Here is a 138930-nt window from a genome sequence, read left to right as displayed (position 1 = left end):
GAGCCGGTTCACCAGGTCTCAGCAGTAGAGCTCTCTCCAGCAGTGAATCTCCGTTTACAGCTGGATAAATGGCATCTTCCTTTACAGCTTCAGTAACTAGCTGCCAAGTTATCCTAACTAAGGGCAGAGCCACAGCTGGATCCAGGAAGTTGACTCCAGGGCTCATGGCTACTGCCTGTCTTTCCTCCAGCCCGGGAAAGTGGGCTTGTCCGAGTCAAAAACTGCTCTCCAGCTGGGCGTGGTGGCTCACCCCTGTAATCCCAGCTCTTAGGGAGGCAGAGGCAGGACAACTTGAGCCCAGGAGTTCAAGGCCTGCCTGAGCAATATAGCCAGACCCCATTCTCTAAAATATAAAATAAGGTCAGGTTTGGTGGCTCATGCCTGTAAACCCAGAACTTTGGGTGGCTGAGGTGGGCGGATCGCTTGAGGCTAGGAGTTCGAGACCAGCCTGGCTAACATGGTGAAACCTCATCTCTACTAAAAATATAAAGAATTAGCTCTGCACACCTGTAATCCCAGCTACTCAGGAGGCTGAGGCAGGAGAATCACTTGAATCTGGGAGGCGGAGCTTGCAGTGAGCCGAGATCGTGCCACTGCACTCCGGCTTAGGCAACAGAGTGAGACTTTGTCTCAAAATAAATAAATAGGCTGGGTGTGGTGGCTCACTCCTGTAATCCCAGCACTTTGGGAGGCTGAGGTGGATGGATTACCTGAGGTCAGGAGTTTGTGACCAGCTTGGCCAACATAGTGAATCCCTGTCTCTACTAAAATTACAAAATAATTAGACGGGTGTGGTGGCACACCTGCCTGTAATCCCAGCTATTCAGGAGGCTGAGGCAGAAGAATTGCTTGAACCCTGGAGGTAGAGATTGCAGTGAGCTGAGATTGTGCCACTGCACTCCAGCCTGGGTGACAGAGCGAGATTCCGTCTCAAAAAAAAAAAAAAAAAAAAAAAAAAAAAGAAAAGAAAAGAAAAGAAAAGAAAAAGAAAGAAAAATAAATAAATAATAAATAAAAATAAAAAAAGAAAACTTCTCTCCAGACGGTTTGCAGACAATAGGGATGCAGGGAAAGGAGGCCTGCGGACCGGTAGCCAGACAACCTGGCTTCCAGCCCTGGCTCTGCCATTTCTATTTGTGTGGCCTTAATGTAGTTTCCTGCTCAATCATAAAAGGGAGGATGCCTGCCCGGCTGCCTTTCATGGTTGTCATGGGTGAAATGTGATGAAATATATTAGAGTGCTTGAAACACTCATTACTGCTCGTCAAATAAAAGGTATTGTGTGCTGTTTTACTCCTCAGAGTGCTGCAAACATCCAGCCGTTTTACAAATATTTATGGATTTTAATGTAAAGATTTCTATCAACCCCAGAAGGAGTGCCACCCAGCAACTCTACCCTGTCACCCGGGCTGGTCTCACCAGGGATACCACTAGGTCAAATCATTAATGAGGGACTATGGATTCTGGAGCTTGGGGGTCCTTGTGGCCCCCAAGTAGCCAGTGAATGAGAATGGGAAAAGGGACGGTTGTGTGAACACACTACCCCAAAACTTAGTGGCTTAACACAACAATTTATTTTTCTCTCTCATGGTTGTGTGGATTGATGGGGTTCAACTGGCCAGTTCTTCCTCAGGGATCTCTGGGTAGTTGCAAGCAGATAGCAGCTGGGGCTGTGGTCATCTGAAGGCTCAACCAGGCTGGGTGTCCAAGGTGGTGACTCAGGGCTCCTCCACGTGGCCTCTCAGCAGTACAGCCTGGCTGCTGCTGCTTTTTTTTTTTTTTTTTCTTGAGAAAGGGTCTTGCTTTGTTGCCCAGGCTGGAGTGTAGTAGCATAATTTCAGCTCACTGCAGCCTCCTTCCAGGTCTAAGCAATCCTCCTATCTGAGCTTCCTGAGTAGCTGGGACCACAAATAGGTACCACCACATCCAGCTAATTTTGTTTATTTTTTGTAGAGATGAGGTGTCGCTGTTGCCCAGACTGGTCTCCAACTCCTGGACTCAAATGATCCTCCTGCCTTGGCCTCCCAAAATGCTAGGATTACAGGCATGTGCCACTGGACCCAGCCCCAGGCTTCGTAAATGTAAGCTCCTGGCTTCAAAAGCAGATAGACATTGCCAGTCCTCTCCAGGCCTCCCGGCGCATCTGGCACAGAGTCACATGCTGACACCACCATATTCTCTTGGTCAAGACACCCCAGATTGAATGGGGTGGTGGAGAAAGGGACTCTACCCATCAATGGGGCAGTGACAGGGAGGGGAGGAAGTGATGCCCGCTACCACCCAGAATGAGGGCCAGTCCCACTCCTAAGCCTCCTGAGCTGCCCAGGTTAGAAGGTTTGTCACTGTGACAATGTAGGGGTCCTGGCTTTGGCTGGAGAGTGTGGGGAGCAGCGGAGACCCCTGAAAAGAAAAGCCGCTGAGCAACCTTAGCCCCTCCCCAGCTCTCCAGATGCTGCTGGGTTGCCTGGTGCAATGGGGATTAGAGCCCTGGGCCACCAAGACCAGGGCCAAGATACAGAGGCCTGTCCCTGGCCACCATCCAGCCTGGCCTCCCTCCCATATCCTGACCACAGCCCTGACCAGGCAGTTGGGTGGTTACATGGGGGTGGCTTCTGATTGTCCACTGTGCAGGCACAGGCGCCAAAGCCGTCCAAATAAGCCCTTCATTGAACTGGCTATCTCTTGGATAAAGAACTGGCCACAGCTCTGCCTGTTTGCATTTCTCAGGCCTAGAGGAGCCGGTGCCATGCACAGCCAGCCTCACCTCTCCTGTGTGTTTTCTGGCCTCGCCCCTCCTCCTGGCCCCCTGCAGTGGCTTCCCTTAAACTGGCACTGCTCCCTGGCTTTCCAAGCTATCCCCTGCCCCGCCAGCTGTTTCTCTCTTTATTTGTCCCTTTCTCTGTCCATTCTCTCATTCTACAATCATCATTGGGGACCTCAGAGTGGCTGGGAACCAGGGACATTGGGAACCACCCTCCAAAGTTCATACATAAATGCTGGGCATGGTGGCTCACGCCTGTAATCCCAGCACTTTGGGAGGCCGAGGCGGGAAGATCACCTGAGGTCAGGAGTTTGAGACCAGCCTGGCCAACATGGCGAAACCCTGTCTCCACTAAAAGTACAAAAATTAGCCAGATGTGGTGGCCCACACCTGTAATCCCAGCTCCTCAGGAGGCTGCACTCCAGCCTGGGTGATAGAGCAAGTGTCTGTCTCAAAAAGAAACAAAACAAAACAAAAAACCAAAGTTCACACATAAAATATTCATTTCCTGTCACTGATGAAAGAAATTCCTATAAACTGGGTGACTTCAGAGACAGAGACATTTATCCTCTCACAGTTCTGAGGCCAGATGTCCAAGATCAAGCTGTGGGCAGGGTAGGTTCCTTCTGGAGGTGCCTAGGAAGAATCTGTTCCATTTCTCTAGCTTTGGGGACTCCCAGCAATCCTTGGCATTCCAATCTCTGCCCCATTGTCACAGGGCCTTCTCCTGTAAGTCTCACTATGTCCTTTTTTGGTTCCTATAGGGACATTCTCATTGAATTTTGGGCCCATCCTAATCTTGTATGATCTTATCTCAGTCCTTACCTTCTTTTTTTTTTTTTTTTTTTTGGAGGCAGGGTCTCACTCTGTTGCCCAGACTGGAGTGCAGTGACACAGTCATCACAGCTCACTGCAGCCTCCACCTTCTGGGGTCAAGCAATGCTCCTGCCTCAGCCTCCTGAGTAGCTGGGACTCAGGTGTGTACCACCACACTTGCCTAATTTTTGTATTTTTTGTAGAGACAAGGTTTTGCCATGGTGCTCAGGCTGGTCTCAAACTCCTGAGCTCGAGCTATCTGCCCACCTAGGCCTCCTAAAGTGCGAGGATTATAGGTGTGAGGCACTGCACCTGGCCCTTACCTTAATTCTATCTGTAAAGACCCTATTTCCAAATTGGTCACATTCTGAGATTCCAGGTAGACTATTAAATAGTGAGCGACGCTACCCAACCCCTTATGCAGCCACTGGGATGCTCATCCCACAAACCCCCAAGGAACCTTTCCAGCAAGGGCCATCAGCTTCCCAGGAAAGCCCGGCAGGTGTGCAAGAGACAGGCCCCCAGGCCCCCAGGCCCCCAGCTGAGCCCATCCTGGCTCAGAGGCACTGCCCCCTCTTCCTCTGCAAAACATGAAGCCGTAGTTATCCCAATAAAGCTTCTTACCTGCCTTTTGTCTGTGGAGCCTCCCAAGGCGCCTCACCCACTCCTGTCCTTTTCTTCTTGTATATTGGCTTTCATATTTTCCTTTTTTTTTTTTTTTCTCTTTATCTTTTGAGATACAGTCTCACTCTGTCGTCCAGGCTGGAGTGCAGTGGTGCGATCTCGGCTCACTGCCACCTCCGCCTCCCGGATTCAAGCAATTCTCCTGCCTCACCCTCCTGAATAGCTGGGACTACAGGTGTGCACCACTACTCCTGGCTAATTTTTGTATTTTTGGTAGAGATGGGGTTTCAGCATGTTGGCCAGGCTGTTCTCGAACTCCTGACCTCAAGTGATCTGCCCGCCTCAGCCTCCCAAAGTGCTGGGATTACAGGCGTGAGCCACGGCGCCTGGCCCCGTGTTTTCCTTTTGACTACAGCTAAATCTATGTGCCCTTGGGCAGGTTGTTGCTTCTCTGAGCCTCAGTTTCCTCACCTGTAAAATGGGGATAAAAAGAGCAAACTCAGGCAGAGCATGATTGGTCATGCCTGTAATCCCGGCCCTTTCAGAGATTGAGACAGGCAGATTGCTTGAGCTCAGGAGTTTTAAACCAGCCTGGGCAACATGGTAAAACCCCGTCTCTACAAAAAATACAAAAATTAGCCAGGTTTGGTGGCATGTGTCTGTAGTCCCAACTACTCAGGAGGCTGAGGCAGGAGAATTGCTTTAGCCTGGGAAGTTGAGGCTGCAGTGAGCAGGGATCATGTCATGACACCCTAGCTGGGCAACAAAGAAAGACCCTGTCTCAAAAAAATAAATAAAAATAAAAGGATAAAAAAATGAGCCGGGGTGGTAGCACACATCTGTGGTCCCAGCTCCTTGGGAGGACGGCTGATCCTAAAGGGTGCTCAGACCTGCCCTAGGACGTGCCTGGCGAATTACAGCTGGGTCAGCAAACTACAGTCCACAAACCAAATCCAGCCTGCCATCTGTCTGTATAAATAAAGTTTTATTGGAACGTGGCCATGCCCATTTGTTGCCTTATTGTCTGTCTGCTTTCGTGCTGTACTGGCAGAGTTGAATAGTGATAGAGACCACATGGTCACGAATGTAGTTGAAAATGTTTGCTATTTGGCTCTTTACAGAAAAAGTTTGCTGAGCCCTGAACTGGGGAGGAGGTGGGGCCTCAGGATGCTCTCTGCATGAGATGGTTTCTGTCTGGGCTCCTGATGGAAGAGGGGAGAGATTTGTGTTTCCAATCAGAGAGAGTTCGTTGGATGGGGTATTTGTGTCTGTGTCCCAACCCCATGTGCTGAACTTGTTCAGGAGGGGAGCAGGGTGGGGGTCTGAGTGGTGCTGACTCAGGACTGGGTCCTCCTCACCCCTTCTCAGGGGCCACCCTGCTCACTGAGCAGCTGCAGCCCCCCTCAGGCTCGGGACAGCCGCTAGCGCAGGACAACTTGTGCCCCTTCCCCCGCAGGTCCAGGTAGTGGCAGGAGGACAGGATAGAATTTGTTTTCAGCACACAAGGAATCCTACCCCCACCATACCCAAAAATGTCTGCAGAGCCTGGGGGCAGGAGGTGAACTCCTGAGTGAGCCCCTAATGAGCTCATCTGTGAAAGCGACCTGGTTGGTGGGGCTGGCTAGAGAGGCTGGGCTCCCTGCCTTCCCTCCCCTCTCTCCCCACTCCACAGAGAGAGGTCCTAGGGGTTCTGCCCTCCTGTCATTGGTCAGAGTGACAGTCAGGACTGCCCCATTAGGAACAGCGGTGGTCTCTTTCTTGGGTGCCTTTTCTTGCTACTGGGGTATCCTGGGTTCTCCACGGGCGGCACCCCCAGCTATTTTCTCAGATGTGGGAGGGGCTCTGGGGAAGCGAAGGCCTGCCCTGGACGGATCTCAGCCACATGGGGAGATCAGAACACGCATTCCACCTGCAAGCGGCTTCCAAACAGCAACTAAACACGTATAGAGGCACACGACCCCATTGCTCCTTGCTGCCTGGTGAAGTTGTGCCAGCCCCTGGCTGTGTCTTTGTGCCTGGAGTACTTCTGACCAGGCTGGCCACTGCACCTGCTGAGGCATTGGCATGCCCTGAGCCCCCAGCTGCACCAGCTCCTTGGGAGGATGGCCTCTGCACCCAGGTCCCTTTCTCTGGTGGGCTGCTGTCCCAGCGATTGATTTTTTAATGTGTTTTATGCTGACTCTATTCTGTTCAGCAGCAGCGCTCTCTCTGGCACCACAGTGCCTGCCTGCAGGCTGGGCTGGCCAGATAGCCAGGGAGAAACACATGCCCCATGCCTGGGAGGCTCAGAGGGAGGAGGCAGGAGCCAGACTCACAGTCAACAGGAAGCCATGGAGGGGACCTCAACCCAGGTCCGCATCCTACCTGATTTCATCAACACCCTCCGGTTTCAGACATCCATGGGCTCAGCCCATCATGCTGTGAAACCGAAGCAAGCGACTCTGAGCTAAGCAACCCACAATACAGGCTAAGAAGGGTAACTGGCAGCTTAGCAGGGCTGGAGACTTTTGAAGACCACAAAACACATTATTACATTAATATACGTGTGAACATTTACAAACTTTTTTTTTTTTTTTTGGAGACAAGATCTTGCTCTGTTGCCCAGGCTGGAGGGCAGTGGTACAATGAAGGCTCACTGCAGTCTTGACCTCCTGAACTCAGGCAATCCTCCCACTTCAGCTTCCCAAGTAGCTGGGACTATAGGTGTGCACCACCATGCCCAGCTAATTTTTTTTTTTTTTTTTTTTTTTTTTTTTTGAGACGGAGTCTCACTCTGTCGCCCAGGCTGGAGTGCAGTGGCGCGATCTCGGCTCACTGCAAGCTCCGCCTCAATGGAGTGCAAGGGTTCACGCCATTCTCCTGCCTCAGCCTCCCGAATAGCTGGGACTACAGGCGCCCGCCACCACGCCTGACTAATTTTTTGTATTTTTAGTAGAGACAAGGTTTCACCATGTTAGCCAGGATGGTCTCGATCTCCTGACCTCATGATCTGCCCGCCTCGGCCTCCCAAAGTGCTGGGATTACAGGCGTGAGCCACCGCGCCCGACTGCCCAGCTAATTTTTAAAATTACTTACAGACATGGGGTTCCACTCTGTTGCCAGGCTGGTCTCAGACTACTGAGCTCAAGGGATCCTCTCACCTCAGCCTCCCAAAGTGTTGGAATTACAGGTATTAGCCACCGTGCTGGCCTATTTTTTATGATTCAAATTAGAGATAGGGTCCCGCTACATTGCCCAGGCTGGTCTCAAACTCCTAGGCTCAAACAGTCCTCCTGCCTCGGCCTCCCAAAGTGCTGGGATTACAAGTGTGAGAGCCACCATGCCTGGCCTACAAACTTTTTCAATCACAAAAGGAATCCGTATTTGTTAAAACATTTGGAAACAAGATCAGAATTAATTGAAGACAAAAGCGGAATAACCGCAGTTCTCGCCATTCGCTCCCATATCCTCTTCCCTAGAGAAGCCATTCTGAACAGTTTGGGCTGCCTCTTTCCAGATGTTTCCTAGAAAACTTGCTTGATCATTTGAGTCTTGCAACAATTCCATGAGATGAGCAGGTCAGATCGCATAGTTGCCAGTTTATAGGTGAGCACAAGGGGCTTGAGGAAGTCATTCTTTGTCCCAGGTATAGCAGTAAGCCAGCGACAGAGCCAGAAGGAGCTCCTACATCCCAGGCCTCGCCCATTTCTCTTTCCCCTGGGACTGGCTGTCTTAATGAGTGGCCCATGACTTCTCTTCCTCAAGCAGATCGTCTTGTTGCACAAGCAGAAAACTCAGAGGCCTGGTTTCAGGTAGTAAACAAGACAGCGACCAGCTCTAGAGGCCTCTGCTCTCCAGGCCTCTCAGGGATGCAGGGAGGGCTGGAGCAGGGGAGTCTTCCCACGTCCAGGACCGGGGAGCTGGGAGTGGAGGGGCAAAGGACAGCTGGCTCCCCAGTCCCAGGAAGAAGGCCAGTAGGACTCTTTTAGTGATTCCCACTCACTTCAATCCTTCTCTTAGTTTTGGTGTTGAGTGGCAGCCTCGTCTATTCTAGAAACCAGAGAATTGGAGGGCAATGTGTTCAGATCTGACAATCCCAGAACAAGACAAGATGAACTCTTGCTCCACTTTTAGAAGAAATTGTACGTGCAGTTTCAGGCAAGTTATTTGACCTGATGAAAAACATGTTTCAGAAGGATAAATAATATCTTCTAAGACGAGTCAGAAGTGTTCTTACCATTTTGCTGTCAAAAAAAAGTGAATATAACTTGGCCTTGCAAACTAGTGGAGAACAAAATGCACAGACCAGCTCCACAGTGAGAAAAGAAAGCAAATCTGCACACTTCATGTTCCTTAGGCAAAAGGCAATCTGTTCTCCCAAGAAGCAGGTGAATGGCTGTTTTTTTTTTTATGAGTTTTCTATAAAAGCAGCATTTCTCCCTTCCTTGGAACCTACCCAAAGGTTCTAGCTAGAACTCTGAGTGTCAAAATCCTACTTAGAACAAAGAGTAAAATGGGGTCATCATAAGCCTATGCCTCGTAAAAATAAGTTAAAAAGAAGGAAAGGTCAGCCGGGCCGGTGGCTCACGCCTGTAATCCCAGCACTTTTGGAGGCCGAGATGGGCGGATCATGAGGTCGGGAGATCGAGACCATCTTGGCTAACACGGTGAAACCCCGTCTCTACTAAAAATACAAAAAATTAGCTGGGCGTGGTGGCAGGTGCATGTAGTCCCAGCTACTTGGGAGGCTGAGGCAGGAGAATGGTATGAACCCAGGGGGTGAAGCTTGCAGTGAGCCGAGATCATACCACTGCACTCCAGCCTGGGCGATACAGCAAGACACTGTCACAAAAAAAAAAAAAAAAATGAAGGAAAGGTTGTAGATATAGACAGATGATTCTAAAATGTCTACGGAAGGGCAAAAGAATTGGAAAAACCAAACAATTTTGATAAAGAAGGATAATAAAGCAACAGGACTTACAATCACACTACTCTGCTTGAAGACTTATGGTAAAGTGGCAGTCATCAAGACAATGTGGTATTGGCAAATGGGTAGAGGCCAGCAGTCAATGAGACTAGAGAACACAGAAATAGACCAAACACAAATAAGCCCAACTGATTTTTGACAAAGACGTCAATTCCATCAGTTTTGACAAAGACGTAATTTAATGAAGGAGAACAATCTTTGCAACACATGGTTGCAATGATTGACATCCGTATTTTAAAAAGTAGGGGGGGACCTCAACCTAAATCTCACACCTTCCTCAAATGTTAACTTTTATTATTATTATTTTGAGACAGAGTCTTGCTCTGTTGTCCAGGCTAGAGTGCAGTGGTGCCATCTCAGCTCACTGCAACCTCTGCCTCCCAGGTTCAAGCAATTCTCCTGCCTCAGCCTCCCGAGTAGCTGGAATTACAGGCACCCACCACTGTGCCTGGCTAATTTTTGTATTTTTAGTAGAGACGGGGTTTCACCATGTTGGCCAGGCCGGTCTTAAACTCCTGACCTCAAGTGATCTGCCTTCCTTGGCCTCCCAAAGTGCTGGGATTAGAGGCGTGGGCCACCATGCCCAGGGAGTCTGTAGTATTTATAACAGCACAAAATGGAGTAAGGCATTGAACTTCACCAAAATTAAAAATTTTTGCTGTGTGAAAGACACTGCTAAGAGAATGGAAAAACAAACAATAGAATGAGAGAAGATGCAAATCACATATTCCACAAAGAAACTTGCATCCATAATATATAAAGAACCCTTAAAATTCAACAGTAAGAAATAAAGAAATCCAACTTTAAAAGGGGCAAAAGATTTGAATAGACACTTTACCAAAGAGGATACACAGATGGCAAATAAGCTCATGAAAAGATATTTAACATGACTAGCCGTTAAGGAAATGCAAATTAAAGGCATAATGAGATACCACCACATGTCTAGTATAATGGATAAAATTAAAAAGATAGACAATGTCAAACACTGCCAAAGATGTAAAGCACCTAGAACCTTCAACATTGTTGGTGGAAATGCAAAATGGTAAAGTCACTCTGGAAAACAGTTTGGCAATTTTTTTATAGAGTGAAACATACACGTATCATGCATTAGTCTGCTCTCATGCTGCTAATAAAGACATACCAGAGGCTGCGTAATTTATAAAGGAAAGAGGTTTCATTGACTCACAGTTCTGCATGGCTCGGGAGGCCTCAGGAAACTTACAATCATGGCGGAAGGGGAAACAAACATATCCTTCTTCACATGGCAGCAGCAAGGAGAAGTGCAGAGCGAAGGAGGGGAAAGCCCCTTATAAAACAATCAGATCTCGTAAGAACACGCTCACTATCATGAGAACAGCAGCATGGGGCTAACTGCCTCCATGATTCAATTACTTCCCACCAGGTCCCTCCCATGACACATGGGGATTATGGGAACTACAATTCAAGATGAGATTTGGGTGGGGAGACACAGCCAAACCATATCATACCACATGACCAACAATTTCAGTTCTGTGTATTCCCAAGACCAGGGTTTCTCAGCCTCAGTGCTATTGATATTTTGGGCCAGATCATTCCTTGTTGTAGGGACTGTCCTATGTATTATAGGTTGTTTAGCAGCATCCCTGACCTCTGCCAACTAGATACCAGCAGCACTTCGCCTTGACAATCATAAATGTCAGAGCCATTGCCAAATGTCCCATGGGAGGCGAAATTGCCTCCAGTTGAGAATTACTGCCTAGAGAAACTAAAACTTTTGTTCACACAAAAACCTTTGCACAAATATCTATAGCAGCTCTATTCATAATCACCAAAAACTGGAAACAACCCAAATGTCCTTCAATGAATGAATGGATAAACAAACTATGGTATCCCCATAATTAAACGAAATGAACTATTGATATACACAACACCTGCGATGAACCTCAAAGGCATTATTCTAAAGAAAAGAGCCAGTCAAAAGGTTATATCATGTAAAAGTCCATTTCTATGACATTCTCAAGAAGACAAAATTACAGAGAACATGTTAGCCATTTCTAGGCAGAGGCTGGGGTGGGGAAGGAATGTGGCTCCCTGAAGGGGACTCTTGAGGAGGTTTCTTGGGGCGATGGAACTAGCTGTATCCTGATTGTGAAGGTGATTATGCAAATCGAAAAAACAACAACAACAAAAATCAACTTTACTATATGTTAATTTTATTTATTTATTTATATTTATATATTTTTATTTTCTGAGACAGTGTCTCACTCTGTCTGTCACCCAGGGCCCAGGCTGGAGTGTAGTGGTGCGATCTTGGCCCACTGCAACCTCCATCTCTCAGGTTCAAGTGATTCTTCTGCCTCAGCCTCCTGAGTAGCTGGGATTACAGGCACCCTCCACCACATCTAGGCTAATTTCTGTATTTTTAGTAGAGACAGGGTTTTACCATGTTGCCCAGGCTGGTCTCGAACTCCTGACCTCAAATGATCTGCCCTCCTTGGCCTCCCAAAGTGCTGGCATTACAGGTGTGAACCACTGTGCCTGGCCAGTTTTACTATACATTAATATTTAAAAGTAAATAGAAACAAGGAAGGGGAGGTGAATTAAGAAAACGGAAAAAAATTTTTTTTTTTTTTGAGACAGGGTCTCGCTCTGTCCCCCAGGCTGGAGTGCAGTGGTGTGATCACGGCTCACTACCGCCTCAACCTCCTGGGGCTCAAGCAATTCTCCAACCTAGCCTCCCTAATAGAGGCATGTGCCACCACATCTGGCTAATTTTGGGATTTTTTGTAGAGACAGGGTTTTGTCATGTTGCCTAGGCTGGTCTCAAACTCCTGGGCTCAAGTGATCCTCTCCTCTTAGCCTCCCATAGTGTTGGGATTACCAGTATAAGCCACCGCACCTGGCCTCACTCTCTGCTTCAAAGATAGCATCTTCTTGCTGTGTCTTCACAGGGCAAAAGTGGACAAGCTCCCTCCAGCCTCTTTTTTTTTTTTTTTTTTTTGAAACAGTATTTCATCTTGTTGTCCAGGCTGGAGTGCAATGGCACGATCTTGGCTCACTGCAACCTCCACCTCCCGAGTTCAAGCGATTCTCCCGCCTCAGCCTCCTGAGTAGTTGGGATTACAGCATGCACCACCATGCCCGGCTAATTTTGTATTTTTAGTAGAGACGGGGTTTCTCCATGTTGGTCAGGCTGGTCTCGAACTCCCAATCTCAGGTGATCTACCCGTCACAGCCTCCCAAAGTGCTGGGATTACAGGCATGAGCCACCACACCCGGCACTCCAGCCTCTTTTATAAGAGCACTAATCACCTCCCAAATGCCCCACCTCTTAATACCATCACATTGGAGAGTAAGTTTCAACATATGAATTTAGGTGGGGCACAAACAGACCACAGCACAGTCCAAAAAGTAACTCCCCTAAAAGTCACTCAGGTAGGATGTAGCTGAGCTAGAATCTGACGCCATTCTCTGACAGCTGGTTCCTGAGCCCCTATGTACCGTGGTCTAGATCATGTTCTAGGTGGAAATGGGGATAGCAGTGACCCAAGACCCCAGGTCTTGTCTGCTATAGATTGAGGTAGAAAAAAGCATGTGATGGGGAGCCCGAAAACCTGGATGCAGCCAGGCCTGGTGGCTCATGCCTATAATTCCAGCACTTTGGGAGGCTGAGGCTGACGGATCACCTGAGGTCAGGAGTTCGAGACCAGCCTGGCCAACATGGTGAAACCCTGTCTCTATTAAAAATACAAAAATCAGCCGGGTGTGGTGGTGCATACCTGTAGTCCCAGCTACTAGGGAGGCTGAGGCAGGAGGATTGCTTGAATCCTGGCGGCAGAGGTTGCAGTGAGCTGAGATTGCACCACTGCACTCTAGCCTGGGTGACAAAGGAAAACCCTGTCTCATAAACAAAACAAAACAAGGCTGGGTGTGGTGGCTCACGCCTGGAATCCCAGCACTTTGGAAGGCCGAGGCAGGTGGGTCACCTGAGGTCAGGAGTTCGAGATCAGCCTGGCCAACATGGTGAAACCCCGTCTCTACTAAAACTACAAAAATTAGCCAGATGTGGTGACGGGTGCCTGTAATCCTAGCTATTCGGGAGACTGAGGCAGGAGAATCGCTTGAATCCAGGAGGTGGGGGTTGCAGTTAGCTGAGATCGTGCCACTGCACTCCAGCCTGGGCAACAGGAGCAAAACTCCATCTCAAAAAACAAAACAAAACAAAACAAAAATACCTGGTTGTGAGTCTTGGCTCAGCCACTTGCTGTGTGACTTCCACAAAGTCACCTCCCCTCTCTGAGCCTCCATTCTTCATCTGAAAAGAAAGGACTGCCTCTGGATTGAAAGCAGCAACAGAAAAGGAGAAACTGTTTGCAAAATATGAATGTAAAATGGAATGATCGCTTCCCTCCACCACCTCGTTCTATCCTGGAACTTGCTTGCCTCTCAAGTACTGGTGTCATTTTATTCCATTACCGAGCTGGGGCTCACCACTTTTTTTTTTTTTTTTTTTTTGAGACAGAGCCTCACCCTGTTGCCAGGCTGGAGTGCGGTGGCGGGATCTCGGCTCACTGCAACCTCCGCCTCCCGGGTTCAAGCGATTCTCCTGCCTCAGCCTCCCAAGTAGCTGGGACTACAGACAAGCGCCACCATGCCCAGCTAATTTTTGTATTTTTAGTAGATACGGGGTTTTACCGTGTTGGCCAGGATGGTCTCGATCTCTTGACCTCATGATCTGCTTGCCTCGGCCTCCCAAAGTGCTGGGATTACAAGCGTGTGCCACCATGCCTGGCCTCACCTTTTAAACTGTTTATTTTTTTAAAATAAGTAACATGTTTGCCTAGTTCAAAAAAATATTTTTGAGTTTTTATTGTTTTTAGAGATGAGGGTCTCACTGTGTTGCCTAGGCTGGAATGCAGTGGCTATTCATAGACCCCATCATGGCTCACTGTAGACTTGAACTCCAGGCTTCGAGTGATTCTTCTGCCTCAGTCTTCCAAGTAGCTGGGACTACAGGCACGTGCCACCCGGCCCAGCTAACATATTTTAAAATGCTCAAGTTATAAAAAGGTATATGCTTGCCTCTGTATAGCTAATGAAACCAATCTGGGGTATCCATCCGGAGATATTCCTTAGCACACACATTAGACCAGCATAGACATTGCTTCTCTGTTACCCTCCTTTACCCAAATGGGAGTGTGCCATTTCATCCATTCATTGAGAATTGAAACCAGCCAGCCCCACAGCCCGTTCTGCTCCTCAATTTCTTTTGTTTTGTTTTTCCTCTTTCCAATGTATCTAGGACACGGTTCCATATTCGTCCATCAGTGGTTCCAATTATCTGTTCTGCCTACTGTGATCCATCGCATGGGGACACCGCAAGTGTGGAACCAGTCACCTATGTAGGAGCCTCCAGTCCTTTGTCATTATTACAAACAATGCCACCTGGGTCATGTCATAAATGTGCACGCATAGCTAGGTGTTCCGTTTGTACAAGTAGAATTGCTGGGTCAAAGAATTTGTGCACTTAGTAGATAGATATTGCCAACTTGCCTTCCGAGGAGATTGTATCATTTTACAGCCTGCTAGCAAAGCGGGAGAGTGGCCTCCCCTTCTTGCCAAGTGAGTGTGTCCTGAAAGCTTGCATCTCTGCCAATCTGCTCTGTGGAAAATGGGGTCTGGGTATAGTTTTCATTTGCGCTTGTCTCCTGCTAAATGAGGTTGAGCGTCTTTTCAGCGTCCAGCCCTGTGGCTGGCTCCAGGTCCTCTCCGTAGACAGCCTTAAGGCTGTGGCCTTGCCTGTGATTGGCTCTGCAAGATCCAGGACCAGATTTGTGTTTCTATCTTCCGGCTTCTCGCTGAGTCACTCCCAAGAAGGAAAGGGCAGCAGGCTCAGGTTATTTCTGCCTGGGCCATCTGAGCTGCCAGTCCTGGGAAGACCTTGGCCTCCTGCACTCCCAGTGGGCGCCCGGCACCTGTGCGTTGCACCTGTCAAACCCAGGCTTCCTGGTCCCCCTGGGAGGGATAGGGGCTGGCAGATAGGGATCAGGCCAGACATCTTTGTAAACTAGGCATGAAAGGACCCAGCTAGACTGCAAGAAGGAAGATTTGGAAGAAAGCAATGAGCAAAGCCCTAAGCTCTAAGTGACAAAATGAGAGGAATGAGGCTGAGCGGAGGGAAGAGACTTAAGCTATTGAGAGGACTTTGGGCAGAGAGGGTGGTGAGCCACCGCCGAGGGATGGTAAACTTGGGAACAGCTCTCACTGGAAGTCACGTGAGACGCACTGTGTAGCTTCCACACTGGCTCCGTGGCTCATCGTCACTTCAGGGTTAGTGCTAAGAGCTGCCTAGGGTGGGAAGTAGAGACAGCCTCTTGCCTGGGAATGGAGAATTCAGGCCACGCATGCGACCAGCCAGAGGCCTGGAGAAGCCCCTCTCTCCACAGGGACCCTCTCTAAGCAGGGTCTGGGCATCTGCGGGGCAGCTCTGGTCAGGTGGTTGTAATTTAAGCTCGGGGCCACCCTGTACGTCTGGCTGAGTCTTGCTCACGAAAGGATGAGAGAAGCCAGGAGAAGCCGGTGGCTGGATTCCTGGGCCCCTGGGGAGTCTGCAGCCTGTTATTTCCTGACTCAAACAAAAAGTAAATTTGCACTGGAAATTGCTGAGGCAGAGTCATCCTGGAGCTCCTTGAAGGATGGGGACTTGTAATTTTCTAACTTCCAGGGCCTCTGACCCCTGGTTGCTGGGCTTTTCCATCTGTGAGCTTCATTGAAGACCCTGGGGCCTAGTCTAGGCTCAAACACCATCCACAGTCAAAGCTCCCCTGCCTGCTCTGCTGGGGCCAGTAATCCCGAGCTGGACTTCAGAAGTGGACAGGGAGAGAGGTTTGCTGTAGCTGGGACCCCATTTCAGTTCCATCCAGGTGTCCCATGCTGCTGTGTCAGAGGGAAGATGAGCCACTGCTGATCTTTACCCCAGCCCTGACCGGAGACCGACGCCGTTGTGGCAGGTGGCATCCCAGGTGGTGGGCAGGCAGGGTGGGGCCACCTTCCTGAAGCCAGCTTCTCAGAGTCTCTCAATGCCACATTACCAAGCAGAGTTTTCAATAACTGTAGCTAGGGATGCTCTCCTCCCCCCAGTTCTTCAGTCTCTCTGGGGGAAAAACACAAAAAGTTGAGGTTGTCCCTGGGGCCACCACAAAATGCTTAATTGCTTTCTGAGAGAATTGTCACCTCTTTCTGCTTTCCTCCCCCTCTCCTCTGCTCTTCTCTCCTCTCCCCCGACCACTGGAGGCTCTTGCTGGGGGAGCTGGGGCTGAAGACATGAGCTCCCCGACTGTGTCCCAAGGGAACCGGGAGCATGTGCTGACTCGCAGTCTGCTTCTCCAAAAATATTGCTGCACCACCTTTGCTGAAAAAAAGAACCCTATGTTTTGGGGGAATAAATGTTCTTTTTGCTGTGAGCCAGGCACTCTTTGACAGCAGATGGATGATGGCCCAGGCCAGCTGAGTCAGCCAGACTTTGGAGCAAGCAGTGTGAACCAAGACAGGGATGGGAGCCAGCCGAGGAAAGTGAGGTACAGGGATATTTGAAGGTTTTCATCCTGGGAGTTTAGTCAGTACCTTGTGCAACTTGATTTACACTGGGGGCCAAAGAGGGATGTGTATTATGAAGGGTAAGCTAAAAAGCAGTCACAGATAGACTCCCAAATGTATAATAGCTCAAATACCTTAGGAATTTATTTCTTACTCACATAACAGACCAAGACAAGCGTTCCTGATTGGTCAGTGGCTTTCCTCCACGTGGTGATTCAGGGACCCAGGCTCTTTCCATCTCAGGGCTTTCCCCTTCCCCAGGGTCTCATTGGTACCTATATCCAGCTGGCAAAGAGGAGGGAAGTGATGGAGGAAGCACACCTGCTTCTGATGCCTTGGCTCAGAGGGTCTGCGCAGCTTTTCTGCTCACATTCTACTGGTAGGAATTTGTCACGTGGACACACCCAGTTGCAAAGGCAGCTGGGAAATGTAGTCTCTGCTCTTAGTGACAACACTGTGCTATGAAAGGGGTGTGCAGATTTTGGTAAACAGCTAACCATCTCTGCCACACATCCTAAATCAAGCCATTTAGGTCACAAGACCAGGAGAGAGAGCAAGTCATTTTGAGTTTTTGTTTTTGAGACAGGGTCTCACTCTGTCACCCAGGCGGGAGTGCAGTGGCATGATCATAGTGCACTGTAGCCTCAACTTCTTGTGCTCAAGCAACCCTTCCACCTCAGCCTCCCAAGAGCTGGGATTACAGGTGCATGCCACCAGGACCAGCTAATTTATTTTTATATTTTGTAGAGACAGGGTCTCCCTATGTTGCCCAGGTTGGTCTCAAACTCCTAGGCTCAAGCTATCCACCCGCCTTGGCATCCCAAAATGCTGGGATTACACGCACTAGCCACCGCGCCTGGCCACTCTGGGTCTTTAATTAGGGAGTCCTGCCTGAGTAACTTGCTAGAAAGGATTTTCCTTTTGCCAAGGATTGGAAGATCCAACAGCATCAGAACTGGGCAGAAATACAGGGGCAAATTAACAGAGAAGAAAACTAATAAGAAACCTGGATAATGATAATAAGAAGCTGTGCGATTCACCTGCAATTGGTTTATCTGTACATAGTTCATGCCCAAACTTCCCAGCCTGAGCGCAGAAGCTTGGGCCTCTGGCAGAAGCTGTGCGAGCAAAGATGTGGACGGTTCTCTGTGGAGGAGGGGCACAGCCAGAGTGCAGGGTGAGGCTGCAATTTCAAGGCTGTGGGAGAAATCAGAAGGCCTCATTTGCCTCCTCCCCTGGGATCAACATCCATGCCCTGGAACCTTCACTGTGCAGGCACCTGTATTAGGTATTATTTCTGCATAACAAATTGCCACAAATTTAGCAGCCATTTATTTGCTCACGGTTCTGTAGGTTAGACATCTGGGGCAGGCTTCACTGGGTCTCTGCTTAGGATGTCAGGAAGCCAAAATCAAGGTGTTGGTCAGCCTGGGCTCTCATCCAGAGGCTATAGGAAGGAATCGACTTCCAGGTTCACTTAGGTTGTTGACAGAACCCACTTCCTTGTGGTTGCAGGACTGAGGTTCCTGTTTTCTTGCTGGCCGTTGGCTGGGGGTCTCTCTGAGCTCCTAGGGACTGTTCACAAGTCCTTTCCGTGTAATGCTTCCTGCATCTTTAAAGCCAGTGAACGTGCATCCCATTCTTCTTGTGCTTAGAACCTCTCTGACTTCCCTTCTGCTATTGGAGAAACTCTCTGCTTTTAATAAGCTCGTGGGATTAGATCCAGCCCACTCAGATAACTGACCTACTTGGAGATCAACTGATTGGTAACGGTAATTACACTGCAGATCCCTTCTGCCATATAATATAATATCATCAAGGGAGTAACACACCCAGGGACAGAGATTGTGAAGCCATCTAAGAATTCTGATTCCCATAATGTCCGAAGCTGTGGGTCTGGGACCCAGAATGGCCTACATTGAAGCTAAAAAGACTTTTGCTTTCTGGCCAAAGAGTTGCCCCACTTGGTTGCACCCAACCATGGTGAGGTAATCGCTGGGCCTGGTCCCAGCTCTTCCCATATTCACAGGAGATCTAGAGACAGAGAGGAAATGGCCCCTCCCCCTGAAAGCTCCTTTCTCTTGTCAAAAGACAAAATTACAGCAAATTTAAAGATTTTAATTGGCTTTTACTTGGATTCTAGAATTGGGCAATACCTCATCTTTCACTATAGAATGAGTGTTAAGATTGAGCTGAGCAGTAGAGGTTGGCTTTGAAAGCAGAAACAGAACAAACATCAGATTTCAAAGTTATTTTCCTTGAAAGATTAAAGCAGAGGGGACTTCCTTATCATGCTGGCTAAAACTGGCCTGTTTGGGGATCTGGCTATTATCCCTCACTCTCCTGATGTCTCAGAATGTCAGATAAACAACTTAGTGTCAGCTGGGTGACGCAGAACTTCAGCATGAATGATTCCATTTCGGTTTGGTCTGCTGGGCCTCGTGCAGGAGCTCAGCCCAAGCCAATGGCTTCCTGTACATTTCATCGAACACCCTCAGAGCCCCATGGAGACCGTACATCCTGAAGAGGGGCTCAAGACTGTGCGGAGCACTCTGAACCCAACAGAAATACAGCCTGGTGGCCAGTGTGGTGTCTCTCACCTGGAATCCCAGCACTTTGGGAGCCCAAGAGTTCGAGGCCAGCCTGGGCAACATAGTGAGACCCCAAGTTGCTAACAAAATTTAAAAATTCGCCAGGTGCGGGGGCGTGTGCCTGGAGTCCTAGCTATTCAGGAGGCTGAGGTGGGATGTGGAGGCTGCAGTGAGCTGTGGTCGTGTCACTGCGCTCCATCCAGCCTGGGTGACAAAGTGAGACCCTAGCTCAAAAAATAAAAATAAAAATAAAAACAGAAAGAAAGGAAGAGAAAGAAAGAGGAAGGAAGAAAATAAGGAGAGAAGAAAGGAAGGAAGGAAGAAAGGAAGGGGAGAAAGAAAGGAATGAAAGAAGGAAGGAAGAGAGAAGGAAAGGAAGAGAAAGAAAGAAAGAAAGAGGAAGGAAGGAAGAAAATGAGAGGAGAGAGAGAAAGGAAGGAAGGAGAGAAAGAAAGAAAGAAAGAAAGAGGAAGGAAGGAAGAAAATGAGAGGAGAGAGAGAAAGGAAGGAAGGAGAGAAAGAAAGAAACAAAGAAAGAAAGGAATTAAGGAAGGAAGAGAGAAGGAAAGAAAGAAAGGAATTAAGGAAGGAAGAGAGAAGGAAAGAAAGAAAGAAAGGAAAAAGAAAAAGAAGGGAAGGAAAGAAAGAAGAAGGGAAGGAAAAAGAAAAAGAAGGGAAGGAAAGAAGGAAGAAAGAGAGAGAGGAAGGAAGGAGGTAAGGAAGGGGAGCGGAAGAGAGAAAGAGAAAGGAAGGAAGGAAGGAAGGAATAGAGAAGGAAAGGAAGAGAGAAAGAGAGAAAGAAAAGGGAAGGAGGAAGAAAATAAGAGAAGAGAGATGAAGGAAGGAGAGAAAGAAAGAAACAAAGAAAGGAAGGAATGAAGGAAGGAAGAGAGAAGGAAAGAAAGTAGAAGGGAAGGAAAAAGTAAAAGAAGGGAAGGCAAGAAGGAAGGAAGAAAGAAAGGAAGGAAGGAGGTAAGGAAGGGGGAGAGAAAGGAGAGAAAGAGAAAGGAAGGAAGGAAGGAAGGAAGGAAGGACGGGATAAATACAGCCTGCCTGGTCCCACTACCAGGGATCTCACCCACTAATGGCCCCAACCTGCCTCCCTGATACTCCCCCACCCTCAAACTCTGGTCTCATGCCCTGAAGACAGCCTTGGAGTTCTCCAATCTCCCACCTGCTTGCCTCCCTACTCCCCCCATACCCCCTCTTAGGGAAGGGCAGGCCTGGGCACAGTGACTTCAGGACTTGGCTCTTCCTGGGCATTCCCGGGCCCACCTCCTGGCCACCCAGATGGTGCCCAGCCCAGAGAGGCAGCTCCTGGCCTGTCCCCTGCAGATAGCCTGATATTGGGCAGGGTAGGGCAGGGGAAAGAGGAGGGGGAGGACCCTGCTCACGGGGCATCCCACAACCATCTCTCAACCTGGCCTCTTGCCTGGCTGTGGGCATCCAGATTCCTTGAGGGTCTGCCCTTAATGTGTTTCCAGGGCTTTGCTTAACGTGCTTCTAGCTCCCTTCAATGCTATTATTTGTAGCAAGGCCAAGCGGGAGCCTCCTCTCCCCTCACCCATGCCCCTCTCCCCTACAGTTACACAAGAATGTAGGCACCTGCGCGAAAACCACCAAAAGCATTTTCTTAGCTGCAGGGCCTCGCCCTGGGGCCCCACTGAGCAGAACAACCATTTGCGCAGCTCCCTTCTCCTTCTGGCTCATGAGCTGATATCTCAGACTCAACCTTAGCATTCCCCTTCCTTGTCGAGTTTCAGGTCCTGGAAGATTTGAAAAGGGCCCTCCTCTTTGCAGTCAAACAACTTAATTCGAAACTCCCATGCAAAGTCATCTACTTGGTCTTGTGGCCTTTCCTTCCCTCTGGGATAGCAAGAGGCATGGCAGGACTGTCTGCAGGAACAAGGGGTGTGAGTGGTCAGAGAGCCCGGGGAGCCAAGATTCCGTGGGGCCCAGAAACTGTGGTGTCAGCTGGACAGGATTTAGCACAGCAAGGGCAGTGAGACTGGTGTGGCTGGATGTGTCTGCCCTTTCGAAGCCAAAGGAAGGTATCCGATTGACCAGAGCCTGGAGGAGAGAGCATGGGAACTGCTGCTAGAACCTCAGAGAGGCAACAGCGGGTTCTGGACCTGGCTCCCTCTCCTCCCAGTAAGGACCATAAGCACTGTAGATGCTAGGATGAAACCAAGGTGCCTTTTGCCAAATTTGAGTTGTTACCAACCAAGCAGCTCTGTCAGGGAAGCATTTTGTCTCGCAACTCCTTCGTTTTTGCATGTTTTCATCCCATTTCCTCTAAACCTTCTGGCTTCTAAACCACTAAGGCCCCCCTTTCTCCCAGGGACTCCATCTTCACATCTTCAAACCTCTACTGTTGGCTGGGTGCGGTGGCTCATGCCTGTAATCCCAGCACTTTGGGAGGCCGAGGTGGGTGGACCACGAGGTCAGGTGTTTGAGACCAGCCTGGACAACACAGTGAAACTCCTTCTCTACTAAAAATACAAAAAATTAGCCAGGGGTGGTGGCAGGTGCCTGTAATTCCAGCTACTTGGGAGGCTGAGGCAGGAGAATCGCTTGAACCTGGGAAGAGGAGGTTGCAGTGAGCCGAGATCACGTCGCGCCATTGCACTCCAGCCTGGGTGACAGTGCGAGACTCCGTTTCAAACAAAACAAAACAAAACAAAACAAAACAAAACAAAAAAACCCTCTACTGTTTTCCTCTCTCCTTCTGCTCCTGCCCAGCCCAGGTTGCATTCCTTTCCCTTTAGCTTTCAGGGCCCGAGCCTTCTGCTGGCCTCCTTTCTGGAGAAAAGAAGGAAGAGAGGAGGCTGAGGACATGAAGCTGAGACGCCTGCAGGCTGCATGCAGAGACCCTCGTGTTGCCATCTCCTGCAGCAGCAGCGCAGAGTCAGAAGGGCCACCTACTGAGGTGGGGGCGTGAGGGGCCACCTCCCCTCCCTGACTCATGCTCCTCCGTATAATATTTTGTGGTTGATGGGATGGTCCCAGGCTCTGAGACTGAAGTCTTTATTGGGTTGTGACCACACCCCTTGTGGATGGCCTGGGGATTTTCAGCCCAAAGCTGAGCCAAGCCCTTGGAAAAATCAACACGCACACCTGTTTCTCACAGATAGTCTTTTTTTTCTTTGTAGGTGTGGCTCTTCCATCTTGAGGTCATAGAGGAACTGAGGCAGGAGGGAGAGGGACCAGGATGCCACAGGGATCACCCAGCCAGCCCGCTCGTATGGCGGCCGCTTTTCAAGAGTGATTTCTTCGGCTTCTTTCCTTCCACAGGCCCGAGAAACCACCCACACTCCCCTGATCGGCCGGAACCCAGGGGAGCCGGCCTTAATCCTGGCCTCCCTGGGGCTCAAAAGAATCTTGATCACAATAGGTAGGGTTAGATTACTTGGGCCAGCGCCTCACTTCGCAGATGTAGAAACTGGGGCTTAGGGAGGGGCCTAGGGCCATGAGGCCAGTCCGGGACATGGTGGGACAGGCAGCCTGGACACCTGGCCCCCCAGGTCCACCTGACCTCCCCAGCCACCGCTGTTTCCCTGGGGTACCGTTCTTACACCATAAATCCCTTTCACTGTGTAGCCCTACAATATGGTCAAGGGAGTAACTCTGGGGACAGGGATGGAGTCCATGGGGCGGGCTTAGAATTCTGCCTTCCATAGTGCCTGAGGCTCCTGACCCTCCCCACCTGGTTGGATCCCCAGGCGGCTCCTGGGAGGAAGTGCCCTTCCCCACCATTGACTGCCCCTCCTCTCAGTGAGATCCGACAGCCGTCCCCAGTATGTTAATTATAACAATGTAACCCCGTGGGGTGCAGGCTCCCCGAACTCTCACCCTTCCAAACCAATGCCAGGTCCCTCCTGGCCAAGCTGGCCCAGACCCACAAGTCTCTCAGCCAGTGGTTCCAGGCTCCAACCAAGGACCTGGGATTCTTGCAGGATGCCAGAGAAGAGGTGGCCAAGAGAACCCAGCGGCGTCGTTCTCATTACAGGGGCCTCCTCAGCGAAGACCCCTCACTCTCTTCTGGCTTTCCTCTCTGGTTTCCTCACTGACGTCATAAAAATTTGTATTCATTCATTCAATAAATACTTATTGAGAACATGCCCAAAGTACTGGGGTAATTAAGAGTGGGAGACAAGGAGGCAAAAATGAGTCAGCTGTGAACTTTGCCTGCGGAAGGCTGAGACCGGCAGATTCCTGTCCAGGTTCTGAAACTTACTAGTTCTGTGACCTTAGCTACGTCAGCTCACTTTTCTGATTCCCAGTTTACTTGTCTGAAAAACTAGGATGATAATCACAGATTGCTGGTGAGAGACTGACTCTACAAATGGCCAGCGGCCAGACCAGACATAAAAATAGATCTCTGACCCACAATCTGCAGCAACCAGCCCAGGAAGCCCCGCCATCCTCTACAACGACCAGCCCAGGAAGCCAGCCTGCTGTCTGCTAGCTACAAGTCATACTTGCGGAAGTCAGGCGATCAGTTCTAATGACTGGTCCAAGAAGTCAACCAATTGACTCCACTTGGCCAGGACTTGATTTGTAATTGACAGTTTCCCTAATTCTCATCCCCGCTTCCAATTTATCCTCATTTCCAAGAAAAAGCCAAATACGGGCTGGATGCAGGGGCTCACACCTATGATCCCAGCACTTTGGGAGGCTAATGCGGGTGGATCTCTTGAGCCCAGGAATTTGAGACCAGCCTGGGCAACGTAGTGAGACCCCATCTCTACAAAAAATATAAAAATTAGCCAGGTGTGGTGGCACACGCCTGTAGTCCCAGCTACCTGGGAGGCCGAGGTGGGAGGATTGCTTGAGCCCATGAAGTTGAGGCTGCAGCGAGCCCAGATGGCACCACTGCACTCCAGCCTGGGCAACAGAGTGAGACACTGTCTCAAAAAAAAAAAAAAAAAGTAAAGCCAAATATGCCCCTCTAACCAATCCCATAGGATGCCCTGTCCTCTTCTAGTGAGCTGCTTCCAGCTTCCTAGGCCCACAGCCTCCATCAAGGTAAACCTGAAGCTTCCCTTTCCTTTCCCCCTCCCCTCCCCTCCTTTCCTTCTTCCTTTTTTTCTGTTCTTTTCTTTCTTTCTTTCTTTCTTTTTCTTCTTTCTTCCTTTCTTTCTTTCTCTCTTTCTTTCCTTTCTTCTCTCTCTTTTTTCTTTCTTCTCCTTCTTCTTCTTCTTTTTTTTTTTTTCAGGGTCTCATTCTCACCCAGGCTGGCATTCAGAGGCACGATCACAGCTCACTGCATCTTTGACCTCCCGGCTCAGGTGATCCTCCCACCTCAAGCCTCCCAAGTAGGTAGGACTACAGGTGCATGCCACCACACTCTGCTAATTTTTTGTATTTTTTGTAGGGATGGGGTTTTGCCATGTTGCCCAGGCTGGTCTTGAGCTCTTAGGCTCAAGTGAGCCCCCTGCCTCGGCCTCCCAAAGTGCTGGGATAACAGGTGGGAGCCCCCATGCCTGGCTGAGTCACACAAAAACAAACAAAAAACCTACCTTCCTTTTGTTCCCAAATAGACAGCTGTCATCTCACATGCTTACTTTATCTTACATAAAACATATATTTATTAAGCACACCTCTTTTCATGTGTAAAATGTGGATTCAATGAGTACTAATCAAAGCCTCACAGGAACATAACCACTTCCCTCATTGCCTGCTCTCCCTCCCTTTTCCTTTTCCTTCCCCTGCTGCCTGCTCTCCCTCCCTTTGTCCTTTCTTCCTTCCCTTCCTTCCTGCTCTTCCCTCTTTAAATTTTTTTTTTTTTTTTGAGACGGAGTCTTGCTCTTGTCGCCCAGGCTGGAGTGCAGTGTCGTGATCTCGGCTAACTGCAACCTCTGCCTCCTGGATTCAAGAGATTCTCCTGCCTCAGCCTCCCAAGTAGCTGGGATTACAGGTGCCTGCCACCACGCCTAGCTAATTTTTGTATTTTTAGTAGAGACGGAGTTTCGTCATGTTGGCCAGCCGGTTCTCAAACTCCTGACCTCAGGTGATCCTCCTGCCTCAGCCTCCCAAAGTGCTGGGATTATAGGCATGAGCCACCGCGGCCAGCCCCCTCTTTAAATGTTGAAGTCCTCAAATCTCCTGGGAAAAAGCACAGGCCACAGATCCTACTGCAACTTGTGTTTCTCTTCCTCTGGCGCGTCCTCGACCTTGGCAAATAATCCTCTAAATCGATCGAGTTCTGTCACCAGATACTTTTTGGCTTACGCCACCCGAAAGCTTCCCTACCCCGCCCGCCTTTGAGTCCCTCTCAAACACAGGTGGTGGTGGCTGCCCCCTTGTTACGCAGCAAGCCCTGAATCATGGCCTTTGCGCCTTCTCATTCATGTTCTCTGTTTATTTCCACGTTGGAGTAGAGGAGTGAGGGAGTGTGGAAGAGCTGGTGAGAGTCCAGAACTCCAGAAATATGAGGTGGAAAGTCCACGGGCAGGAGAGCAGCTGGAGACTCCACATCACCGTGGGAGCTTCCTCCAGGCCACTGAGCCGATCTCTGGCGTGGACACTGGTTTGGGGCAGCCTCCTCACATGCAGCCACTCGAGCCCTGTAAGGACAGGACCCTGCGCCCCTTGGCATCAGAAGAAGGGCAAAGGGAGTCCGGGCGCGGTGGCTCATGCTTGTAATTCTAGCACTTTGAGAGGCCGAGGCGGGCAGATCACTTGAGGTCAGGAGTTCGAGACCAGCCTGGCTAACATGGTGAAATCCCATCTTTACTAAAAATAGAAAAAATTAGCCAGGTGTGGTGGTGGGCACCTGTAGTCCCAGCTACTCGGGAGACTGAGGCAGGAGATTCACTTGAACCCAGGAGGCGGAGGTTGCAGGGAGCACTCCACAGCACTCCAGCCTGGGCGACAGAGCGAGACTCAGCCTCAAATAAATAAATAAATAAATAGGCCAGGTGCAGTGGCTCACGCCTGTAATCCCAGCACTTTGGGAGGCCAGGGTGGGAGGATCACCAGAGGTCAGGAGTTTGAGACCAGCCTGGCCAACATGGCGAAACCCTGTCTCTACTAAAAATACAAAAATTAGCTGGGCGTGGTGGTGGGCGCCTGTAGTCCCAGCTACGTGGAGGCTGAGGCAGGAGAATTGCTTGAACCCAGGAAGCAGAGGTTGCAGTGAGCCGAGATTGTGCCACTGCACTCCAGTCTGGGAGACAGAGCAAGATTCTGTCTTAAAAAAAAAAAAAAAAGAAAGAAAGAAGTGGGGCAAGGGGGGGCCAAGCAAGAAGAGCCTCAGAGGGTGGGGCCAGGCTACCAGGCCGGCCAGGGCAGTGCCTCTCTGTCCATCTCAATCACCCTTCCCTTCCGACCACCTCTGGGTACATGTCCAGAGCCCAGAGGGATATCTCTGAAACCCTGGACCCAGGGCTAAGCCCCCATGGACACAGGATGCTCACGGGGAGGGGTAGCTGAAGCCCCCATTCTCAAATCTCCTAGGGGATTATGTCATGACAGAGTGGAGCGCTGCTGCTTCTCTCTCTAAGCCTCTTGCACAATCCTCCTTCTTGCTAGAAGTGTTCCAGGGACCACAGAGGGTGTGAGCATTCCCTCCCTCTGCCCCCAGGTCTCCTCCAAACCCAGTGTACCCTGCAGAGGCTTCTGGTACCCCTCCAGCTGCTCCCTGGCCTCCCTGTCTCTCGCCTGGGCTATCCCTCTGGCCTCCTAAGGGGTCTCCGGCCTCCTGATGTTTCAGTTCATCCTCCCTAATACCACCAGCATGATCTTTCTAGAGCATACCCTTAAGAACCATCAGGAGCTCAGTGTGCTGTATGAAGACCTTCAGTGTCAGTACCAGCCCATCATTCCAACGTTATCTTCCATCACCCCCTTTCTACCCACTAGGTCCCGGCCACACCAAACTACTCATCGTTTTTATCTAACTCCCAGCATTAGAGTTAAGGGGTATGTGCTCCTGTGTGCTCAGACACACAAAAGACTGACTGACTTCACCTTGAACCTGCCTTCTAGATCCAGGCTCTGCTAACTCTAGCATCTCCCTATGCCTTGCACACAATGGTGAGATGTACAGAAGGCAGAGAGCAACCGGCCGATTAAAATCCTGTTTTCCCCACTAACTAGTGTTCTTTGGTCAAATTGCTTAAACTCTCTGGCCCTCAGTATGTCCACGTATAAAATGGAAATAACAAGAATTCCTGCCTCGTAGGGTTATTGTGAGAATGGAATGAGACAGTGCATATAAGAAACTAGGCCTGGCGGGGTGTGCTGGCTCACGCCTGTAATCCCAGCACTTTGGGAGGCCAAGGCGGGTGGATCACCTGAGGTCAGGAGTCCGAGACCAGCCTGGCCAACATGGTGAAACCCCGTCTCTACTAAAAATACAAAAATTAGCCAGTCGTGGTGGTGGGCACCTGTAATTCCAGCTACTTGGGAGGCTGAGGCAGGAGAATTGCTTAAACCCAGGAGGCGGAGGTTGCAGTGAGCCGAGATCGTGCCATTGCACTCCAACTTGGGTGACAAGAGCAAAACTCCATCTCCAAAAAAAAAAAAAAAGAAAGGAAGAAAGAAAGAAAGTGAGCCTGGGAGGTGGGTGTGGTGGCCTATGCCTGTAATCCCAGCACTTTTTGGGGCAGAAGCCGAAGGATTGCTTGGGGCCAGGAGTTCAAGACTAGCCTGGGCAATATAGCGAGACCTCATCTCTAAATAAAGAAAAACAGACAAAAAAACACAGAGCCCAGTGCCTGGCACATGGAGATGCTCACAGGCTGTCTATTCTGTCAGGTGCCTCCCATCAGTGAGCTCTGTTTCTCCCACTTCTACTCTGAACTAAGGCTTAGGTGCTTCACGGGGAATTGTAAGTTTGGTAACATTTATTTTATTTTATTTATTTATTTTTTAAAGACGGAGTCTCCCTCTGTCACCCAGGCTGGAGTGCAGTGGCGAGATCGGGGCTCACTGCAACCTCTGCCTCACGGGTTCAAGCGATTCTCCCACCTCAGCGCCTGCCCTTACAGGCACCCGCCACCACGCCCAGCTAATTTTTGTATTTTTAGTAGAGATGGCGCTTCACCATGTTGACCTGGCTGGTCTTGAACTCCTGACCTTGAGTGATCCGCTTGCCTAGGCCTCCCAAAGTGCTGGGATTACAGGCGTGAACCACCGTGCCTGGACGAAGCTGGGTAAGAGAAGTGACCATAGATTTAATGTAGCTCAACCTCCACATTTTACAGGCAAGATAACTGAGACTCTGAGATTAGAAAGGACTCTCTTAAGATCACGTGGTGAGTGGGTGTGGCAGAAGGGCCTGGCTTTTGTATTCATTTTGCCTCAAATCACAGAGCAGTTTATGTGCCTTTATTGACTTTTATTTTCCTCCAGAAATAATATCAAGTCAAATAGTGTCCTTATAATTTGCAGGTATTAGGAGAGGGCCCTTTGGGAAAGGGTTGCATTAGCTGCCTCCCTGGGGGTTCATGACACAGAAAGTTCTAGAAAAGTGACGGCTCCTGGTTAGGGGAATCAAAACAGCATCAGCTGGCATGGCTGGGTGGCGAGCGAACCCTGGATTGCTTCCACAGTGGGCTGCTGCTAACTGTGGCAAATCAAGTCTTTCTCTGCCAGCTGGAGGAGCTGCTACTCTGATGCGCAGGTACCCAAGGCCTCAGCAGGTGTGGCTGGAATGCCACTGGGTCGGGAAAATGAGGTCTAGGACAAGCATGAGGCTCTCTTGGGTCTAACTGAGCTGATCCATTCACCTGGGAAGAAGAAGAAGGGAGGGGCCATGGAGACAAGCCAATAGGACCAAGCCCTTTGTCCTGGTCCCTGGGGACAATCCTGAGGCTGGGAAGCCAAGATCTGCAGAGTTATTCTTGGGACCTAGGGAAGGGTACAGACACTCCTGTTAAAAAAGCAAGCGAGCAAACCAAACATCTTCCTTGTGAACTGAACCTCCAGAGGTCCCAGGTACTTGGAGGAATTGGAATAAGGTGAATCACAGGTTTCCCCACTTAAGAGTCAAAATACAGCCCTTAGCAACCAGTCCCGCCTAGTGGTTACCTACTGAATACATTGCTCTCCCCGAGGGCAGAGTCCTTGGAAATAATCTCTAAGGAGGACGTAGAAAAACCTGTCTGCCCTTGTCTCCACTGGCCACACCAGAGCTGCTGTCCCAGAATGAAAGCACAGCTCTGAGAGGGTGGTCACCTGGACTGGCCAGGGCTATGCTCCCACAGTGCTCCCTGGTCAGGGGTCCCAGCCATTTCAATAGGTGGTAGAAGCTCTTCTAGCCAGCCCTGCCCCATCACCTTCACCGTTAAGCTGTTTCCAGCCCTTTTTCACAATCCTTCTACATCCCTGGGAGACAGAGTCATTGGGCCCTTCTTTCATGGATACAGAGCAAGCTCCTCCCCCAACCCCACACACAGGGCCTCAAAGTCCTCTCTGAGACCGCAGCCTTCCCTAGGCTGTGGTTAAAGCCACTTAAAGCCAACTCCCGTACCTGCCCCTTCCCTCCATCTAGATGGGTCCCTTCCTCCATCCTACCTGGCTCTTGTGGCACTGCCTGCCTGCCCCTCCCTCCGAAGAGCGGTGTGGTAAGGCAGGGGCTGCGGTGCCAGGGCATCTTGGCACGCCTCTCCCGCCCCACCCCGCCCCGCCTGCTAAATATATATCTTGGAGGAGTCCTGGAAGGAGCCGCCACAGATGTGATTAACTCTTTCACCTCCAGCACCGTGGAGAGAGGGCAGGCTGGAAGGAGCAGTGGGAAGTGGGGGTACCCAAGTCCCGCCCAGGCTCAGCTGGGGGATGGGAGGACTCGGCCCCTCACGCCAGGCTGGGAGGACGAGGTCCTGGGATCCCAGAGACGCTGACTGAAGCCCTGAGGCTCCGCAGCCTGGCAGGCCAAGCTCCCCAGAGTGGGGAGGGCAGGTGAGCAGAACCCGAGGCCAGCAGGAGGGGCTGGCAGGATCCTGCGAAGGAGAGTGGAGAGAGGAGGGCGATGAACGATGAAAGGGCCCTTCACACCACTCTGCACAGGAAACCACCAAAGTCATCTGAGAAAATTGCAGGGCCCTGCAGCCCCGTGGCTGGCCAGCCCCAGCGTGGCAGACGTGGCTTTAGGGTGGAGGAGACTGACAGAGGGTACAAAGCCCTCCCACCCAACTACTCGGTGCTGGCTGCTGGCCCAGGGCAGGCAGTTTCTTTGCAGTAACTCGATCTTCCTTTGAACCTTGGCTTAAAGGCCCGCCCTCCCACTCCCTGGCCCGACCGTCCAGCCAGTCCTGCAGCGCCCCCTGCTGTCTGAGCTGACAGGGACATGCAAAAGGAGGAGGTGGGCAGAAAACCCGCCAGGGAGCTCAGGCCACCGCCAGGGAGCTCAGGCCACCCCCAGCGACAAGGAGGCCAGGGAAGCAAGATTTCCAAGACACCCCCATGCCAAAGGCTGTCCCTTGGTCCCTGCCAGCCAGCACCTCTGTAATCTGGCCAACCAAAGTGCTCAATGTTTTCTTTTTTTTTTTGAGACAGTGTCTGGCTCTGTCGTCCAGGCTGGAGTGCAGTGGTGTGATCTCAGCTCGCTGCAGCCTCAAACTCCTGGGCTCAAGTGATCCTTCCACCTTAGCCTCCTGAGCAGCTGGGATTACAGGTGCCCACCACCATGCCCGGCTAAATTTTTTTTATTTTTATTTTTGGTGGAGACAGGGTTTCGCCACGTTGCCCAGGCTGGTCTCGAACACCTGGTCTCAAGTCATTCTCCTGCCTTGCCTCCAAAGTGCTAGGGTTATAGGCCTGAACCACTGTGCCCAGCTGGCTAAATGCTTAATTTGGAAAATATGGTCTTGCTTTCTGGGCCAGGGTGCTGAATGGATTCTGCACGATCCCTCTGGAAGCTTGTCTCCCTGTCCCCATCATGTCACCCACCCCACCACTGGTAAAGCCACCTCCTCGGCCCGGGCATGGTGACAGGAAGGGAGCCTTGTCACCTTGTCAGAATCGAGGGACACTCATGTCTGTGGACTGGAGCTCCCATGAAAGATCTCAGAGCAGAAGCGACAGATGTGGCTCCCTTTTATCCAGCCAGCATGCCTCCTCTTTCGGACTGAAAAAAAGAGGGGAAGGGGAAGAGGAGCAGAGCACTCATGGGGGAGGACCAAAGTGAGCATGGGAGTCAGAGAGGGGGCAGAGGCTGCGTGTGCGGTGGGGCCTGAGACCATGCCCCGGAAGCAACCTGGGTGCGTTGATATCCATTCCAGAGACAAAAAGAAATGTGCTGCTCAGGCCGGGCGCGGTGGCTCACGCCTGTAATCCCAGCACTTTGGGAGGCCGAGGCGGGCAGATCACCTGAGGTCGGGAGTTCGAGACCAGCCTGGCCAACACGGTGAAACCCCGTCTCTACTAAAAATACAACAATCAGCTGGGTGTGCTGGCACACACCTGTAATCCCAGCTACTCGGGAGGCTGAGGCAGGAGAATAGCTTGAACCCAGGAGGCGGAGGTTGCAGTGAGCCGAGATCGAGATCGCGCCACTGCACTCCAGCCTTGGTGACAGAGCAAGACTCCATCTCATAAAAAAAAAAAAAAAAAAGAAAAAAGAAAGAAACGTGCTGCTAAGGGGGAGTGTGCAGTGACAGCACTGCACACCGGAGCAACTGGGAAACCCAACACAGAGGGAAAGAGCTGTTTGAGGTCTGAGCAATAAGGAAGCCAGGAAAGGTGCCAGTGGCAGCAGGACACCCCGCCAGAGAGCACATAAGAGTGGCCGAGGGAAAAGGGGGCCCGAAACCCAATTGTGATTAAGAAAATCAAGAAGGCCAGTGCCATGGCTCACACCTGTAATCCCAGCACTTTGGGAGGCTGATGCAGGAGGATCGCCTGAGCTTAGGAGTTGGAGACCAGCATGGGCAACATAGGGAGACCTCGTCTCTACAAACAAACAAACAAAAAAAATTAGCGAGGCATGGTGGTGCATGCCTGTGGTCCCAGCTACTTGGGAGGCTGAGGCCAGAGAACTGCTTGAGCCTGGGATGTTGAGGCTGCAGTGAGCCGTGGTCGTGCCACTGCACTCCAGCCTGGGTGGCAGAGCGAGACCCTGTTTCCTAAAAGGAAAAGAGGCCTGTGATTCCAGCACTTTGGGAGGCCGAGGCAGACACATCACTTGAGCCCAGGAATTCAGGAGCAGCCTGGGCAACATGGTGCAACCCCCACTCAGAAAGAAAGAGAGGAAGGAAGGAAGGAGGGAGGGAGGGAGGGAGGGAAGGAAGGAAGGAAGGAAGGAAGGAAATGAACGAGAAAGAAAATAACCTTTTCTGAATGAAAAGATACTCTCAGTGTGGAAATTAAAAGGCCCACCTCCAGGTACCTGTTCAACAAGGGTGAATCTTCAAAAACTTCAAGATCTTCCAGGAAGAAAGGAGAGATCATGTTTAAAGATACCAGACTGGCTTTGAGTCCTGTTACGCCAGCCAAGGAGAAGAGAAAGGTGGGGATAGTTCGTATACAGCCAAGAGAAAAGTGACTTTTATTAAAGCCTGGATCCACAGCCAAGGAACATTTGTCCTTAAAATACCCATAGTTTCCCCCAACCCAAATTCATATGTTGAAGACCTTCCCCAGGTTGGATGAGAGCCCATCGTAACAGCCTCGTTTGAACTTCATCACCTCTTTCAAGGCCCTATCTTCAAATGCCGTCCCATTTTGAGGTACTGGGGACACAGGGAGAAGGTGACCTTCTGCAGGGCAAGGAGAGCGGCCTCAGAAGAAACACAAGCTGCTAACACCTTCTTCTTTTCCTTTTCAGACAAGGTCGCCCTTTACTCTGTCGTCCAGGCTGGGGTGCAGTGGCGTGGTCTTGGCTCACTGCAGCCTCGACCTCCTAGGCTCAGGTGATCCTCCACTACATCCAGCTATTTTTGTATTTTTGGTAGAGACAGGGTCTTGCTATGCTGTTTAGCCTGGTCTTGAACTCCTGGGCTCAAGTGATCCCCCTGCCTCAGCCTTCAAAAGTGCTGGGATTATAGGTGTGAGCCACTACATTTGGTCAATACATTGTTTTGAACTTCCAGCCTCCAGAACTGTAAGAAAACACATTTCTGGCCAGGCAAGGTGGCTCACGCCTATAATCCCAGCACTTTGGGAGGCTGAAGCAGGTGAATCACTTGAGGTCAGGAGTTCGAGACCAGCCTGGCCAACATGCGAAACCCTGTCTCTACTGAAAATACAAAAATTAGCCACACGTGGTAATGCATGCCTGTAGTCCTAGCTACTTGGGAAGCTGAGGCAGCAGGATCACTTGAACCCAGGAGGTGGAGGTTGCAGCGAGCCAAGATTGTGCCACTGCACTCCAGCCTGGGCGACAGAGTAAGACTCCATCTCAAAAACAAACAAACAAACAAACAAAAACTCATATGTTGTTTAAGCCACCCAGTCTGTGGTATTTTTTTTATGCAGCCCTTGAAAACTAATAGAGTCCAGAAAACAATTTGTCAACCAACTTCCAAACAGCAAAAATCATATATACCCTTGGGAAGAAATGAAAGACATGTGAGCAATAACCATCCTCAGATATTAACAAAGGATGAATGATAGACAGTAAGATCAAACAGCACATCAAACCTGTGGTGAGAATTGTTAGGAAAGAAACTCAGAATTTCAAAAAGGATTTTCTTTAGCTAAGATATTTCAGCAGATGAGTGGGTAGGCTATGGAGGGAGAAGGGAAGAAGGATAAACTGAAACCATTTAAGTCTTTCTCTCCTCTAGAAGCCAGTTTGGCAGATTTAATAATACTTTTCATTTACATTTCAGTGACATGCTTACCAAGGTGATTATCACTTCATTTTATTAAAGGTTACACAAATGCTAAAAAGAAACTGTTACCTAATGTGTTTTTTCTCTTTTTTTTGAGTCGAAGTTTCACTCTTGTTGCCCAGGTTGGAGTTCCATGGTGTTTCTATGGTGCGATCTCAGCTCGCTGCAACCTCCGTCTCCTGGGTTCAAGCGATTCTCCTGCCTGAGCCTCTGAGTACTTGGAATTACAGGTGTCCACCACCACGCCCAGCTAGTTTTTGTATTTTTTAGTAGAGATGGGGTTTCACCATGTTGGCCAGGCTGGTCTCGAACTCCTGACCTGAAGTGATCCGCCCACCTCTGCCTCCCAAAGTGCTGGGATTACAGGCGTGAGCCACCACACCTGACCACCTAATGCATTTTATTAGGAAAATGTGATACTGGTTCTCAAATCTGATAAGTCCAGCACTAGAAAGTTCTAAGCAATGCAAAAGATCCCCGAGAGTGGTCTGCCTCTAATCTTCTACATCTGAGAGCACCTGCAAGGTGTGGGGTAGAACAGACAGTGGACCAAGAACCAGGAGACTTGGGTTTGAGTGTCAGTGCTGCTCTTGACCAGCTTTGGGCTAGGGGCATACCATTTAATCTCTCTGTGCCTCAATTTCCTAAGTTTGTAAAACAGTTACAATACTCCATATGCAGGGTTGTTTGAAAAAGTCACTGACTGCCCCAGCCTGTCGGTACAAGTGAGGTTATAGCAATATTAACACTAGGATTATGGTGGCTCAATGCAAAATTGTTTCAACCAGCCTGGCCAACATGGTGGAACCCCGTCTCTACTAAAAATAAAAAAAATAGCTGGATGTGGTGGTGTGCGCTTGTAGTCCCAGCTACTTGGGAGGCTGAGGCAGGAAAGTCACTTGAACCCAGGAGGTGGAGGTTGCAGTGAGCTGAGATCACACCACTGCACTCCAGCCTGAGAGACTGGGCAACAGAGAGAGACTCCATGTCAACAAAACGAAACAAAACAAAACAAAACTGTGTCTTGAAAGAGCCTCCCCAACAGTTTCTGGAAGTTCCTGGTTTCACTGGTGCTCAGAGACAGTTGAGCTAATCTTGCAGCTGGCCTCCTGAAAGACAGCCCCCCAGCCAGCTGAGGAAGGCATCCTGCCTCTGGCCTAGACCCAGCTGCTGTTGCCATCCATGGAGACACAGATGCTCTTCCCTGATACTGGGTTCTCTCCTGCAGGGTCCCTGCAGGTTGTTCCATTTAGTTCTTCATCCATGGAACTTTGTGCTTTCTTCCTGTGCCCGCTTCTGTAGGGCAGGCTCAGGCTGGGCTGGGGCCGACATTATCTGGTCCTCCGGTGGACCTTCTCCCTCCCCGGGTACCTGCATTTGCATCCCCCTCCTCCTTAAGCAAAGAATAAAGCGCAGGTGCATCAACCCTGCCTGGGGATACATCTGTGTGTGCACATGGAGGTGTGGGCGGGTGAGGGGGTCCTCCATCCTTAACACCTGCTCAGGGTCAGTGTAGACCACCCCGGAGCAGAAGTGTTGGGCTTACAGGTCCTCAATCCTTTCTCTGAACTCGGCACCACATGTCTTGGAATTCAGAATACGTCAGAGCAGAGGAAGGTGCTGTGTGCATGTAGTGGTGCGCGTTCGATCACGATTCCGTGGGGTGTGGACAGCAGTACATGATCACTCCACTAACAGTCCCGGGTGGGGCTGGCAGGACTCACAATCACAGGACAACTTCGGGACCAGAAATCACCTCACACCGGGTCACGCTGTACCGCTAAACGTGTTTGTGGCACATTTTGGAAACATGTTTTGGTTTTCAGAGTTTTTTGGAGTTGGGAATCATGGCGAATGCATTGGAGACCCACATTATCCTCTTTCTGGGTTAGCTGAACCTCCCTGTCTGGACATCCCTGCTCTGGGGAGAAGCAGAGAGGCAAAGTGGAAAGCCAAGCATTGATTCTGCATTGACTGTGTGCTGGGTGCACAAACAGCTCTTTGACTGATGTCATCCCACTAAGAGGGTGGGGGCAGGTCTGAACCTCCCATTCAGGACAAAGGTCAGCTCAGCCTGACCAGGAAGCAGAAAGTGGTCCTAGCTCAGCTGTTAATGTGTTTACCCACAGCCTGGAGCAGGTGGGAGTTCCATCTGCTAATCTCTCCCAGCTGCCTCTCCGGGATGGTGGTGCTGAGAGGAGAGAGGGGCCCTGGAGAGCCTCCCTGGAGAGGCTGAGGATGGGGAGCAGAGCTCCTCATGGCTCTGATGGACTCTGCCAACTCCCGCCTCCCAGTGGTGGAGGAAAAGACCTTTCCCCCAGGGGCGTGAGCTCGGGGGGCTCAGCAGAAGCTCAGGGTCATCTCCAGCTAGGTCCTCCTTTCCTGTTCTCCTAGTACCCTGGGTTAAGAGACCATTTTCTTTCTCCTCATTGGCAACAACGAAAACTATAGCCCCAGTGCTGGTTCTGGGCCCATGAACCTGTACTGGTTTAGGGCAGGGAGTAATGTGGAATCCAACCAGGGTGTTTGAGACCTAAGGGGCTGTGTCTCCTGTGGCTGGACAGACACGGGCCTGGGCTCCTTACATCTGATTTAAGATCACCCCTTTCTGACTGGCCCTGGGGGCTTTTATCCCCCAAGCAGCCCCCTCCCATTGCTCAGCTCAATTTCTTTGTTTCCTCCAGCCTAAGCAATGCCTTAAGTCCTGAAGATATCTTCCTTTTCAAACTCTGGCATTGCCACTAGGAGCTGGAGAGGTGATCCATTCAGGGAATGAGAGGCAGGCACCAGGAAAGGGGGGTGGGCTGGAGACAATTCACATCCATCCATCCATCCATCCATCCATCTGTCCTTTTTTGTTTTTGTTTTTGTTTTTTTTTTTTGAGACGGAGTCTCACTCTGTCGCCCAGGCTGGAGTGCAGTGGCGGGATCTTGGCTCGCTGCAAGCTCCGCCTTCCGGGTTCACGCCATTCTCCTGCCTCAGCCTCCCGAGTAGCTGGGACTACAGGCGCCCGCCACTGCGTCCAGCTAATTTTTTGTATTTTTAGTAGAGACAGGGTTTCACTGTGGTCTCGATCTCCTGACCTCGTGATCCGCCTGCCTCAGCCTCCCAACGTGCTGGGATTACAGGCATGAGCCACCGCACCCGGCCTCCATCTGTCCATTTTTCTTTCCATTCAACCAACATTAATCTGGCATTCACGATGAGCCAGGCAAAATGCCCCCCGCAAAGGAATGCCCACAGCACTGATGCTATTAGCCTGTGCCTGGCAGTGCCCTTTCATCTTCCCAGGAAATAGGGATTGCTGGTGAAGCAAACATAAGAGCTGGCTAAGTTGTCCTCCTCTCTACCTGGGAGCCACACCCAAAGGAGGAGCCTCCACCCCCACCCAAGGAAAGCAAGCTGTTGATAAACGTGTTTTGGGTACAACCTCAAAGGCCCCAGTACATGTGGCCATGAGCCACCCTGAGCTCCCTAGCTGGGCCCCCTCCTCTACACTTCTGCCCCTTTGGGGAGTCCAGGAGGCTCCATCACAGGCTTCGCCGCCATGCCCTCTGGCTGTGATGCCAAAGTGCAGGGCAGGTAGGCATCGTGGATGACCTGTCGGACAGTGGCCCGGAAAGTCTTGCTGACAAAGCAGTAGAGGCTGAAGTTGGCTGCCGTGTGGAGCATGGCCACCATGTTGGCCACATCCAAGGCCAGGTGGACCCTCCAGTCCCGGTGGACAGGGGCCACGTACATGTGGTAGAGCATGACGAAGACCCGGGGCGCCCACAGGAGGGTGAACAGTGTGGTGATGCCCAGGAGGATGGCTGTGCTCTTGCCCACCCGGGGCTGCAGCCCACTCCGGCCCCTCCTCCGTAGCCGGTGGATGATGGCCGAGTTGGTGACCAGGAACACACCACAAGGGATGAAATAGACAGTGAGACAGTGAGCCCACTTGAGGACCTCGTCCAGTGTGCTGGGTGAGTCGGTGTCTCTCCACATGTCCAGCCACCAGTAGAAGGGGATGCCGGTCAACAGGGCAGCACTCAGGACAGCAGCAATGGCCCGGCGGGTCCGGCCTGGGGACGAGGCGGCCCGATGGTGCAGGGGGTGGCACAGGGCAGTGTAGCGGTCAACCGTGAGCAGGATGGCGATCCAGACTGAGGCGTGGTTGGCAGCAAACTCCAGGATGTTGGCCGTGCGCACCACAGCCTGGGGCACCTGGCGGGCCAGCACGGCTCCCTGCAGGAGGAAGCCCGCGAACACGATGACCACCTGGATGATGATATCCGAGGCTGTGAGCGCCAGAAGGTAGTAGTAGGAGGGCCTCCTGGTCCTGGTGGCAAGGCGCGCCAGGGCCACTGCAGTCAGGAGGCTGACTGAGGGCAGCCGAGGTGAGGGAGGGGAGAGGCATCAGAAGAGAGCTCAGACTCTGCTTTCCAAGGTGTCGCCATCGCACCTCCCCATCTGCATGTGCAGAGGCTGTGCTGGCTTCTCTTTTTTCTCCTTCCAGATCCTTCTGAAACCCCACTTTGCCCAGAAGGCCACTCAGGCCAGCTCTGCCCTGTCCATCCACTGCAGGCCACTGGCTGTACCCCGGTTATGCACAGGTAAGTGCACATGGAAGGGTCCTCAGCAGCCACCTGTCCTGGCCAGGTGTGGTGGCTCACGCCTGTAATCCAGCACTTTGGGAGGCCAAGGCGAGCAGATCACCTGAGGTCAGGAGTTCAAGACCAGCCTGACCAACATGGAGAAACCCCGTCTCTGTTAAAAAAATATACAAATTAGCCAGGCATGGTGGTGCATGCCTGTAATCCCAGCTACTTGGGAGGCTGAGGCAGGAGAATTGCTTGAACCTGGGAAGTGGAGGCTGCAATGAGCCGAGATCATGCCACTGCACTCCAGCCTGGGTGACAGAGCGAGACTCCATCTCAAAAAAAAAAAAAAAAAGCTACCTGTCCTATGGCATTGTCCTCCAAGTCCTTTTTAGGTTTTCTGTGTCCTCTAGAATGGAGGCGTCCCTAGACACAGGCATGGGTTTAGCTATCAGACTTGGGGAAATCCCCAGGGCCAAGACCACCCATCCTTCCCATATCCACACACCCACCTCTGCCCCAAGCTCTGCTCTCTGAAGGCATGGGCAGCACGGGGAGCTTTGTACTGAGCTGAGCCAGTTCCTATGTGAATTTTGTTATCCTAAGAGTACGCTCACTGCTGGGGAAAACTTGGGTTTAGCTGTGAGCACCCCCAATCCTAGCCCCTTACTTTTATTCCCCTCCAGTGACCCAGAACACCCTGACAATGGCAAGGAAAGACCAGGGGTCTATGATCCAGGGCCTCAGGGGTCAAACACAGAGGACTGGCACCCATTGAAGGAGGATCCCCATTTCTGGCCAAGCCCAAGTCCCCAGACCCCAGGTCCCCACTCACCAGGCAGCCCCAAGCCCAGCAGGACACTGTAGTAGATGACAGGGATGACGCCAGCCACACACGGGGACCTCTCTGCGATCTCTGGCCAGTGGCTTTCAAACTCCTGGCTCAGCCCACTGACGTTGGGCGTGGGCAGCAGGGTCATTCGTGGCTGGCCAGCTAGAAGGTGCGGATGGGCAGAGTCAGAGCCTCTGGTCTATTTCTAACCTGGCTGGGCGCAGCCCCGCCCTGACCTGGGGTCTTTCTAGTCACCCTGCTCTGTGCAGACCCTCTAGTCAGACCCAGCTGAGTGCACTGTCTGTTGCTGTGAGAATTCTTGCCAAGACCACCCTCACCACCCCCCATCTCACCCCACTCCCTCAGTGGCCCGGCTCCCCCACTGATGGGAAGTCCCTGGCAGCACGGCCTGCTGCCATAGAGACCATTGCTCCCCATGGGTCCTCCCCATGGGCCCTCACCCGGCCTAGCAGGGGCTCTGAAACAGGATCACGGGGGCACTTGTCGAGGTGCAGGCTCCTGGGCCTCCTCCGGGCCAGAGGGTCTGAAGCGGGGTTGCAGCAGCCGTGCTTGTAATCAGCAACCTGGGTGATGCCAGCCACACACAGGGACCTCTCTAGGAGGTCCACAGTGGAGGCCCCAGGTCTGCACAGCTCCACTCAACAGCTGTCCCCCTCTAAGGAGAGGCTGTTGGTAGGGCCCCCTCTTTTCTAAACTAAAGATACCCTCTTCAGAGGTGAGCACCACTAAAGCTGGAATGGCCCAAGTCCACAGATGGGGAAACTCAGTCCACAGGGGTAAGGTGGCTGGCCTAGGATAAGCACCGTCCACTCTGGCCCCTGTTCCCCTGAAGCCACACTGCGCGTCTCTTTCAGGTTGAACTCCAGCTTTTCGTTTCCTGCTGAGGCCGGGGGGCTCACTGCTCACTCACTCTCAGCTTCGGCCCCTACTCCACCCTCTAGGTCCCTAACCTGCCTCCTGTTCCCTCCTGCCTTTCCACCTTATTGCCCCCAGCACACCCCACTTCAAGATGCCTTACCTGTCTCTCGTCCCTCAAGCCCCATGCTCTGGGGCCCTGAGTCCTGGGTCACCTGTGGCTTTTTCTGAGGGTCCCCGCAGCTCCCTGTCAGCATCGCCAGCTGTACCTCTCACTCCTTGGCTCTCCAAGTGGTTGTTTGCCCCAGGATCCTTACGCAGACACTGAGCCCGTTAGTGCAGGGGGGCGGGGCGGGGGAAGGAGGAGGAAGGAACTGGTGGGCGGAGGCACCGGGGAAAGAGCTAGAGTAGATGCTGGTGGAGCAAACCAGGGACCTCTAGGGCGTACAGGCAGGGGAAGGGGTCGGGCTGGGCAGGGGCTTCAGCTGCAGGAGAGACGAGCTGAGGGTGGCATGGGGTTCACAGGTATGTCTATGCCTGGGGGAGCAGGAAGTGAGGAGAAGAGGCAGGATGGCAGGATGGGGGTTCTGGGGGGCTGCCTCGTGCCCCGGGGCACTCTGTGAGCTGGCCCGGGTTCAGCTGGGGTCAAACCTGGGGCTGAGGACTTTGGGGACAGGCAGAAGGACTCAGGGTGCTGACTTTATGAGCATCCAGACTGAAAGGGAAGAGAGTAGGGCACCTCTGTGAGGAGTTGGGGAAGTCGTGCCAGGTAGGAGTGGTAAGGCTGCCACAGACAGGGCTATGATCCCAAGAGGCTCAGGGGACCAGGTGCACAGGGTCAGTCCTGCAGTGGCCATGGTGGGGGAGGTGGAGGCTACCCCCAGGGGCAGGATGGCAGGCAGCCGTGCACAGGGTGGGGCATCCTCTGGGAGCAGCCGGACGAGGCTGCCTGCAGCCGGTGCTGGGAAACCGCAGTCCTGCAAGCTGTTGTTTTCCTGGCCCTGGTGAAATGGACCATCCCTCAAGAATATCAATCCCTGGCAAATAAACAACTGCCGTTGCTGGTGAGCACTCAGAAGAGGCCAGACTGGCTCCCCTGCCCTAGAGGAAGAGTGACCAGAGCAGCCCACAAGCAGGCACCCGGGACATGGATGCCCCGTGGACGGCCTCGGGAGGAGAGCTCAGGCCCCCCTGGAATCACCTCCCATGGCCTGTCCTCTGGGAATGCAGCAGAAAATATGGCAGGAAATATAGGGAGCTTCCCAGCTCTGGGAGTCAGATCTCACATCAGAGCCTGGAACTCCCCATCCCAACCCCCCCATCGGACACCCACAGCGCAGGCCCTGCTGCCCCCTGGTGGCCACATCCTGACCCTGCAAGCCTGAAAGTCCCATGGTTTGGCTAGGCACCCTGGGTGGCACAGTGGGACTGGAGACGGAGCTGCCCGCTCAGGACAGGTCCTCTGGTGGAGTGCTGGGACCCCAGCCCCAGAAAGTGCAAGTAACACAGATGACGCCCCAGGCCACCACCTCCTTGCAGCAGGAGGCTAGGGGTGAGAGGAGGCAGACCCTCTCTTCAAGGAGCTGCCATGGGTGAGGGGCAAGGAGGGTCCCTGCCGACATTTACCGAGTGCCCACCCTGTCCCTACACTTTGTTTTTCAAATTTTATGTATAGATATAGAGAGAGTTTGGGGTCTCGCTGTGTTGCCGAGGCTGGTCTGGAACTCCAGGCTTCAAGTGGTCCTTCTGCCTTGGCCTCTCAAAGAGCTGGGATTACAGGTGTGAGTCACCATGCCAAGCCCACTTTGTTTCTTTGAGGGATGTACACTTGACTGGAAACCTTAAATATTCTTCAGACGGAACACGATGGTTTCAACCAAGGCTGTCACACAGGCTACACAGAAAACTAGAGCTCCCTGGATTCAGAGCGAGGAGAGGGAGAGATGGAGGAGGGGGACTGAGTTTGCTAAAATGATGCCCCATGCACGTCCTTCCAGCAACTTAGCATCCCACCCCATAGAAGGCCTGTTCTGGGAGGCAGCTGGATTCACCTGGCGGAAACTGCTGGAGTCCTTGGATGGTCTTATTCGGAGGTCCCAGCTTCCCCGTGTGACCTGTGGAGACCTCAGCCACCTGGAATGGCTGAGACAAGAATGCTGGCTTTTCTGTGCATGGGACACCATTGATTTGTCTTCCTCAGTATATGCTTCTGTACCCAGGACAGCAGTGACGTCCTGCAGGGAAGTGGGGACCCACTGGATCTTTTGCCTCCATGGGCAACATCATAATACTCATTGCTAACAACGCTGGGATCCATGGTTCAAGAGATGGAGCCTGGAGATGTCCAGCTCAGTGGCAGCAGCAGACAGGACAGGGCAACCACGTCATCAGCCAGCACACAGCCTATACAGAGGTGAGAGGCCCCTTCTTGGTGGTGGCGATTCTTTCCTACATGGTGTGGTGTCAGTGACCAGGGTAGGCTGCTAGCCCACGGTGGAAGGGATCCTATCCACTAAGGCAGTCACCTCTGAGCCAGCCTGGGCAAGGTGAAAGATGTTATGAAGACCCAGCCGCACACCTTGACTTTTTTTTTCTTTTCTTTTTGAGACAGAGTCTCGCTCTGTCACCCAGGCTGGAGTGCAATGGTGCTATCTCGGCTCACTGCAACCTCTGCCTCCTGGGTTCCAGTGATTCTCCTGCCTCAGCCTCCCAAGCAGCTGGGATTACAAGTGCCTGCCACCGTGCCCGGCTAATTTTTGTATTTTTAGTAGAGACGGGGTTTCACCGTGTTAGCCAGGCTGGTCCTGAGCTCCTGACCTCAGGTGATATGCCCACCTGGGTCTCCCAAAATGCTGGGATCACAGGTGTGAGCCACCGCACCCGGCCACACCTTGACCTTTTTGGTCTCTGAAGTCTTCAGCCCTGATCAGTCCAGCCAGAGCCACCAGGCCTGAGCACCAGGGTCTCTCTCTCTCTTTTTTTTCCTTCTGCCTCCCTACCCCTCAAGACAGGGTCTCACTCTGTCACCCAGGCTGTGGTACAGTGGTGTGATCATAGCTCACTGCAGCCTCGAACTCCCAGGCTCAAGTGATCCTCCCATCTCAGCCTCCCAAATAGCTGGCATTACAGGCAAGCACCACCACGCCCAGCTAATTTTCGTATTTTTTGTAGAGACGGTGTTTCGCCATGTTGCCTAGGCTGGTCTCGAGCTCCTGGGCTCATGCAATCCACCTGCCTCGGCCTCCCAGAGTGCTGGGATTACAGATGTGAGCCACCACACCTGGCCAAGGATTCCTTCTTATTTAAGTTTTTGTTTGTTTGAGACAGAGTCTCACCCTGTTGCCCAGGATGGAGTGCAGGGGTGCAATCTCAGCTCACTGCAACCTCTGCTTCCCGGGTTCAAGCGATTTTCCTGCCTCAGCCTCCCAAGTAGCTGGGATTACAGTCACCAGCCACCACACTTGGCTAATATTTGTAGTTTTAGTAGAGACGGGGTTTTACCATGTTGCCCGGGCTGGGCTTGAACTCCTGACCTCAAGTGATCCACCTGCCTCAGCCTCCCAAAGTGCTGGAATTAAAGGTGTGAGACATCATGCCCGGCCTCATATTTACCTTTATGTGCTCCCCTGTGTACACGGGGCCTGGAACTTAAACCCATGATCTCCTGTCCCCAATCCAAGTGGCCCAGTGACTCAGGGAACCCTAAGTCAGGACAGGAGGCACTACAGATGCAAGGGAGGGTGCCAGGTAGGGCCAGGCTGCGTCTGGAGCCCACCCCTCTGAGGTGTTACCACAGTCTGATCACCCCCTTTGCAGATTCAGAAGCTCTTTATCTGGTCCCAAGCTTGCAAGAGTTTTCCGTTGCTTTTACAGTACTAGAGATTCCTTGTGTAAAGGGATCACTTATCACAATTGGAAAAACTTCCCCAAAAAGACAGCATGGGCTGGACATGGTGGCTCACATCTGTAATCCCAGCACTTTGGGAGGCCGAGGCGGGCAGATCACGAGGTCAGGAGATCGAGACCATCCTGGCCAACATGGTGAAACCCCGTCTCTACTAAAAATACAACAATTAGCCAGCCACTACAGGTAGTGGGTACCTGTAGTCCCAGCTACTCCGGAGGCAAAGGCAGGAGTATCGCCCGCACCCAGGAGGCAGAGGTTGCAGTGAGCTGAGATCGCACCACTGTACTCCAGCCTGGCGACAGAGTGAGACTCCATCTCAAAACAAAACAAAACAAAACAAAACAAAAACACAACATGGGGTTGTGGAAAGAAAAGTCAAGTAGCCAAGTGCAGTGGTTCACACCTGTGGTCCCAGCTACTTGGAAGGCTGAGGCTGGAGGATTGCTTGAGCCCAGGAATTTGAGGCTGCAGTGAGCTATGACAGTGCCACCACACTCCAGCCTGGGTGAAAGAGTGAGACCCCATCTCTAACAACAACAACAACAAAAATCAGAAAAAAGAAAAGTCAAGCACAACTCAGAACTCGAAAAATAAATCCTGCCTCTGAGGTTCCTGGTCATAAGACCTCAGACACATGGCTTGGGCTATAAACACTCCCGTCTGGGGCGGGAAGTAACACTCCTCTCTGGGATGGTGCTGGCTTGTGAATTCATCAGACTTGCCTTCAAGGAATTATGGAGCTCCCAGATCCATGGGGCCAATATATGTGTGTGTGTGTATATATATATATGTGTGTGTGTATATATATATATATATGTGTGTATGTATATATATATATATATATATATATATATGCAGTGCTGCAGATTCTTCCTCTCAAAGACTTGGCCAAGCACCGTGGCCCACGCCTGTAATCCCAGCACTTTGGGAGGCCAAGGCGGGAGGATCACCTGAGGTGAGGAGATCGAGACCAGCCTGGCCAACATGGTGAAACCTCGTCTCTACTAAAAATACAAAAATTAGCTGGGCATAGTAGTGCACACCTGTAATCCCAGCTACACAGGAGGCTGAGGCAGGAGAATTGTTTGAACCCAGAAGGTGGAGGTTGCAGTGAGCTGAGATGGCGCCACCGCACTCCAGCCTGGGCGACAGAGCGAGGCTTCATCTCAAAAGCAAAAAAAAAAGGGCTCAGGGCAAATACCCGGCTTCCTCTCTCCCGTCCCAGGACACTCCCCCACACATACATATGCATGTACACATACCACACACACATATCCACAAATATGCATGCACACACACCACGCACATGCATGGACACACACAATACGCACACACATATAAATAGGCACATGCACACACACGCACTGCATACACACATGTGCACATGCATACCATACACACACACACACACACACACACACTCCAGCGATGCTCTGTTACGAAAATGAGAGGCCGGGCACGGTGGCTCACGCCTGTAATCCCAGCACTTTGGGAGGCCGAAGCGGTCGGATCACGAGGTCAGGAGATTGAGACCATCCCGGCTAACACGGTGAAACCCCGTCTCTACTGAAAGTACAAAAAATTAGCTGAGCGTGGTGGCGGGCGCCTGTAGTCCCAGCTACTCGGGAGGCTGAGGCAGGAGAATGGCGTGAACCCAGGAGGCAGAGCTTGCAGTGAGCCAAGATTGTGCCACTGCACTCCAGCCTGGGCAATGGTGCAGGACTCCGTCTCAAAAAAAAAAAAAAAAAAAAAAAAAAAGAAAATGAGAACAGAGAATGCCTCTATGTGGAAAGCTAGTTTCTAAATCATTCGAAGAGGGCCAGGGATAAGGGAGATTAGAAATAATGGGAGGTGGGGCCTGTCAGAGATGGGGAGTCAGAGGTGACTCTTCCGGGTCTTCTTGATGATCCAGGGCCTCCCAGCTTCCTTCACACTTGAAATGCCACCAATCTAGCTCTAGTAGGTAGCGCTTGTCTTGGGGTGCGTATAACAATTGTCTGGGAGTACTTAGAAAATACAGACAGCCAGATCCTGCCCCTGAAAATTCTGGTTCCAAGGTGGAGCATGGGAGACTCTAATGCAGGTGGCTACCCTTCAAGAATGACTGATACAAAATTAGCTAGGCGTGGTGGCACTGCCTGTGTCCCAGCTACTTGGGAGGCTGAGGCAGGAGGATCGCTTGGGCCTAGGAGTTTGAGGCTGCAGTGAGCTATGATTGTGTCACTGCACCCCAGCCTTGGTGACTGAGAGATTCTGCCTCCAGTAAAGCAAAACAAAACAAAGAATGACTGATGCAGAGGCTGAAGGAGGCTGGAGTTGAGAGGCACAAATATCAAACGACAGTTTTCTGAGTAGCGGGTTCTCTTATCATCAATAACATTCCTATCGAAAGCACTGTGCTTGGAAGCTGGGATGCCCTCAGGGACCAGGGCTGCCCTGCTGCATGGAGACTTGGACTTGCTGGGTTGAGCCAGGACATGGTACAGCCCATGGGAAGGGCAGGCGGGCAGCCAGTGGGCAAGGGATAGTGGATTTGGACGAGGGGAGCCAGGCATGAAACTCAGGGCAGCTGGAGGGGTTTCCGCTGGGCTGGAGAGCTCCAACTCTGCCAACCCGGACGAGGCAGGTGCCAGACCCAGTTCTTGCTCTCTCTGCGGCTCCAGAGAGGGGGTGGAGCTGCTGGGTCTCTGTGCCAGCCAGAGGCAGAAATCAATGCATCGAGCTGGCCCCTGGGATCCAGAGAGCCAGGGAGAGGAAGATTTAATTCATCCCCAACCTAGAGCCCTGCCTCGGAGTCAGATCCCTTGGGAGTCACCCACTTCGGTTAGCCAAGCTCAAAGGAGTCCCTCCCACGAAGAACTGGGGCAGACCCTGCTGGCTCCCTGCAAAGGTGAGGACTCACAGCATGCCACCCTACACACACACACACACACACACACACACACACACACACACGCGCGCGCGTGCTTTTGCTGAGCTCCAGACTCACTTTCCTCTCTCTGTTGCCTTTGTTTTTAGAAGAGCACTCCTCTGCACTAACCCAACTGAGACTGCAACCTAGCTCCCTGCCTCAGTTTCCTTACATTGGGAGTGAAACACCAGGTCTGCAGCATGCCTCCTTAGCCTGGAAAAGGAAAAATTACAGTGGGAAATAAGACAGAAGCTGGTAAAACAAGCCTTCCAAGGAGGTGAACCCAGAGACCTGAGGCCACTTGGGGAAGGAGAATTCAAGTCAGGAAATAGCAGGGCAGACAGTCCCCAGCCTTGGGCTGGCTGGAGCGCAGAGCTAGAAGGTGGCCAGCCCCGCTCTGGGCAGGGGTCACCCATGCAGTGGTGCACGGGGCAGGGTGCATCTGCTCTATGCCCAGCCCTGCCACCTGGCTCAGCTTGCCCCTGGGGGAGGCGACAGTCACAGTCCCCACAGAACTTTCCTGCCAGCCCATCACCCTCCCCACAGCATTCCAGGAACCTTCTTCAACAAAGAATATGAAACTGACATCAGTTGCCCATGGGCCCCTATTCGAGAGATCTCTGAGCTTCTCTCTGAGGAGCTGCCCCACCCCAAAATGGGAGTGGGGGAGGGGTGGGAGCCTCAGCCGCCTCTCCTTTCCTCTTCCAGGCCCTTCCTTTGCAGCCGGCTCACCATGGTGCTCCAGGCACGACGCTGCCAAGTGCGCTCCGTGCCAGGGCCGAGGCCTGGGGTTGGGGGAGGGAACTGGGGACCCTCAGGCCAATGGCTGCCAGTGGTCCTGGAGCCCCTTGCCTATTCTGCAGAGAGCCTGAAACTTTCCAGGGAGAGGCACGGCTAGCCCTGCTGGGTGGTAAGGAGATTGGGGGAGGAGGGTTCCGGATCTGTTCCCCTTGGGGGCCCACAGGCAGCACAATAGCCCCCGGGGCTGCCGCTCTCTGGCTTAAGTGGTTGCCTGGGCAACAGCTGGGGCCAGTTTCCACCAATCCATGGAGGAGGCTGAGTGGGGGAGGGAGGCCAAGCAGGAAGGGGGGTGCCGTCCCCTTGTGCCGGATCCTATATAAGGAAGAGGGATGTGAGCAGAGTGGTCTGGGCTTCACCGTCCCTCCAGTGGACTTGGGGGCTGAGCACAAAGATGCCTAGGAGAGGCTACTCCAAGCCTGGGTCCTGGGGCAGCTTCTGGGCCATGCTGACCTTGGTGGGCCTGGTCACCCATGCAGGTGAGCGGGCAGTGGGCCAGGTGCGGGGCAGGGTGGAGCGGCAGGTCGTCCCAGCCCTGGCTGCACGCGGCCGGCCAGGAGGGGGCGGTGTCCAGCTGCTGGGGAGAGCACGGGGTGGACCGGACAGCTCCACGGACTCATCTGTCTGAAGGAAGGAGGGGCCTGGCAGGCAGGTGGGCAGGGCTCTTAAGGACAAGAGGACCCTCCATTGCCCATTGTCCTGGGCAGAGGCTGAATGGGGACGCCATCAGCATTCAGGTCCTTCAAAGTGACAGCTGGGGAAGGCAGCGCTGGGAAACATACTACCCGCTTCTCTTTCACCCTCCCTTTGTCCCTCGGCCTCCCTCTCTCATGCACAGATGCTCTGCTCCTGTGTGAGCCTTCTGTCCTGTGTGCACCACGGGCCTGCATGTGCTGTGCGTGCACATGTGGCCGCGGCCCATCTGCTGCAATCAGGCCCCTGCCCACCTCCCTCTGCGAGGCTCCCCTCGCTGTTCTCGGCTTGGGAAAGCTGCTGACAGTTTCTATAACTGAGTGCATATCCCCATCTGACTGTCAGGGCATCCTGGAGCATAAGCAAAGGGCCGGCCTGGCCAGCCTCAATGCTCAGTTACCCAGGAAGTTCTATTCCAGCACCAGCTGGCCCTTCGCACTTTCTCCTGTCCCCTGCTGGCCACCCACAGAAAATGGGCTTCTGTCTCAGAGATCAGGACCCAAGAGGGCAGGGCTGGGCCTGGAAAACAGCTTCCCTTCCACACCCGCAGCCTCGTCTCACACCCGCCCTACTCTCCTGCTACTGCTGTAGCCTCCCTAATGCTCTCTCTGCTCCCAGTACCCCAGGCCCATTCCGTTCAAGGGCCTTTGTGGGGCTGGAGCCTGCCTTGACACTGGTTCCCTGGCTGGCTCCTTTAAAACTGGAGTGCTTATTTGTGTGTGTCTTACCCGTTTGATATGTCAATTTGTGCTTTTATGAGCTTTTATGAGCATAAGAACTTGGCTTGCTTTGTCCACTGCCATATCCCAAGCTCTTAGGAGAATGTCTAGCATATAGTAAGTGCTCAATAAATATTTGTTAGTGAATGCACCACTTCTGACTACTGCTCCAAGGGGTTAGATGGACGATTCTTTAGGAAGTGAGAAGGGTGGGACCACGAGTTTCCTCAACCCTTGCCTGGGGGGCTGGCAGCATGGAGATGAGTTCTGGGCATGTTGTCCTAAACCTGAGCACAACCTCCCCCTGCCTGAATGTACCCCCTTCCAAGAGCATCCTCTTGGGGTTTGCATTGGCATGACCTTCCCACCCAGGGTGCGTTTGTGTGTGCACCGATGCATCCACGCGCCTCGTGGGCACAAACAGGTATGCACATACAACCCGCCTAGGCCCACCTTGCCCTCTGCTCACACCCATGCATATGTCTCCAGCTGGTCCCTCTCCACCCCTGACTGAGGTTCTGGGCCCGGGCACCTTCTCAGGCTATGCTGTGTTCCTTCCTGCTGCAGCACAGAGAGCCGATGTTGGCGGGGAGGCAGCTGGCACCTCCATCAACCACTCCCAGGCGGTGCTCCAGCGCTTGCAGGAGCTGCTGCGGCAGGGCAATGCCAGCGATGTGGTTCTGCGGGTGCAGGCTGCGGGCACCGATGAGGTCCGGGTATTCCACGCCCACCGCCTGCTGCTGGGACTGCACAGTGAGCTGTTCCGGGAGCTGCTAAGTAACCAGAGCGAGGCGGTGCTGCAGGAGCCACGGGACTGCGCCGCTGTCTTCGACAAGTTCATCAGGTGGGGACGCGGAAGACTAGGGGAAGGCTTCATCCCTTCCTCAGCCCCCGGCTCCTCCACCTACAGGGTCAGGGAAGCCCAGGCCCTTAGAGGTTGTTATGTCCATTTCCCCGGACATCACTGGGATGACAGTGACCCCTGCATCCCTTCTTCCACTGTACAGCTCCCTGTCTTTGCCCGTGTCATCTGTGCAGTTTGATATCACTTTCGGTTCCTAGTAACACCCTCAGAGCTGTTTCCAAACCTGGCCATAGACAGCTTTTAAAAACTACAGTTTTGGGGCCGGGCACGGTGGCTCATGCCTGTAATCCCAGCAATTTGGGAGGCTGAGGCAGGTGGATCACTTGAGGTCAGGAGTTCAAGACCAGCCTGGCCAACATGGTGTACTAAAAATATAGAAAATTAGCTGGGTGTGGTGGCACACGACTGTAATCCCAGCTATTTGGGAGGCTAAGGCAGGAGAATGGCTTGAACCTGGGAGGCAGAGTTTGGGTTTGCAGTGAGCTGAGATCGTGCCACTAGATTCCAGCCTGGGTGACAGAGCAGGATTCTGTCTGAAAAAAATCAACCAACCAACCAACCAACCAAACAAACAAACAAAAAAACTACAGTTTCACGGATCCCAACCTGGATTGTCAGTTTCAGGTCTAGGGTTAGGGCCAGCAATCATTTTTTATTTTATTTTATTTATTTACTTTTTATTTTCCTAAATATTCCATTATAGACAAATATTTTTTATTTGAAAGCATCGCTGTGGTTTTGGTGTTTGGCCAGGTTTGGAACCACAGGGCTAGGGAGCTGAAAAAGTTAGACGGCTCTCTCCACCTCCTGCCTCCTGCCGTGATGCTGCTCAGGGGGTGCCATTCACACTAGTGTCTAAGAAAGTAACTCTGTTCTAACGGCTCAGACGAGATGCCTGCAGAATTCCATACATTGCTTCCAAGTTCCAGGCAACAGGAAAGGGGATAAGACAGAAGGGCAAAAAGGGTCTTCCTGTTAACCCGGAATCAGTTGCATTTAATCAGCCTTCCTGCAAATCCCAAACTGCGCCCACTGACCAGCAGTTAGTCACATGGCCAAGGCCAGAATGAGGGAGCCTGGGAAATGTGGTCTTTTATTCCCAGAGGCAATCACGCAGGGGAAAGGGGAGAAATGGATGTTGGGGAAGATGGCTGGCAGTGGCTGCCACACTCCTATAGAGGCAAGTGCGGTGCCATGTGCCGGTGGGGACTGGCAGGAAAGGTGAGCCATGGGACAGCGGCAGAAGTAAGAGGAAGAGATACTCAGCACAAGTGATCACCAACAGTAGGAGAGGAAAAAGAAAGGTGAGGCTGCAAAAAAGAAATGGGGGCTCACAACTGTAATCCCAGCACTTTGAGAGGCCAAGGTGGGAGGACTGCTCAAGTCCAGGAGTTTGAGACCAACCTGAGCAACACAGAAAGACCCCATCTCAAAAAAAAAAAAAAAAAAAAAGCTGGAGTGTAGTGGCATGATGATCATAGCTCACTGCAGCCTTGAACTCTTGGGCTGAAGCTATCTTCCCACCTCAGACTCCCAAGCAGCTGGGACTACAAGTGTGCACCACCAAGCATGACTAATGTTTTAACTTTTTTTTTTTTTGGTAGAGATAGGGTCTTGCTATGTTGCCCAAGCTGGTCTTGAACTCCTGGCCTCAAGCAATCCTCCCATCTTGGCCTTCCAAAGTGCTGAGATTCCAGGTGTGAGCCACTAGCACCCACCTGGCCTGTAGCAAGATTCTTTATTCTCCTCTGGTTGTCACAATAACCCTGAGGGGTGTGTGCCACTCCCCCTTTCCTAGGTGATCGATTAGCCTAAGGTTCACTGAAGTTAAGTGACTTGCCCAGACTCATGGCAAGGAGAAGGCAGGCCATGGATCCCAACCAGACTGGAAACCCCAAAGACAGGAGCCACGTCTGTTTTGTTCCAGCCTAGGGCTGCACGCCTAGTAGAGGCACAGTCAATGCAGGCAATTCCTACATCACCACGGAAACGGAAAGAAAAGCCTGTGAAGTAAGAATGGCCTGGAAGGGTCCTTGAAAGGAAAACATGGGAAGCCTCAGGGTGGGGCTTCCACTGTGTTTGCACCCGGACCGTGAAGCTCCAACTCCAGGCCGGGTCCTCTGTGGACTCTAAAAAATCTATCCTGGGAGGTGGGTACCGCCCTGACCCCGCCCCACCTCTCGGTCTCTCCCGCAGGTACCTGTACTGCGGGGAGCTGACCGTGCTGCTGACCCAGGCCATCCCCCTGCACAGACTGGCCACCAAGTACGGCGTGGCCTCCCTGCAGCGCGGCGTGGCCGACTACATGCGCGCGCACCTGGCGGGAGGCGCGGGCCCGGCGGTGGGCTGGTACCACTACGCGGTGGGCACCGGGGACGAGGCCCTGCGCGAGAGCTGCCTGCAGTTCCTGGCCTGGAACCTGTCGGCCGTGGCGGCCAGCACCGAGTGGGGCGCCGTGAGCCCCGAGCTGCTCTGGCAGCTCCTGCAACGCTCGGACCTGGTGCTGCAGGATGAACTGGAGCTGTTCCACGCGCTGGAGGCCTGGCTGGGTCGCGCGCGGCCGCCCCCTGCCGTGGCCGAGCGGGCGCTGCGCGCCATACGCTACCCCATGATCCCACCGGCACAGCTGTTCCAGCTGCAGGCGCGCTCGGCAGCCCTGGCGCGCTACGGCCCCGCGGTGGCCGACCTCCTGCTGCAGGCCTACCAGTTCCACGCCGCGTCGCCGCTGCACTACGCCAAGTTCTTCGACGTCAACGGCAGCGCCTTCCTGCCCCGCAACTACCTCGCGCCCGCCTGGGGCGCCCCGTGGGTCATCAACAACCCGGCCCGCGACGACCGCAGCACCAGCTTCCAGACACAGCTGGGCCCTAGTGGCCACGACGCGGGCCGCCGGGTCACCTGGAACGTGCTCTTCTCGCCGCGCTGGCTGCCTGTCAGCCTGCGGCCCGTTTACGCGGACGCCGCGGGCACAGCGCTGCCCGCCGCGCGCCCGGAGGACGGCCGACCGCGGCTGGTGGTGACGCCGGCCAGCAGCGGCGGCGACGCGGCGGGCGTGAGCTTTCAGAAGACCGTGCTGGTGGGGGCGCGCCAGCAGGGCCGCCTGCTGGTCCGCCACGCCTACAGCTTCCACCAGAGCAGCGAGGAGGCCGGCGACTTCCTGGCGCACGCCGACCTGCAGCGGCGCAACTCCGAGTACCTGGTTGAGAACGCTCTGCACCTGCACCTCATCGTCAAGCCCGTATACCACACCCTTATCCGGACCCCCAAGTAGCCTCGGGGTCTGGGAATAAAGGCCTGGCCTAGGTGGTCCCTGTGGGTCTGGGAAGGGCAAGGCGAGCGTGGAGGTGGCAACAAGCCTGGTCCCCTGGATGGCCAGGCGCCGGCCACCCTAGGGCTGGGGTGGAGTCCAGGTGAGGCGTGGTAGACGAGATGCCTGGTTTCAAGAGCTGATTTCACAGCTGACTTGAAGGAACGTTCTTGGTCCTGAATAAACCGATGCTCAGAGTGGTAAGGGGATGACTGAACCACTCAGTTTCTGGGTAAAAGCAACCCAGGGAGGGTCCCACAAGCCAGGGGGTTTAGGGGTTTCACTCCCCTTTGTTGAGCTTTTCCCCCCACTCAGACACAGAACTAGGGCAGGTAAAAGCATCCACATGGTCACAGCAACCCACCCGCCTGGGAGACAGGGAGCGCCCCATTCCCCTTGCGGGGGAGTCAGTGAGCACCCCATTCCCCTTGCGGGGGATTCAGGGAGCACCCCATTCCCCTTGCAGGAGTTTCCTCACTTTGAGGCTGAGGGGCATAGCTGGGCAGTTTCTGAGCCCCGACCTCGAGGGGCAACCGCCTCATCTGGGTTGTGAGACTTTCTGGCATCTGGGCCGCCTCAAGTCCCTGACCTCTCCTGGGAGGGTGCCTGGGCAGGTGTGAAGGCCAGTGGGATAGGGACATAACGGACCTTGCTAGCCCCACCATGGGGAGAGGCCTCAGGATCTAGAGAAAAACCCCTCTCCCCCAGGTATTTGTAGATTGGTGCTATACAGCGAGCCAGGGGTAGATGGGGACCGGGGGGAGCGGGAGTTGGTTGAATCTTAGTCATGGCCACCCCACATTCCAGACAAGGTCAAATTTCCAACACAACCATCAAGACCCAAATGGGATTTTATTGTTAAAAAGGAAGAGTGAGAAAAAACCACTGCCAAGTAACAAAACCAGATTCCCTCCCTCACCCACATCCCCAATTGTAATATGTGAAGTGCCTGTCAGCGCCTCCCCAACCATCCAGGATGCCCGTGCCCCACACGTGGGCCAGGAGCCCCGTCTCACTGCCAGCTGCTTTCCCCCGTTTCCAAGGCCGAGGCTGGCCTCAGGGCTGTGCAGGGTTTTGGCAACAGCATTCTGTCCAGGGCTGGGAAGCCAGGGAGCCCAGCCGTCCTGGCCATGTCCCCTGGCCTCACCTCTTTTCCCCGGTGGCACTGAAAGCATGGGAGGGTTGGGCAGAGACCCCAGTTCCTGGGTCTCAGGAGCCCTGGCCTGCTGAGATCCTGAGCTTACTTCCTGGTCATCTCCATCTGCCCAGCCTCCACCTCCCATGCCCTGCTAGACCCCATTCAGTCTTGGGAGGTGAGAGAGCCAGTTCCAGGCAGGGCCGCTCAGTTATGCCGGGAGCATCCATCTTTGCCATGGGTGCTTGTGCCGTGGGGCAGACGGGGCCCACGGGTAGCCCGTCGAGAACCACCACCTGGGTTGGGGGGAACAGCCAGGGGTGAGGAGTCCCCCAGGCCTGCAACAGGGAAAGGGGCAGGATCAGTGGTTTCGGAATGCCTCCCCAACTCCTCTCCCATCACCCAGTGGCCTTGAACTCTCTAGGGGCACCACCCCAGGATGCCAGTCCCATGAGTATTCTGCTAGAACCATGCTTCCAGCAAGGCGCAGCCAGAGGCGCAGGAAATGCAATGTGTCTTCTCTGCTCCCCTGCCTGGTGGAGGCCTCCCCTCCCCATCCCCTCCTTGCCCATACTGACCCGTGTTCTGGCTTGGAGGGAGTTTGACTTTGGCCAAAGGTAGCGTGACCTTTCCCAGATGCCGGATACCAGGGGCTGGGTGCCTGCACACTGGCATCCTGTGGTCCGAGATGTGCTCCGCCTGATGGGGCCCCAGGAGGTGTGTCTTGGGGTGGGAGAGCTGTGATGGTTGAACAGTGGGGTGAGGCCGAGAGCGGCACAGGGATCTGCTACCAGGATCTGTCCCAGCTACTATGCTAGGCTGGGGACAGAGACTGTGGAGGGTGTTGCCTCCAGGTATGGGGTAGGCTAGAGGTGCCCTGGAGCCTTTGGAGAAATCCAGCCCTCAGGCCTCCAGCTGCTATGGGAGTGCCTAGACACCCCACCCCTGCGCCTCGCCTCACCCCTTGCCCGGTGACCTCGAAGGATCGGGACCTCCGCTTCCTTCTCTTTGCCTCCAGCGACTCCTCCCTTTTCTTGCCCAGGCTTTTCTTCTGGCCACGCAGCCAGGGCCTGGGGCCGTCCCCATGATGTCCGACTGCCCGGGACGGGGCCTCGCCCGTGCTGCTGGACAGGTTGTCCTCACTGGCAGCATGCTGCAGTGTGGGGCTGGGCGGCCGCTTGCAGGCCAGTGGGCCTGGTGGCCGCGCATCGTCGCCCTCGCTCAGTGAGTGCAGGGACAGGCTGCTGCGCTCTGTCGCGGGTGCCAGCAGGTGTCGCCCCTCGGTTCCCAGGGCCCGCGAGCGCCGCCGGGCGGCCTTCACCCAGATGCACTTGGTGCCAGTCAGGATCTCCTTCCTCTCTGCAGCGGGACACGGGGAACATCCAACCTGAGATCAAGGCCACCTCTCAACACCCTCCTCTGACATGGCAGACGTGGGTAGGAGCCAGACTGCCTGGGTTTCAATCCCAGCACTTCCAGGGGTTTGCTATGTGAGAAACTTGGGCCCATTTCCGAGCCTCACTTTCATCTGCAAATGGGGGATGGTAAAACTAATGCCATCGGTTATTTCCAGGATTAATTGAGGAAATGGGCTCAACCTACATTATCCAGGGGGCAGACATTGAATCGATATTTGCTATTACAGTGATTACTGAGCGGAGGCGGTGGGGGAGGGGGGACATAAGTCTCCATGCCACATGTCTCTTTTCTAATTTCCGATTCTGCCCCCATCTCTCTAAATGTCCTTGACTTAGAGAGGACTCTTAAGTGTCCTTGACTGACTAATCCTCAGGGGCAATGGTGCCTCTACAGAATGTGTAGCACCCAATGCTTGGTTGCACTTGGCAGTGCAGAGGGCAGGAAAGGGCTTTGAGCTGGGTGATCTGAACAGTTTAGACAAGGCCAGGTGAGGTGGCCGGGCAGCAGAGGGCACACATACCTTTGTGGGACAAGGGGATCTCCGACAGGTTCTCACTGCTGTCAGGGGAAGAGTTGATCCAGCTGCCCAGGCTGTCCTGAGCCGGGGCCTGTGGGGTGGAGTGGTTGGGAGGAGGAAACCCTTAAACACAGCAGGGACCCCATGCCCCACTCAGCAGAGACAGCGGGGCCTCAAGCTGGTGCCGTTTGGGAAAGGGTCCATCCCAACTGCTGCTGTCCACCCCCATGTCCCGCACCCACTGCAGTGGAGCTCGTGGGGCCATCGGGTACTGAGAGCTCACCTCCTGCATCACCAGGCTGCCGAGCTGGATGGGAGGTGGGGTGGGCACAGAGGAGCTTTTTGCCTGCCAGGCCCCAGTACCAGCCTTGAACACGTGGTGGCCTTCACTGAAGTTGGCAGAGGAAGATGAGTGGCTGTAGACCAGGCTATCTCACCGAGGTCCCACCCCCACCCCAGGGGAGACGCTGTTGTTGTGAAAGGAGAGAGAACCCAGGAGTCCTGGCTCCAGACCTGGGCCACCTGCTCCCTCTCATTGCTGCTCTGTGTTCCTCATTTAGCCTTAGTCTGGGTTGGCCTCTCTGGGACAGGGCACAGGGTGGGGGCTGGGGCAGGTGGCCCCCATCTCACCTCTCTGTGCTGAGGGGAGGGAGGGCGCTGTTCTGCAGGTGCTGGGCATCAGAGCTCAATGTCTTCACACTCTCCAGGTCAGAATCTGGGGTCAGTGAGGTTCCTGCTGGGGTAATTTTGGGCAAGGAGCTGTCCTGGGGAGGAGGGAGCCAGGGTGGGCAGTTAGAAGATTTGGTCCTGGACCAAATCAGCACAGAGTCACAAAGACTTACAGGGTGACAAGGGCTGTAAGATGGCCTGGGAGCCCCAGAAGGGCAGTGGGCTTGTGTTTGGGTCCTCGGGGGTAAGCTGTGGTCTGCTAGGCTTCCCCAGTGGCACTGCCTGATGCTTGGTCTCCTGGGAGGGCAGCTGGGGCCATTTGTGATATCTCAGATGGCCAGCCCTGACCCTCAGACCCTGGGTGGGAGCAAGTGATGCCCAGGAGTGCCCAAGGAGGAGGGTCTTACTCAGGCTTGACAAGGCTTTGGGTGGGGTAAGAAGGAAAGGGAGTCAGCTCCCTGGGGTGCCAGCCAGCCTGGTCCTGTCCCCTCCAGCTGCCTGAAGGCATTGCCTTGGTCATCAGCCCCTCCCTGGGCACATGTGCCCATGTTCAGGCCGCCCAGGCGCCCACCCACCTGCAGGGCCCTGGAGGCCACTTGGTCCATGATGGTGGCCTGCTCCAGGCTGCCCTCCTCCAGCTCCCGCAGGTAGACTTCGTAGAGCTCTTCCAGGCGCTGCGGGACGGCCAGGTTGTAGTCTGCTGGGGAAGGGGCAGGGCTCAGCGAGTGCCAGCGGGCCCCCCGCGGGTGGCTCAGATGCGCGGGGGCGTGGGCCCTACCGTCGATGATCTGCCGCTGGCCCTGGATAATCTCGTCGCAGAGACTGCGGTGCTGCTCCAGGCGGCGCACGGCCTCGTGGCGGTGGCGGAGCGCACCGTCGCGGAGCAGCGCGCGCGACTGCATCTCGGTGTTCTCCACCTCGAGCTCGTGCACGCGGCACAGCAGGCTGAGCACCTCGCGCTGCTCCTCGGAGCCGATGCGCCGCGGCAGCGTCTCCTCCAGGCGCCGGCCCCGCGCACGCAGCTCCCGGCAGCGCTGCTCCAGCGCCAGCTGCAGGAGGCGCAGGTCAGCACCTGGCAGCGGGGAGAGGGGTCCGATCCGCCTGCCCAGCCCGTCCTCGCCCCTCCAGCGCCCGGACTCCAGGCATCTGTCTGGAGCTCCAGGCTGAGGCCAACCCTAAAAGCTGAATCTTGGGCCTTACAACCAGGGACTGCTCCAAGGTGGCCCCTCAGTGTCCACTTTCTTGCTATCCTGACCGCAAACCACCCCTGGAACCAGCTTGGGGGATAACTGCTCAACCCCAGCCCATGTGACCCCCTCAGGGCTCATGATACCCTAAAGCCCCTTTGGTCTGGGTATGTCCCAGAACAGAAGGCAAAGATCTGTTGTTGGGAAAACCCTAATTATTATTATTATTTTTCTTTTTTGAGACAGGATCTCTCTCTGTCACCCAGGCTGGAGTGCGGTGGCGCTATCCCGGCTCCCTGCAACCTCTGCAGGGTTGCAAGTGATTCTTATTCCTCTGCCATCCGAGTAGCTGGGATTACAGGCGTGAGCCACCACACCAGGCTTTTTTTTTTTTTTTTTTTTTTTTTTTTTTTGTATTTTTAGTAGAGACGGGATTTCGCCATGTTGGCCAGGCTGGTCTCGAACTCCTGGCCTCAAGTGATCTGCCTACCTCAACTTCCCAACGTGCTGAGATTACAGGTGTGAGCCACTGTGCCCGGCCTGAAAAACCCTAATTATAACATTAGTTACCATTTTTTGAGTCCTTGGTATGTGCCAGGCATTTATGTAATCTTCCCAGCAACCCCATGAGGGCTGCACCATGGACTGCTCCCATTTTACAGGTGGGGAATGTGACGCATAGAGAAGTTAAAGAGCTTAGCAAAGTCACACAGGATTTGTGGCCTGAGTTCCCAAGTCTCACGGCTACCCCCACCCCGGCCCCTCCGCCTTGCCTCTCAAACCTGCTCACCCTGTCCCCTAAACCCACTCTCCTTGTCCCCCCAAACCCTGGACACCTTCTGCTTGCGCAGTTGCTTCTGCTCGCCCACCAGGGCTGCAATGCTGTCCCGGGCTGCGGCCACCTCGGGTGGCTCCAGGATGTCTGGTTGGTCATCGCCTGTGTCTGAGTCCTTCTCGCTGTCGTCCTTAGCGTAGCACTCCTTTCGCTGCTCCTCCCGCCATTTGAGGGCCCGGCGGGACTTCTCATGCTTCCAGCTGCCGCAGCCCCACCCAGAGAGACAGGGCATTCAGGCCATGGGGGCAGGGCACACTGTACAGCCACAGGTCGTGCTCCTCTGTCCCAGGCACAGGGGTGGGGCCTGGAGGGTCCTGGGAGGGGGGCTTACCCGGCGATGGTGAGCAGGTGTCGGGAGGTGTCAATCTGGACCTCCATGGCGCGGTTCTCCAGCTCCAGCAGGCGCCTCCGCACATCCATCTGCTCCTGGAAGGCGCTGGCGAGCTGCTCCCGAAGCTGTCCCATGCCAGCCTTCTCACCCTGCCCGCTGTGCAGCTGGACCTCAGCTGCCGATGGGTGAGGGTGGGCAAGGTAGAGGAGGCGGCAAGTTCAGCTAGCAAAGCCTGGGCCCACCTGGGGCCCTCCCCTCCCTTTCTTCCCAACTCAGTGCTCCCACTTCCTGTCCAACTGCTTCCTCCAGGAAGACCCCCTAGATTACTACATCCTCCCAGACCCCACTCCCACATTGAGTCTTCAAGCTGTGGCCCAAAAGCAATTCCCAGCTCCTTGGTATGAACTGGGCTCCTGCTAACCCTTACAGCACCTCTGTGCCAACTATAAAAAGGTGCCCCTAGAAACTACCGTCTGTGGCCAGGCACAGTAGCTTACACCTGTAATCCCAGCACTTTGGGAGGCCTAGGCAGGCAGATCACCTGAGGTCAGGAGTTCGAGACCAGCCTGGCCAACATGGTGAAACCCCGTCTCTACTAAAAATACAAAAATTAGCCAGGTGTGGTGGCGGGCACCTGTAATCCCAGCTACTTGGGAGGCTGAGGCAGAAGAATCGCTTGAACCCGGGAGGCAGAGGTTGCAGTAAGCCTAGATCATGCCACTGCACTCCAGCCTGGGCAACAGAGCAAGACTCTGTCTCAAAAAAAAAATCTTTACTGTCTGCCTCTCTCTTTATATTAGTAAATTTTTTTTAAAAAAGCTTTACTGTCTGTTGGAAAACCATCATAGCAAATATGCAGGTCTACAAGGAAACGGAGCCCATTCCGGGGGTGCAGGCATGACCTCGCAGCCCTACGCCACAGCCCTTAGTGTGTGCCCTGCACAGCTCATTGCTCACGTGCCTCTCCCTCATGGGATCCCACCTACTCTTCCAAGGTGGGGTTGTGAAATCGGGTTGTGATCTCTGGCAACTGTCTGAAGCAGAGATCACAACCCCATTTAACAGTTGAATGCTAGGAGACTCAGAGCTGGTGAGTGCCTAGCTCAACCACCCAGCCAGAAAGAGCCCGATTCTGGATTTGAACACAACATGGCCTGATCCCAGAGCAACATGAGGCTGCCCGGAGGGGGCTGCCACTCACACAGACTCACAGGCGCACCTTGGATGTGGCGGATGTCACCCCGATCCTGCCGGCCCCGGGCCTGGCCCCGCCCAGTCTGCTCATCAATCTTGCACTTGAGTCGCTGGATCTCACCCCGCAGGTCAGCGATGATGCTGGTGTACTGTGCGATGTGGTAGGAGACGTTCAGGAGGTTCTGCTTCACCTGCAGGGAACACGTATGGAGCGGAGGGGATGCAGTCACCCCAGGTGCACTCACCGAGGCCTGCCTGCAGGGCCTTTCTTCCCCCTGCCTCCCCCAGTCTTTCTGGGTGACAGTAATGGCCTCCTTTCCTCCACTTCCACAACCTCCTTTCCTCCACTTCCACAACCTCCTGTCACACTCACTGCTAGATCTCATCAACCTTCAGTGGCTTCCTAATGCCTGCGGGGAACGTCCTCATTCCTCCACCCGTTGTTGAAGGGCCACCCCCATCTCTCTGATTTTCTCTGGGCTCACCGCTCCTGCATGAACATCCCACTCCAGTTGAAGACGTGTCCTGCTCTCCCCATACCCACCACAGACGCCATCCCCTTCCTGCCTTTGGAACCTGTGCTCTCCTTGCTCCCACCTTTCTGGAATGTCCTCCCAGCCTTCAGGGTCCCACTCACAGTCTCCAGAGAGTTCCACTGGACCCCACCAGGCCACCCCCACCTCCTGTTCCTGTCTTGCCCCAGCACCTACCTTTGGCATCATTTACCTGCTATTAGGAATATTCTGAACCATCAATGAGCTGTTTCAAGAATGTGTCTCCCGTCCCCCATTGAGGGGTTGGAATAAAACTTACAGCCCTCAGGGCAGCAGCTGGCAAGTGTTAGGTGTTGGGAGAATGTTCCCTACATGCTATCATACATGAATCCATTCCCACTCCTCCACACACGAACAGGTGGAAATGGATTTCTAAGTGGATGGCAAGGGTTCCGACATGCTTACAGACAGGTGAGGACACGGACTTGGAAACGGGGCAGATCTCATTTCCATCCTCAGCGCCATCACTGGCCAGCTGGGAAGTCACTTAACTTCCTTAAGCCTTGCTGTCCTAACCTGTACATGGGAACCGCAATAACACTGCTGTTTTTTGAGGATCAAAGGAGGTAGCATGTGAAACAGCTCAGAGCAAGTGCTCAATGAAGCTTGCCTCCTGTGATGACCATCATGAAGAGGTGCTTTGGAAATGCAAAGGTCTAAATGAGCATCTGAAGACGAGGAAGGGAAGAGAAGAGGGGATGAGGCAGGGGGAGCACAGTCCTGGGACTGGAGGAAGCGGGGACCCTTGGGGGCTGTCGGCTTCCCGGCAGAGGAGCAGGGTTTGGAGGTGCAGGGAAAGTGTACAGGTGACGATCAACTAGGGAATGAGGCCAGTGCAGCAGTGGCTGGTTCCAGAGAGTGCAGTGGGGTGGCAGGGATCAGCCCAGGGGCTTGAATCTCAGCCCAGGAAGGTGTGTCCTGGTGGACGGTCCAGGGGCCCTCACCCTAGTCTTGATGTTCTTGGCCCGGCCGGCATAGGTCAGGGTGTTCCGGGACTCCTCGAAGGCACTGCTCGCAGGACTGATGTGAGCGATCATCACTGTGCGGCTGTTTCCTCCCAGAGAGTCCTGGATGGGAGGTGGCTGTGGTCAGTGGGGACTGCCTCCTCAGGCCTTCCTCCTGCCAGGCTGTTCACGATGCCCTCCCTGGCGAGTGCAATCTCTCTGTCTCTTTACACTTAAGGGACCCGGCTGCTGAGCGTCATATGGTGTGAGGCTTGGGAGGAAGAAAGCCCTGCTCCAGCAATTACCAGCTGTGTAACCTTAATAAAGCTCATTCACCTCTTTAGTTCTTTTTTTTTTTTTTTTTGAGACAGGGTCTCGATCTGTCATCCAGGCTGGAGTGCAGTGGCGCTGTCTCAGCTCACTGCAACCTCCACCTCCCAGGTCCAAGCAATTCTCGTGCCTCAGCCTCTCGAGTAGCTGGGACTATAGGCGTCTGCCACCATGCCTGGCCAATTTTTGTATTTTTAGTAGAGATGGGGTTTCACCATGGTGGCCAGGCTGGTCTTGAACTCCTGACCTTAAGTGATCCATCTGCCTCGGCCTCCCAAAGTGCTGGGATTCCAGGCGTGAGCCACCACACCCGGCTTTCCTTGCTTTTTAAGGGGGCAGTCCTTTTGCAATTGTCCCCACCTCCCCGGCTTCTAGGTGCAGTCATGACGGCAGCTGCTGGCAATGTTAAGTAAGCGGTGACTCTGATATTAGACCAGGGAAGCCTCTGACTGGATCCTACTTTCAGCACTTACTAGTGTGAGCCCTTAGGAACATTACCTAACTGAGTTGTGCCTCAGTTTCCTCATCTGCAAATGTAATCCCTCAAACTCATAGAGTTGTTGACGAGATCTAAGGAGCTAATAGAGTGAAGTACTGAATTCAAGAGACCAGCCAGGAGTGGGCGCTCAGTGATGCTGCTATAATTTAAGGCCAAGGACACCCCTGCACAAAGGAGGCCACCCCCAAACAACAGACCTGTGGGGCCATGAGGCTGACTGCCCACCTGCACCCCCAAATCTAGACGGCTCTGACCCACAGCCCTGGGTGGGGGTATCACGTGCTCCTTTTCCTTCCCATTGCCCAGCCTTTGGTTAGGGTCGTCAGATAAAATACAGGATACCCAGTTAAATTTGAATTTCGGATACGCAATTACTTTGTTTTAGCATACGAATATCCCAAATATTTCATGGGACATATTTACGCTAAAATAAATTTTGCTGTGTATCCTGAGGTTGGAATTTAGCTGGGTGCCCTGTATTTTCATTTGTTTAATCTGGCAGCCTCACCCTTGGTGCCCAGTGCCCAGGCCCAGCTGTGGCTGGTACCTTCAGGAGCCGGGTGAGCTTGCTGTCGCGATAGTTGATGTACTTGTTGCTACCCTTGTCGCTCAGGGCGTTGATGCAGTTGCCCAGTGCCAGCAGCGAGCGGTTGATGTGGGCCCCCTCCTTCATACGCTGCCCACGATTCTGTGTCTAGGGGGCGAGCAAAGGGCACACGTGTGGCCTGATGAGGCAGGGGACTGGGTTTCTTCCCAGTCACCCCACCAGTGAATGACCTGGTGATCCTGGGTAATAAACCCCCAAGGACCTTGTGGCCGTCCTCCTGCCAAGGCCACTGAGGGCATTGGAGAAGGTTAAGAGACCCGGAGGCCTCTGAACAAGAGTGATGGGCTGACAGCTTCTGAGGAGGGCTGAGATGGCCGGTTCTCCTCAGGGCAGGTGCCGTGGCACGGCCTGACACACAGTGCCATGGATGAGATGGGAGGGAGGTTGCTTTCCAGGCAGCTCAGCTGGGAGCCGGCAGGACCACTGGTGCTCCAGAGGGTGCTCCAGGGAGCAAGGAGGAAAGCGCGTGCACATGTGCATGGTGGCGGAGGGCAGGTTCTTCTCCTTTTCTTGGGCCTGCAGGAGCATGTCAAAGCCGAGGAGGCCCTGCCTGCAGCTCCCCTTAGGAGGTGGCTCTGCCCAGCCTGGAGAAGCCGGACCAGCTCGCTCCAGTGGCTGAAGGGCACTCTCTCTCCTCCCAGGCCTCTCCCCTGTGTGCCTTCCAGGAAGCCCCCCAGGCTTTACTGGAAGGGAGGAATAAGTTTCTTGAACCTGCCCTGTTCGAATCCGACCCCAGATGTTCAAAGACAAAAGACTGTTCATTCTTTCCGGCACTGTCATTTCCCTTGCATTTGTTCCAGTGCCAGCAATGGTGACATCATCCAGCCTCATTGCTCAGGTGACCATAAAACTCCCAAGATTGCCTGCACGAGGGAGCCCAGACCTACACCAGCTGAGTGGTGCTGCCACCAAGGCTGCAGAGCTCGGCAAGCAGGACTTCATGGGAGGGGACAAAGGTGCTGCCACGAAGCCAAGCTTCATGAGAGGGGACAAAGATGCTGCCAGAAGTGGGTGACGGGGACCTTCTCCTCTTCGTGATGTGACTGGCTGGGTCCTCTCCCAGGATGTCCCAAGTCCTCCCAGTCAGGGGATGCTTGTCTCTCCCTGCCTGTAACTACTCCTTTGGGCCCATTCATTGTCTTCCCGGATCCCTCCCCTAGGGCAGCCCCAGTCTCCTTCCCTGGAGAAACCCCCATCCTCCTTCCCCTTCCCACAAGAGCTCCTTGGCTCTTCCCGGGATGCCCTACCCCATTCCACCCCACCCTGCTCCTCTGGAACGTTCCTCACTTCCTTAACCCGGGGGTCTCCACTCATCCCCTCCACCTCGCTGTGACACCCTCCCCGCTCCAACTCCTACGAAGCTGAGATGCCAGCGTCCCTGTCCCCACCTCCCAACCTGTCTCCCCTGTTCCCGTGGTGCTGGCCTTGCATGGGAGTCACCATTCCTGCCCTCCGCTGTTGCCTGGGTCAACCCTCCCTCCTCTGCCCAGCCCAGGTCCCAGCCTCACCTGGGAGGCACGCTCTGAGCCAGCCAGGTCGATCATGAACAGGCGGCCCTGCCGCACCTCCTGCAAGATGTTCTTGACCCGGCTGCGCTGGCGCACGGCCACCTGCAGCACTGCGTGGGAGCGGGACGACGTCTGGTTGGCGGCCGTGGGCTCCTGGGTCCTCTGCCGGTTCCCCTTCATCAGCAGCTGCATGATCTGGGTGGGAGGGAGGAGAGGCAGCTCTTAGTGACTGCCGTAGATGCTCCGGCAGAGAGGAGCCCCCGAGGGGGCTAGCAGGGAGGGTCCTATGTCTGAGCGGTTGGGAAAGGGCAGGCTGGAGTGGGCTGGGAAAGGGCAGGCTGGAGTGGGCTGGGCTCCGTGTGCTGAGAGGCCTGGGGTGGGCCTCGGCTCTCTGGAGGTCAGGGTCTCTGTGTACATGGAGAGGCAGTGTTGCCTGGTTACTCTCCCAGGGTCAGCGTGGTGGGGGCATTGGGGCAGGTGTGAGTCCCCTCCTTGCTGCCACTCAGGATTCTGCCTGTCTGTCCCAGCCTCAGCCGAGTGGGGAGCAGCTCCCTGGCTTCTGTCCCCGCCCCTCCTGCCCCTCAGGCGGTGAGCTTCCTCTCAGCGGCTCCAGGCTGGCCACACAAAACTCGCCTCCTTGGCATTGATGGTGGAGACTTCGGTGATGCCGGCCACCTGGATCACCCCCCTAGCGTCCTCCCGCAGCTCCAGGTAGCCCAGGGAGGGGTTCAGCAGGTCCCGGATCATCTCATTGTAGATCTGACGGGACAGGTGGGGGAGGGGTGGGGGAAGGGAGACTAAGGGCAGGAGGTCAAGGCCAGGGCTGAGTCCCCTTTCCTTTCGTGCAGGAAAGGCACAAGAGTTCACCCTTCCTGAGCCCAGGCTCTTCTCAGAAGAGCCCTGATTAGGAGGAAAGGCCCTTTCCTTCCTATGGGGTCAGGGGCTTCAGCATCCACAGGAAACATCGGGCTGCTGGAGCCAAGGTTACAGGAGGCTTCGAAACCAAGGAGCACCCCTTTCCAGACAGGCTGGGCACCGGGCAGGGTCCTGAGTGTGAATCCCCGTTCCCTCACTTACTGTGTGACATTGACCTAGTTGTGTGGGGACCTGACCAATGACCAGAACCCCCTTCCCCCACCCAGTGAGGAGCCCTGTTCATTGCTAGGCAACCCCTGTGCTCCTTCTGGGGGCACCCCCACCCCGTAAAGTGAGTCTTGCTGGCTGAATCAACACCTTGTTGGCCAGCAGCTGCTGGTGCTGTGCCTCACTGCCTCCTTAAGATGTCACCCAGGAGATTATCAGCTCCCGGAGGAGCCAGATGAAGTCCAGCCTCCCACCTCTTCTGGACTCTGTGAGCTTCCCCAGTCCCTGACATCCCATCACTGTCTGGTGATAGCACTCCCATGGGGTGGGCACCAGGAGGCTGTGGCTGGGTGGCAAAGGCCCACAGGTTCCAGACTGTACATGTGTGTTCAGTTTTCACTGTACCCACATACACAGAATCGCTGGAGGCAGCCTGGCAGGGCAGACAGGGTCTGCTTTAAGGAATGGGCCTGTGAGGATGGTGAGGTGGTGAGTGTGGCACAGGGCGGAGCTTGGCCTTGAAGCTGCAGGGTCCTGAGTTTGAATCCCCACTCCCTCGCTTACTGTGTGACATTGGCCTAGTTGCCTAACCTCTCTGATGAGCCTGCGATGTTTGTAAAGTGGAGCTCACAGTAGGCATGCAGGAGGGCAGCAGTGATGAGCGCCCCAGGAAGCTGCACAGTGACCAGCCCCAGGGAGGGAGGCCAGCCCCATCTGAGCCTAGGCTGGGGGACTCACCTCCAGGTAGGACATGGAGACCTCATACTCCATGTCATTGCTGGTCTCCTCGATGGCACGGAAGAGGTCATTGAGGGTCCGAACATAGATGCCAGGCTCCTGGTCTGTGCCCAGCATGGTGTAGGTTTTCCCACAGCCTGGGGCAGAACAAGGTGGAGGGTGACTGGGGTGGGGCTGGGAGGGAGGCCTTGCTGGGCAGGCACTCCTGGAAACCGGGGTTTGTCCTCAAGGCTGGGCCCTCTCAGATGGCCAGGGAGGTGGTGGGGACTGGGGAGGATGATGCCCCGGCTCGGGTTGGGGCCTCTGGGGCTGGAGGGCCCCGGGTGAGATGTGGAGCGACCACATCCTGGATTCCTGCTCCAGCCGGGGTCAGACTAGTTGGAGGGTGACGGAGATTACAGGGGCATTGCAGTCCTCGCCCACAGTCTGGGCATTCCCCTTACCTGTGGGGCCATAGGCAAAGACAGTGGCATTGTAGCCTGAGATGACGCCCTCGATGAGGCTCTTGGTGGTGGCCTGATACACCATCTCCTGCGAGGAAGGAAGCCTGTCAGGGGCCGGGACACAGGCGGGGCACAGCACAGGCACCCACTGGCTCTTCTTGACCTCTGATAGGAGAGGTTTCTGTCCCTGGAGCCCCAGCCCCAAGATAAGTGGGGGTGGGGGGTGGGGGAGGGGATGTCTCTGCTTACACTCACAGTGGGGGACGTCAGGCTGAAAGAGAGCCCAGGACACCTGAGACGCCTCCCTGCACAGCTGGCTCCTGGCCCCCCGCCCTGAGGATGCATCACATCTGTTCCTGGGAGCGTCCCACAGATGGGCGAGATGGGGGTCCTCGAGGAGGGTGTCAGCTTCGCCGAACCCACCCTCTGCCCCTGTCCTCCTCACACCAGATGGCCTTCAAGCTCCTTTTCCAGCTCGGTAGGAGCCAAGCGAGGTGTACCGTGTAGGGTGGTGTCTGAGTGCCAACCCCAGTGCATCCTTGCAGGAGGCCGGGTGTGTGTGCCTTGTGTGCATGAGAACCTTCCTGAATGGGGAAGGCTCAAGGAACAGAGGGTGAGCAGGTGGAGTGGAGGCTGAGGTTCAAAGGCAGGGGCCGTGGAGGGCCCCTCCTGAGTGGGGCTAAGGGTGGGGAGGGGCTCCTGCGTGTCTCCAGCCCAGGCCCTCCCTCACCTGGGTGGCGGTGAAGTCAAAGGCCACGTCGAACAGGTAGGACTTCTCCCGGGAGCGATGCGCCCGCAGGATGTCGTCGGGATCCTCCACTGGGTCCATAAGAACCACCATCTGCAAGGTCCCCGGAGGGAGGCCCATGGTCACCTGGGATCCCCGGGCCCCGATGAGGTCAACCCTCAGGAAGGTTAACAAAGTTAACCCCTTTGTCGATCAGAGTTAACAAAGCCCTTCTGGGCTCTGAACCTAGCCCTCGTCGCCTCAGGACATGGGCAAGAGATGGGAGGGGCCAGAGGCCGGAGTCCAGGGCCCAGGTCCCACTGGAGGTAGGTCTCAGAGCCAGAGCCCATTCCTGTCCTCTTCAGCTTTCCCATGTCGGGTCAGGCTCGCCATCATCTGGCCTTGGATGCCCAAAGGGGACACCTTCCTGACAACGAGCAATTGCCTCTGCAAGGCCAGTACAGCCCCAGGGGAGCAGAGCACACACAGGTGATGCCCAGGCTACCACGAGCCCAGACCCTGGGGGCCTGCCCCTCACTTCAACACCCCCCATGCTGCCTCTGCCAGAGAGGGGCAACAGAAGAACGGGCAGCATCTGTCAGGGCTCATTTTGTGTCAGGACCTGTTGCAAGCACCCACACATACAGTCTCTTTTATTTATTTATTTATTTTTGAGACGGAGTCCTGCTCGTTGTCCAGGCTGGAGTGCAGTGGTGTGATCTCGGCTCACTGCAACCTCCACCTCCTGGGTTCAGTGATTCTCCTGCCACAGCCTCCAGCGTACCTGGGACTACAGGCGTGTGCCACCTGTATTTTTATTAGAGATGGGGTTTCTCCATGTTGGCCAGGCTGGTCTCAAACTCCTGACCTCAAGTGACCCGCCAGCCTCCGCCTCCCAAAGTGCTGGGATTATAGGCATGAGCCACCACACCCGGCCTCACACAGTCTCTTTTAACCCCAGCCATGACCCCAGGCTAAGGGCAGCTATGACTCCCACCTTACAGATGAGGAAATCAGGGTCCAAAGGAGTCACACCCCCCAGGTCGTCACACATCAGCAAGGGGAGACCCAGGGTGCCAACCAGGCTCTGAGTTCAAAGTCCACTGACTCCTATCCACCTTGCTACAGCCCTGCCTGCCCCGCCTCACCCCTCCAGGGCAGAGCCTGGGACAGGGCAAAGAGCCACAGGCAGCTGGGTGAGGGATGAGGTCAGCACGCTGGGCTTGGGGAACTCCACTCACAGCTGAGAGGGCTGTGAGGGAACTGCTCCAGTGGCCCTTTGCAGCTTTGAGCCTGAGCTGGGAGTGGAAGGGGAGGCAGAGGGGCTTGGGCTGGCAGCCAGGACAGGCCATGGGTGGGCCAATCCCAGCTGGGGCTCCCCTCCCTGCAGGGTAGGAGTGGCAGCACTGTGTGTGTGTGTGTGTGTGTGTGTGCATACCTGCTGGCATGTGTGTTGAGACACAGAAGGGTCCTGGCCGGGTTCTTCCCCTCCTCCAAAGGTAACTGAGGGGCCCATTTTCTAGAACTATCTCAGGGCCTGCTCCACTCTGCCCCCGCCTCTGCCCCTGTGCACTTGGTGTGTACTCAGCCTTGTCCCGAGCTCTATGCAGAGATGCAGAGGAAGGAGGCTGCGTCCTTGCTGGGGCCCCTAGTCTAGGGTATGGGTGGGGATAGAGACAATGCCAGATTCATGGAAATGACAGGAGACATTCAAAGATGCGTGGGAGGGCTTGAGTTTGGAGGATTTAGGATGAGAGGAGCAGGGGCAGCAAAGGAGAATCAGGGTAGGCACTGAGGCCCCTGTGACCTCTTATTGGTGGTCGGGCCTGGTATAACCTGCTTGAGCCTCCATCTCCTCCTCTGTCAGATGGGACAGCAGCATGATCCACCTGCAGGGCTGGGAAGACCCTGGAACAATGTGTAATGTGCTTGGGCACAGCGCTGGGCATGTGCCGAGAGCTCAACAGTCTTTGTTCAAGGGGCTGTTAAGAGGACAGGGGTGGAGACTGAGAGTGGCCAACTGTTCCCCGCACCCATGACTCTGCCATCAAGTCGAGACCCACAACCCCACCCTCACCGTGGAGAAGGTCACTGGGATTCCACAGGCCCTGCACCTGCCTGAGGTCCCTTTGGACCATAGTCCCTGTTCTCATGCACTACCCCCAACCACTGCACCGTGGAGGTGCCCCCTGAGAGGCAGCTGGCGCCTCTAAATGCTGCTCTGCGCCTGGGGACGCCTGGGCTCCCTGGGGTCCTGGCTTGTGACAGCCAGGGGAAAATGAGACACCACCGTGCTCTTCATGAGAAGGGAGCATGCTTCCTGGGGCCGTGGGTGCTGAACGGAGTGCATGACGGCAGCCTCAGCCAGCATGGGCATCTCATGCGTCCCCTCTTTCAGTGGGAGGGAAGGGGGCGAGGGAGGTAGGGAATGGGTGTCTCATCGGTCCCCTCTTTCAGTGGGAGGGAAGGGGGCGAGGGAGGTAGGGCATGGGCAGCCCCCTCCTCCCAGCACATAATCACAATGGATCATCGTGACTGAGCACTTCAATTTGAATCATCACGATGATTCTTCTCAGACGGGGAAGTTGAGGCACAAAGTCATGTTGCTAGGAAATGGCAGAGCCAGGACTGGGGCCTGGCAGTCTGGGTCCCAGCTGGTGCTCCGGCTACCCTTCTAAACTGCCTCTCACGCACACACTTCCACCCCTACTCCCACGAGGGGCCTTGTGGGGTGGGGCAGGTAGGGGAGTTCCTGCCCTGTCCCTCAGTAGTTCCTGTAATTCCAGGAAGCCCCAACACCCATGGTGTGCATTAGCCCTACCTAACTCAACCGGGGATAAAATACTGTCCAAGGAGGTAAACTGAGTCCTAACAGTGGGCAGGGCACTGAGGAGGGTGGGCTGTCATAGGGGTGCCCCATAGAAGCAGAGACAGGGGCTATGCTCCCTTCCTGGGTCAGCAGGGGAGCCAGGGCTGGTGACAGTCCCAAAAAGGGCTTGGGAACAGACAAGGCATGAGGGGTGGCTGCTCCGGGGTGAGGAGAGGCTGGTGAGGGGGCAGCAGGCAGCAGAGCTGTGAGCACAGCCGGGCTCCATGGATCCAGGAGATCCTCGTGGGTCCCTCTGGGTCCACCCAGATCGAGCTTGCGGATTTAGAATGCCCAGTCCCAGGAGGATGACAGCCCTGGGGCTCCCACCAGACTCCCTCAGCATTCTACGTGTGCCCTGGGTCAAACCCCCTTCCTTCACCACCTGGACTCCTGGGATAGGTTCATACCTGTGCTCAATGCATCAAAACTAACCTATGACCATCAGGTATCTGGCAAGGCCCCTTCTGGGATTCTCAGTGGAGGAGGGAAGCGGGAAGAGGAGGCCTGACCCTGGCAGCCTCATGTGGAAGTCTTTCCCAATCAGATGGGATTTCAGGTCAGCCAGTTACAGGAGAGGGCTCTAGATAGGACGGACCGGGGGCTTTGTGCGGGGAAAAGAATGAGGCCACTCACTCAGGCTCCCTGCCAGCTGGCCAGAAGCTAGGTGGTCACAGTGAGCCTCTTCTAGGATCTGGCCCCTGTCCCAGGCCCCAAAGCTTGCAGCATGAGCCCTGCTCTAGTGTCAGACCCCACTGAAGGTAAAACCTGGCTCTGAGTTCCCCGGTATGGGTCCCCATGGGATGCAACCAGAACCCAGCCAGCTGCTCCCGCCCTCATCCCAGTGCCGGTGTTCCTGTGGACACGGGGAGGACCAGTGGCCTGAGGAGCACCCTCTGGGAGGGGGGCCTTCAGTGCTAGGGAGGGTGAGTGGCATGCACCAATGCCCATCCCACCCATGATCTTCATACAACCTCCAGACACTGCCAAGTTCACAGCGTCCTGGGCATTTGGTTCCTTTAGCTAACCAGGCTCCTGTAGTACACTGTCAGCACAGCTGCCACGATCCCCGCTTAAAGAGGGCTTTGTCTGGGTTCCATCTGTCCGGGCTCCAGCCCCCGCCCCACCCTCGAGAGCATCACCCTATTCCTGTCCCCTCTAGCACACAATGGAGCCCTTGTGCCCCTCCTCCAGGTGAGCCAGAGCTGAGCTGGAGAGGGGTGGGGACAGGTGCTCTGAGCTGCCAGGGAGACCAGCATGGGGTGCTCAGGCCAGGTCAACACGCTTGCTGAGCAAGGTCTCAGGGACAGAGTGCAAAAGGAGGCCGGGTTTCCTGCCTTCCGACACTCAAGGATCATGTCAATAACCTGGAAAGTGCCAGAGCACAGGGAGGCACCTAATCCTACCCCTACAGGAAGACTTCCTGGAAGAGGTGGCACTAGCATTGAGTCCTAAAGAATGAGAGAGGTGGAGTGGAGAGAGAATTTTGGACTATTACATGAGCAAGGCAAAGAGGCGATGGGCAGGCTGTGGCACTGGTTCTCAGCTCAGATCACTGGGGTTTCTTGTGAGAAACACTGGGTCGGGAACAGAGCGCTGGAGCTTCACCTTCCACTCAATGTGCCAAGGCTCTTCACTGCACAGATCCGAGAACTGACGTGTGCATCCACAGAGGCCAGCACAGGCGTGCCCCACCCACCCAGGCACCCCCCACCCCGTGAGCACATGCAGTCCCTACTCGGGGAGGCTTCTCTACATCCTCTGAGCCTCTCTCTAAAGGCCCCCCTGGTTGGCACACAGCAGATGTCCAAGAGACGTTTGCTGAATAAAGCTTTCGTTTATAGGGAGTGGTGATTGTGCCAGGCACGGTGCCAAGGGCTTGGCGTGTGTTTTCCCTGACAGCTTAAGAGTGGGCACTCTTGCCGGGCACGGTGGCTCATGCCTGTAATCCCAGCACTTTGGGAGGCTGAGGTGGGCGGATCACTTGAGGTCAGGAGTTCGAGACCAGCCTGGCCAACATGGCGAAACCCCGTCTCTACTAAAATACTAAAAATACAAAAATTAGCTGGGCATGGTGGCACGCGCCTGTAGTCCCAGCTACTTGGGGGGCTGAGGCAGGAGAATCACTTAAACCTGAGAGGCAGAGGTTGCAGTGAGCCAAGATTGTGCCACCACACTCCAGCCTGGGTGACAGAGCGAGACTCTGTCTCAAAAAAACAAAAACAAACAAATAAAAAAAGAGAGGGCACTCTTATTATCACTTGCCTGGAGATGAGGAATCAGTTGGGTTAAGTAAATTACCCACAGCCTCACCACAAAGTGCAGAGCTGGGCAGATTCAGAGCTGTGGGTCTCAGAACCCAGCCTGCCCACCATGCTTCTCCAAGGGCACGAGTGGACAAACAGCCGCCTGGCTGGGGGGAGTACCCGCTTGTTAGAGGTGGAACTGTGTCCCCCCCAGATTTCATGTTGTGAAGCCCTAATGCCTAGTGCCTTAGAATGTGACCTTATTTGGAAATGGGGTTGTTGCAGGTGTAATCAGTTGAGGAAGGATGAGGTCACATTGGAGTAGGGGGAGCCCTTTATCCACTATGACGAGTGTCGTTATGAAAAGGGGAAATTGGGGCACAGATCTGCATAGAGGGAAGCTGCTAGGAAGAGACACACAGAGAAGATGCTCATCTAAAGCCAAGGGGGGCCAGGCATGGTGGCTCACGCCTGTAATCCCAGAACTTTGGGAGGTCGAGGTGGGTGGATCACCTGAGGTCAGGAGTTCAAGAACAGCCTAGCCAACATGGCAAAATCCCATCTCTACTAAAAGTACAAGAATTAGCTGGGTGTGATGGTACACGCCTGTAGTCCCAGCTACTTGGGAGGCTGAGGCATGAGAATCGCTTGAACCCAGGAGGCAGAGGTTGCAGTGAGCGGAGATTATGCCACTGCAATCCAGCCTGGGTCAGGGAGTGAGATTCTGTTTCATAAATAAATAAATAAGCATAAAGCCAAGGAGAGAGGCCTGGAGCAAACCCTTCCCTGCTGCCATGTTGATTGTGGACTTCCACCTACTGTGAGACAGTAAGTGGCTGTTGTTGAAGCCACACAGTGTGTGGCACTTTGCTACAGCAGCTTGCAAACTAATACAACATCCAAGGCAGGCTCACCTGCCATAGGGAGCTGAGTGTTGCCACACCCCAGGTGGGGCTTCAGCCAGCTCCTCCCCCAGCCTTAAGCAGGTGGGCTCAGCATGGGCATTCTCTCTCACAGCCCCCTGGGGAATGCATTCTCATGCTCATACTGGGTGCCTGTCTCTGGGAGGTTTCAATGGCAACTTTGCTCACATGGGAGGCGGGCAGCTTCATGCCAGAGCTCTGTCCCTCCAAGCCCATTTGCCGCTGCAGCTCCAGGCTCCCAACTCAGCAGAGGCTCTGGATTGAGACCCCACCTCCACGGCCTCCTCTCCCAGCCCTGCTCTTAGTTCAATGCAGATTTTGACCTTTCCAGAGTTCCAGACAGAGTCGGAGTCTTTTAAGCTGGAAACTCAAGATCCCGTAGGGAAGTGGGGGCCTCAGGCCAGGGAGAGGAGGTCTCATCCATAAGCTGTGTCCCTATCGGGGGACCAGGCTCATCCCAAGCATCTAGGTGAGAAATACTTTGCACAAAGCATGTCACACTACTAGGCTGCAGCTGCATTTATCAGCTTTGCAGTTTTAACAGGATTCTTTCTGGCCTCCAAATGCCTGAGCACGGACCAGGCTTTCTCAGGCTTGGCACTGTTGACATTTTGGGCTGGATCATTCTTTGCTGTGGGGGCAGTTCTGTGCATTGTAGAATGTTGAGCAGTATCCCTGGCCGCTACCCACTAGATGCCAGTCGCACCCTTCCCCCGGTTGTGACACTGCCAAATGTTCCTGGGGGCAAAATTGCCCTGGTTGAGAACCACTGACTTAGACCATTCCTCCCACAGCCTCCAAGGCTAGTGGCAAAAATCTCCGAGGGAGGGGGTGCCACAAGTGAGGCTCAGTTTGACATTGCTGTGTGACTTTTAGGAAGCTCCAACACTTCTCTGGGCCTCAAGTTTTTCCCAGTTGGAAGTCAGGAGGACCAACATGGCTGTAGCCTTGAGAGGAGAAATCATATTATACCAACACCCCTATCCTACTCAGGAAGCCTCAGCAGATAATCTGGCTCTGGCTTTATCTGCAGCCCAGGGAGCCAGGCCACAGCCCCTTCATTCTTACAGGTAAAAATAAACCACAGCAAATCCTGATTCTAGGCCTTGTAAGGCAGTTTCTGTTTCTGTTTGTTTGTTTGTTTGTTTCTTTAAAGGAGAATTTGTTGCTGGCCATGTTTCTAGTTGTAAACATACCATCCTGGGATCCTCAATAAAGGCAACGTTGATCCCAGGAAGGGTGTCCCTGGGGCCTGTCAGCCTTCAGGCTGGATGGAGAAGGCCAAAGTTGACCCTGCTGAGCTCATAAAGCCACCAAAGCCCAGCTGGCTGCTTAGGACACAGCCACACCTGGCTGATGTCCTGGTCAGATTCCTGCCTGGCTATAGGATTCTGAGACCTGGAGGCTTAGGATGGGGAGTGTGTATAACCAAGAATATACTAGGGCTGTGTCTCTCAAAGGGTCTGCAGATACCTTCACCTGAGTCACCCAGGGAGCTTATAAAATGTAGATTCTCAGGCACTTCCCACACGCGCACAGTCAGAATCTGTGGGGAAATGGGCCCATAAATCTGCAGGTTAACAAGCACCCTTCCTTGTATCCATCCAGATGCTGAGTGTAAGGATCCTTGCAACCTAGAGGATTATGCACAAGAGCCCAAAAGTGAGAACAACCCACATGCCCATCAATTGATGAAAGGATAAACAGAACATGGCGAATCCACACCTCAAACATTATTCAGCCAGCAAAAGGAGTGAAGTTCAGGTGACTGGATACAGTGGCTCACACCTGCAATCCCAGCACTTTGGGAGGCCAAGGCAGGAGGATTGCTTGAGCCCAGGGATTTGAGACCAACCTGGGCAAGATGGCCAGACCACACCTCTACTAAAAATTAAAAAAATCAACTGGGCACTGTGGCATGTGCCTATAGTCCCGGCTACTCAGGAGGCTGAGGTGGGAGGATCCTTTGAGCCCAGGAATTCAATGTGGCAGTGACAAAGTGAGACCCCCATTCCTCCCCCCCGCAAAAAAAAGGAGTGAAGTTCTGATAGGAGCTATAATGTGAATGAACTTGAACTTCAAAAATATTAGGACCAGCCAGGCACAGTGGATTGTATCCATCCAGATGCTGAGTGTAAGGATCCTTGCAACCTAGAGGATTATGCACAACATAAGGAGTGAAGTTGTATCACTTAATGAAGTTGTATCATAAGGAGTGAAGTTGATAAAGATTACACCTGTAATCCCACCACTTTGGGAGGCCAAGGCGGGTGGACCACTTGAAGTCAGGAGTTCGAGACCAGCCTGGCCAACATGAGGAAACCCGTCTCTACTAAAAATACAAAATTAGCCAGACATGGTGGCACACACCTGTAATCCCAGCTACTTGGGAGACTGAGACAGAAGACTCACTAGAACCTGGGAGGCAGAGGTCGCAGTGAGCTAAGATAGCGCCACGGCACTCCAGCCTGGGTGACAGCCAGACTGTGTCTCAAAAAAAAAAAAAAAAAAAATTAGGACCACATACTGCATGATTCCATTCACATTCAATGTCCAAAGGGGCAATATGGAGATGGATAGTACTTTAGTGGCTGCCTGGGGCTGGGAGGGGCTGGGGACACAGGCAGGTGGCTAAGCGGGGAGAGGTAAAGAATCCTGACCCCCTCCCCTAGCCACTCTCCACCAGCTCAGCTCTTTGGGGAAACAGGGCCAAGAAGCGTCCAGATGGTCGGTGTGCAGGGAGTTTCCCACCTCACTGCCCCCAGGCAGGCAGGTGGGCTAAAGACAGCTGCTCCCGCAGCACTTCTGGGCTCGGGCAGCTGACATCTGTCACCTTATACTTTATTTATCTTTCCCAACAGCCTCCCAGTTGCGTGGCTGCGCTCCCCCTTACATTATCTCCTTTAATCCTCTCGACAGCCCTTGGGGTGGGTGGGGCAGGTTTCCTGTTCTCCTGTCTTCTGATGAGGAAGCAGAGGCCCAGGGAGAGTTTCAACTTGCCCACCAGTATGCGACCAGGACGTGGCAGGGCTGAAAGAGCCTGGGTGCTCTGGTTCCTGGGTCCCAGGCTGTATAGCCTCTGTTCTCGGGAGCTCAGGGCTCCTCTTGCCTACATTTCTCCTTTCCATCCCAGGAGTCACGCTGTCCGGCCAGATCTCCCCTGGTGGCCCTTCTGCCTTCGCTCCTCTTTCCTTTCCCACCCTCACCCAGCCCTCCTGGCCTAGGCCCCACAGCTAGGCCTGGTGGGAGCCCTTACCTGGCTCTACAGCACCCCGGGAGCAGAGGGGGGTGGCAGCAGGTAAATGCTAATGATGGGACATACACATGTTCAGTTGACTTAACTCCTGCAGACAAACAGCCTGGGAGAGCTAGGAGGAGGGTCCATGGGCTGCAGGCTTTGGGAGGGATGGGGGATTGGAGGAGGCGGCTGTTTGATCTGTAGCTTTTTCCCCCACCTGGAACGCTGGGGCCCCACCAGCCTCTCAGGCTGTCCCTGGCTCCTCTGGGGCCCCAGAGGTAAATTAAACCAGGCCCACCTGGTTCTTCCCCGCTTCCTGTGTTTACACGTTAGGGTCTGATCTCACCCCAGGAGCTACTAAGACATGGAGCTCCCACCTTACTTCCAGGAACACACACACACACACACACACACACACACACACACACACACACACACTGAGGTGTTCATTTGGGAACCGTCCTGAGTGCTCTGACACAGGAAGAGGGAGCAGGAAGGCTCAAGGGCCAGGTTTTGTTTACCTCTGGGACCCGAAGCCATCCCATATTTCAGCCCTTGAGACACATTCACATTTATTAACCCCTATGAAGACACGTGCCAGGCACTGTGGTATGCACTGTGCCTCTGTTAGCCACAGGGACCCTCTAAAGAAGGCATTGTGACTACTAATGGAATTGAACGGGGTCCTAATCACTAGCCTTCCAAGGCAACTGGACTATCCCCATTAAAAATCCAAACCGGCTGGGCACAGTGGCTCACACCTGTAATCCCAACAGTTTGGGAGGCTGAGGCGGGTGTATCACTTGAGGTCAGGAGTTCGAGACCAGCCTGGCCACCATAGCAAAACCCTGTCTCTACTAAAATTACAAAAATTAGCTGGGCACGGTGGCGCGCGCCCGTAATCCCAGCTACACGGGAGGCTGAGGCAGGAGAATCGCTTGAATCTAGGAGGCGGAGGTTGCAGTGAGCCAAGATTGCACCACTGCACTCCAGCCTAGGTGACAGAGCAAGACTCCATCTCAAGAAAAAAAAAAAAAAAAATCGAAATCCGAACTCCAGCTTCCCCAGAATCCAAGCACCCTGGGCTCCTGTCCCAGAGGACTCTCCGCCTGTGGGAATGTCCCCTTCTGCCAAGCCTCGTTGCCACAATCTCCCTCATTTGAAGTGTCCCCAGGAGAACAATGCCTAGACTAAAGAAGGCTGCCCTAGGACCCCTCACGGTGGCCCAGCCCAGCGGGTTACTGCGTCCCCGGTCCACCTCTCCCCACTCAGGACGAACATGTCCTGGCTCAGCTCCCAAATACACCCACCTGTCCATGGTGCCTCCAGGCCTTAGGAGGAAGGACAGAGCTTTGACAGGCCAGCTGGCCCCATCAGTGAAGCTGATGAGGACTGGACCCCCAAGCCTCCCTCTGGGCCAGGGCTGTGAGCGAGCTACGGGGTCACTAGGGTCAGGTGAAGGTCAGGAGGTGGGGGAACTGGTCAGGTCGGGGACAAGGGTAAGGGGGGTCCATGTGCATTTTGCTTCCTGGGTTCATGTATCTTGTCTCCTACTTGCCAGGCATTTATTTGTCAGAGGGACAGTGTTTGTTACTAGAAGGGTCCCAGCCTGGCAGTTATGGCTGCTCCTAAACTACAGTCCTCCGTTAGAAGGGCTGGGCTGGATCCCTGGTGCAAGCCAAACTTTGAACCCACTGGGGACAGAAGGAGCTTAGGGCCAGAAGCCCACAGGGAGTTTGCATGGAGAGCTCTCCTCAGTGCCAGCCCAGACAAGACTCTCTGCACCTCCAGCTGACAAAGGAGCAGCCCCGTTAGAACCACCCAGCTCAGAGGCCTTCTTGGAGGTGGAGGCAGTGGAGGCGTATCTTGGCTGGATTAGGCCAGACCCAGAGAGGGAGCCCCTCCTGCTCCACACGCAGGGATAGAAAGGAACCAGTGTTTGCCGTGTGTGGGCACACAATGGGCTGTCCCCTTGACGGGGAGCGTTCCCATCAGCACCAGTTAATATTTATCAGCCCCCACGCAGGCCAGGAGCCAGGAGTAGCAGAGAGAGAGTCAGCATTGTCCCAACCCCGAGGACCTGATGTCTTCGAGACAAGCTGGACAAACAGAGTGGCTTTGCCTGGAAGGAGGTTTCTCCTCCTGAACTCTATGGCTCCTCTCCTGAGCCAACCCAGCAGCCCTGGGGAATTTCAGTCTCTAACAGACGTTGATAACTGACATCTATGAAACTCTTCCTATGTGCCAAGGACTGGGTAAGCATGTGCGTACATTAGCCTACAAAGACCCTCTAAAGAAGGCATCATGACGTCTGTCTTCACTTACACATGAGGCAACCGAAGCTCCTGGAAGCAACCCCCCAGGCTGCACAGCTGGCAAATGGCAGAACCTCCTCGAACCACTGTTTATGTGCGTTCATTCTGCTCCAGCTGGGTCTGACCCATTAGACGAGGTCTTCCCAGTCACCCCTGCTTTCCCCAAGGTCTTTGAGGAAGCCCACCCTTTTCCAAGAAGGAATATGGGCAAAGAAATGAGGACGCTGCTACCCATGGCTCTACTGTGCCCACAGTTCCACCATCACTGCTGAAGAATGAGGCTTGAGTGGGCCCCTGCCCCTGGGGAGCCCAGAGGTAAACAGGCATTGGAAGTGTGCCATCTGCCTCTGGTTTGCTTATCCTGGGCCCGGGGCTTCATGAGTCCAGCCCGTGGGACCTGAGCCCAGGCCCATCAGGTGCTCACGTGTGCCTTTCTCTGCATTGTAGAGTGCCACCCAACTTCTCTGAGCCATTAGCACATCCTACCACCACGATGCTCCTACCTGGGCACCAAGCCCACTCCTGTTGCCCCCACCACTGTGCCTGTGTACATCCCAGCACGAGTCCTCAACTGCCTACCCAAACAAACATCCTGGCCATGGTCTACAGAGTATGTGGTTTGGCCCAGCCCATTCACACCTCTTGCCCCTTTCTCTCCTGCTTGAGCCACTCTGGCCTTTTCTCAGCTACCCAGTTGCATCCCAGTCCCTCTCACCACAGGCCCTTTGCACATGCAAGCCCCTCAGGTCAACATTTCTCCCCTCATGCATGCTACTAATGACCTCTTCTTCACTCCTTATGTTTTCAGCTCAAACACAGTTGTTGTTGTTTTTCTCTTTTTCTCTTTTTTTTTTGAGACAGAGTCCCACTCTGTCACCCAGGCTGGAGTGCAATGGCGTGATCTCGGCTCACTGCAACCTCTACTTCCTGGGTTTAAGCGATTATCCTGCCTCAGCTTCCTGAGTAGCTGCGACTACAGGCACGTGCCACCACGCCCAGCTAAATTTTTGTATTTTCAGTAGAGACTGGGTTTCACCATGTTGGCCAGGATGGTCTTGATCTCTTGACCTCGTGATCTGGCCTCCTCGGCCTCCCAAAGTGTCAAGCACAGTTTCTTAAGGAAGCCCTCGCTGACCTCCAGGTTTAGGTCTTATCCCCCCAGGTTTAGGTCTTATCCCCTTCTTACCTACTCTCATGCCACTAAGCATTTCTTTGAAGCCCTTGTTAGCTGCAAACTCGTTTGTTTGTGATGCAATTCTTTGATGAATGCCTCATCTCTTCACACTAGACTTAAGGTAATGGAGAGAGCACAGGGCCTTTTCTGTTCACCACAGTTTCCCAGTTTCTAGCACAGTACCCGGCATGCTGCTGGTACTTGATACACACTTATTGCCTCGTGTGCCCTGCCTTCCTCATCCTGGTGACATGAGGACCAAGATTGCAAACAGAGAGCCGAGGATTTTGCCACACGTTACACCCTAGAGGCGAGCTTTAGCTCTCAACCATATATATATGTGCTCTGTGGGCAGCAGGCATATTAGGGTGGGAAAGTCAAGCAATGAGCATGTGAAAGGTAAAGGATCAGGGCCCACCCAGGCTAGGGAAGCTCCCAGTTGTCCTTGGATCAATCTAGGAAGGCTTCCTGGAAGAAGAGCCCCCAGCTTCCTTGGTGATGTCATCAACAGCACAGCCAAGAGTTCAGTGAGTAGAGGAAGGAGGGTGCTGCAAGCCACAGGGGCCCTTTCTGCCTTCACCAGGTGAGCTGAGCCATCTGAGCAGACCTCTGCCCTGCAGCTCCTGCTGCAGAGCCCTGCATACCTGCTCATCCACTTTATGGGCGATGAGGGTAGCTCCTTCCTCCAGCTCTGCCACGCTGATGGGCCGGACCCGAAGCGCCACCTGGGAGGGAAAACCAAGCCCCTGGGATTAGAGGGAGAGGACCATGCTGGGCCTCAGAGAGACCTCACGCAAGCCCCTGGCTTCTCTAGCATTCAGCCGTCTCAGGCCTCCTTTGTCCTAAGTAAAACTCTACCTAGGTCAGAGGGCAGCAGGTCCACAGAGTGTTGGACTGTGTCTGAGTTGATGAGTCTCCCCAGGAGCCCTGGCCTCCGGGAGAGCCCCAGGGGAGAGAGCTGTCTGCTCCTCCAGCCTGCCTCAGCCTCACGCCCAAATAAAACACTCGCAGCTCCCCTGGGCTTGAACTTGGGGCCCTGGCACTGGAGCAGCCTCTCTGTGTTTCCACGAATGATGTGCTGCAGAGGAAGGTGCAGGCACGGCTCTGGGATGAGGCCTGGTAGGTGGGATGGAGCAGGGAATGTCCCCCATCATCCCAACAGCCTGTGACCACATTCCTACGCCGAGGAGAGTGTCACCTAGAGCCCCCACATCTGTCTGTCCTCCAGCCAGTGTGAAATGGGTCTCATCCTGTGCGTGGATCTCCCTAAAGAACAGGGTGGAGTGGGGAGCATGTCTTCTGCTGATCAAAGGGCAACAGCTGCTGGGTGTGGGGATAGAATGAACAGCCCTCTGGCCGAGTGAAGACTCCTTCAGGCCTGGTGTGGTGGCTCACGCCTGTAATCCCAGCACTTTAGGAGGCCGAGGTGGGCGGATCCTGAGGTCAGGAGTTCGAGGCCAGCCTGGCCAACACGGTGAAACACCGTCTCTACTAAAAATACAAAAATTAGCTGGGCGTGGTGGTGCATGCCTGTTATCCCAGCTACTCGGGAGGCTGAAGCAGGAGAATCGCTTGAACTTGATGGGGAGTGAGCTGAGATCGCACCACTTCACTCCAGCCTGGGTGAGAAAGTGAAACTCCGTCTCAAAAAAGAAAAACAAAACAAAACAAAGGCACTTTCAGAGGGACCTACACTGCCTGACAGGTCACCTTTAGTGGCATCTTCAGCCAAATTCCACTGGCGGGAAGGGAGGACCCTTCATCCCTGCCCCCCGGGGCACACAATACATGCCAAGGCCAATGATTTTCAAAGAGACACATTCTAAAAAGCCAGAGAGGATGTCCTAGAGCCCAGGGCTTGCTTGGGGGCTGGAGCCGAGGCTCCTTTCAGAGAAGCAGCCCACCCTTGAGAGGTAGGGGACTCTGGGAGCAACATTATCCTCCAGTTACCTTACTGCCCACCTTCTGGTGATGAGGGCCCTTCCCCAGACCTCAAAAATTAGGGGATGAGGAAGGGGTTTGCTGAGACAGACACCCACCCACCCACAGCCTAGTGGTGGCCTCGAGGTCACTGAGTCATCTCCCTTGTTGCTCTGGCCCAGGCACCACTGATGATCAGGAATTCCACCTTCCCCTCCACAGCTCCCACTCTCACCTCCCCATCTGTCCCAGGCCCCAGGGCTCTGTGGGGCCATCGTAGCTGCATAGAACACTTCTCTGAACTACTTCGAATCCGGACTTGGGCAGCATCTGTGTTGCAGCCCAAGAACCAGGCACTCCGGGCCCCATCCTGACACCAGGGGCCGTTGTCTTCCTACTGGTGACCCCCACATCCCTTTAAACTCCTGACCTCACCAGGGCTGGAGCAGCCTCTGATTAACTGGGAAACCGCCACCTTCCTTCTGGGGGCAGTTAGGTCAAGCCCTCCCTGCCCCTGGCGTTTCTGGATGAGAGAGCCGAGATTCATCTGCGCACGCTTTGGGGGCGGGATCTCCCAATGGAGGGTGGAAAGGTGGGGGTGGGGTTGAAGTTGGGGTAATTTTCAGGCTCAGGAAAGTCTAAAAAGGCCATGGTCCCTTCTTGACACCCATCCTGCAGGACTTGGGGAAAGTTGCTCTGAAGAGTCCCGGCCCTGGCCGTTGCCTGTCCTCTCAGTGGGGTGGCGGCGAGGGGACAGGACTCTCTGTCGCTGGAGGCCGACTGAAGTAGACCACGGAGCGGGGTGGGGAGGAGGGTCTAAAAGGGTCTCACCATGAGTTGCTGGTCCTTGGAGTCCCCGCTGTCCTTCATGATTGCAGCAGGTGGAGGGGCTCAGGCCGCGCCACCGGGCATGGCTCAGCCGCACCCCCACCGCCTCCGGGTCGCGTCCGCCAGCTGCTAGCTGCCCGCCGCCTCGCGCGCTGCCTGACAACCCGAAACCAACAACGCGCCAGCGGCTAAGGACGCTGACCCGAGGCGGGGCAGGGGGAGGGCCCGGACGGCGCCGCCCCGCCCCCGGCGCCCGCCCCTCCCTGCGCTGAGGGTGAGAGTTGGCCGCCTCCGCCGAGGAGGCCCCCGAGCCTGAGCCGCTGCGCGACGATGTGTGCCCGGCTGTGCGGCCCTGCGGCCCTCGGTGCGTCCGTGCGTCCGCCTGGCGCCTCCATGTCAGTTCGCTAACTCCTGCGCGCCCACCCGCGCCCCTTGGCTCGCGGCGCGACCCCGTGCCACTGCCCTTTAGGGCGCGCCCCAGCAGCCACGCTGCCCCTTGAAGCACATACATCTGCCGCCCGCCCGTCTGCCTGTCTCTGGGGTCTCCAGGGCGGCGGCTGGCAACCTCGGGTTTCCGTGGGCGCCGCGTGCATCGCAGCAGGTGCCTGTGCTGTGGGTGTCTGCACCCACTGCCCACTGGCATGGGTGGCAAAAAGTTGTCCCTTTGCTCAGGCCGCCTGCCCAGTGGTATGGAGCCAGCACCTCTGTTACCTGGGGTGTGCTACAGAAGAGCCTGACTCAGTGCGACCCACTAGCAAACAAGTCTCTACCCCTGAACCCAGAATCTAGGTCACGATGGCTGGGTCCGTGTGCCCTGCTGGCTCCCCGCCTGCTGCTGGAAGAGCCACAATACTGTGCAAGAAAGTCTAGGTCTGACGCTACCGCCTCCATTCTTGGCGACAATAACAACGGTTGCACTCCCAGGGAACACAGGGGAAAGGTTCCTGTCCTCAGGAGGCCCTGGGAAAACAGGATTCTGGTCCCAGTTCTGCCTCCAACTCGGCCAGCCACCTGGAGCTGGTTTTTCCTGCCTCCCTGGGGCCTCAGTTTCCTGGGGGATGTTGGAGCCTCTCCCAATTCTGATGTCCATCCTCTGTGTCCTCTGCCCGCACCGAAGCTGAGCCGGGCAGCCCCAAGACTGGGAGAGGAAGCCACGATGGGTTTCACTTTCCAGGGAAGGGGCTGGGAAAGGAAGCACTCATGTCCCCAGGGCTGCCTCAGACTGCCTGGGGTCCCTCAGAGGCAGAGTGTGATGCCAGCCTGTGCCCTGGGACTGGCTTCCCCGGCTGCCCCTGAGGAGCCTGTGTTGGGAATCGTTATTAATAAACAGCAGCAAGAAGCAGCCGTCAGCCTTGGGTTTAATAAATAGATAAACCAAGTAAAACTTGGTGGAAACCAAACTCTCCTGCAGGGGATCCCAGATTTTGTCCTGTTCCTTGGCCTAGGCTGTAGGCTGGACAGTTTGCAAATGGGCATACTGTGACAAGAATCGGGTCGGGTTTTTTGTTTTTGTTTCTGTTTTTTTATGACAGAGTTTCACTCTGTCACCCAGGCCGGAGTGCAGAAGCACAATGGCACGATCATGGATGGCTCACTGCAGCCTCGATCCCTCAGGCTCAAGTGATCCTCCTGCCTCAGCCTCACAAGTAGTTGAGACTACAGGTGCGCACCAACACGCCTGGCTAACATTTTGTATTTTGTAGAGACAGGGATCTCACTGTGCTGTCCAGGCTGGTTTTGAACTCCTGGACTCAAGCAATCCTCCCACCTCAGCCTCTCGAAAGAGAATCAGGTAAGTTTTAGGGGTGTGTTGTGCTTGCATTTTAGGCTCCTGAAAAGAACCTATTTGGATCAATCAAACAGGCCCCTGGTCAACTGGGCTGTCACTATTTTTCTTTTTCTTTTCTATTCCTCCACATGCATCAGTCCCACCCAGAATGCCCCATAGTTATTTTTGTTTTTGTGGGGTGTTTTTTGTTTTTGTTTTTGTATTTTTGAGACAAGGTCTTTCTCTCTTTCTCTTTTTTTTTCTTCTGCCTCCCCACCCCTCAAGACAGGGTCTCACTCTGTGGCCCAGGCTAGAGTGCAGTGGTGCCATCACAGCTCACTGTAGCCTCAACCTCCTGGGCTCAAGCGATTCTCCTAACTCAGCCTTGGGAGTAGCTGGGACAACAGGCGCATGCCATCACGCCTGGCTCATTTTTTTTTTTAATTGTTGTAGAGGCAGGGTCTGAAACTCCTGAGCTCAAGTGATCCTCCTGCCTCAGACTCCCAAGGTGCTGGGATTACAAATGTGAGCCACTGCGCTGGGCCTATAGCGATTGATGGGTAAAAATAAGAAGCTTCTTGGCTGGGCACAGTGGCTCATGCCTGTAATCCCAGCAGTTTGGGAGGCCAAGGCGGGCAGATCAGTTGAGGTCAGGAGTTCAAGACCAGCCTGTCCAAATGGTGAAACCCCGTCTCTACTAAAAATACAAAAATTAGCCAGGCATGGTGGCAGGCACCTGTAATCCCACCTACTCGGGAGGCTGAGGCAGGAGAATTGCTTGAGCCCAGGTGACAGAGGTTGCAGTGAGCTGAGATCGTGCCATTGCACTCCAGTCTGGGCGTCAGAGTGAGACTCCATCTCAAGAATAAATAAATAAATACATAAATAAATAAGAAGCTCCTAAGTAACAAGTCCCCACCCATCTTACACGAAGACTCATCACAAAGTCAGGTATATTCTCAAACAATGTCCTCTGCCTGACTTTTGGGTTTTGTCAAACCACCATCCCCTTTATTTTATTTTATTTATTTATTTATTTTGAGACAGAGTCTTGCTCTTTCACCCAGGCTGGAGTGCAGTGGTGTGTGTGATCTTGGCTCACTGCAAGCTCCGCCTCCCGGGTTCACGCCATTCTCCTGCCTCAGCCTCCCGAGTAGCTGGGACTACAGGCACCCACCATCACGCCTGACTAATTTTTGTATTTTTAGTAGAGATGAGGTTTCACCATGTTGGCCAGGTTGGTCTCAAACTCCGGACCTCAGGTGATCCACCCGCCTTGGCCTCCCGAAGTGCTGGGATTACAGGTGTGAGCCACCGTGCCTGGCCCCAGCCCCACTTTTGAAAGGGGAAGAGATCTGTCAGGCAGAGATCTTTGAAAGGGGAGTGATCTGACAGGGAGAGACCTCCTGTGTTCTCTAACACAGAAGTAAAGGCAGACACTTTACTCTCCATAACCCCTTTCAGCCTCCTGCCCGGCTTCATTTAAACTCATTCTGCTCTGTGGGCTCGGCCTTCCACTCACCTTCACCACTTGCTTATTCCCAAATGTATGCTAGAGCCAGGTCCTACACTGGGGCCTTTGCTCATGCCAGTCCTCCAACCTGGTACACCCTTTCCAGCTTACCTCTGTCAAATTTCTCGTCATCCTCCATATCAGACCCCTCCTCTCCTGGTCCACAGAACTCTCATTATGCCCTTACAGAGCCTGAATCAAAGTAAGCCCTGCACGGGCAGAGACCCAGGCACTTGGTGTATGCTCAGTCCATGCGCTCTGCATCCTGGTCCTGCCCTGGAACCCGTTTCTGTCCCTCCTCTCCACTCCCATCACTGCTGCCTGCAGCCTGGGACTTCACAGTTTCTCATCTGGATGACCACGTACACTGCCTGGTCTCTTTGCCTCCAGTTGGACTCCATTCCCTCACTGCTCTAGGACAGATGGGTGTCGTGACCTTACTTGAAATCCTGCCATGGTGCCCCATTGCCTTCTGTTTGGGGTCGGCTCTTTAGCCTGTAGTTGCAGCCTTCCCTGCCTCTTCTTGGCTCGTCCCCTTCTACCACCCTTGCTCTGGCCGTGCTCAACCACGTGCAGTCCTCTGCGTGAGCAGCTCTTCTCTCCTCTCTGGGCTTTGTTCCTGCCACTCTGTCCTGGAGGTCCATTTCCACTTATCTATCTGGCTAACTCCTTCTTCCAAGCTCATCATATGTGTCACCTCCCCTTTCCTTGGGGGAACTGCCTCTTCTCTAGTCCATGTCATTCTGATGGAGCCCATCACAGCATCCTGTTCCACTCCCAGCCATGGCAGAAGGCATGCAACCCAGACTTGGCTGTGGTCACAGTGATTGGTCCAAGGGGATGGGCTATGACCCACATTAGGCCAATCAGAGCCTTTCCCTGGAATTTTGTTATACTGGGAGGGAGGAGCTCTCTCCTGCCTTTGGGATTACTGGCTGAGATGACTAAAATCGGGGGGCGGGGGGTGGGGTCATATCTAATCCCTCCCCTTATCCAATGAAAGCAGCTTCACTAAAGCAGAAGTGCATAAAACTGAGGCAAAGAAAGAAGCTGTGCAGAGAGATACCAAATGACAACATCTGAGTTGCTAGATCCAGCAACACCTGAAGCTGTTAGCCTTGGTCTTCCAAGTTTCTTGAGCCAATAAATATTCTTTCTTGGCTTTAGCTAGAATGGATTTCTTAAACATGTGACCAAGAGTCCTGACAAATACAGGGGTGCCAGCCTGCATCCCACTGGATTAGATCGGTCTCTCTCTCTCTCTCTCCCTCTCCCCCTCTCTCTCTCCTCTGTCTTGCTTTGTCATTCAGGCCGGAGTGCAGTGGTGTGATCTCAGCTCATTGTAACCTCTGCCTCCCAGGTTCAAGCAATTCTTATTATGCCTCTGCCACTCGAGGAGCTGGGATTACGGGAAGGCGCCACCACGCTGGCTAATTTTTGTATTTTTAATAGAGATGGGGTTTCGTCATGTTGGCCAGGCTGTTCTCAAACTCCTGGCTTCAAGAGATCCACCAGCCTCAGCCTCCCAAAGTGTTGGGATTACAGGCATGAGCCACGGCGCTCGGCCCAGGTCCTTTTTTCTATGTACTTCTCTGTAACAGCACTCACAACTGGAGATCAGAACCATCTGTCCATTTGTCTGAGCTGAGGGGCTGGCTCTGTCGCCCAGGCTGGAGTGCAGTGGTACTGTCCCAGCTCACTACCACCTCCGCCTCCTGGATTCAAGTGATTCTCATGTCCCAGCCTCCCGAGCAGCCGGGATTACAGGCATGCGCCACCACGCCCAGCTAATTTTTTCTATTTTTAGTAGGGACAGGGTTTCACTGTGTTGGCCAGGCTGGTCTCAAACTCCTGGCCTCAAGTGATCTGCCTGCCTCGGCCTCCCAAAGTGCTGGGATTATAGACGTGAGCCACCTGCCTCCGGCCAAGCTGGCTCTTAACTTCGTATTTCCAGTACAGTATCTAGTGAGAGTTTAGTCAATGAATGAGTGAGAAAATCTACTCGAGCAAACCTGCCCACACACAGCAGGAGCATTTGATTTAGACCCACGTGCAGACATTTAAGATCCTTGGAAACAGCCGACATCTCATCAGAAAAGGGATTTAGGCCAGATGTGATGGCTCATGCTTATAATCCCAACACTTTGGGAGGCCGAGGCAGAAAGATCTCTTGAGCTCAGAGTTCGAGACTAGCCTGGGCAACATAGGGAGACCACCCCTGTTCCCACCACCCTGCTGTCTCTATAAATAAATAAATAAATAAATAAATAAATAAATAAGGAAGCCAGGCATGATGGTGCACACCGCTAGTCCCAGCTACTCAGGAGGCTGAGGTGGGAGGATCACTTGAGTTCAGGAGGTTGAGGCTGCAAGTGAATTATGATCGTGCCACTGCACTCCAGCCTGGGCAACAGAGCGTGACTGTGTCAAAAAAAAAAAAAAAAAAAAGAAGAAAGAGAAAGAGAGAGAGAGAGAGAAAGAGAGAGAGAGAGAAAGAAAGGGGGACTTACCGCTTCAGCTTCACCTCAGGCCAGGAAACTAAGGTTTAGTATGCACCTGCAATCTGCCGGTAGCCACTTTAGGTGCTGAATCTGTGTTGTCATGGTAAATCTTCACTAGAATCTTTTGTTTACCTATGAGGGTCCTAAGGCTCAGGGATGTTGAGGAACTCCTGTTCATGGTCAAACCGCATACATTAAAGGTTACTAAAAACCTACTTGGGCTCAGGCTTTTGTGAGCTCATTGAAATCTTCATTGACTTGCCTGAAGTGAGCCCTCCAATGGGCAAAATTCTCTTGCTTAATAAGAAGGCTGTTGCTGCCAAAGCAAGTGTAGATGGCATCGGTGACCATCTCCAAGTAGCAATGATTTTTTTTTTTTGAGACGGAGTCTTGCTCTGTCATCCAGGCTGGAGAACAATGGTGCGATCTCGGCTCACTGCAACCTCTGCCTCCTGGGTTCAAGCAATTCACCTGCCTCAGCCTCCCAAGTATCTGGGATTAAAGGCATGTGCCATCACGGCCAACTAATTTTTGTATTTTTAGTACAGACAGGGTTTCGCCATTTTGGCCAGGTTGGTCTCGAACTCCTGACCTCAGGTGATCCGCCCACCTCGGCTTCCCAAAGTGTTAGGATTACAGGTGTCAGCCACCGTGCCCGGCCTGATTTTTTCAATCAGAGATATATGACATTCTCCATTTCCCCCCAAACCCACCTGCAGTTGGAAGCCACTGGTTTTGATAAGCCCTTTCTAAAGCCCATTGGCCCTCTAGAGCTCTAGGGCAACCTGGGCAAAGTCCCACCTCCTTGTGTTCTGGGCATGGCTACTCCCAGGCTTGGCTCCTGGAGGTACGACTTGGGAGGGGAAATGGAAGAGAGTTATTGGGAAAACAAAGCATGGATTGAGGACTTTTCTCTTAAGCCCCAGCATCGTCTTCCAAATTTGGGGTGCAGATGCTGAAAGGACCCCAAGAAACAAATTCACGAGTCATTCTAGTAGCTCCTTGTACTAACCTAGAACTTGCCACCAGCCATGAGGCCTGTCCCAGGTGGTTGTCAAATGCTTCTAAGTGAGGGAGGTGATAGGCGTTTATTGAGCACTTATTTTGAACCCAGTGGCTAGTGTGTTATTTCATTTACTCACCCAAACAATTCCTGAAGGTAGATAGCAGAGGTGCAGAGAGGTAAGTAATTCCGTGGCCATCGCCCCACTCCAAGCTGCCATCTCTTTTGCCTGACACCACAATGCGCTCCCATCCGACCCCCAGGTGCCTCCCTCCAGGCCTCCCTCCACCAGCAAAGGCTTCATCAAGCCGCACCCGTGCTTCTCAGTGATCTTTGGAGCAAGGTCAAAACCCTTGACATCAAGCCCTGCCCCAGCAGACTCTTGCTGTCGCTGGCTGGTTCCAGGCTCTAGCCCTTACTCACTCCAGTCACACCGATGACTCCCTGTTGGTCTAACAGAGCAGCACTGGCTTCTTTCCTCCTTCCGGAATTGTGTGTGCAGCTGCCCTGCGTGGGGTGCCCCTCCACACAGATGCGCACATCATCACACATGCACACAGATGCACTCGCACGTGTACACACATCTCTGCTCATGCTTGTTCTTAAGGTCTCAGCTGCATTGTCCCTTTCTCATGGAGGCCTCCTGGCCAGCTCCTTCTCTAGAGTCTAGGTTAGTTCTTCCTGTTATCCCTCTCATGGCACCCTGTACTCTTCCTTAACATGCACTTTGCACAACTGTCATTCTGTAGGTATCTGCCTATCTATCAGCTTTCCCTGCCTCCCACTGGTGTACAGGCTCTGGGAGGCGGGGCCTGCATCTGGTTTATTCTCCACTCGTGGCAAGTGCCTGGCACAGGGCTGAGTGTAGGCAACGTTACCTGGCTGGCAAGCGCCTGAGCTGGGTTCAGACTTCCCTGCCTGGAAATGCCGTGAAAACACTGCCTCTATCTACACTTCCCACCAGTGCTGCAGGTGTCCCCAGGACCTCAGCACACAGAGAGGCTGGCTGGGGGGGTCTCTGGATGCTGACCCTGGTAGGCCATCAGTAGTCACTTAAAAAAGTTTTTAATAGGCCGAGCACGATGGCTCATGCCTGTAATCCCAGCACTTTGGGAGGCCTAGGCAGGTGGATCACTTGAGGTCAGGAGTTTGAGACCAGCCTGGCCAACATGGTGAAACCCCGTCTCTACTAATAATACAAAATTAGCCAGGCGTGGTGGCTGGCACCTGTAGTCCCAGCTACTTGAGAGGCTGAGGCAGGAGAATCACTTGAACCCGGGAGGCAGAGGTTGCAGTGAGCTGAGATTGTGCCATTGCACTCCAGCCTGGACAACAAGCGGGAAACTCCGTTGCAAAAAAAAAAAGAAATTATACATATATATATATATATATATATATGTATATATATATATACACACACACATAATAAAGATGAGGTCTCCTTAGTTTGCCCAGGCTGGTCTTGAACTCCTGGGCTCAAGTGATCCTCCTGCCTTGGCCTTCCAAAGTGCTGAGATTACATGTGTGAGCCACTGCGTCAGGCCAGCAGTCACCTTTGCCTCCTACTTGGGCATCAGTAACATCTCAGGGGCCTCTGGGACCCGGGAAACACTTAATTTTGTTACTTATAAAGGGCAGGGGGTCCCTCCTCAGAGTCCTGCCTTGGGGCCTACAGTCCCCAGCAGCCACACGGTGGGGAAAGGGGACAGTGATTCTCCCAAGAGCCACTGGGCTGTTGTGGTCACAGTGGAAGCATCTTTGGTTAAGTGGTGCATTTATTAAGTCAGCTGAGCAAAAGAGGCCAAGGAAGCACCCCCTTTTCCGGGTGGCATGGACAGGAAGGACGTCACTGTGCTGTGGACACTTGAGTCCGGCCGCTGCTTCCGCACTTCCCAAACCGGCTCCAGCGTGGTCCCAGTGCACAGTCCACACCCACGGGGTGGGTTTTTCCAGGCACCTCTGGCGCCCCAGTGATGCCTCGTGGTTTGGTTTGCCTCCCCTTAGGAAGGGACTAAACAACAGATTCCCGGTGAGGCCAGTGTGAGAGGTCAGTGAAGGTCATCGTACGGGTTGGCAGCATTGGCACCACACCCGCTGAGCTCGTGGTGCCCTTTGCTGGGTGCCGTCTGCGGGGCTCTCCTCTCCTCTTCCACAGCCAATCCTCAAATGCCTCTTCAAATGCCGTCCCTGCCCAGTGGCGTTCTCTGCACCCACAAGGGACCTGCTGATTCCATCAGGCAGCCTCCTTTTGCAGGCACAAGCCAAAGGTCAAAATTCCAGTTCAGCGAAAGAAGGTCCTTCTGCCTTCGAGCTCATGGTGCCAGCCTCTCACAGGGGCCTCGGTGTGCTCAGGTGAGTGTGTGCAGAGCCTGTACTTTCTCTTGGGATGCTCCATTTGGGTAGATTTTTCTCTAAATTGGGCCTCTCTAGCATGACTCCACTGTCCAAAATGTAGGGGGCTGTCCTGTGTGCAGGATGCTGAGCAGGTTCCCTGTCTCTACCCACTCAATGCCAGAAGCACTCTCCTCACCGGTTGTCCCCAGACATTGACAGATGTCCTGTTGGGGGCAAAATCTTCCCCAGTAGAGAATCGCTGCTCTAGGCAGGGCATTCCTGAGGACGGCACTGAGGCTGTGTGTGTCCCTGCTCAGTGAGGGGCCTGCTGCTCCCTCGTGGCCCCCTCCGTCTGATGCTGGAATGGCCCAGCCCACTCCTCTTACCCGGGTCCTGGGAGTGCAGTGTGCATGGCGTAAGCTGTAGGGCTGTGACTCTGGGCTGAAGTCTCAGCTCTGCTACCCACTCCCATTGGACTCAGCAAGTTACTCCCTCTCTCTCTCTCGCCTGCTACATACATAACGTGGGGATTGAAATGTGAGATCACTCCTGGGGCACTTGTGAAGATCAAGCACTCAGCATAACCTGAGATTATTGTTTTTATCAAGGTTAACCACAGTCGACAGCTCCATTTTTCTCTTCGAGTATGGGGGGCAGCTGGCCCTGGGTCCCTCCTCAAGGAGATTATTTTATTTTATTTATTTATTTTTGAGATGGAGTTTCACTCTTATCGCCCAGGCTGGGGTGCAATGGCATGATCTCGGCTCACTGCAGCCTCTGCCTCCCAGGTTCAAGTGATCCTCCTGCCTCAGCCTTCCGAGTAGCTGGGACTACAGGTGTGTGCCATTAAGCCTGGCTAAGTTTTTTGTATTTTTAGTAGAGACAGGGTTTCACCATTTCGGCCAGGCTAGTCTTGGACTCCTGACCTCAGGTGATACACCCGCCTCAGCCTCCCAAAGTGCTGGGATTACAGGCGTGAGCCACTGTGCCTGGCCATTTTATTTTATTTTTAAGACAGGGCCTTGCTCCGTTGCCCAGGCTGGAGGGCAGTGGTGCGATTGTGGCTCACTGTAGTCTCGAGCTCCTGGGCTCAAGTCATCTTCCCACCTCAGCCTCCTGAGTAGCTGGAATTACAGTGGTACGCCACCACACCAGGCTAATTTTTGTATTTTTTTATAGAGATGGGGTTTCCCCATGTTGCCCACACTGGTCTCGAACTCCTGGGCTTAAGTGATCCTCCCACCTTGGCCTCCCAAAGTACTGGGATTACAGGCATGAGCCACTGCACCCAGCCAAGGAGATTCCTAACATGGCCATTTTTCTTTCTTTTTCTAAATTAGAGATGGGGGTCTCACTATGCTGTCCAAGCTGGTCTCAGGTGATCCTCCTTGACTCCTGGGCTCAAGTAATCCTCCTGTCTTGGCCTCCCAAAGTGCTCAGATTACAGGCGTGAGCCACGACACCTGACCAACACATTTTTCAAGGGCATTTTTCAAGGGCACTTTGGGTCCCTGCCAAGGTCACCTGCCATCCACAGGATGATGATGGTCAGGGCATTGTTCCTTGTGCAAGGTTGGCACTGAGGTGCCCTCTCGACCTCCCAATGTCTCTGGTAATGGTCACTGACTGCTCTGTTGAGCTGCGGTTTCAGGGCACCTCCAGGGCAGCCCACTTCCCACCCTGGAGTCCCCGAGAGGCCTGCACAGCACCTGGCCCACAGTTGATGACCGTGCAGGGTCAGGAATGAGCTGCCTGGGCTCCCGTCCCCGCTGTGCCCCGTCACGAGTTCTGAGACTTGGGCACGTCCCTGTACCGCTCCTGGAACCTCCTGTGTAGCATAAAGATGATGGGGGCACACAGTTCCAGGGATGTCGTGAGTGAGTTACATGAGATAACGTGACAGGCTTTGGGTGCAGGATGCATCACACGTACTAACTCGTGGCATTGTTATGATTCATTTAATTTTACAAGAATTAGGATAACAGAAAGCATTCAGGTGCAGCAGAACGGCCAAGCTTGTCCCGCCTGTCCCCTCCCACATACTTGGAGGCTCCTGTCATGGCAATGTGTCCAAATGGTCAGGGAGCTGCCTGGAAAGGTATTTTCAAAGTGGACAGACTTTCTGTTCCTGATTTGTAGGTGGACGAGGAGGGTCGATCATGGAGGAGAAACCCTTCCCCGCTCCTGAAGGTCTTCCCGAGGCCCTGCCATGGCCATGCAAGTCTGGTTGAGGGTCTGCAAGATTACAGACGAAAATGATTGCTGGGGAGCCTGCGAGAAGCTGAATCCCAGGAAACATCCAGGGCTAGGACTAAGGTGGCCTCGGCCTTGGGGTGGGCTCAGGGTGGCTGAGACAATGGGGCAGCCAGCTCCGGGACAAGCGCTGCCCCTTCCCTCTCTCCAAGGGGTGGCTCAGGACTCAGTGCCCAGTGAGTCAGTGGGGGCTAGTGATTTGTAGGGGCTGGGGAGTCAGGGCCTGATGCTCCCAGCCCACCACCCAGTGCTGCTTTAAGGCGGAGCTCAGCCTCCCACTTGTGAGAGCGGGGCAATACCAAGAGGTGGGAGAGGAAGGCACACAGGGATAGCGCCGCAGTCGAAGGCTGACTTCTAGGCTAAGTCTTCTTCCACTTCTTCATCCCCTTCCTCCCCCGCTGCTTCCTCTCCCTCCTCCACCACCTGGTCTTCCTCTGGACTTGGTTGCTGCTGCAGGGGAAGACAGCACAGAAGTGTTGGTGTTGGTAGGGGACAGGCCTTCCCCACTCCCCTGGGATGTGAACCCCACGAGGACCAAAGCAGCCAAATGGCTGAAGCCTGGGTCGCTGAGCACCCTGGAACCCGGGTGCCAGCTCTGCGGCTGGTGAGGGCCCAGACAATGCCGAAAGTGGGCAGAGCTGGGGGAATCTGGCAGACTTGGGTTCACGCCTGGCTTCTGCCACATGCAGACTGGGAGGCCTCGGGCTAGCTCCTCCTGAGTCTCCTTGGCCCCCTCACCCATAGAGAGGACAGGACACCTTGCAGGGCTGTGGCCAGGATTAGAAATAGTGGGCCTAAGGACCCAGCCTATGTAAAACGGCTTCAGTACCACGCGGTACTTTGTGACCACCAGCGTTTTGGGCCAACTGCAGACTAAGAGAGAGACAGGAAGTGTGTGGCAGGCAGGAGGAGGAAGGGGCCAAGTTCTGTGAACCTGAACCCCTTCCAAGGCTCAACTTCTTCATGTAGAATGTTCAAGCCATGGTGAGGAGCACGTTTTGGGACATATGTCACAAAGTATGGTGCCTACCAGCCACCATTGCATTGTAAAAGGTGGCCAGTGTCATCTTTGCCTTCTGCAGGGCTGGATAGGCCAGGAGTGGTGAGTGGGAGGAGCCTTGGATTAGGCGTCAGAATCCAGGATTCTAGTTTTGCCTCCACCAGAAGTGGAGGGAGCTCTCTGCCCCACCTGTATTACCCAGTGTGAGAAGAAAACATCTCATAACCAAGTACCCTCAAATGCAAAATGCACCTGTGGAAATCACAGCTTTAGACCCAGGGGGGAGGGAGGCAGAAGAGGGAAGAAATCACAAGATGGAACCAGTTATCTTCTCTGTGTGCTCATGCACCATGCTTCGCTCTGTCCACTCTATCAGGGACCAAGAACTTGCCATACAGCTCTTCTTCAAGCAGGCGTCATGGGTGGGTGCTCTGTGCAGATACACTGGACCCTGTCTCAGCAGGGCCCACGCTTGGTTTAATGCTGTATTGTCACTGTTTTAAAATTATTAATACTTTTTAAACGAGGGCCCTCACATTTTCATTTTGCAGTGCCTGCAATCCCCAAGTCTGCAGCCAGTCTTGCCTACAAGGGTAAATCCTGGCATATACCCGCTGTTTCTTTTCCCTTCCACGCTGCTCTTTGGCTCTTTCATATCTTGGCATCTTATCTGTGGGGCCTGAAGGAGGTGACCCAGACAGGCAATGTCTTTTCTTCCTCTCTCCGCTGGTACAAAAGAGGGCCTGGAAGATGACCAGACACCATCTTTATAGCAACATCTCCTCATTTTCCAGATGGAAATGAAGGAAGCCAGAAGTGAAGTGACCAGCTCAGGTGATAGAGCTAGAAAGCGCTTTAGAGCTGGGGCCATGGGCAGATGAGCTGACCACAGGTCACACTCCTGACACCAAACCTGGGTAAGCCAGCATGACGTGCACACCGCTAATGTCCCAGCCCTTCCCTCCAGGGGTCTCAAGGCCCATTCCTCTCTCACAGCTCACTTATCTCTAGGACCCTCGTTCAGTCACTCAACACACATGTTCCCTCGTTCAGTCACTCAACACGCATTTTCACCACGTGCCCTCTCTGGGGGGAGGGGAGGATACCAGGAGGCATGGAGTATGGTTCCTGCCTGTAAGGAGCCTGAAGTCTGTTTGGAGACTTAGGATTCTTTGGAAGGAAGGGAATAATTCTTCCCACTTGCCAGGTGAATAAATTAAGATCTAGCAGGTAAGGCTACTTGCTCAAGGTCACCCAGGAAGACAGCAAGCAGAAGCAGAACCCAAGTGCCATGTGTCCCGCCCAGTCCCCAACCCACCCAACCCCTGTCCAGGCCCCTACAGGCACTGGCGTCAGCTTTATGGCGTCTGCCTCCTTCTTCTTCAGCTCTGCGAAGATGATGTCGAAGAACTCCTCCTCGGCCTTGCTGACCAGCGCCTCCAGGTCTACGGCCAGCTCCTCATCGGTCTGCTCCTCATCCCTGCCCTCCGCCTTACCCTTCTCCTTCAGCCGCATCTCCCGGTGCCTGGCCTCCAGGATCTTCTCTCGCCGGGTCTCACGCTCAAACATCTGGGCACCCAGGGACAGAGAGAGCCCGGTGGGGAGAGGGCAGGATGGCAAGCGACTCCAGTGCTGGGGCCAGGTGGGGCTTCTGCTGAGCTCTCCTCGCTCTCCATACAGTCCCTGTACTGTAGAGGTCTGTACCCAGGGCTGGTGTCAAGGAAGGAGGGCTGAATATTGGGGTTGGAAGGCTGCAACAGGGACACTGAGTTACTCAATGCCAAGGAGCATGGAGTTCCAGAACCACAGGCAGAAGAGTGCCCTTTGGAGCTATGAAATATGGCGGCTTTGGCCCAACAAGGACCAGCTCAATGGTGAGATCCCAGTCTCAGGAAGAGCCAGGAGGCTCTCCAGGCCTCAGCACTAGGGGTTTTCCTTTTTTGTTTTGTTTTGTTTTTGAGATAGAGTTTCACTCTTGTTGCCCAGGCTGGAGTGCAATGGCACGATCTCGGCTCACCACAGCCTCTGCTTCCCAGGTTCAAGCAATTCTCCTGCCTCAGCCTCTCAAGGAGCTGGGATTACAGGCATGTGCCGCCATGCCTGGCTAATTTTCTATTTTTAGTAGAGACGAGGCTTCTTCATGTTGGTCAGGCTGGTCTCGAACTCCCGACCTCAGGTGATCTGCCTGCCTCGGCCTCCCAAAGTGCTGGGATTACAGGCGTGAGCCACCACACCCGGCCCTAGCACTAGGGGTTTTCAATTCCACAGTGTTCCCCATGGTTCTGGGGGGTTGCCTGCAGGGCTGTCCACTGGGGAAAGGATGTAGGAATGGATCTCAGTCCCCCTCTTCAAGTCCGCTTCTATCTGGCTTCCCTATTGGCATTCTACTAAGTCTTCAGGCTGGGCGTGGTGGCTCATGCCTATAATCCCAGCAGTTTGGGAGGCTGAGGTGGAAGGATTGCTTGAGCCCTGGAGTTTGAGACCAGCCTGGGCAACATAAGGAGACCCTGTCTCTACAAAAATTAAAAAATGAGCCAGGCATGGTGATGCATGCCTGTGGTCCCAGCAACTCAGGAGGCTGAGGTGGGAGGACCGATTCAGCCTGGGAGGTAGAGGCTGCAGTGGGCCATGATTGTGCCACTGCACTCCAGCCTGGGCAACAAAGCAAGACCCTGTCTCAAAATGAAGTAAAATAAAATAAACTGATAAAATAAAAACAAATAAAATAATTAGGCTGGGCACGGTGGCTCACGCCTATAATCCCAGCACTTTCGGAGGCCAGGGTGGGCAGATCATCTTAAGGTCAAGAGTTCAAGACCAGCCTGGCCAGTATGGTGAGATCCTGTCTCTATTAAAAATACAAAAATTAGCTGGGTGTGGTGGTGCGCACCTGTAATCCCAGGTACTCAGGAGGCTGAGGCAGGAGAATCACTTGAACCTGGGAAGCAGAGATTGCAGTGAGCCTAGATCTCACCACTGCACTCCAGCCTGGGCAACAGAGCGTGACTTTGTCTCAAAAATAAATAAATAAATAAAAATAATTAAATTAAAATACAATATAATATAATACAATACTAAGCCTTCATTGGAAAGTTTCCACCAAAAAAAAAAAAGTGTTATTTGAAACTAGACAAACTGACCAAGTGGAACCTCTTTGATTTACAGGTAAAAAACTGAATCCTGGAGAGTGACGTGACTTACTGAAGGCCACTTAGCTACCCAGCAGTTGAGCAAAGGCAAATGGACACACCAACACCTATTTATGGAGCCCATGCCAGGACACCACACTGCTTCCCCCAAAATGTGCACCTATGTCCTGGGGGTGGGAGGGCGGGGCCATCTATTTGTCTGACTAGCCTGCTCTGCTGTGGGGCCAGGTCGGGACGTGCTGGAGGGATTTTCCCCAGGCACCCGGTGCTTACGGAAGAGGCTACGTTCTTCTCATTCCTCTGGAGGGTAGAGAGCCCAGGCGAGACCTCCAGCAGGGTGGTTGTCCCCAGCTGGGAGCCGCAGGCGATGAGACACCCATTGTCCTGCACCCGGAGGCAGAAGAGGGCCTCATCACACACCTATTGAAGGGGCCGGGCAGACCCAGGTAGAGGAGAGAGGAGCAAAGTTATGTGTGTCTGATTAACTGGCCCCTGGGGAGGCTCAGCCACTTGGCCCTATTCAAACATCCTCAGGATGCCTCTGCCCACAGGATGAAGTTCAAACTCAGAGACTGGTTGTCAAGGCTCCTGGCTTCCCTGCCTCATCTCCCACCCCACCCCTTCAGTTCCGCCTCACAGTCACCCTGTGGTTCCCCAATGCCCCCACCCTTCCGTGGCCCCAGCCAGTGGGGCTCAGCTCTGGCCACCCTGACATGAAGGGGAAGGTCCAGCAGCCAAACCCCAGGGGCTCTGAAGGAATCGGCCTGTGGGCAGGAGACGCCAGGTACCTGCTTTTGTTTCTTTTTAAATTTCCCCCAGGTGGTTCTGTTGTGCCACCAGGATGCCAAATCCCCCAGGCCCCTTAACCTTTGTAGGAGCACACGCTCCAAAGCAATTGCTGCAGTCAGCCTGCACACGGTTCCCCCACAGAGGCCCAAACACACCTGGCCACGCACTGCACACGTGCTCACAGCACCCCACACTCACACCCACGCCGGGACCTGGCTCCCTGAGGACCTGGATGCACAAGGAGGGACATGCGCGTGACCTTCAGGCTGAGGGTGGGATCGCACTGCTCGAACATGAAGTCCCAGATATCCAGGGTTCCGTCCATCCTGGTGGTAAAGAAAACGGCCGGCCTCACGGGGCTCCAGGCAGCATCAGTGAGGTAAGCCATGTGGTACCTGTGGGAGGTAGACCACATCATGGTTGGAGGGACAGAGGCTTCTGAGCCACAGCTTGGCTCCCTTGGTCCCTTCTGGGCTCCAGGGTCTCAGAGTCTTGCTAGGTAGGAAGTTCTTCCTTGTGTCTGACTTCTAGCTGTGCTGACCTCACTCATCCACAGCTCACAGGTTGCTTTTTTTTTTTTTTTTGAGATAGTCTTGCTCTGTTGCCCAGTCTGGAGTGCAGTGGTACGATGTCGGCTCACTGCAATCTCCGCCTCCTGGGTTCAAGCAATTCTCCTGTCTCAGCCTCCCGAGTAACTGGGATTACTGGCACCCGTCACCACACCCAGCTAATATTTTATTTTTGCTAGAGATGCGGTTTCACCATGTTGGCCAGGCTGCTCTCAAACTCTTGACCTCAGGTGTCTGACAGGCTGTTCTTTAAAGGGCTCTGGGCTGGTCATGTGCCTGTAATCCCAGCACTTTGGGAGGCCAAGGCAGGAGGATCGCTTGAAGCCAGGATTTTGAGACCAGCCTGGACAACATGGCAAGACCCTGTTTCTACAAAAAATAAAAAAATTAGCCGGGTGTGGTGGTGAGCACCTGTGGTCCCAGCTCCTCGGGAGGCTGAGATGGGAGGATCGCTTGAGCCCAGGAGGTCGAGGCTGCAGTGAGCCATGTTTGTGCCACTGTACTCCAGCCTGGGCAACATAGTGAGACCCTGTCTCAAATAAAATAAAGAAAGGGCTCTGGGCACAGTCCTTCCCGTGGGCTGGCCACTGGCATTTCTCTGCTGCTAACTCCAGGCAGCAGGCACGTGTTGCTGGACCTGGTCCCAGCCCTGGGACTCACGGATGGGAGTCAGAGGAAGGACATGCCCAGAAAAGCTGCTACCACTGAGATAAGGAGAGTGTCACTTCCTACTTGGTTTCATCTGGGGTTTCAAGAGTTTCTTCAGTGAAGATGGAACATTTTTTTAAAAGAGACACACACAGTGCAGCCTTCAGATTTTCACCCAGACCTCCTCTCCCTTCCTCCATTGCAATATAGCTGTAGCTGGGCTCCTGGTGAGCAAGGCAGAGACTACACTTCCCAGTCACCTTTGCAAACGGAGTGTGTTGACAGCCAGACCACAGTGGGAGAAATGATCAAGACTAAAGAAAGGATCTGGGCCGGGCGCAGTGGCTCATGCCTGTCATCCCAGGACTTTGGGAGGCCGAGAATGGTGGATCACCTGAGGTCAGGAGTTTGAGATCAGCCTGGCCAACATGGCAGAACCCTGCCTCTACTAAAAATAAAAAAATTATCCAGGGGTGTTGGTGGGCGCCTGTAATCCCCGCTACTCAGGAGGCTGAGGCAGAAGAATTGCTTGAACCCAGGAGGTGAAGGTTGTAGTGAGCCAAGATCGTGCCACTGCACTCCAGCCTGGGCAACAAAGAGACTTCATCCCCCCAAAAAAGAAACATCTGGAGATTTTTGGACAATGAATAATTTTTAGTGTAAGTATATACCAAATATTGCATGGGACATACTTATACTAAAAAAAATAGTTTTTTTTAAAAAATTCAGATTTAACTAAGTGCCAAATATTATTTTTTTTTTGAGACGGAGTCTCACTCTGTCGCCCAGGCTGGAGTGCAGTGGCGCAATCTCAGCTGGTCTTGAACTCCTGACCTCAGGTGATCCACCCGCCTCGGCCTCCCAAAGTGCTGGGATTACAGGCGTGAGCCACCAAGCCCAGCTGATTTTTTGTATTTTTATTAGAGATGGGGATTCACCATATTGGCCAGGCTCGTCTTGAACTCCTGACCTCAAGTGATCCTCCCGCCTCAGCCTCCCAAAGTGCTGGGATTACAGGCATGAGCCCACTGCACCTGGCCCAGGGTCAAATATTCTTATTTGCTAAATTTGTTTAACCTTATGCAGGAGGAGGACAAGGGAGACCCAGGTTCTAGGACACAGGTCCACCAAGTCCCTCTAGGAACCAGCTCTGCGAAAGGCCTATGGGTGCTGTGCGCGACACCCTGCCCTCACAGCCCCTTTCACACAGCCCTGGCAGCCTGCAGGACCTGAAGACATTGGGAAGGCTCCTAAAGCCTGTGAAGGGCTTCACATCTACTGGGAACCCCCTACTTGCTATGAGGCCTGGAACAATGCACTGCCCTTCTCAGCCAGCGTTCCCACCCCTGTAGAATGAGGACATCGAACCAGGTTTCTGCTCCCAAAGCAAGGACTGGCTGAGTCACAAGCCTGGGGTTGCTCCTTAACAAGCCCATTCCTGGGCTAAGCCCAAGATTCTATGTTAGTACCCCCAGGGTTGGGGCTGAGAATCTAGATTTTAAAAAATCACTCCTCCGCCAGGCACGGTGGCTCATGCCTGTAATCCCAGCCCTTTGGGAGGCTGAGGCAGGCGAATCACCTGAGGTCAGGAGTTTGAGACCAGCCTGGCCAACATGGGGAAACTCTGTCTGTACTAAAAATACAAAAATTAGCTGGGTGTGCTGGCATGCGCCTGTAATCCCAGCTACTCAGGAGGATGAGGCAGGAGAATCGCTTGAACTCGGGAGGTGGAGGTTGCAGTGAGCCGAGATCGCGCCATTGCACTTCAGCCTGGGTGACAGAGTAAGACTCCATCTCAAAAACGTTTTAACAAACAAACAAAAACTCCTCCCAAGATATTCTGATGCAACCAGATGTGGGAAGCACTGGAACCAAAGATGCTCATTAGGGTTGCTGGTGGCTTTGACGTTGCAGGAGTCTGTGGTTCTGTGGGCAGGAAAGGAACCCCAGGATGTTTTTTTTAGCAAGAGTAAAAAGTAATTATTTATACATGCAATGCACAATACACATGGCAGTGCTCGGTGGTGAATGACTCAAGGGGGTGGTTGGAATTTGGGCTTATTACCTAATTTAGGAGATGAAGGGGAGGAGGAGAAAGGGCACTTTTAGACAAGGTAAATGGGCCCTAAGAAGAACGGAGGGGGATGTGATAGTCCAAGCTTCTCTGGTCTAACCATTGTGCTCATAGCTCTGTCTCAAGCTCCCTGTCTGTTGCTCTCCTCAGAGGAGTGGCACTGAGCAAGACAGGCTATGCCGCACTGCTGAATCGTGCCAAGGCACCCGCATTTCCCAGCCAAGCTTCCTGGGTTCACACCCAATCTCGGCTCCTCACTAGCTGGGAGAGCCGGAGCAAGTGGCTTGGCCTTTCTGTAGCCCAGTTCCCTAACATGAAAAATGAGATGAAGAGAGGAGCAATGCTGCCTCCTCCTGGGGATATTTTGAGGATTATGAAAATTAAGCCAGCCAGACGCGGTGGCTCACACCTGTAATCCCAACGCTTTGGGAGGCCGAGGCGGGCGGATCACCTGAGGTCAGGAGTTCAAGACCAGCCTGGCCAACGTAGCAAAATCCCATCTCTACTAAAAATACAAAAATTAGTTGGGCATGGTGGCAGGTGCTTGTAGTCCCAGCTACTCAGGAGGCTGAGGCAGGAGAGTCTCTTGAACCTGGGAGGTGGAGGCTGCAGTGAGCCGAGATCACGCCACTGCACTCAGTCTGGGGAACTAAGCGAGACTGTCTCAAAAAAAAAAAAAAAAAAAAGGAAATAAAATTAAGCCATGGCCATTATTTTTAGTAACTGAGTGTTTGAAGCTTATCACTTTGTGGAGTGGCTGGAGCAAGTCACTTGCTAACACGAGCTCGAGTGTTTGTGGAAAGGTTTTTCTCCATTTTACATATGGAGGCTCGGGACTCTCCGGGGCCCAGCTGGGCTCCCTCCATCCCCTGTCTCCTGCATCCCCTCCCGTCCCCAGCATCGCCTCTTACTTGGTCCACATGATGGACGATTCCCGGCTGTCTTCAGACCAAATGCGGGCTGTCCAGTCGCCAACCGTCAGGAAGTTCTTCGGGTAGAAGGGGTTTCTCTGGAGGGCGTAGATGGGGCCATGATGGCCCGGGAAGGTGCACACAATCTTCTCAGCTGACGTCTTGGCCTTGCGGTTGCAGGAGATGACGATGCCCTGCTCGGTCCCCACCATGAACTTGGTGGGCTGTGGAAGGAGTGACACAGGAGGGGAAGACTCCACGAACCATCAATTCTGGGATTAGCGGGCATGGACAGGAGCTTGCTTGGGGGGTCTGCAGGCGCTAGAAAGGCCCTCAGATCAAGCCTCGGCAAGGGCTGTGGCCCCTCCTGGAGAGCTGTCCCCACACTTCCCGGGCTCCTCAGACCCCATCTTTTTGGAAGCTGCTCAAGGAGCCTGTGCTGAATGAAGCCCTCCCTGGCTCCTCCAGTCCTGGAGGGTTGTCACGTCACTAGCCCCCTCTGCAGAGCACCACTGTGTCCTCGATGCATTTGGCCATAAAGATCCTGAATGTTTGTTTACAGAGAGAGTAAAGAAGACCCAGGGAGGGGACGCAGGGTGGCCCACCCAGATCACTCACGGATGGGCAGAGCCTTCCCTGGCAAGACAGTGACATTTGTCATAGCATTGTCCAGGCTGGTGTCCCTGAGAACTCAGAGCAGGTGACCAACCAGCACTCAGGAAGCCACCTGGCAGTCGGTGATGTAATTCGTCCCCCTACCGCTGGTGGGTGAGCTCTTGGAGGGGCACGAGCTTGTCTGACATGGGTCCATCGCCCACGAACTGAGCTTTAGTAGTCATTCACTTCACTGCGGACTGAATGCACAAAGGCTGGTCTCCTGACTCCTGGTCCAGTGCTCCCCTCTGCGTCTCTGAGCATGACCCCCTCCATCACGCAATGCCCTTCCTTGTTTACTGTTCTGTCTTAACTTCTGGGCTAGACTGGACAACCTCCACCAGCAGGGCCTGAGCCTACAATGGCGCTGTGTCCTCGGCATTCCAAATGGAAAGAACAGCTGAGTGAGGTAGGGGAGGGGCACACTGAGGGGAGGGCCTTTGTCAACGGGCTCAGATGTCCTCTGCAGCTGGTGAACCTGCCCCTATAGAACTCCCAGGTTTTAGGCAGAGGTTGCAGTGAGCCGAGATCATGCCACTGCACTCCAGCCTGGCCTACAGAGCAAGACCCTACCTCAAAAAAAAAAAAAAAAAAAAAAAGAAAAAAGAAAAGAAAAGAAAAAAGAACTCCTAGTTTATTTATTTATTTCTTGAGACAGGGTCTGGCTCCATTGCCCAGGCTGGAGTGCAGTGGTGCGATCTCAGCTCACTGCATCCTTGACCTTCTGGGCTCCAGCAATACTCCCACCTCAGCCTCCCACGTAGGGACCACAAGCACACACCACCAGGGTCGGCTAATTTTTGTATTTTTGTAGAGATGGAGTCTCCCTATGTTGTCCAGACTGGTCTCAAACTCCTAAGCTCAAGCGATCTGCACACATTGGTTTCCCAAAGTGCTGGGATTACAGACCTGAGCCACTGCACCTGGCCCCCCAGATTTTTTATTTTTATTTTTTTAGAAAACATATTGTTTTATTGTGCAGTTTTCTTCTACCAGAAAATTACTAAAATGATAAATATAAAATCTCTAGAAAATACCCAGAACATGGCCAGGTGTGGTGGTTGAGGCACGAGAATCACTTGAACCTGGGAGGCAGAGGTTGCAGTGAGCCAAGATCATGTCACTGCACTCCAGCCTGGGCAACAGAGTGAGACTCTGTCTCAAAAAAAAAAAAAAATTAGCCTGGCTTGGTGGCATGTGCCTGTGGTCCCAGCTACTCAAGAGGCTGAGAGGCTTGAGCCCAGGAGGTGGATGTTGCAGTAAGCTGAGATTACACAACTGCACTCCAGCATGGGCAACAGAGCAAAACGATGTCTCAACAAAACAAAACAAAAATCTGGGCTTCAAGTTGGGCGTCAAGGGCAAGTGGAAAGACCAAGCTTGAGAGGTCCAGAGAAGAAAGTATTCAAGCCGACTGCACGCCACCCGTCAGTGAGCCAGGGAGAAAGGCCACCCAGATCTGAGTGGCCCATCGTGCCTCTGGCCTCAGACTTCATGGTGGGCTGCAGGTGGACACCCTGGGCCTCAGAGTTGGAGCCCTGGGTTTGAGTCCCGGCTTTACCAGGTACTAGGACTCACAACCTAATCTCACGAAGACTCATCGTGTGTATCTGGCAAGTATGGATAATAACATTACCCCACGAGATGGGTGTAGGCGACTGCACAAGCTTATTAAATCAGGCAGCCACAAGTGTCCAGCACACAGTGTGCACCCTGCAAGGGCCAGGCATGGAGGAGATGGCCCTAGTAGTGATGTGGTTGCATGTCTAGCACTTGGCCTAGAAAGCCTTGCCTCTGGGACAGAATGTTTTCCTGAGCCCTTGCCACCCCAACCTCCATGCCCAGTGCCTTGTCCTCTGGGGAGGGGGTCAGTGGAATTGTCTCCTCCTTCCATCAACATTCATTTCTCAGCCTTGAGCTAGGGTTGCCCAGGTATGTTCGAGGCCAGGGCCTCCCAAAGCCCTAGGAATGATGGCCCATGACCCCGAAGCAAACAAGTGACACCCCCAAGGGGGAACCAGGCCTGCGCTGCACTAAGACATAAACCAAGACTCAGCCCAAACCAAAAGCCAACAACAAGGGAAAGTTGTCTTCTTACTCTAGTGAGGAAGTCTTCCTTTACTGCTTCTAGGAAGCTTCTCTCCTCCAACACATTTGCACTATGCTCAAACTTTGATATTTCCTGTTTTTCTTTTCTTTTCTTTGTTTTTTTTTTTGAGACGGAGTTTTGCTCTTGTCATCCAGGCTGGAGTGCAATGATGCGATCTTGGCTCACCGCAACCCCCGCCTCCCGGGTTCAAGCGATTCTCCTGCCTCAGCCTCCCGAGTAGCTGGGATTACAGGCGTGCGCCTCCACGCCCAGCTAATTTTGTATTTTTAGTAGAGATGGGGTTTCTCCATATTGGTCAGGCTGGCCTCGAACTCCCAACCTCAGGTGATCCGCCCGCCTTGGCCTCCCAAAGTGCTGGGATTACAGGTGTGAGCCACCGTGCCTGGCCCTTTTTTTCTTTTCTTATGTAGGGACAGGGTCTTGCTATGTTGTCCAGGCTGGTCTTGAACTGCTGGGCTCAAGTGATCCTGCCACCTCAGCCTCCCAAAGTGCTGGGATTACAGGTGTGAGCCACGGCGCCTTGCCTCACATTGATATTTTTCTTCCTTTCTTTTTCTTTCCTTCCTTCTTTCCTTCCTTCCTTCCTTCCTTCCTTCCTTCCTTCCTTCCTTCCTTCCTTCCTTCTTTCCTTTTCTTTCCCTCTCTCTCCCTCTCTTTCTTTCTTTCTTGGTAAAGACTGGGCAGGCGGTGGGGGGGGTCTCATTATGTACCCAGGCTGGTCTTAAATTCTTGGCCTCCCAAAGTGCTGGGATTACAGGCGTGAGCCACCCTGCCCGACCTGAACTTTGATATTTCTTTGTCATTCTCAGTGACTGAACACCGAGACCATGCTTGTGCTCTGGTTTTCCAAGGAGCCTGCTTTGACCTCATTTTCCTCTCCAGTACCTCTTCCTTCCCCAGAGGAAGGCAGGTGACCAGCCTAGGGACCCCGTGCCAGGCAGGGCCAGGACCTGGGTTGGAGTCCAGGCCTCCCGATGTTGGTCCTGGGCGTGACCTTCCCCACAAAACAGGGCTTTTCTGGAATTGTTCTGTCAAAAGATTGCCCTCTGTGTTCAGCTGGGCCACTGGCCAAAAGATGACTTGGTGCCATGATGACTATGGTGTCCTTCTTGGAGAAGCTCTGCTGCCCCCTGCTGGAAAGTTGTTGTAAAGGCCACACACGTCTAGGATGGCTGCAGTGAGGGTGGCCTCCCTGGGCTGGTGCTGGGTTCCACGAGCACCTGATATCCTAGCAATGGCCTGTCTTTAGCCCTGGCTGCCCTGTCAATGCAAGTCGGGGAAGGGACAGCAAGGGACACTCACCAAAGTAGATTCGAACTCCAGGGAGATGGCCCCCAAGGCATTTTCCAACTGTTCCTTCTTGGTGATGTCCAAGATCACGACTTCAGTGGGCTCGCTCATCTTTCGGATGTCCCACCACATGACCTGGTGGGAGGAGGGGCGACAGTGAGACTTCGAGGCCCTGTATTTCCCCTGGCTTTTGCCTTCTCCGCCCTCACCCCACCGTCCTGGGGTCAGCCACTGGGCCACAAAGGATGGAGCTCCCGGCAATTCGTGGGAGCAAATACACTTTGAGGATTGCTGTTCTGTCCACAGTTCCCACACCTGGCTGATCATCAGAGTCGCCGGCAAGCTTCATACAACCCAGATGCTGAGGCCTCGCACTCGACCTACTGAATCAAAACCTCCAGGTGCAAGGCCAAGAATCGGTATATGCCAAGACTCCCCGCAATAAGGCAATATCCGGCAATGTTAAAAATGCATGTGTGCTCCGACCTAGAAGTCCCACTGCCAGCAATGTCTGCTGTAGATATATCCCTGCATGTGTGCAACAATCTGTGTATAAAGATGCTCTTTGCTATATTTTTGGGGGGGTAGCAACAAAATATTAGAATCCATATATAAATTATGGTACACCCACACGATGCAGTTATTAATAGGCATGGGGCAGCGGTGTATGAAATATGAAACTATCTCCAAGGTACACACAATGGAAAACATCGAGTACAGAATAGTGTGTGAAGTGTGCAAAAAGAAAGAGTAAAGAACAGAGAGGTGTGTTTCCTTGCATATGCAGAGACTAGCTCTGAAGGCAGACATAAGAGAGGGAGGGAGGGGAGGAGGTGCAGGCAGAGGTGAGAGGAAGGCATTTTCTTTTTTGCACCCTTTAGATTCTGTTCCGTGGGCATGTATTATCACTACTCAACTTAAAAATAAAGTGTTAGGCTGGGCGCAGTGGCTCATGCCTGTAATCCCAGCACTTTGGGAGGCCAAGGCAGGTGGATCACCTGAGGTCAGAGTTCGAGACCAGCCTGGCCAACATAGTGAAGCACCATCTCTACTAAAAATAAAAAATTAGCCAGGCATAGTGGCAGGCGCCTGTAATCCCAGCTACTTGGGAGGCTGAGGCAGGAGAATTGCTTGAACCCGGGAGGCAGAGGTTGCAGTGAACCAAGATCGTGCCATTGCACTCCAGCCTGGGCAACAAGAGTGAAACTCCGTCTCAAAATAAAATGTGTTAAAGGAAATGTCCCCAGGGGTTCTGATGGAGAACCAGGGAACAGTTACTGCCCCTCCCTTCCCTCCTCTCTCCAGTGTCTGGCTGGTGGGTACCTGCCCATCCGTGGATGCTGAGAAGCACTCGGTGCCCGTCTTCGACTGCAGCCAGATGGTGCCATACACAGGGTCTCGGTGGCTGGACTCAATGGTGGATAGCTCCGCCACCAGGCTGCCCTTTCGGGTGTCCCAGCAGGCTGGTGAGGAAGGAGATGAAGAAGGAGTGGAAGGGGGCACAGGCTTCCTTCCTTGGGGCAGGGAGCAGGGGAGAGAGGGGGGCTGCTGTTTCTGGTTTGGCAGGTATGTGGTTTTCTAGAATCAGGGCTTGGTTCAAATCAGCCTGAGTTTCCTACCAGCCCCTACAGACTCTCTGGAGAGACTCTCAGAGTGCAAGCTTCATTCAGTTCCTTGAGCCCCTCCCAGGCATTGACTCCCTACCCAACACTTGGCCCTGGGCAAGCCTCTGGGGATAGGACAGGCATAGTGGCAGGGGAACACATGAGGGTGGTCAGGGAAGGCCTCCTGGAGGAAGTGACGGGTAGCTGAGATGGAAGATGAGCCTCAGGATGGAGGGAGCCAGGCGAGAGGAGAGCCGAGTCCCTAACGCAGGGAAAAGCACGTGGAAAGACTCCATTTAGGCGAATCTCTCTGCTACATTAGCTCATTTCCTCTTATCCTTTGTACCTCTGCTGCCTCTGTTGGAAAGAAACTCACAGAGGAGCTTTAGCCTTTACTGTGATCTGTTATTAGTGCTTTGCCAAGAAAGATGGAAAGGTTATCTGTCCTTTGTCCTGTTAGATTTCGTTTCCATTTTCCCATGAATGCACAATGAGGGCTCACCCTGTCACTCAGAGCTGTTTCTAGGAAAGGCCGTTTTGTAAAATAACAAAAGTACTTAGCTCATAAGCTTTGACTTAGTATTTCTCCAAGTTCAAGGCATTTGCCCTGAACTCAGCTGGCCCAGAAATATGTTTTCTTAGATAAGCCTGCTCAGCCAAGCACAGTGGCTCATGCTTGTAATCCTAGTACATTAGGAGGCCGAGGCAAAAGGATTGCTTGAGCCCAGGAATCCAAGAGCAGCTTGGGCAACATAGTGAGACCCTGTCTCTACAAAAAATTTAAAAGCTAGCTGGGCATGGTGGCACATGCTACTCGGGAGGCTGCTACTCGGGAGGCTGCCTGCTACTCGGGAGGCTGAGGTGGGAGAATTGCTTGAGCCTGGGAGGTTGAGGCTGCAGTGAGCCATGATCGTGCCACTACACCCCAGCCTGGGTGACAGAGCAAGACCCTGTCTCAAAAAATAAAAATAGGCCAGGCCTGGTGGCTCACACCTGTAATCCCAGCACTTTGGGAGGCTGAGGCAGGTGGATCACTTGTGGTCAGGAGTTCAAGACCAGCCTGGCCAACATGATGAAACCCCATCTCTACTAAAAACACAAAAAAATTAGCTGGGCGTGGTGGCAGGCACCTGTAATCCCAGCTTCTCAGGAGGCTGAGGCATGAGAATCGCTCGCACCTGGGAGGCAGAGGTTGCAGTGAGCTGAGATCACGCCATTGCACTCCAGCCTGGGCAACAAAGCAAGGCTGTCTCAAAAACAAAACAAAAAATAAAAATAAATAAAAATAAAAGATAAGCCTGTTCTACTTTGGCAAAGCAGTGCTCAAGAGTAGGTCCCACTGGGTCCCACATGGCCCTAGAGGGGCCCTTCTTGGAGCAGCGGAGCGCCAGAGTCTGGGCTGGTATGAGCTGGCATGAAAAACCACTGAAAGAGGTTATGAATAATGACTGAGTCAAGGCTCCTGAATTAATCATGGCAAAGTGGCTCCGCCTCAGTCTTTTAGAGCTCTGGCACCCAGATAGTTTGGCAGGGATGTTTATGGGAGCCCGGGTCTATTCCATAATCTGAAAGCTCCCCTGGGCAGGAGGCAGCAGGTCTGAGAGGGAGATCGGGGCCTTAGGAAGCAGCTGACTACAGACAGCTTCAGAGGAGGAGGTTCTCAGCCATCCTGGCTCCCACTCCCGAAGAAGCAGCAAAAGTATAAGAACATACAGAGCAGGGAGGAGTGGGGAATGCTTTTTACGCCCAGGGTCAAGACTGGCCTGGGTGTAGTCATGGGTTGGGTGTCTGGCGACTCCAGGTTCAGGGGAACAGAGCAGGTAGGGACATTCAGAGCCAATCCGGGCAGGTGACTTCTGATCTCACTGGAGATTAAAAAAAAAAAAAAAAAGCAGTTTGGGCTGGGCTTGGTGGCTCACGCCTGTAATCCCGGCACTTTGGGAGGTCAAGGTGGGTGGATCACTTGAGGCCAGGACTTTGAGACCAGCCTGGCCAACATGGCAAAACTCTGTTTCTATTAAAAATACTAAAATTAGCCAGGCGTAGTGCACCAGCCACTGGGGAGGCTGAGGCAGGAGGATTGCTTGAACCCAGGAGGTGGAGGTGGCAGTGAGCTGAGATCGCACCACTGTACTCCAGCCTGGGTGACAGAGCAAGACTCTGTCTCAAAAAAAAAAACAAAGAAAGAAAAGAAAAACAAAAAAAGTCTGGGCGCGGTGGCTCATGCCTGTAATCCCAGCACTTTGGGAGGCCGAGGCAGACAGATCACGAGGTCAGGAGATCAAGACCATCCTGGCTAACACAGTGAAACCCCGTCTCTACTAGAAGAAAAATACAAAACATTAGCTGGGCGTGGTGGCGGGCACCTGTAGTCCCAGCTACTCGGGAGGCTGAGGCAGGAGAATGGCATGAACCCGGGAGGCAGAGCTTGCAGTGAGCCAAGATCGTGACACTGCACTCCAGCCTAGGCGACACAGCGAGACTCTGTCTCAAAGAAACAAACAAACAAAAATCAGTTTCCCAGGTGTGCCATCAGCAAAATCCGTGAAGTAAGGACCTCCAAAAATTCTCTCCTCCATAATAGCAGTGAGAAAACTGGCAAAAATGGTCAGAATCAACTTTTTCAGAACTCTGGAAATTAGCCAGAGGCTTAGGGCAGTCGGGAGAATGTTTATTCAAGAAAAACAGCAGAATCTTGGTAAAAACAGTGGCATTTTCACTTGCCCTAGTTAAGATCGCACACTCTGCAGTTCCGTGGTGGCCTTGAAAATTCACATTCTGCACTCCTGATGAAAAACAGCAGCCTGGCGCCACAAGAGGGAGCAGAATGAGGCTGGAGCTCCTTTCAAGTCTCATGCCCAAAGAACTGTCATTATCTGACCTGTCTGGTGGTTCCCTGATAAGGCTCCTCTTGCAAGGTTGGCTGTAATTGACTTGGTTCAGCCTTTGCCTGGTGTGAAAAGTCTTTTCATCAGGGTGTAATTGCAGGCAACTGACTAACTTTGCAGCTTCCTGAGGCAGTGGATAACAGGTGGGGAAAGGAATAGACCTACCAAAAAGCTTAAAAGGAAAAGCTGGGCCGAGTACAGTGGCTCACGCCTGTACTTTGGGAGGCTGAGGCAGGACTGCTTGAGGCCAGGAGTTCACAACCAACCTGGTCAACATAGCAAGACCCTGTCCCTATTTTCTTTCTTTCTCTCTCTCTCTCTCCCTCCCTCCCTCCCCCTTCCTCTCTCTCTCTCTCTCTCTCTCTCCTCTCTCTCTCTCTTTAAAGACAAGATCTCACTATGCTGCACAGGCTAGTTTCAAACTCCTGAACGCAGGCGATCCTCCTGCCTCGGCTTCTCAAAGTGTTAGGATTACAGACGTGAGCCACTGTGCTCAGCCTCTATTACATTTAAACAACAAAAGTAAATAAGTAAAAGGAAAAGCTGAAGCATGATGTGTCCACAGGGCTTTGAAAAGATCTGACATATTCCTGGGAGTCTAGAAGGTCACAAGCATGGATAGAGCTGTGTGCACGCCCAGAGCTGCGTCATGCTCAGGAAAGCCGATAAAGCCCTAAACTCTCTGGCTGACCTCATCTCTGCACAGACACTAAGGCAGAGTTGACAACTGCCTGGCTGAGTGTAAAGGCATGCCCACACACGCACACAGAGCCCCTTAGCAGAGAAGGGGAGATTTTTTGGTGACAAATGCTTAAGGAAATCTTTGTTCAATCATTAACTAATCACTAAGCTAAGCAGAGACTATAAGTGGTCACACGTGACAGGGAATACAGACTTTCAAGAACTAGCTAAGAAAATGTATTAATGAAACAAAGAACAACTACAACAAACAGCAACAACACAAACTCTGGGAGGTATGTCAATCTGATCTGCAAAGTTGCCACATTAAATCATATAAAAAGTATAGTTTTTAATAAAAAAATTATAAGAATTATAAGACATGCCAAGAAATACAAATGTATGGCCCAAACACAGGAATAAAAAAGCAATAAATAGAGATTGTCCCCAAGAAGCCCAGATATTGGACTAACTAGACAAAGGCCTCATATCAGCTATGCTAAACATGTTCAAAGAACTAAAGGAAGTCACATCGAAAGAACTAAAGAAAAGCATGAGATGATCTCTCACCAAATAAAAGATACAAACAGACAAAAATCATTATCATTATTATTTTTGAAGACAGAGTTTTGCTTTGTTGCCCAGCCTGGAGTGCAGTGGCACAATCTCAACTTACTGCAACCTCTGCCTCCTGGGTTCAAGCAATTCTCTTGCCTCAGCCTCCCAAGTAGCTGAGATTGCAGGTGCACTCCACCTCACCTGGCTGATTTTTTTTTTTTTTTTTTTTAGTAGAGATGGGGTTTGACCATGTTGCCCATGCTGGTCTTGAACTCCTGAGTTCAGGTAATCCACCCACCTCAGCCTCCCAAAGTGCTAGGATTCCAGGCACGAGCCACCACATCCAAATGAGACAGAAATTATTTTTAAAAGAAAGAACAAAATAGAAATTCTGGAGTCATTAACCAAAATAAAAATATAGCAGAGAAGCTACAGGATGGCATATTTGAGCAGGCAGAAGAATCACTGAACGTGAAGATGGGTCAATTGAGATTATGTAGTCTGAGGAATAGAAAGAAAAGAGAACAAAGAAAAACAGAGTCTAAAGACCTATGGGACACCATCAAGCATGCCAACATACACATAATGGAAGTCACAGAAGGAGAGGAGAGAGAGAAAGGGTAGGAAAGAATATTTGAATAAATAATGGTTGCAAATATTCCATATTTGATTTTTAAAAAAATAATCTACACATCCAAGAAACTCAATGAATTCCAAGTGGGATAAACTCAAAGATATCCATACCTAGAAACATGATAATCAAAGCTGAAGACAGAGACTCTTGAAAGCAGCAAGAGAAAAATGACTCATCACATACACAGGATCATCAATAAGATCAACAGCTTAAGTTGAGTGTGGTGGCTCACGCCTGAAATCCCAGCACTTTGGGAGGCCAAGGTGGGAGAATTGCCTGAGGCCAGGAGTTCAAGACCAGCCTGGGCAACATAGCAAGACCCTATCTCTACAAAAATTAAAAAATAAAAAAGTAGCTGAGTGTGGTGACGTGCACCTGTTGTCCCAACCACTCAGGAGGCTGAGGTGGGGGGATTGCTTGAGCCCAGGAGTTTGAGGCTGCAGTGAGCTATGATCACGGCACTGCACTCCAGCTTGGGTGACAGAGTGAGACCTTGTCTCTAAAAAAAAAGAAAAGAAAAAAAAAAAAAGAAATGATAAGGGAATTAAAATGGTACACTAGAAAATATGTGGCACAAAAGAAGGCAGTTATGGAGAAAGAACAAAAAGATTTAAGACATATAGGAAAAAAAGCAAAATGGCAGATGTAAACTTTATCAGTAATTAAATTAATGTAAATAGATTAAACTCTCCACTTAAAACCAGAGATAGATAGAATAGATTAAAAGGAAAAAACCATGATCCAAGCTGGGCATGGTGGCTCATGCCTGTAATCCCAGCACTTTGGGAGGCCGAGGTGGGCATATCGCTTGAGGCCAGGAGTTCGAGATCAGCCTGGCCAACATGGTAAAACCTCATCTCTCCAAAACTACAAAAATTAGCTGGGCGTGCTGGCATGCACCTGTAATCCCTGCTACTCGGGAGGCTGAGGCAGGAGAATCGCTTGAACCCAGGAGGCGGAGGTTGCAGTGAGCCGAGATCACGCCACTGCACTCCAGCCTGGGTGACAGAGTAAGACTCTGTCTCAAAAACAAAACAAAACAAAACTATGATTCACTTGTATGCCAGCTACATGTAATCTACAAGAGACATACTTTATTTTTTATTTTATTTTTATTTTTTTGAGATGGAGTCTCGCTCTGTCACCCAGGCTGGAGTTCAGTGGCATGATCTCGACTCACTGCAATCTCAGCTTCCCAGGTTCAAGCGATTCTCGTGCCTTAGCCTCCCAAGTAGCTGGGATTACAGGTGCGTGTCACCACACCTGGCTACAAGACATACTTTAGATTCAAAGAGGCAAACAGGTTAAAAGTAAAAGGATGGGGAAAGATATACCATGCAAATGGTAACCAAAGAGGGCTAGAGTGCTTATCTCAAAGACAGACAGACTTTGAGATGAAAAATGCTACTAGAGACAAATAAAGACATCATATACTGATAAAAGGGTTAATTCACTAGGAAAACTTAACAATTATAAGCATGTGCATGTACCTAATAACATAGCCTTAACATACAGGAAGCAAAACCTGACAAAATTGCAGGAGAAATAGACAATTCAACAATAATAATGGCAGACATCAGTATCCTACTTTAAATAATAGACATAATTACTACGTGAAAGATCAACAAGGAAATAGAAGTCTTGACCAACACTATAGACAAGACCTCCCAGACATCTATAGAAAACTCCACTGGACAGGCCAGGTGTGGTGGCTCACGCCTGTTATCCCAGCACTTTGGGAGGCCGAGGCGGGCGGATCACGAGGTCAGGAGATCGAGACCATCCTGGCTAACACGGTGAAACCCCGTCTCTACTAAAAAAAAAATACAAAAAATTAGCCCAGCGTGGTGGCAGGCACCTGTAGTCCCAGCTACTCGGAAGGCTGAGGCAGGAGAACGGCATGAACCCAGGAGGCGGAGCTTGCAGTGAGCCAAGATCATGCCACTGCACTCCAGCCTGGGCGAAAGAGCAAGACTCCGTCCCAAAAAAAAAAAAAAAGGAAAACTACACCGGACAATAAGCAGAATATAGTCTTCTCAAGTGCTCATGGAACATTCTCCAGGATAGACAATATGCTAGGCCATAAAACAAGTCTCAATAAATTTTAAAAGACTGAAATCAGGCCAGGCGTGGTGGTTCATCCCAGCACTTTGGGAGGCCAGCCGAGGCAGGCGGATCCCTTGAGCCCAGGAGTTTAAGACCAGCTTGGGCAGCATGATGAAACCTTGTGACTACAAAAACTACAAAAATTAGCCGAGTGTGGTGGCACATGCCTGTAGTCTCAGCTACTCGGGAGGCTGGGGTGGAAGGATTGCTCGGGCCCAGGAGGTTAAGGCTGCAATGAGCAGTGATTACACCACTGCACTCCAGCCTGGGCAACAGAGTAAAACTCTGTCTCAAAAAAAAAAAAAAAAAAAGAAAAAGAAAATGATTATAAGGGAATACTGTGAACAATTAAATGTCAACAAACTAGACAACTTGATGAAATGGAAAAGTTCCTAGAAAGACAGAAACTACCAAAAGCAATTAAAGAAGAAACAGAAAATGTGAAGAGGATCTATAGCAAATAAACGGACTGAATTGTAACTTTTAAGCTTCCAATAAAGAAAAGCCAGGGACCAGATGGCTTCACTGATGAGTTCTACCAAACATTTCAAGAATTAATAGCCACCAGGCATGGTGGCTCACGCCGGTAATCCCTGTACTTTGGAAGGCCAAGGAGGGAGGATCACTTGAGGTCAGGAATTTGAGACAAGTCTGGCCAACATGGTGAAACCCTAACTCTACTGAAAAAAGACAAAATTAGCCAGGCGTGGTGGCATGAGCCTGTAGTCCCAGCTACTCAGGAGGCTGAGGCAGGAGAATCACTTGAATCCGAGAGGTGGAGGCTGCAGTGAGCCGAGACTGCACCGCTGCACTCCAGCCTGGGCGACAGAGTGAGACTCCATCTCAAAAGAAAAAAAAATTAATATCAATTCTTCACAAACTTCCAGAAGGGATCACTTCCCAACTCATTCTATAAGGCCAGTATTACCCGTATCCGTTAGCATGTAGGTTTCCCAGAAACCTCTCCCAAAATAGGGCTCCCCAACGCTCTCATCATCCCTTTATGGCGGCCCCTAGTCAAATATTCTCTGATTTTACTTGAACTATAGTTTTTTAAAACTGTTTATTTTGAGCTAATTTTAGACTTACAGTAGTAACAGGAGACACTGCTGAGGTGTCAGCCAAACCTGCCTCACCCGTGTCTGCAGTTTGTCAGCTATGGGAGGCCCTCACCCCACTTAGTCTTCTATGGCCGAGCCCAGGCTGCCATGTGGGCTCTGCCCTACAGCAGCAGGATTGGCTCTGACTATGAACCTGGGTCCCGGCCAGGTGTGGTGGCCCACACCTGTAATCCCAGCACTTTGGGAGGCCCAGGTGGGTGAATCACCTGAGGTCAGGAGTGCGACACCAGCCTGGCCAACATGGTGAAACCCTCTCTCTACTAAAAATAACAAAAAAAATAGCCAGGTGTGGTGGTGGGCGCCTGTAATCTCAGCGACTCGGGAGGCTGAGGCAGGAGAATCACTTGAACCCAGGAGGTGGAGGTTGCAGTGAGCCAAAATTGCACCACTACACTCCAGCCTGGGAAACAAGAGCAAAATTCCATCTAAAAAAAAAAAAAAAAAAAAAAAAAAAAAAAAGCCTGGGTCCCTCCTTACCTATCTGTCCATTGTAGCAGCCACCCAGGAGCACGTGGGAATCTTTGGGGTTGAACTCCAACGTCACGAGTGGAGACGATGGCTTCAGAGCAAGTTCAGGCTTGTTGGGGTTTTCTATAAAGCACAAAAAAATTATCCCCACCAGGCCCGGAAAGAAAAGGACAGGATCAACCAGTTTCACCCCTTCTGCGGGTGGGTAGCGGGGGCATGGTGGCAGAGGGGGAAGCCTGGAAGCCCCTCCAGTCTTTCCCCAGCCTGCACCCCCTGGTCCACCTTGGCCAGAATCTGGCATTCTTGACCCTACGGGCTTTGCTGATGGTTTTTATTTTTGGTGAACAGGATTGGGGTGTGCATATGTGTGTGATAATTATATTTCTAGTCCAGTTCCTAGGTTTGGTGTCAAACGAGGTTTTGATACTAAAGTTTTTACACAAAGTCAACTCTCTGCCGGTTTCTTCCAACCAGGTCTGTGGACTGCAGATAATGACGGAGTCCACCCCATGGGGCTGCTGCCAGAACTCGCTGAGCTGTTGGAATGTCGGGCATTAGCTCTCTGCCTGGCACCTACATGTTTATTTTAATAATGCTGACAACGAAGGGAAGCTGGAGAGCGTGAAGCCACCACCACCCTGTCCCTGCCTGTGTCTTGCCAGCCCTTCTGTAGACAATGGTTTGTGCTAATAAATGGACAAGCTGCCCCTGCAGGCCATGAATTAAAGGCAAGTGTCAGGACAGATGGGACAAAGGCACAAGTTCCATTCCGCCACCCCTTGAGTCCCTTCTCAGTCTGCTGGGCACTCTGTCTTGTTGTTGCTGTTGAGATAGAGTCTCACTCTGTTGCCCAGGATGGAGTGCAGTGGCATGATCTCAGCTCACTGCAACCTCTGACTCCTGGGTTCAAGCGATTCTCCTGCTTCAGTCTCCCAAGTAGCTGGGATTACAGGCACCCACCATCAAGCACAACTAATTTTTGTATTTTTAGTAGAGACAGGGTTTTATCATGTTAGCCAGGCTGGTCTTGAATTCCTGACTTCAGGTGATCCACCTGCCTTGGCCTCCCAAAGTGCTGGGATTACAGGCATGGGCCACCGTGCCCGGCCTGATATGCTCCTTAGGAGCTAAGAATTGAGATACCATGGGGTCAGGTCTTCATGCCTCGAACTAAGAATCTGGAATTGGTGGGGGTTTCCTGCTTCTGATTTGACTCTGCTTGGCTCTGCCTGAAACCAGACAAGGGAGGAAGGAGAAGAGCGGGTTCCTCCTCGACTGCGGGCCCTTCCCTTGAGGCACCAACCGCGTGAGTGTCCGTGACTTCCTGCCCCTCCCTCCCACTCCTCTGCTTGTGCTGGTCCCAGCCCTCAGCCCTCCCAGGCCACCAGGACCCTGCTGCTTCTCACCTAGGTCCCAGATGTATGAATCGCTGCTCATGCCCACAGGTGCCCGCTGAAAATCCAAGCAGGAGTATGCCACTGCCAACTTCCTGTTGCCATCGGGGTGCCAGGAGAGGTGCGTGGCAGCCCTCTTGATTTCCTGGGGGTCCCTGCAGGGGAGAGGGAAGAGAGCAGAAGGCTGGATGTGAGGCTCCCCAATTTCTCCCTTTTTTTTTTTTTTTGTCAGATGGAGTCTTGCTCTGTCCCCCAGGCAGTGGCATAATCTCGGCTCACTGCAACCTCTGCCTCCTGGGTTCAAACAATTCTCCTGCCTCAGCCTCCCGAGTAGCTACGATTACAGGCGCACACCATCACGCCTGGCTACTTTTTGTATTTTAAGTAGAGACAGGGTTTTACCATGTTTCCTAGGCTGGTCTCAAACTCGTGACCTCAGATGATATGCCCACCTGGGCCTCCCAAAGTGCTAAGATTATAGGCATGAGCCACGGCGCCCGGCCCCTCGGATGATTTCTAATGCATCATCCTGCTCGGGTGGTCCATATACGAGGTCAGAGCCCAGCAGGGCTGGAGGGCAACAGGAAGGGCAGCCTCTGCCCCGCCATGCCCTCTCCTGCACACCCCTTGCTGACAGCCACTGGCCCTGCTTGCACACCATGAGTCAGCCCTGCCTCAGAAAAGAGTTCTTTCTTGCTGTGCTGGGACTGGGCTAGGTACTTCCCAGGCCCCTAAGTCAGTCGTGGTAGTGAAATTAATTCCCCAGAGTTGGGATCTGAGGCAAGTGATTTCCCAAACACCTTTCACACCCCTAGTCCTGCATCACCCAGACCCAAGGTCTGATCCCTGCCCCAGGTCCACAGGCTTCCCCTCCACATTTCCCCAGCACCTCCCGCTGCTCTATTCCAGCCTCCTGCTCATCTCCACTCATCTGATTGGATGGCCTTGCTTTTTTCTTCATGTTCAAAACCGAGGCCACAGAGCATGGTCTTTCTCACTTCCACCCACTTTCTGCAACTCCTTCCACCAGACTTCAAGGCCGAGGAGTCCTTCTTCCCCAGTCCTCTCCTCATCCCTGTTCCCAAGCTCTCCTTCCTATCAGCTTCTTTTGTACACCCTACAAAGGTGCTCTGGGATGGGGTATTCTGTTCCTGGGGCTGCTGCAACGAGGTCCCACAAACTGTGTGACTTCAAACAACAGAAATTGATTCTATCACAGTTCCGGATGCCAGAAGTCCAAAATCACAGATGTTCTCCTCACATCAGGCATGTAAACATACATCTACACATATATACACACATACACATATGCATATATTTATACACATATACAGATGCTCCTTATCTAATGATGTTGGCTACATCTGATAAACCCATAGTAAGTTGGAAATATCAGGAGCTGAAAATGCATTGAATACACCTAACCTACCCAGCATCACATCTTCGTCCAGCCTATGTGCTCAGAACACTTATATTAGCCTATAGTTGGGCAAAATCACCTAGCACAAAGCTTATTTTATAATAAAGAGGTGAACAGCTCATGTAATTTTCTGAATACTGTACTGAGAGTGGAAAACAGAATGGTTGTATGGGTACTTGAAGTACGGTTTCTCCTGGATTTGCATTGCTTTTGCAGCCTTGCAAAGACAAAAAATGGTTTAAGTTGGGGACTGCCACAAAAAGTGGCACTCTGCACACCCTGTTTTGCACCGGCTTTGTTTTGGTTTGGTTTTCACATACTGAATCCTGGAAATGACTCCATATCAGCACATAAGAAGTTGCACTGCTTTTTTTTTTTTTTTTTTTTTGAGACAGAGTCTTGCTGTATTGCCCAGGCTGCAGTGCAGTGGTGCGATCTCGGCTCACTGCAACCTCCGCCTCCCGGGTTCAAGTGATTCTCCTGCCTCAGCATCCTGAGTAGCTGAGATTACAGGCATGTGCCACCACATCCAGTTAATTTTTGTATTTTTAGTAGAGACGGGGTTTTGCCATGTTGGCCAGGCTAGTCTTGAACTCCTGACCTCAGGTGATGCACCCGCCTTGGCCTCCCAAAGTGCTGGGATTACAGGCGTGAGCCACCACGCCCAGACTGCCCCGCTCACTTTACCAGGTGCATGGCATTCCGTCGTGTGGGTGTGCCAGAACTGCTAGAACCAGTCCCCTATGGATGGACTTAGCTTGTTCTAGTCTTTGGCTGGCACACACCCTCTGCAGTGAATATCCACACCTGCGGTGATTTCACACACACACACACACACACACACACACACACACACACACACACACACACACAAAACCTGTGGGATGAATCCCTGGTGTCAAACTTCTATCCTCTGGAATTCATGGATAAACTCGTGTGAGTGCAGGCCGCGGCGGGGGCCTGTGTGCCCACAGTGCTGCTAGCTGCTCATGCTTGGTACTTGTACTTACTCTGCCCTGCAGGAACATGCCCCACCTGTACGCAGCTGGGCAATTTCACTTTCTCTGGAGTCTGTAGTCCCTTTCCATCAACCAGACCCGCCCCCAGAGCAGGGCCACTTCTCTGCTGGGTGACTTATCACCACGTCACTTATCAAGCTCAGAGCACAGACAGTGCTGCACCCAGGGCATGCAGCGATGGCAAGGAGTTGCCTTTGGAGGCGCCCATGCATGGGGGTGACGGAGGGTGGCCAGACACCTGCCTGGCTATGGCGCTACCTGAACACATTGATGGTTTTAGCTGAAGGGTCCTCCTCCGTCACTTCCACGGCCTCCTCGTCGTTGAAATACTCTTCGTAGATGTCAATGGCATTGTTCTGCTTGATGCAGTGCTCCATGATCTAGGGGGGACACATTGGAAGTTCTTCGCAGTAAATGGAGGTCCTTTCAGATTGCCCGGGCCTGCAATGGAGTCTGGGAGGGACGGGACATAGCCAGGGGCTTTTCCCATCCACCTAACCATGTGCTTTCAATGGAGGAATTTTCAACTGGTTCCGGGGGGGAAAATAATATTGCTTTTTAGGTACAAAGCATGGAAATACATGCCGCGCATGAACAGATATACAGTATGTCTATAGCATTAACATTTGATGGGCTGGGTGCGGTGGCTCACGCCTGTAATCCCAGCACTTTGGGAGGCCGAAGCGGGCAGATCACTTGAGGTCAGGAGTTTGAGACCAGCCCGGCCAACATGGTAAAACCCCATCCCTACCAAAAATACAAAAGAAAATTAGCTGGGCATGGTGGCAGCCGCCTGTAATCCCAGCTACTTGGGAGGCTGAGGCAGGAGAATTGCTTGAACCCGGGAGGTGGAGATTGCAGAGACCCAAGATCACGCCACTGCACTCAAGCCTGGGTAACAGAATGAGACTCTGTCTCAACAACAACAAACATTTTATGGAGGCAGAAGGCCATTAGAAAAAACATGAGGGCCAATAATGAAGAAAAGGTTGAAGAACACCATGCTAGACAAACAAAATTATTATTATTATTATTATTATTATTATTGAGACACAGTCTTGCTCTGCTGCCCAGGTTAGAGTGCAGGGGTGCGATCTGGACTCACTGCAGCTTCCGTCTCTCGGGTTCAAGCAATTCTCCTGCCTCGGCCTCCTAAGTAGCTGGGACTACAGGCATGTGCCACCACACCTGGCTAATTTTTGTATTTTTAGTAGAGATGGGGTTTTGCTATGTTGGCCAGGCTGGTCTCAAACTCCTGAGCTCGAGTGATCTGCCTGCCTCGGCCTCCCAAAGTGCTGGGATTACAGGTGTGAGCCACCAAGCCCAGCCCAAATAAAATTATTAATCTCTCTCTCTCTCTCTCTCTCTATATATATATATGTGTGTGTGTATATGGCACTCATCTCCTTCTTCCTGTCCTTGCAGACAGCTGGTTCCTCCATCCAGAATGCCCTCCCCTTTATTGCAAATGTCCACCAAAGGACAACCAAGCCCTGCCACTTCTTCCAGGAAGCCTTCCCTGATCCCTTCAGCAGGAGATTGACCCTCCCTCCTCATGGAGTCAAAGGACAAGTCATGCTTCTCTTTCAGCATTTCTTTCTTTTTATGTTATCTGGTGATGTCTCTGTGTTTGTCTTTGACCTCCAATTGACTGCAATCTCTTTGGGACAGGATGTATAAGAGATTCTTTTTCTTTTAATTTAAATTTTAAATTTCTTTTTCCTTAAAACAATTTTTTTTTGCACTGGCAAGTATGTAGAACAATTATGAGATTCATTTTGCAACCTCTACTGTGCCTGGCAGAGGCTTGAAGTTCAGTCCAAATTTGTCAAATGAATGAATGATCCCTATTGGCTGCTGGGTGGGGCACTTTGGGAGTCACCTTTGCCCAAGGTCAGACTCCTCCTGATGCCCGGTCAGCCCTTGTACCTCCCTGCCTTCCCTGTTGGTCTGTGATTGGGACCTCTGCCTGCTCCCAGACAGAAGGCTCCTTGAGGTAGCAGCTGGTCCCCTTCCCCCCAGCATTCACACGAGCCTCACAGCGATGGCCAGGCACAGCTGGGGCAGTGCATCCTTTGGGGAGCTGCAGTGATGGATGGGGCTCTCGTAGCTGGGGCAGGAGGAAGCCTTACAGAGCCGAGCTGCATGATGGCGTTAACGTAGTTCTCATCTTTCTCCACTTTCTTCCGGAAACGGATGGTCTGCTCCAGCTCCAGGGGGTTCACGTCCTTGGGCCAGCCCCCCTCGACATGGTTAACTCCCCGGGTCTCCATCTCAAACCGCTCTGAGTTGGCCTAAACAGAGAGCCGCAGGAGGGAAGACGTCACCCTGGTATACTCCCAAACCCTCGGCCACTTCTGCAAGCCAGGTCCCACGCAGGCTCCCAGGGCTGGATGCTGAGGCGCCCTGGCCGGAGCCACAGTATTTTCAAATGCAGGCAAGGAAATTCCTGGTGATCAGGTGGGCACAGGTAGCTGCAACAGCGCAACCCTGTGGAGCTAAGCAGCTTTGCAACTGGTAGCTGTGGTCATGAAAATCCTGTTCTGACCTTATCTGAATTCTAATGGACCAGAGAAGCCTGTGCATCTGCTCTGTGAGAATCCAAAGAAAAGGTGAATAATTGGCCGGGTGCAGTGGCTCACACCTGTAATCCCAGCACTTTGGGAGGCCGAGGCGAGCAGATCACGAGGTCAGGAGATCGAGACCGTCCTGGCTAACACGGTGAAACCCCGTCTCTACTGAAAATACAAAACATTAGCCGGGTGTGGTGGTGGGTGCCTGTAGTCCCAGTTACTCGGGAGGCTGAGGCAGGAGAATCACTTGAACCTGGGAGGCAGAGGTTGCAGTGAGCCGAGATCACAGCACTACACTCCAGCCTGGGCGACAGAGCGAGATTCCGTCTCAAAAAAAAGAAAAAGAAAAAGAAAAAAGAAAAAGTGAATAGCCTTTCTTCACTCTATCATTAACAATGCCACCCTATCATTGACAATGTCAGTGTCACAGAAATTGAACGTTAAAACTCCAAGTTTGGATTTGCTTTGCCTATCCTCTCCAGCAGGGAGGACAGTTTTACACGTGGGTGTCGCCACTTTCCTTTCTTTCCATTTTTTTTTTTTTTTTTTAAGAGAGGGTCTCTCACTCTGTTGCCCAGGCTGGAGTGCAGTGGCATGATCTCGACTCACTACAGCTTTTTTTTTTTTTTTTTGAAGCAGAGTTTCGCTCTTGTTGCCCAGGCTGGAATGCAATGGCGGAATCTCGGCTCACTGCAACCTTCGCCTCCTGGATTCAAGTGAGTCTCCTGCTTCAGCCTCCCCAGTAGCTGGGATTACAGGTGCTCGCCATCATGGCCGGCTAATTTTTGTATTTTTAGTAGAGACGGGGTTTCACCATGTTGGCCAGGCTGGTTTTGAACTCCTGGCCTCAGGTGATCCACTGGCCTCAGCCTCTGGAAGTGCTGGGATTACAGGCATGAGCCACTGCGCCTGGCCAGTACAGCTTTGACTTCTCAGGCTGAAGGGATCCTCCAGCCTCAGACTCCCAAGTAGCTGGGACTACAGGCATGTACCACCACACGTGGCTAATTTTTGTTTTTCTTCTGTAGAGACGGTGTTTCGCCATGTTGCCCAGGCTGGTGTCAAACTCCTGAGCTGAAGTGATCCTCTTGCCTCTGCCTTCTTTTCACTTTATTTTTTAAAAATTATTTATTTAGTTATTTAGTTATTTATTTTTAGAGACAGGGTCTCATTCTGTTGCCCAAGCTGGAGTGCAGTGGTGCAATCACAGCTCACTGCTGCCGTGAACTCCAGGGCATAAGCAATCCGCCCGCCTCCACCTCCCAAGTAACTGGGACCACAGGTGGGAGCCACCACAACTTGGTAATTAAAAAAAAAAAAAAAGTGTAGAAATGAAGTCTCACTATGTTGCCCAGGTTGGTCTCAAACTCGTGGCCTCAAGCATCCTCCCACCTTGGTCTCCCAAAGTACTGGGATTACAGGCTTGAGCCAGCACACCCAGCCCTTCCTGTTTTTTTTTTTTTTTTTGAGACGGAGTCTCGCTCTGTCGCCCAGGCTGGAGTGCAGTGGCGCGATCTCGGCTCACTGCAAGCTCCGCCTCCCGGGTTCACGCCATTCTCCTGCCTCAGCCTCCCGAGTAGCTGGGACTACAGGCGCCCGCCATCACGCCCAGCTAATTTTTTGTATTTTTAGTAGAGACGGGGTTTCACCGTGTTAGCCAGGATGGTCTCGATCTCCTGACCTCGTGATCCGCCCGCCTCGGCCTCCCAAAGTGCTGGGATTACAGGCGTGAGCCACCGCGCCCAGCCGCCCTTCCTGTTTTTAAGAAATTGTGGTAAAATACATGTAACATAAAATTTACCACATAACCACTTTAAAGCATACACTGCAGCAGCGTTATTATACACAGTGCTGTGCAACCATCAACCCCACCTAGTTCCAAAACTCTTACATCACCCAGGATGGAAACCCCATCCTCATGAAGTCACTCCCATCTCCTTTCCATTTCTAAGCCAGCTCTCACAAAAGGTAAAATCTGGATCAGCACCATAGGAAAGGTTAAAACAAAACAAAACAAAACAAGTCTGGAAAAGGCAGAGCTGCTGGAAACGACAGGAGGGCCCCCAGGGTGTGGCCCACATAGCGGCCATTCTGCTTATTGGCTACACCACGGCCACAGTCCTTCTCATCCCCGGGGGAGCAGTTGGTCCTGGGAGAGAAGCACCTAATTCATTTGAACTGTGAGTCACTGAAACCACCTACACCCACCTGACTGTTGAACGTGTTTTGGCCAAATCAAGTGATTTGGTTATCATTTTATCTCAGCAGTTGTTGACCTAATTAGGGTGAATCACTTAGTTCACAGAGACAGGGAACTCTTTGGCCTCTGAACACATGATCACAACCCTCAAGATAAGTTCTCTTATCGTGGAGGCCCCTCTGGCCGGAACTTTCTGTGGGACACTTCCCTTTTCTCAAGCTGGGTAGTTGCCTGTAGATATGAATCTCTGCTCCCTCAGAATATCTCTCCCACGCTGGGCACAGTGGCTCATGCCTGTATTCCCAGCACTTTGGGAGGCCAAGGCGGGAGGACTACTTGGGCCCAGGAGCTTGAGACCAGCCTGGGCAACATGGCAAAACCTCATCTCTACAAGAATTGCAAAAATTAGCCAGGCGTGGTGGTGCACACCTGTAGTCCCAGCTACCAGGGAGGCTGAGGTGGGAGGATCTGTTGAATTCAGGAAACGAAGGTTGCAGTGAGTCGAGTTTGTACCACTGCACTCCTGGGTGATAGAGTGAGAACCTGTTTTAAAAAAAAATGCCTCCCAGCTACACCAAACATCCAAAACAACTCTGGTAAGTGTCTTCGAGGTGAAACAAGAGCTCTTGGGAGAGGGAACATTGTGATTTGCACTCCCCTGGCTCGAGGAAGGCTGGTGCTGGGTCTTCCTCTGACCCTGAGCACTGCGTGGAACTCAGGGGGAGCCTCTGCCCTCACTTCCAGCATCTGCATTTGGTCTACTCTAACTGGCTTTCAGGTGGACAAGGACCCACAGAACCACTCACCGGCCCCAGCTGGCCGCCCTGCCTGGCCACACCTGACAGGCCAGGGCCCTTGGGGCAGGGACCCACCTCGTGTTCCGACATGCTGATCGAGCACTGGATGCCCGTGTCCACTGGGTTCCGCTCTACGAACTGCTCAGCCAGCTCAGGGTTGGGCATGATGTCGATGTTCAGCTCGGCCTGGCGGTCCGAGAAATTGCACTGCTTCCCGAACTCGCTGCGCTTCTTGACGTACACGTACACAATCTCCATGGTGCCGGCTGCTGGGGGGCAGAGGGAGGGTGTGGGGTGAGGGACCCCACCGGCCCCTTCCCTATCTCCACAGGTCCCGCTAGGACAGCTCCAGGTTCTCAATCTGGTTGGGGCAGGAAGCAAGGGGTGGTGGGGAGATCCTAGGAATTTGTCCAGAAGCTGCATCCGCATTAAAAAAAAATCCTGAGTGCCGACTATATGCTAAGCATTACCCTGTTTAGTTATTGCAGTTGCTCTCTGAGGAGGGCAATAAAAATTTTGGCCAGGCACGGTAGCTGACAACTGTAATCCCAGCACATTGGGAGGCCAAGCCAGGTGGATCACCTGAGGTCAGGAGTTCAAGACCAGCCTGGCCAACATGGTGAAACCCCATCTCTGCAAAAATACAAAAATTAGCCGGGCATGGTGGTGCACACCTGTAATCCCAGCTACTCGGGAGGCTGAGGTGGGAGAATCGCTTGAACCCGGGAGGAGAAGGTTGCAGTGAGCCGAGATCACACCATTGCACTCCAGCATGGGTGACAGAGCAAGACTCTGTCTCAAAATAAATAAATAAAAAAAATCACCATTTTCTTTGAAGGCATTTGATGCTTAGATGCCGTCAGTGACTTGCCCAAGGTCCTATAGCTAATGCATGCTGCAGCTGGTCTGTCCCCATTCCAAAGCTCTTACCCACCAAATGATACAGTTTTCATCTTTTGTTTTTAGGGTTTTTTTTTTTTTTTTTTTTTGAGACAAAGGCTTGTACTGTCACCCAGGCTGGAGTGCAATGGTGTGCTCACAGCTCACTGCAGCCTCAACCCCTGGGCTCAAGTGATCCTCCCACCTCAGCCTCCCAAGTAGCCGGGACCACACGTGTGCAGTACCATGCCTGGCTAAGTTTTGTATTGTTTTGTAGAGATGGGGTCTCGCCATTTTACCCAGGCTGGTCTTGAACTTCTGGGCTCAAGTGATCCACCTGCCTCAGCCTCCCAAAGTGCTGGGATTACAGGTATGAGCCGTCGCACGTGGTACAATACAGTTTTTACTGAATCAGTGTTTATTGACAGGGCAGGAGGAAATATTGATGGTGATGATGTTGGACTAAATTCCCTGCCATGCTGGGCATGAAACACACAGGACACAGATTTGAGACCCCTGGGCCTCTTCTTGAACCCCTCCTCTCCAACCCAATGACCCAACTCCCCACCCAATTGTCCAAAAGGCTCGTTGGTTGCCAGACTCTGGCCTCCACCACTGTCTGGGTACCATCCTGGAAATCTCTTCCCTCCAACCAGGACAGAGCTGAGAGTCAACCCCAGACAGAGAGAAAGCCAGGGGCTTCCCCAACAGGCGGGACATGGAGGCTTTTGGGAAAGCCTCTGACGCGTGCTACTGGTCATGGGACACAGCAGGGAATTGGGAAGTGGGCTGGGCTCGGCCCTGATTTCAACTTCTGGGCCTGCCGTCACCAGCTGCGTGACCTGGGCAGGGCCACTTAGTCTTTCTGAGACCTGACACACCCACAGGATGCTGAGAAGTGAAATGAAAGTGCTCCAGCAGCATCAGAGGCGGGGTTCACAGGCCACGCAAGGAAGGGTTTCTCACTGATGCTGATTAGAAGTTGTAAAAATGCAATGGGCTGGGCCATTCCCACATATTGCCCTTGACCTTTCTGACTCCTCCATGACATCACTAGACTCCACTGGGTCTGAGGGCTTGCTCAGTGAGTTCAGTGGTTGGCCCTTTGACCTGTGTACCTGCCATATCACACCATGGAGTTAGCAGAGATTTCCGTCTGCCAGCCACCTGGACTTTCAGAAATTGTGCCTTTGATAGCAAGTTTCCAGGGGCTCAGATTGAGGATCTGTGCAAGGCTCCTGGGGTTGCACAGAGCCTTAGGACAAAAGATGTGGATGAGTGGCTGGTGCTGGTGGGAGGAAGATAAACTGAAGGAGAGCTTGCCTTGGTAGATTTACAACCAAAGGCCTTTCAACGCCCAAGAGATTAGGCCAGGCATTGTGGCTCATGCCTATAATCCCAGCACTTTGGGTGGCCGAGGCCGGTGGATCACTTGAGGTCAGGAGTTCAAGACCAGCCTGGCCAACATGGCGAAAACCCATCTCTACTAAAAATACAAAAAATTATCCAGGCATGGTGGCACGTGCCTGTAATCACAGCTACTCAGGAGGCTGAGGTAGGAGAATCGCTTAAACCTGGAAGGTAGACGTTGCAGTGAGTCGAGATTGTGCCACTGCACTCCAGCCTGGATGACAGAGCAAGACTCTATCTCAAAAACAGGATTACGTGAGCAGGTTTGCCTGTGAGCAGGTTTTGCTATTTTTTTTTAATTTTTAATTTTTAATTTTTGTGGTTACATAGTAGGTGTATATATTTATGGGGCACAGGAGATGTTTTGCTATAGGCATGCAATATACAATATACAATCATGGGAAATGGGGTATCCATCCATCCCCTCAAGCATTTATCCTTTGTGTTACAAACAATCCAATTATACTCTTTCAGCTATTTTTAAATGTATAATTAAATTATTTTGACTATAGTCACCCTGTTGTGCTATCAAATACTAGATATTAATAGTCACATCATGGAGAATGGGGTATCCATCCCCTCAAGAATTTATCCTTTGTTAGTTAATTTTATTTATTTATTTTTTTTGAGACGGAGTCTCCCTCTGTCACCCAGGCTGGAGTGCAGTGGCGCGATCTCAGCTCACTGCAAGCTCCGCCTCCCGGGTTCACGCCATTCTTCTGCCTCAGCCTCCCAAGTAGCTGGGACTACAGGTGCCCACCACCACGCCCAGCTAATTTTTTGTATTTTTAGTAGAGATGGGGTTTCACCGTGTTAGCCAGGATGGTCTCGATCTCCTGACCTCGTGATCCGCCCACCTCGGCCTCCCAAAATGCTGGGATTACAGGCGTGAGCCACCGCGCCCGGCCTGTTAGTTATTTTTAAATGTACAATTAAGTTATTGCTGACTGTTGTCACCTTGTTGTCCTATCAAATAGTAGGTCTTATTCATTCTTTCTTTTCTTTTCTTTCTTTTTTTTTTGAGATGGAATCTCATTTTGTTACCCATGCTGGAGTGGAGTGGCATATCTGCTCACTGCAACCTCCGCCTCCTGCGTTCAAGTGGTTCTCCTGCTTCAGCCTCCAGAGTAGCTGGGATTACAGGTGTGCGCCACCATGCCCGGACAACAACGTTAACAAAAAGAGAAGCCACAGACTTGGATAAAATATCTGCAAATTATCTATTTGATAAAGAACTTGCATCCAGAATATGTAAAGACTGACCAGGTTGCAAGCACTATGAACAACAGTTTCCAGGCGTGCTTCCTGCATGCCCAGCACCACTCCCAAAGAGTGATCACAATTCTCACTAACATTTCTTTTTATGAGACAGTGTCTTGCTCTGTCATCCAGGCTGGAGTGCAGTGGCATGAACACGGCTTGCTGCAGCCTCAACCTCCCAGGCTCAAGCAATCCTCCCACCTCAGCCTTCTGAGTAACTGGGACCACAGGCAGACACTACCACATCAGACTAATTGTTTTTTTTTTTTGTAGAGTTGAGGGTCTCACTATGTTGCCCAGGCTTGTCTCAAACTCCTGGGCTCAAGTGATCCTCCTGCCTCAGCCTCCCAAAGTGCTGGGATAATAGGCATGAGCCCATTTTCGAGATGAAGAAACTGAGGCCTGGAGAGATGAAGTATTAATACAGGGCCGAAGGTCACAGTTCTTCAGTTCAGGCAGAACCACCAGGCATGTCTGGCTCTAAAGCAGTGATTGTTAGTCCTGACTGCACATTTAGAAACACCTGCAGGGCTTTGTGAAATCACAATGCTGTTTGAACCCCAGAACAACTACCTCAGAATCTCTCATCAGTATATGCTTTTTTTCTTTAATTCTCCAGGCAATTCCATGTGTAGCCAAGTTTGAGGACCATTGATTTAAAGTGAGGGACCTTAATCTCTCAACCAGCGTTTCTGAAACCTGGGATCTTCCTTAAAAATACACAGACTCCCAGGCCTCTCTCCTGCAAATGCTGAACTAGATGCCTGGGGCAGGGCCTAGCAATTCGTGTTTTTCACAATCACCCTAGGTGAACATGACTACCAGACCTGTGTCTAACCTACCCTCTCCTGCCTCCAGGGCTACAAGGCACCAGACCAGTGGGTCCTGGCCGCTGGCCCCTGAGAGGCAGGGCAGGAGCTGTGTGCCCCTAGAAGCATGTGCCAGGGGGAACTTGGGCCCTGGAGCAGCTGGGGCAGCAGGTGGGGAGAAGGAGGGTAGGAAGGTTAACCCTTTGCATCCATATACATTGTGTCTTGAAGACAGTACCACCCCATCCCACTCCTAGCCCCAGAGCAACTCAACCTTAACCAGACTGTTGCAGAAAGTGGCATTTTCTTTCTTTTTTTCTTTTTTCTTTTTTTTTTTTTGAGATGGATTCTTGCTCTGTCGTCCAGGCTGGAGTGCAGTGGCAAGATCTAGGCTCATTGCAAACTCCGTCTCCCGGGTGCAAGCGATTCTCCTGCCTCAGCCTCCCGTAGCTGGGATTACAGGCACATGCCACCATTCGCGGCTAATTTTTGTATTTTTAGTAGAGACAGGGTTTCAGCATGTTGGCCAGGCTGTTCTTGAACTCCTGTTCTCAAGTGATCCGCCCACCTCGGCCTCCCAAAGTGCTGGGATTACAGGCATGAGCCACCGCACCCAGCCTTGTTTTCTTCTCTTTCTTGTAGTTCGGAAATTCTCTTTCCTGGGTGGGAGCAATGGCTTAGAGGGCACAGGGTGGGATGAGAAGCCCAGATTGTAGCGGGGTGCCCCAATGTGCTTTTACCACATGGACAAAGCTACGGCCTTGTGAAAAAGCATGCGAATCCCGTGGCATCCTCCCCTTTGCCAACACAGTGTGAAGCAACTGTGCCTCCCACATGGGGCTGCAGGACTCAGGCAATTAGGGCTGCCTGTCTCTGACTTTTAAAAGAAATTGCTGCAAGCCAGCTGGCTCCTAGGGGACACAAGGAGATTGAAGAGAATGAGGAAACTCCAGGAAGACAGAAATAGCCTCTTTAGCCCAGATCAGATTTTTAACAGCTTTGCTTTCCTTCTTGGTGTTTCCCAAGGCCAAGCCCCGAGTGAGAACAGAGGCATTGTCTTGTGTCTGGAGGCAGACAGAGGGGACATTTAAAGACTGGCCTGGTGACGGGAAGACAACCCATTCAAAGACCCAGAGCAAGCTCTTCTCACAAGCTAGCAGGGCACACAGATGAATAGCAAGGTCAGCAAAGGGCATCTCAGGAGGTCTCCCCCAACCTCTTGTGAGACTAGTGCTAGAGGGTGGGCTTCCCCAAGCAAGGCCTGAGCAGGAGTGTCTGCATGGGGTGACAGAGCGGGGACGGGAGCAGTGTCACTGCCCTCTGGAGTTTCGGGGGGAGATCCTCCCCCCGTGGGAACCTAGAGTCCCAGAGGCATGAAGAACACCACTGTGAGTCTCAAACACAGGGACACGCAGAATCAGGGACGCTGTGGTCCAGACATCAAAGATTCAGGCGTCTCCCGCATCCCCGGGGAGGCAGTCAGATGGGAACCTTCACTCACTATAAAAACAAAACTCGTCTTGTGCAGTGAGAATGAGCAAAGTAATTCCTGGAGAGAACCTCCGGTGGCTTAAAGGAAAGTGTGTTTTCCAAGCTGGGAGGGAGGCCAAGGGAGTGATGGGGAGGAGGAGTGTCAGCGTGGGAGACTGGGAAGGAGGCAAGCTGGAAGGTCAGCCCTCCACATTGAACTCCCTAGTGGAATAAGGAGATGAGAATATTTTCCTCTTCTTCTTGGTCCCTGGTACAGCCCCTACTGGGTTCCTGCGACTGGTGGGCCCTGCATGGCACCTGGCAGGAGAGGACTTCCTTCCCTCTTTCTTTGTTGTTGTTGTTTTTGGGACAGTGTTGCTCTGTCACCCAGGCTGGAGTGCAGTGGTGTGATATTGGCTCACTCCAACCTCTGCCTCCCAAGTTCAAGCGATTCTTGTGCCTCAGTCTCCTGAGTAGCTGAGACTACCGGTGCATGCCACCACACTTGGCTATTTTTTTTTTTTTTTTTTTTGAGACGGAGTCTCAGTCTGTCACCTAGGCTGGAGTGCAGTGGCCTGATCTCAGCTCACTGCAACCTCCACCTCCCAGGTTTAAGCAATTCTTCTGCCTCCACCTGCCGAGTAGCTGGGACTACAGGCGTGAGCCACTGCACCTGGCCAGAATTTTTGTATTTTTAGTAAAGATGGGGTTTCACCATGTTGGGCAGGCTGGTCTTAAACTCTTGACCTCAAGTGATCCATCCTCCTGGGCCTCTCAAAGCACTGGGATTACAGGCGTGAAAACCGCACCCAGCTTTCCTTCTCTTTCTTATGTCCTTGTGCACCTTCTGGAATTCCGGGGTCCTGAGGGACTCACTCTACCCTCAAAAGAGGCAGACCTCCCTAGAGAGCCCCCATTTATTTTCCCCCAGGATAGCACTAAGCATGGCTGAGCCCCCCAAGGAAAGTGAAGGTTGAGGGCAGGACGAGTTGGGAAGAGGTCCCCAGAATTGGGGACCGATGGGGGTCAGTGACTACCTGCCCTCACAACTACCTTGTGGTCTCCTTGACGGAAAGACTGTGGTCTTTTATTCACTCCCGTCCCCAGGGACTGGCACATAGAAGGGGCCCAAGACTCCTGTCACCTGCTGCGTTAGTGACTGTGATACCAACGCCTACCAGGCTTCTCTCTACAACTCTCTCCCCTGTTCCTCCTCTGCTGACCGTGACAAACAAGCAAAGGATTTGAAACCAAGGATTCGAGAGGAAAACACATAGGGTCTGAAAGCTGGGAGAAGACGCACTTCTGTGGTTCAAGAGAATGTGGTAAACCTTGACCTTGAGCAGGAAGGAGGAACTGCACATGCTTCGGAGGAACTCACCAACTGTATGACCTCGATCACACGAGAACGCCAGCTCCCAGGTTGAGGAAGAAATGAAAGAAAGCACTTAAAACACCTGCCACCTAGCAGGTGTGCAATACTGTTAATTTACATCCTTCTATCCTGAGCAGAAAGCTCTCCTCTTAAAGGGCCCATCTTCCCATCACCCTAGCCGGAGGCTGTTTTTTTTTTTTTTTTTCCATCCATTCAGCTGTAAATCCTTCAGAGGTCTCCAGTCCACTCCAGGACAAGGACTGTATCAGGACCTGAGTGGGTAGGAGGGTATGAGGCAGGGTGTACAGAGGCTGCAGGGTCCTGCGACTTGGGGCGGATCCAGGGCAGCGAGGACTAAGGGGAAGAGGGCACTAGGAGCTCTAGTCCTGGCAGCCACCATCTGGTAGAGCTATCCCAGAAGGAAGCCCTCCAAGAGGAATTTTTGGCACTCTTGGTGCTTATTACCCTGTAAGTCTCTCCCTGTCACTCTCCACTCTAGTCTTTAGCCTCCGACGTCCTCCTGGCGCCCGCCCCTTACCCTGGGTCCGCTCCTTCTGCTTCTGGGTCTCTGGGGAAGCGTCCAATCCACGGTCGCGGCTCCGGTGCTCCTCAAACGGCGGCGTTTACCGGTTGCTTGGCAACCCCGGCCTGGCTCCGGACGCGCAGGGCGACGCGGAAGGACCCCGGAGCACGTGACTCCTTTCCTGCCACGTCGGAAGTGCAGGCCGTCCCTTTTCTTTTTGGAGGTCTCCCGAGTTAGGAGAAGAATTAACCAATAAGTTGGTAACATACCAGTAATGATCATGAATATTTGTAGGGGCGTTGCCAAGGCGCTTATCCAAGCCTACGTTTGTATGCATTTGCATCGAGCAAGGCACCCAGAAAATGCAAGGAGGAATAGTCAGTGCTTGGGAAGCCCTGATCCCTGGGTGGTGATGGCGGGCTCTGCTTACCATCTTGGCCGACTGTGTTGTCCTGCCTTCCTTCAGTTTCCGCATCCATTCAGTGGGAATTAAAACCCTGCCCTCCCCTCTGCTACCATCCTTCCTCCACTTTGTGTAATAAAGACATCTTCCTGCACCACCAGAATGGAAACTCCTTGGGAGTAGAAGGTGGGGAATTTTTTTTTTTTTTTGAGACGGAGTCTCGCTCTGTCGCCCAGGCTGGAGTGCAGTGGCACGATCTCGGCTCACTGCAAGCTCCGCCTCCCGAGTTCACACCATTCTCCTGCCTCAGCCTCCCGAGTAGCTGGGACTACAGCAGGCGCCCGCCACTACGCCCAGCTAATTTTTTGTATTTTTAGTAGAGACGGGGTTTCTCCGTGTTAGCCAGGATGGTCTCGATCTCCTGACCTCGTGATCCGCCTGCCTCGGCCTCCCAAAGTGCTGGGATTACAGGCGTGAGCTACCGCGCCCGGCAAAGCTGGGGATTTTTACAGCTTAGCTGGGTGGTTGGCACGAAATGTACTGTGTTCATTGAATGAATGGTTGAATGAATGAATGAAACGAGTCATGTTTCTCAGGGAGTTAAGGCAATTGAGATCATGTAAATTAAAACAAGGGAATTTGGGGCTAGAAAAAAATGAATTTGAATCCCAGATTGGCTACCTACTAATCTCATGGCCCTGGGCAAGTTCCTTTCCTTTTCTAAGACTCAGCTATCCTCATCTGCAAAGTGGCAGGACAGTGGCGGTGCTTATTAGATAATGGGGAGGATTAAGTGAGAGACAACACGGGGGCGTGTCCAGCCCCCGTCCAGAGCTACTGCTGCCTGAATGAGCGGCAGCTCGGGGAATGAGGTTATCCCGAGTTCAGACGCTGACATCGGAAATTTGGACTGGGACAGAAGAGGAGGGCGTCATCCAAGAAGTGGGATTGGGGTTGGAACTGGGCCTTGAAAAATGGTTATGAGTTGCAGGGAAGAGGAGTGGGGAGGGTGTTCCAGATTGGGGGAGGGCATGGCGTGAGCAAGGAAGGAAGGGGCAGTCGTCATGGAAGAAAGGCATTTTGCGAGGATGGTGGGTGGATCAGTCTGGCTGGGGTTGAGAGTCCCTGCAGGGGAAAAATGAGAGAGGTATTTGCAAAGGTCAGCCAGGGCCAGTCTGTGGGGGGTCCCAAGAGAGGCAGGCTGAGGGGCCCAGACAGCTTTCCATGGGAAGCCCTCAGCGGGTTTGGGATCTGTGAAAGGACAGGAAGGAAGCAAACGTTTCTCTCCCACTTCCCAACTTCTCCATATATGTGTTGTCACCACTACCCACCTGCCTTTAGTGGGGCAGGTGCAAGGAAATTCCCAATGAGACGGCACCTTGCAGGGCTGCACTAACCAAAGACAAGCACCTAAATGACTGCTGCCACCAACCTCTCCTGATCCGTTCTGGCTCGCACCAGTTTCTCGGGACAAAGAACTCTTAGGGGTGGGTGCTGAGGGTCCTGACAGGGGCTGGGTGGAGTTGCTCCTGAAAGCCGCATTGAAATGGCTTTGTGTGGTCAGAGGTGAATCAGACCCAAAGTCTCCAAGAATAGGAAACGATCCACTCCATGATGAGGCAGTGGCTGGCTGGGGTTGCAATCATAATGCAACCCTTTCCACTCCACCTCCAGCCCTGGGAAGCCGAGGGCTCTCTGAAGACACATTATTTTGTGGGTGGCAAAGTGGGTTAGAAGGGGAAATAGGAAAAGTTGAAAGGAAACTGCAGCCATCTTTACCATATTATCCAACAATTTAGTACAGGCTCCCCACCCCCACCCTCACCCAGAAGGCTGCAGGCCACCGACCACAGAGGGCAGCTCTGTTCACTGGCCAAACAGTCACCCCTTGGCCGGCCGCCTCGGCATGAGGTCATATAATTAGAAGTATTCACAAGGACCTAGTTTGAAAACAATTGTGGTGCCTCTCAGATCTTCACCCAATCACAGCATAATTGGCAGCAGAAATTCTTTGCTGAGAGCCGCCCCTGGCCCTGGACATCCCCAGGCATTGCCACAACCCGTTCCACTGCTGTGTCCCCCTTTAGTCCCAATTTTTGTGTGCGTGGTGAACTACACATAAAATTTACCATCTTAACCATTTTTCAGTGTATAGTTCAGTGGTATTAAGTTCATTCACATTGCTTTTTGGTCTCGCTCTGTCACCCAGGCTGGGGTACAGTGCTGTAATCATGGCTCACTGCAGCCTCAACCTCCAGGGCTCAAGCGAGCCCCCCTCCTCAGCCTCCCAAGTAGCTGGGAACACAGGTGCACATACCCATGCTCGGCTAATTTTTTTCATTTTTTGTAGCCACAGGTAAGAGGCAGGACTTGATTCTGGAGGCAGGGCTCAGACACCAGACCAGACTGAGGGCTAGCGAAAATAGGGAAGAGGCGGAAGCAGCTCTCCATAAGACACGCCCACCAGTGTGCCATGTCAATTTACCATTGCCATGGCAACACCTGGAAGTTATCCACCCCTTCCATGGCAATGACCCAATGACCTGAATGTTACCACCCTTTTTCTAGAAATGTCTGCATGATCCACCTCTTAATTTGCATGTAATTAAAAATGGGCATAAATATGACTGCAAAACTGCTTCTGGGCTGCTAGTCTCTGCACACTGCCTACAGGTAGCCCTGCTCTGCAGGAGCAGTCATGAGCTGTAGCACTGCCACCTCAATCAAGCAGTTTTCCTCTGCCACTGGCTCACCCTTGAATTCTTTCCTGGGCAAAGCCAAGAACCCTCCTGGGCTAAGCCTCAATTTGGGCCTTACCTGCCCTGTGTCATCCCTATGTTGCCCAAGCTGGTCTCCAACTCCTAGGCTCAAGCGATCCTCCTGCCTTGGCCTCCCAAAGTGCTGGGATTACAGGTGTGAGCCACTGCACCCAGCCTATGT

General features: G+C 52.9%; 4 protein-coding genes across 23 annotated transcripts; 1 reads left to right on the top strand and 3 right to left on the bottom strand.

Annotated features, from left to right (window-relative positions):
- Positions 1-33846: 33846 nt before the first annotated feature.
- On the bottom strand, positions 33847-41441 carry GPR142 (G protein-coupled receptor 142). Its single transcript, XM_024926273.4, has 3 exons — positions 40569-41441; positions 39533-39691; positions 33847-38481 (listed from the first exon to the last, which is right to left on the bottom strand). Exons 1-3 carry the CDS (start codon positions 40660-40662, stop codon positions 37610-37612), a joined length of 1125 nt encoding a protein of 374 aa, XP_024782041.1. The 5' UTR covers positions 40663-41441; the 3' UTR covers positions 33847-37609.
- BTBD17 (BTB domain containing 17) lies at positions 38414-53809 on the top strand. Of its 4 annotated transcripts, none has more exons than XM_055101469.2 (3): positions 38414-38712; positions 50001-50277; positions 52495-53809. In XM_055101469.2, the coding sequence occupies exons 1-3, from the start codon at positions 38574-38576 to the stop codon at positions 53567-53569; spliced, it is 1491 nt and encodes a 496-aa protein (XP_054957444.1). In that variant the 5' UTR covers positions 38414-38573; the 3' UTR covers positions 53570-53809. The 4 variants fall into 4 exon arrangements, with proteins under 4 accessions (XP_054957444.1, XP_034798712.1, XP_034798713.1 ...); XM_034942821.3 differs by lacking the exon at positions 38414-38712 and adding an exon at positions 46584-47202; XM_034942822.3 differs by lacking the exon at positions 38414-38712 and adding an exon at positions 47958-48133.
- Positions 53810-54438: 629 nt separating this feature from the next.
- On the bottom strand, positions 54439-84001 carry KIF19 (kinesin family member 19). 5 transcript variants are annotated; one of them, XM_034942818.4, is made up of 20 exons: positions 83839-84001; positions 81732-81812; positions 68329-68439; positions 67599-67686; positions 67156-67292; positions 65968-66093; positions 65335-65529; positions 63767-63913; positions 62391-62513; positions 60918-61083; positions 59699-59873; positions 59369-59567; positions 58124-58394; positions 57921-58042; positions 57307-57440; positions 56960-57065; positions 56680-56767; positions 55702-56099; positions 55319-55478; positions 54439-55078 (listed from the first exon to the last, which is right to left on the bottom strand). In XM_034942818.4, the coding sequence occupies exons 1-20, from the start codon at positions 83875-83877 to the stop codon at positions 54948-54950; spliced, it is 2997 nt and encodes a 998-aa protein (XP_034798709.2). In that variant the 5' UTR covers positions 83878-84001; the 3' UTR covers positions 54439-54947. The 5 variants fall into 5 exon arrangements, with proteins under 5 accessions (XP_034798709.2, XP_054957443.2, XP_034798708.2 ...); XM_034942817.3 differs by having other exon boundaries at positions 54442-55078; positions 63728-63913; XM_055101468.2 differs by lacking the exon at positions 65968-66093 and having other exon boundaries at positions 54440-55078.
- A 10890-nt stretch (positions 84002-94891) lies between these two features.
- DNAI2 (dynein axonemal intermediate chain 2) lies at positions 94892-136513 on the bottom strand. 13 transcript variants are annotated; one of them, XM_055101461.2, is made up of 15 exons: positions 135530-136513; positions 135071-135104; positions 127937-128130; positions 124424-124585; positions 122550-122671; positions 119865-120007; positions 118468-118581; positions 109725-109864; positions 108414-108536; positions 104348-104571; positions 100405-100540; positions 99630-99776; positions 97549-97776; positions 95507-95657; positions 94894-95189 (listed from the first exon to the last, which is right to left on the bottom strand). In XM_055101461.2, exons 3-14 carry the CDS (start codon positions 128117-128119, stop codon positions 95562-95564), a joined length of 1818 nt encoding a protein of 605 aa, XP_054957436.1. In that variant the 5' UTR covers positions 128120-128130; positions 135071-135104; positions 135530-136513; the 3' UTR covers positions 94894-95189; positions 95507-95561. The 13 variants fall into 13 exon arrangements, with proteins under 13 accessions (XP_003813400.1, XP_054957436.1, XP_054957438.1 ...); XM_055101463.2 differs by having other exon boundaries at positions 127937-128127; XM_034942816.3 differs by lacking the exon at positions 135071-135104 and adding an exon at positions 96819-96950 and having other exon boundaries at positions 94895-95189; positions 135603-136513.
- Positions 136514-138930: the final 2417 nt, after the last annotated feature.

The sequence above is a fragment of the Pan paniscus genome, chromosome 19 (assembly GCF_029289425.2).
Source record: "Pan paniscus chromosome 19, NHGRI_mPanPan1-v2.0_pri, whole genome shotgun sequence".
Taxonomy (NCBI): Eukaryota; Metazoa; Chordata; class Mammalia; order Primates; family Hominidae; genus Pan; species Pan paniscus.
Note: the sequence above shows the minus strand (reverse complement) of the source record. Positions and strands in the feature narration are given on the sequence as shown.

Bases quoted from the DNA above. Each gene is read 5' to 3' on its own strand.
- GPR142 (XM_024926273.4), bottom strand. From the start codon at position 40,662: ATGCTGACAGGGAGCTGCGGGGACCCTCAGAAAAAGCCACAGGTGACC. The intron at 39,692-40,568 runs GTAAGGCATCTT...CGCACCTTCTAG, and splicing joins GCTTGAGGGACGAGAGACAG to CTGGCCAGCCACGAATGACC. The intron at 38,482-39,532 runs GTGAGTGGGGAC...GGCTGCCCTCAG, and splicing joins GCTGGGCTTGGGGCTGCCTG to TCAGCCTCCTGACTGCAGTG.
- DNAI2 (XM_034942816.3), bottom strand. From the start codon at position 128,119: ATGGAGATTGTGTACGTGTACGTCAAGAAGCGCAGCGAGTTCGGGAAG. The intron at 124,586-127,936 runs GTGGGTCCCTGC...CTCTCTGTTTAG, and splicing joins TCAGCATGTCGGAACACGAG to GCCAACTCAGAGCGGTTTGA. The intron at 99,777-100,404 runs GTCACGCGCATG...CCCCTTCAATAG, and splicing joins ATCCCACCCTCAGCCTGAAG to GTGTGTGATGAGGCCCTCTT.
- BTBD17 (XM_034942821.3), top strand. From the start codon at position 46,866: ATGAAACTCAGGGCAGCTGGAGGGGTTTCCGCTGGGCTGGAGAGCTCC. The intron at 47,203-50,000 runs GTGAGGACTCAC...TTCCTGCTGCAG, and splicing joins CCTGCTGGCTCCCTGCAAAG to CACAGAGAGCCGATGTTGGC. The intron at 50,278-52,494 runs GTGGGGACGCGG...TCTCTCCCGCAG, and splicing joins GTCTTCGACAAGTTCATCAG to GTACCTGTACTGCGGGGAGC.
- KIF19 (XM_034942817.3), bottom strand. From the start codon at position 83,877: ATGAAGGACAGCGGGGACTCCAAGGACCAGCAACTCATG. The intron at 81,813-83,838 runs GTGAGACCCTTT...TTTCCCTCCCAG, and splicing joins CCAAGGACCAGCAACTCATG to GTGGCGCTTCGGGTCCGGCC. The intron at 58,043-58,123 runs GTAGGGCCCACG...CTTCCCCAGCAG, and splicing joins CCAGCGGCAGATCATCGACG to ACTACAACCTGGCCGTCCCG.